Below are 144,179 nucleotides of genomic sequence, written 5' to 3'. Positions count from 1 at the left end.
TTTCGTTTATGATTTGCCCATGGTCTTTGAAATAATAATTTAAGAAAATATATAAAAGATAAATCAATAAATCAATAATTTTTTTAATCGAAAAAAAAAAAAATGTCAGTTTACTATTTCGAGTATATAAAGAAGATGGATATTTGAAAAACACGTTGTAATTTTCGTAATGTTATGATGCTCCACGATTTTATATCTTTTGTAGGGTACGGTTACTATTGTTTTATTACCATCAGGAGGTATATAAAATATGGACATGTATAACAGGCTATTGTTTACATAGTTGACATATCTCGTTTGCATTGAAATCTGCATAATATTCAGAACCAAGAACAGAGCGATACTAAATAATAAGTCATGGTTGAAATCATATATATCTATATTAACATGATCCGATATGAAGCCTAGACATATCAATGGCAGTATGAATATGCAGAACACAAATGTCCATTGTAACGATACTCCACCAAATGAACTATCGTGATCAAATGATAAAACAATAACAACATATGTCTAGAATATCCTAAATATATAATTACTGAATATCTATCGACAGGTGCAATCAACATCTGTGAGCTTTGTACAGCGTTTTGCTAGAAAGCAACGCCGTATGGGTTTTTTGGGAGTGAATGAAAGTAGAGGAACAGATTTTCCCTGGAGTTTCAGAACAGCGTTTTCCCGGAATTTCAGAAAAACAAAAAATAGATTGAAAAAATCATATACTTTAATGGAAATACATTTAATCTGCATATAAATGTTAAGATTCATTTGATGTAAATACTCCAGGTCTTTGATTGGTGATTACAGATGTTTATTATATGGTCTTTGCTCAGTCGTCCCGTGTAATCAGAACAATAAATAAGACTATGTTACCCCGACAAAAGTTAGAAATGTGTGGGCTGATTTATATATATCATGGCTTAATACTGATAACAGCAAGACTCTGAAGGGCATCCTCGATAATATTGGCGGCGTAGTGAATAAAATGGGGCATAGTGATTAAATTGATTTACTCTTTAAATGTAAGGCCACACAGAGTCAGATCTGAAGGCGAATGTAAACATCAACATCTGCTTTTCCGGAGAAAATTATTTAAGCAAGATCACCTATTACAGATAACGTTAAGAATTTGATTTAAGGAAGAATCAAAGATGCATATTAAATACTATACAGTTTTACCTTTGTCACCGGTGCTTTCTGAACACCAAACATTCATTAATTCATTCCTATCGCTAATCAGGATAGTTTTTAAGATTTATTTTTTGTATTATCAATAAGATAAATTTCAAATACATGTATAACATTTATAACGATAGCATATAAATAGATTTCAAATAATGCGGTTTAAAAAAAAAAGAAAAAAAAGCTGAGTTTTCATTTTTTTTTTCAGACTAGTACATGAAGTTTTTAAGAAGTATAACAAATACTCAATGTATCGATAATAATTAATCCGAAAACAGAAGAACAAAAATAACATTTTCAAACAGATATGATGTATTTTATTGTATATGTCACCGTATCGGTTCAAACACTATGAAGAGTACTACAGAGTAACATATCTGGAGTTCTGTGGTAAGGTGTAAAACTGCAATCAATCTCAGGACGTATCTACTGTTTTACGCGGAGTTATCGCCATTGAGGGCGTATATTGATATTTATGTGACAAATATGATCACCGCTCGGAAGCTGGTTACATTGGTGATAAATAAATAATATCTGGTTGCCGGAGAAAATAAAGGATATTGTTTTTGTATCGCTAAAAGCGCTTTTATCAGGATGGTTGAAAATGTTTCCAAGTTTCCCCTTTGCCAATTATTGTTACGTTTTCAAATATCACATATGTAACTTATCCATAAAGTAACATGATAATTTTCATATGAGTCTGTAGTCCGATATTCTGACCTCGTCCCTGATGCTTAGGCTTTGCTAGATGTATCATAAACTCTCACAGAGTTACAAACATAGTAAGAATTGCAATTTCCATATTCTCTACATCAAAACTATTATTTGAAATTTGAAAAAAAAAAAATAAGTAAAATAAAACGAATAAATAAATAAACAACAAAGAGGTCATTTTATGAAATCAAAACGATTGGTTGGATGTGAATGTTTTATTTTTGACGCAGTGGAATGCCCATACATAAAGGGTAAAATACACAGCTAGTTCGTCCTTTTAAAACTCGTCTGTGATGCTAGTTAAAACAAAAAGTGTGAACATTTTAAAAGGAAATCCATGTCAATCAAAATGATGCATTACAAAGAGTAAACTATAAAAAGAGAGGTTAGATTAATCTGTAATTTAATCCATATCGAAAGTTTTGAAGATAGAATATTTCGAAATACAAATACGAGTGTATATATTCTGAATCTGGTGGCGTGAAGGGTAACAGCAAATATTGGGTACTTTAATATACCAGCAGTGTTAACCAACCAAAACCGGGTCACTACACGGCTTATCTCTGCGTGGTATCCAGGGTAACGGCTATCCCCCAGGGACTTGAATCCGCCAACAGGGTTTACCAAACAAAATCAGGTCATCACACGGCTAATATCTGCGTGACATCCAGGGTAACGGCTATCCCCGGGGACTAGAATCCGCCAATATGGCTAACCATCCAAAGTCAGATCATTACAAAACGCGTAATATTTGCGTGGCATGCAGGGTAACGGCTAACGTCGGGGACTTTAATCCGCTAGCAGGGCTTCCCAACAAAAGTCAGGTAGTTACACAGCTAATATCTGCATGACTTCCAGGGTATTTGCAAACCTCCGTGACTTGCATCCACCGACAGGACTTACAACTAAGAGTCACGGCATTAGTGAGCGGCTTGTATTTTTAATCATTCCTCACCATTGTTAATGTTTTCGCAATGCCGTTATTCATATACTTGCAGGCAGGGGAGCGACAAAACTCCGAGACTTGAATCTACAAGCAAAATTCAGGTCATTAGTGAACGGCTAATATGTTTAGATATTCGTCAACATTTTAAATGTTTTCACAATACCGCAATTTTTCTGCAAATACAAGAGATTTAAATATATGTTTTCCATTTACATTTGCCCTCATACGACCGATAAGATGAGAATGAAGGACATATCAACATGGCTATCAAGAAAATAGCCTTGAAAGTGGAAGATAAAGGTCTCTCTGGACCAAATCTAACATTGGGTTTATGTTCCCTCTCCACTGCCATGCCTTTCAGTTCCACCCTATTACGACTAGACTGAGTAGCGATTTATTGTCTCATAGTTATTTCTAACGCCAAACTTATATTTTATTTCATTTTTAACATCGACTGGTTGTGATTTTTTGACATTTATTTGTTATGTTAAATAGAAACATACGTTACTTCCCGGTCGTTTTAAACATTTCAGAATCGTTATGCAAAAATTCATTGAATATCCGAGGAATGTTTTCCTATATTTGTCATATTTACAATGTCACTCTTATTGTTTTACATACATAGTAGTATCCATTGTTGTTTTTGGTCGGTAGGTCTTTGGTGTTTTAAACATCGTCTTTATCCCTGTTAAATGACGAGTGTGTCCCCCTGTGACAATATACATTGTAGTTGGATATGAGTTGTGTCAATGCCCGCTGAGGTTTGTAAATTATTATCTCGAGAGCCTATTTAGATTGAAATTGCAAAATTAAATTTATAGAGATAACATGTGATTCTGATGCTATTTTATCCATATGTTTTTATACACAGTTGAGGTATATCTATAATTTATCTTTTATCATATCCCAAATTATCATATAAGTCCCGTTTAACAGGTGCATAGTGGAAATTAACTGTTCAAACTGTACCTGGATTTGACAAGATAGGTGTCGTAACCCCTTCTGGAGCACTTGTTCTGGAAATTTCGTCTCCGTATCAATCTATCTTTCGTTTATGATTTGCCCATGGTCTTTGAATAATAATTTAAGAAAATATATTGATACTTAAAAATAAAAAGATAAATCAATAATTTTTTTAATCGAAAAAAAAAAATATGTCAGTTTACTATTTCGAGTATATAAAGAAGATGGATATGTGAAAAACACGTTGTAATTTTCGTAATGTTATGATGCTCCATGATTTTATATCTTTTATAGGGTACGGTTACTATTGCTTTATTACCATCAGGAGGTATATAAAATATGGACATGTATAACAGGCTATTGTTTACATCGTTGGCAGATCTCAGTTGCATTGAAATCTGCATATTATTCAGAACCAGGAACAGAGCGATACTAAATAATAAGTCATGCTTGAAATCATATATATCTATATTAACATGATCCGATATGACGCCTAGACATATCAATGTCAGTATGAATATGCAGAACACAATTGCTTATATGTTAGATACATTTTTTATGGCCACTGACTAGGGTTAGCTCAGTAGTAAACTCAGAAAATAGAAATCTAGCGATACATAGTGTCTCGGCAGGTTATCAAAAGGAAAGTTACGCTGTGCTCAGCTGATCAATAATAAAAACAATACCAGGATGATAACAATAAAGCTATATAGCAAACCTTTTTACTGATTATCTAAAAAAAAAAACAACAAAAAACAACGCAATACACCACCAGGGAAATGTACTGGGAAGCCATGTTATGGTAAGCTTACATATACCTCGGTCGATTTCGTCAAATCCGCCAAAGTTCGCAATCGCCCCTCGAATCTAAATCGCAACGTCTCGGCCGAATCCGTAAAGACTCGGGAGCGCCCCTCGTAGCTAAATCTTACCAGCTCGGTCAATTTCGGGAGAACATAGGAGTCAAACTTCGATTATATTTCGGCATCTCAATGATTTACCATACACATACGTCTCTAGGTAAAGAATATGGCAGAGTTGAATCCGGTCATACGGCATGAACAAAATATATCCAGGCTGAAGCGACCACCTTTCGCAGCATTCAATGAGGCTTAAGGGACACACGCACACGTCTGAGCTATTAATATGACATAAAACTTTACACAGAACAGTTGAAAACACACTCAGCAGTTTTAGTGTGATATTTCTATGGAAGCCATTGTATCCATACCCTTACATTCAGATATATATAGTTTTGGAATTACAAACATGAACAATGCACATATGTACATGTACCTTGAGCGCACGATGCACATCAACAAAAACTGTTAATGATTATCTCATGTCTGTGCTCACGACGGACGAACGCTTTGTGACATTATATTGGTTAAGTTTGTGTTCAAATTGGAAAATATATGTACTTCGAAATAAATGCTTGGTTTTAGTTTTGTTAGGTTTTGTATTGTAACGTTCTTTCAACACCTATGGTGTTTTAAGGACAGCCTCCCTTGTGTGCAAGCTGCATTTGTGTTTTGAGAGACTGCATGGGGTTCGTGATTGAAAGCGTGGAACGGATGCCAGCATCTCACCATGCCACATTATAACGGCAACAGGCGAGCCTGTTATCTCAATTCCAAAATGCTTAGCGTTAGACTGGAGAACACTCTCCGTTGATCTCGACCAGGGGACAGACAAAAAAAACCTTTCTCACAGGGGAAAACGCTTATCTTAATATCAAAAGTGGGGCATAGTGATGCGTACGTCTAACCTGCAGAGCACGTGTGCAATTGCATTTTCCTGATAAAGACATAAGTAAACATATACAAGATACATATATCTGGTCTTATTTAAGTATGGATACTATATTAGTGTTATATCCATCTATAGATTTTATTTTCTATTTCAATCTTTTAGATTTGATATCAAGATTGGAAAGAGACACTTCTATAACGAAAATATGTGGATATACAACTATACAAGTTTAGATAGTCTTTGTATCTGAAAGCTTTAACGATCAATTCCAGGTAGTGGCTCAAATTGATTGCGTTTGTATGCATAGTGAAAATACTCATCCGTCACATTGGTACCCACAGACGGGTACATTGTAAGGGGTGTCGTCATCTGGACACCAATCACTGAGGCTGTAAAATGGCGGAACTTAGTTATTCCTGACAACCTTAGTACATATAGAGTCTGGTTGTACTTTGATGACTGTCAAATCAATCTAACCAATGACCGCGAATACTCTGATCGACGGTCAATGCTTTTGATTTCAATATACATAGATCTAATCATAAGTAAGCTAGTCTTTGTATAGAATCCATAACAGACCAAAATAAACGAGCTATGGTACATGCAGCTTAACCGCAAAATTTTCCCCTTAAGCAAATTTAACTAAGACGGCATTGTATTGCTTTACAAAACAATAAGGTACTTGTTTTTCAATTCCATCACATTGTTTTGGTGTCCTCAATCAGAGTGTTGTTTTAAAATTATCACTTTTTGTTTTGTTGTAAACATGTTTCTTTGATTAATGTCATTGTAGCCTGTTTTACTGGTGTTCCCACTGATTCTGTGTGTAAAAAGGTCGTGTTTTACTGGTGTTGTCACTAGTTCCGTGTGTAAAATGGTCGTGTTTTACTGGTGTTGTCACTGATTCCGTGTGTAAAGAGGTCGTGTTTGACAAGTGATGTCACTGATTCCGTGTGTAAAAAGGTCGTGTTTTGCTGGTGTTGTCACTGATTCCGTGTGTAAAAAAGTCGTGTTTTACTGGTGTTGTCACTAATTCCGAGTGTAAAGAGGTCGTGTTTGACTAGTGTTGTCACTGATTCCGTGTGTAAAATGGTCGTGTTTTACTGGTGTGTCACTAATTCCGTGTGTAAAATGGTCGTGTTTGACTAGTGTTGTCACTGATTCCGTGTGTAAAAAGGTCGTGTTTTACTGGTGTTCCCACTGATTCCGTGTGTAAAAAGGTCGTGTTTTACTGGTGTTCCCACTGATTCCGTGTGTAAAGAGGTCGTGTTTTACTGGTGTTCCCACTGATTCCTTGTGTAAAAAGGTCGTGTTTTACTGGTGTTCCCACTGATTCCGTGTGTAAAAAGGTCGTGTTTTACTGGTGTTCCCACTGATTCCGTGTGTAAAGAGGTCGTGTTTTACTGGTGTTCCCACTGATTCCGTGTGTAAAATGGTCGTGTTTGACTAGTGTTGTCACTGATTCCGTGTGTAAAATGGTCGTGTTTGACTAGTGTTGTCACTGATTCCGTGTGTAAAAAGGTCGTGTTTTACTGGTGTTCCCACTGATTCCGTGTGTAAAATGGTCGTGTTTTGCTGGTGTTGTCACTGATTCTGTGTGTAAAAAGGTCTTGTTTTTTAATCGTGCGGTCACTGATTCCGTGTGTAAAGAGGTCGATGTTAAGTGGTGCCTTTACCAAATGCCTTATACAAACTGTTCTAGACCAAACATACTCAACATGTGCTTATTTCGACAACTGGGTTAAATCAAATCTCATGTGAATAAAGACATCAATAGGACGGAGTGGTCACAAGTAAAATGGTACTTTTCATTTTTTTATTCTGTGATTCAATGCATTCCAAATCTCAATATAGGAATTATTCACACGTGGTCGCTAGATACCTTTCACGTTTTCCCCATCAGAGACTTGCTTGTCGTCAACAAATGTAAAAACAAAATCGCCAAATTGTTTGCTAAAATCACGCCAAAGTCGTCATTGGTCGCCAATGTATGGCGACGTTGTCGTCTCTTAACCAAATCGTACAATGATAATACTCATGTGAACAATTATCAACGATAACACTTGGACCCCTAGTCATAGGTTTACAAATCACTGCCCTGATAACTCGAAATAATATGATCTATTATTCATAACGTGCGTATATTTGAAAATTGCAAATTCCTCCTGATTTCAATCTATTGGGATTTGCACACTACGGTTTATACGCGAAAAGCGATTGATGCCACTGAAGCGCTAGAGGCTGTAGAAACTGGCGACCGATATTTTATCGTCAATAGTCCCCGCTCTATGGGCGCGCCTTTGAACAGTTATCGCTACATGGTGTGGACAAGGGGGCGGAATGACGATGGCATCAAGCCACGCCCATTTTTGTTAGTATCGTCCACAGCGCGCTTTATGGGTATGTATATATATATGTGTATAGCAACACATGAGAACGAGTGACAGTAACTATATTATGTGAGCATAAACAGCAGAGCTCTTTTTAAAGGAATCGTCGATACGATTCACACGTTACCTGGGAAGGAGGTCTCCGCAACATTCGCCACAAGCCCGCTCAAGAACAACTTCATTACCTAAGAGTCGAACGGTAAGCTCACTTTATTTCTTAACATTTCTGAATGGTTACTTTTGTTCTTGTTTTAAATTCCACATTCTCCTTAATATGATTTGCGTTATTTTTTCGTTCAAATATATCTCATTAATTTCAGTGTCAAATTTTGAAAAATGCTACTTATTTCAGATATTTGATATATGTCACTGTCAGTATAACGATATACACTCCATTATTATTATGTAAGATTTCAATCCATTTACCAACAAAATAATAACATACAAAACACTTTTTGTCACTAATAAAATGTTCTTTTATTTTAAATGACGTTTTTTCTAAAGTATGAACCAAAACAAAAACTGTTATTTAATCATGCATTTGTCAAAGTTAACATTAAATTTTGTTCGTTAAAATTAATTCGTATTGATTTGATCCATTCACATGCTATTTTTCAACGATAGGATATATACTGTAACCAATGTGAAATACTTATACACTTTTGTCAAATTAACTTGTTGCAACAGGTTTATTCGGTAAATGTATTAAAACAGATATTGACGCAAAATGAATTTATTGAAGTTATATTTGTTTCACTCCAGGAATTTTTTTACGAGAATTCATGAATTACAAAAATAGCATGTAAATCTTAGTCGAGGTGCTCTCGCAGTAAGATATAGACAGCGTAGGATTTGTACTGGAAGGAGTCTCTCTGAACTTAGGAAAAAGGTCGTAAAAAACAAAACAAAATACCTTTTTGGCATTTAATTCAAACGTTATAGGGGTTTAGATACAAAAGTCTGAAGTGGGTCATTAAGATAACAAAGAGCATTTATGATTGGTCCGAAGCAAATAAGAATAGTTATTGTGTATTAATCATATTGCACCATGCAACTGCTTCATCTTTCAAGGACTAGTCTTAAGCCTTGATCAGAATAGGCAAACAAACAAAATTCGAAATAGGCCAAAAGAAACTTAAAAAAATTACAATAGATTTCATAATTTGTAAAAATGCATTTCAAAATCACGTTAAGAGCATGTTCATTTCGAGACACTGTAGTACTAGTCAAATGAATAAAATGGTAATGACAACATCAATGAATGAATTAAAATTTTAAAAAATATTTTAAGTTTTGAAAATTTGAATTTGATAAGTATGTGTTCAATAAACTCTTATTCACACATGTAATACACAATAACAGAAGATTTCATGCAAAAGATGAACTGTCATTGTATTATAAATTGAAAACTCACGAAAAGAAATTAAATATATATGCTATAAAATCATAAGCAATCAATTTTAATCAATTCGTTTAATCATGAAAATCTATTATGCATAAGCATATGAAATGCCGTGGGACATTCAATTGATTTATTTTTATCAGGATGCATGTTTAAGTAATTTGATACTGACCGTTAATCACACCGCAATAGAACAATTTACAAGAGTAGTTATGGAATAGACCGCTTAGTTAACTAAACCCTGGAGCCATCAGTAATAGTCAGGCATGTTACAGGCGGCGGTGTTGATCCATCTTAGAACGTCATTAATATACTCTATGACCGTGAACCAATTTGAGAGTTTAAATGCTCAAATTGTTTCCCGCTCGCAGTTTGGCCAGTGTTTCATATGAATGTACACCAATACCTATTGCTAATTGCTTGTGTTAACTAATGGACGAGATTATATCGTTTGCATATTTGGATGCACAATAATTATCAGTTCATAACCGAGTTCGACCTGTCGTCTTCTCGTTGTACACGTCCACCAATATTTGACTAATGCACAGTAGATCTGCCCGTTTTAGACAGTGACTGCCATTTCCTGATCCAAGGTTAAATGTCTTTGAGACGATCTATTTCGGATTGTCTCGGTGTCTACACCTCGTCTTAACACGCTGACTGTAAATTTCTTATCCAATGTTAACTTTTTTAGATGTTTTTTTTTTTCAAATCGTATCATAGTGTTTTATCATTTATTCTGTCAGATAACGGGAACAACTGATACGTGAGCAGACATTAGAACAGAATGTGATATTTTCCTTCTTTTATATCCTTCGGCAAGTCTGGTAATATATCCTTTGGCTTCTTATCATGATCGAACCTAATATCAATAGAAAAGTCATTGCTGGTCAACATACAACGTAGATCTTTATATCATGAAAACTTGATATTAAAATCATGAAGGTGTTATACGAATAGGTACTCGAAATCGCCGGTGGGATATGTTTACGACGATCAGAATTACTCTAAATATCAGATAACGGTTATATTGGAATCATACATTGTTATTTGTTGCTGAGTATCGTGTCAAAGTCTCGTAAAAGGGCGTTAGGATGATACATCTTGATGGACGATTGCAGACAACATAACGTAGATTTCTACGGTTTCTTCCGTTTTCGATACATTTGTCAATAACATCGTAATTATCAATTAGCTCTATGGATGTCTTCGAATAAAGTGTGACGGCTTTCTTTTCACGATTTGGAACAATGAGTAAAGAGTTGTTTTACTTTCATTATAGATTATACATGACTTAGTTTTACGAGGCTCAGGTGTCCTTCATTTGATGTCTTTATTTATCAATTAACACCGTTGTCGTGTCTTTGCCTTGTACTTGTATGTTGACGCTGTATATATTCTTCAGTTCTAATTATCTTAACTGTCCCATGCAAACTACATAGAAATGAGTCAAAATCAAACAGGATATATATTTACGACGATGGATTATGTTATCAGAGTTGGTATTTTCTAACAACAAATCTGACTGTGCACCTTTAAGAACATCACAATATAGGTTTGTCTGTTTTCAGTTGTGATTCATATTTACAACTATTATGCTATTTAGTAATCGGGCCCAGATAATGGGCTAACACTTCCTGAATGCTTGACATATTATTTGCACTAACCTTAATAGTCTGCCTGGGAAGGTTAATGTTTGAATATTGCCCTGAGGAAAACACAGAAAACTTGTTAACGTTAACAAGCTGAAAGCTTGTTAGGATGTTTATTTCCATGTTAAAGGCTCACGTTCTTCAACGAAATAAAAGAATAAGCACGCTTTAAATATGTAGTCAAATGTGCCAGTTACAAAGTATACAGCACTCGCGAAAGAATGTATTATCACGTATTATGTATCAGCATTATCACACTAAAAGAATGCCCTGAAACAAAGGTTAATGCGACTTGCAGAAGAAATTTTTAAATAGGAATACAAAATTAAAATTAAAACGTTCCATTCTCTGGTCTTTCTTTCGCTATAACTTATTCAAATACTTCTCCCTCTCAGTATCGTGTCTATCAACGAGAACTAATTCTAGTTCCCGGATTTGACTTTCACATTTTAGCAATCTCTTTTTCATCAAATGTTAAAAATTAGAAAAAAAAGATCAATAAGCTTTACGAGCTATGTCGACACTTTGAGGAGAGAATGGTGTTTAGGGCATATTTCAAGAAACAGAAGCACTAGCCCTGGATGCCATATATTTTCTTACGTATGTCTCCCTTTAAAGTACATTTGTCTATAAATCTACATAAACCATGTCTCAAAATGCTCGCGGATGGCGAGTTTTTATGTTTAGATTTATTGTATGACATAAAATGGTGGATTTATGTTTTTAAATATCGTCATGTTGAATTTTAATATGGTTAACGTTCAGTCCGAGACAAACAGTGACAATCACTTGTCAATATCCATTCCGGGGAGGTTCCGAGAGTTTAGGTTTTCCGGAAATTTCGTAATCCCCGAAGAACGCAATACTTTCCTTTTCCTATTGACATACACGCGTGAGTCTTAGAGAGTACATTCTACTTAGTGGGTTACAGTTTAATGCCATTATTTAGGAGAACTTCCGTCGTCAAGGAGTGCCAACGCCTTAGCGAAAGCAACATAGAATGCCGTGATATTAACAGGCACTACTTCAATGTTTTAAATAGAACCGTTTCAAAATACCTACTTTTGCGTAGCAAAAATAAACTATTTTGCTTTGATAAATTGTAAGAAAATGTGATTTAATCATCTTAGAAAAGAAAGTGTTCTTATCAACTATAATAATACCTTGCGATAAAATCAAATTTTGAAAGCATTATGATGCAATACAATCGTTTTTAAATTTTGACAAGAAGCTCGTTGAAATTGGCCATTTTTGTTTTCAATTGAACATTTGAAATTGACAACATTATGCCTCAAATTATACTCCTACGATTGTATCAACATTTTGTAAATGTTAGGATGTCAAATGATGTTATTTATTAAGACAAGAACAGGCAATTACTCAGAAAATTGTGTAATGTAGTATATATCGTTCTGCCACTATATCGATACGGTGCTGCACGGTATTGAAATCAAGCCATAGAATTATGCGTCAATTTTCAATTTAATTTTTGAACATTGTAATACACATTTATACTAATAAGACTAATGTGAAATATAATTCTATTTAGATTTTGAAAAAAAAACAACCAAAAACTCTTTTAATTCGTCCAGTTAAGAAATGATTGTTAAAGATCAATTTTTGTGTAGTAATTCAACTACATCTCTAAGTTAATTATTAATTAATTATAGATATCACTGCGTTAAGTACAGCATCATAATTTAAGAATGTTGGTTGCATTTGTAGAATAATCTGAGATTAATGAGGCCGGGGCCGCCGATAAAGGTATATCAATAATGAGTTAATGAATGGAAAATCACGGAACGTCTTGTCAGAATCGTCCGGTTATAAATTCAATGATCTATTATATGTATTTATGATTTCAGAATTCTCCGCCTACGGATTACGCGTAAAACCAATTAATTATCCTATCTTAAGTTTGACTCGTTATCGACATCTATGTCAGTGATACTCTAAATAAAGAAAAGAAAAGAACTAAAATTTCTAATGATCAGTTTTGTAATTGGATTCCTTATTTCCTTCCCATTATTTATGAATTTGAAAGATAATTTGTATTTAAGGCATACATAATATTGATGCTATAAATATACTTTGTACGCACTCGGGGTAAATAGTTTCTTCTAGAAAGGATTGACATTCTCATTGATTGATGGCCTCATTAAGACTTGAAGTGTTTGGTAAACATATTTGAGTCACGTTATCAGTCAATATATGGTTTGATATATCTTACAATTCAAAATTGTCCATGTTGAAACGGTATAGATCAATTGCCAATCGACTAATATCTATACGATATGTATGTATGATTAATGTCAGGTAGTTGCGCATTCCATAATTATGCTGCTGTGTATCATAGAAACTAATGCATATTATATATATATATAAGATGTATTGCACAGATTTAAAAAAAAAAAATGCTTGTTATTATGATGGCGTAAAATATAATGTTTTCTTCTTTCTGTTGTCACGTCACAATGAACATGTTTCGTATACAATTACCATGAACAATATAAAAACAGGAAGTATTGAAGCAAATCACGTGACTGTGTGTAATAAGAACGATGTAGGTGCTTACCCTACGTAGAATATATTGATTTTAATATACGCAACTATGCCCTTCCTGTTTTGTTCGAACTCGCTGCTCTTCTTTGCTGGGTACTGCTTTGATTACACCTTTTTTAAATCCCATAATTTTGATTGATTAGTGACGTTATTATTGTGCTTTACAAGGATGTTTAGATATCAACACACAAACACTGATATATAAAATGAGGACATTGCGATGAATCTGATATCTGAAATGGAAAATAATCGGCCCTAATCTAATATGAAATCGTAGTGATAAACCATTGATTCTGAACATTGGCCCTAGCTACTTGTAAAGGTGGAAATGATCACATACCACGTTAGCATGATACGACACGTCGACATCCCGTCGAGGTTTCCCATTAAATCTATTGACGAATTGTCACTACATCATCCTTAACATCAGTAACAGCCATAGTTTCAGCCTCAGCAGCATTCAAGGCACCAAGTGCGGAATTTGGAAATTTTGAAGCTTCTTCACCCAGATTTTTATTTCGTTCATTCTGCACAATAATTCTGTTAAAAAAATTCATGTCAAATAAGAAGATGAAATATTAATGAATTGTGGGAGAAGACGGGATCATTACTTGCTCTGTGTATTAGCTTTGTATGCGTTCAAACAAGGAAATATTGTCATTCATAAAATGATGATGATTGGTTTCACTATTTATTTTTATACCCTATTTTCTTTACACTTATAGTCACTTCCGGTCATAGTTTATTATTTGGTTGGTCAAGTGATAACTTTATGGATCGAATATGCATTTCGCTGACTTTTGTTTCATTTGCCTATTGTATTATAACACTATTAATATTTCCTATATATCTTGGAAACTATTATGACTCGGAATGTTTTCGGTTAATTTGTGGAGTCCTACGTTTTGTGTTTTAAATATAAAAAAAAAAGAATAAAAAAAGAATGTATACCTGTTTCAGCACTACATGTTCAACATTGAAAGACAAATATATTCGCAAATTGTATGTAGTTGACCACGCTTTCCGCGAAGTGAATTTCAGCTTTATGCCAACACTTAAGTGTCGAAACTTTCTCCTGGGAACTAGCCCAATGAATCACTGTCATTGATTTGACACTTAAACATACATGTACATGTTTCCTGCCATATCGATAATCTCTTTTTTTCATATCGTATGGAAACAATGTATACTTTTAATGTTACATTAAAATTGCTCATCTTCCGACTTCATTGCTTTGTGGACATATCTCAGATGATCACATTCTGAGGTTTAATTGAAGTTCCAGGTAATTAGGATGACGAGTTGCTAATTTTGTGCTCCGTTCAAATCCAATTATGCATGTTTCTGTTCATTCACTTGTTGTCTGACCTTGACGCTAAAGTCCTTTGTTTCAATTTCGGAACTTATTTCCAGGACACAGTGTAAAATAGTAAGCTATTTCAATAAAAAAGCTAATACCTCTATCAATGTTTGTTGAAACGTCCTTATATTACATATGTTATAAATAAGATATACAATGTAGCATCGTTTTAATCATGCATATATTTATATCTTAAAAAATAAAAATACTTTTTAAAAAACCAGTTATACTAGTTCTATCATTCGAAACAATTACTATACAGAGATCATTTCTTAACTGGCATCATTATAGTTCTGTTCAAAGTGCAAGCCATTATTTTCAATTCCTTAATTAAGGTAACACATACTTGCTGGGACAAAAGCAAAACATATGCTCCATGTGATGTAATGCATTGTCAGCGATCTTGAATATGGGTAACTTTAACATAAAACATAACATCTTTGAAAAAGAAAAGACAATATAAAAAATAAAACATTTTTCAAAATATATTGGCATAATAAGCAAACGAAGTTCAGCTTTGCCATAGTAACAACTATGTTGTAAATTGAACATTTTATATCCTAATTCCGTTATATTAACTGTTTAAAATCCTAATATAGACTGTTTAAGCATTGAACTGTTACCAAATGGTAGTATACAGTCGATATGAATACAATTTGGGTGACAGATAAATAGAATGTCGCCCGTTAGGGCGACATGAAATATTTATCTGTTTAGCTTACTATTTTACAGTCGATATGAATACAATTTGGGTGACAGATAAATAGAATGTCGCCCGTTAGGGCGACATGAAATATTTATCTGTCACCCAAATTGTATTCATATCGACTGTATACTACCATTTGGTAACAGTTCAATGCTTATATTTACATTCATAAAGTTTTTTTTATTAACTGTTGATTATGACGCGTTTAAATTTGCCGCTTACCCTATCACTGACGTCATCTAGTTCAAATACCGGAACAGCCGAAATTTCCAGAAGGAATAATATAGTCCCTCGTGTCGTTATTAATAGCAAACACATACAATGGTTTTGCACAGATTTGACTTTATTTTCTATTTCATATACGTTTGTAGATATCGTCAAATTATTCACAACAGCATAATTTCTGATTGTTTAAAATCCAAGCCGTTTTTCGGCGCAATGCTATACGGTTAGCATTTAGAAGTGATGCGACTCGATTCCTCGGAAACACCTACGTTTCAATCGACGACTGGATTTACGTTATTTTCAGAAGAATATCAGTTCTTAAATTCTAAATGAAAGTCGTCTTGACAGTAGGTGAGAACGATTCCAAGGATACATTTGTATTTCGTTCGAAACAGATTCGACAAGTCTAACCAGTCATATCTTAGCAGACGATTTTCAACTTCACAGGGGCTCGATCTTGTAAGGTAGGCCTTTGACATCAGTGAATAACCACAAAACTAAAATCCAATATACATACACAACCGGAAACCATGTCGATACTCCCGATTTTTCACGAGATTTTTTTTATATAAATACTGGACTTTAAATGTAAATGTTTAATGTCGTGTCTTGCATTTTTGAAAATTCGGAAACGAGCCCCTGTGAGTGTGACGACATTGACTTTGACAATTTGATAATTCCTAGATCAAGAACGGCGCTTATAGTTATTTTGTGATGACTACATTTTGTTTTAATTATAAAATATTACTCTCATAACTTGTAAAGTTGCTTTATTTTTTTGTTGTGGATTATAAATGCTAGCATTCGAAAGCTCTCCAGGCTGAAAGTAACTGGCGGCCATTGTTTTGACCTGCAACACCTGGGGCTGTATTCCTACTCTGACCGAATCACTGTAAATTGTAGTATACAGTCTCATGAATACAGTTTGGTCTACTAACGACATATAGGCAAATGCAACATAGAATGTAAATATAAGTACATAAATCCCCAACATGTAACGAATATGCGAGATTTATATTTCAACTGTATTTTATGTACAGATAAAATCGAAGAAAACATCGCGTTTTAATGATTTGTTAACGACCGTAAACAGTAATTTGTGTCCTGAAATTTTGATCTCAAAGACACGATCATCATATATCCGTACATTATTTGTGTTATCTGTTGAGCCTGTCTCACGGCTTAAGACTGACGTTCCAAAGAAGCTTTTAGGTAGCTTAATTCCTCTGATAATGAGCTGGTTTCAATTTTTCAACATCTTAAGATACATGTATGCTTCATGCTAAACATAATGCGTAAGTGTATTCAAATCTATAATCAGTTTCAATTCTCCAAAATTATCTACAGACGATATGACTATTTTAACAGGTCTAGCGTAACTTCATGGGTATTTTTCTTTTGATACTATAGCTTAAACAGTTCCGAGTAGAGACCTATCGAGACTACACTCATTTTGATTAAAACATGATGAAAAAGACAGGCAATACGAATATGGGAATTCAAAGGGGATTTTTCTACCAGATAGGTCATATTTCTGTACATAATTAAGGTCTAGTCCGGGATTTCTATTAAAGCCAGACATTGCACAATATCAAAATTGTATATCTGTCCTTCAATGCCTCACGTCACCATACCATGCCAATAGTTCACGATGAACAGCAAAGATTACTTATTTAAGGATTCGCAGAGAACATTGACATCAGACATTCGCCGTTATATTGTATGCATCAACGCAAAAAATGCTGGATTTATCAGCGGCAATACTAGTTTTTCGGATATTGCAGATTCATTAACGTTAGTTTTCGTTGGGTATTACAGTCTAGTTAACTTTTTTCTTGCAGCTCTAATTCAGCTACGAATTCCTTTGATATTGTCTTGAGAGTAAATGATTTTCAATTGGGATATAAACGATGTACTGAAAATGTTTGGATTTCACAGCTAGCTTTCAACCTCAGACTTGTTATGTACGAGTTTTTGTTTGTTCATTTTCATTTGTGATTTCTAACGTCACACCTTGATTGCAAGTTCATCAGATTTTCAAGATCATTTAATTAAGCCAAGTACTCCCAAATAACACCAAGTCGATGGTTTAACAGTAAGTAAGGATGATCGATCATTATATTCTCTCGCCTGCGATGTTTGCTTTGGAAATAAACTTCACAAAAAAATGGTGGTGTTGATAAGATCGTGTTTATAGAGCCAGGTAGTTCCGGATATTCTCATCGAACACTACATTTGACAATTGGTTTCTATAAGCGTTTGTGGGTGTACATCCATTGTGGTGGAGGTTATTTGTTCATTCCGTATTGGTCTTGATAATCTAGGCCCCACTAATACTAAGAAACCAATTAGCGTTAGACCGTGCAAAGTTGTCACACTACTTTTGTGCCCAGGTGTGTTGACGCTCTTTTATGACCATGCGATGACTTTTTTAGTGAGATGGAACCTTCAATTTCCATTGATTAGCTCATAAGGGATAACCTCTTAAAATTGCTCAAGGCGTTGAAAAATGAAAAGAAAGGAAAACAAGGAAAACATTGTCGAAAGTATTCAATGAAAAAGAACTAATGATATTGAATATCTTGTTCGTAGTCAGCCAATGTTAATAGGAAGCAATAATTGTGAGTTGTGGCTGTGAAATAGACGAAAATGAATATATGTCAATGCTTTACATCACCATATAGTCATTCGGGTATTTATTGACTATCATTTAATAGAATAGCATTTCAGATCTATATATCTGACTAGGGATGAAAATGACAGTGATATTGCTAGCAGCCGAACAGGACCGTTGTTTAATGAGGCAGAAGAGGTAAAATTGGCACAGAGGGAGATACATGACGTCTAAAGACATCAAAAGTCCCTAACAAAACAAAATTACTTGAAAATGGAATATGTAAGAAAATAAACCAAAGAGCTGGTCGGTTATCAACCTCCCCAAGTAACACTAAATAAGGATATAGATTAGGGAATGCCGAAATGACATCTTTACTGTGTATGTTAAAGTGGTATTCTTATCTGAGAGTTTTCAGCGTATATGTTTTGAAAAAAGGAACTTAATGAAGGTTCTATTATACTTTTTGTGGCATATGTACATAATAAACATCTTGCTGATACGTGTAGCTGAACAAGTCAAAAATAAATAATCTATGACATGCATTGTTTTTTTATAATTAAAAGGTTTGAAAATATCATTGTCATAAACGAATCAAATTTGTGACATTCTCGACATTGTATTGCTTGCCATATCCGAAGTCTTATTCAAAGCGGGATCGTTGTTATTCTTCATAGTCTCGGTTACTTGCTCACCATGCTGTAATTTGAGCAAACCCTTCCGGAGCGCCTGGGTTTGATTTTTGTTCAGTGATGCTTCTACTTGTGACTACTGTTTCTGCCTACTTGGGTTTCATTGTTTGCTCAATATTTCATAATTTTATCTTAAATTGTCGCACCGTTCATCTTAGAAATATCCAACCTGTGAAATAACACTATATTTGTTTTCAAAACTTACATTTTCATTATTTTAGTGGATAAAATACAATCCAATAATTGAGATTCTGAAACTCTAATCAAATTATTGTCTTGTTAACCAATCCTTAAAGAACATGATAACATTAACAAAAAAACAATGCAAAGATCAAAAAGGGCAACAGGCCGCCGAATCAAAGGAGTCATGCATACAACATTATTGTTTGGATTTTGATGATTTTTATTACATTTTATATATTGAGAGAATGCGTATAAATATCAACTCAGACTTGGGCATTTAAACGAAACAACGGTCTTACTTAACAGTAACAACGAGCAACGATGGTACATTGTATGAACACAATTTAGATTTAAATGCTAGTAGAAGAATAAATGGTAACAAGCATGATGGGTATTGCTTAAAAAGCGTCCCCGCTAAAACGATAACATTGACATTGACCCAAAATCCCTGACACTCGAAAATGTATCGGAGTCATCATGGTCCTTTGTCATGGTATGGAGTTTGAATAGACTCCTTCAAGGAATTAGAGCACCGACAAACTTTGGCGTTACGTACATACCGTGTGCATACCGGACGGACGGAGAAGAAACTGGTATATGATCAAGATGTCGATCATACGACTTTCCCAATGTCTTCACTAACCTGTTTCTCCGAAAACCTTGCTATTTTATCCGTCAGTTGTATGGAAATCGGGATAATGGTCAGGCCCTTCGATCTCGAATTAACCGCGGCATGTAAACACCGTTCGGGTACGGGATTCAGGAATGTTACTGTATAGAAAGGGAATTCACAATTCCGTAGCTGAAATCATCACGTTTAGTATACAGTTTAGTTGTTATCTGTCCTTTTTGGTTACTTTGTTAGTAAACATCGAGGAAAGCGGCTGATGTTGAAGAGCTTGTAGTGGTCTTTATTTCAATTTCAAAATATGAGCACCATATATGGTTTATTCCAAATGTCATGGAGCTTTTACCGAATCGTAAAACCATCCCTTATTTCCATTTTAGCTTTTATCATCTTTACGTCTATATGGATTTAAGTCGCCTAATCACGTATCTATAAAAATGTCTAAATCTCAACTCATTTTAAAGACGCAATTTTACGTATATATCAGCACATAAACAACAGAGAAACCAATCACCTATCAAGGAAGGACGGGCGAAATGTTGTCGTAGAACAAAGAAAAAAATAATCATCTATATACGGAGATCTAAACTAATCCTCAATACGTAAGGGAATTATGAAGTATAAATATTTCTTTTTCTCTTTTTTCTCTTGGCTTCATGAGATGAGGTTTATTACAGCTAACAATGGGCAATCTTCTGAAACAATTACATTTTTCATGATACCTGCTAGAGCAAAGCTGACATTTTTTAGGAATTTTGTTTGACAAATAGAAACGCTTCATAGTTGAATTCGAACATAAAGTATTTTAATGACTGTGCCCAATAGAGATATTCTATCTCTCTCTACAAAATGAAAGTCCTTGAGATAATAGTGTAAGTAACGGCTACAATTGTACATTGGGCGCCTCCTGTTATTGAAAAAAGGTAGAGTTTTACAAATAGGACTGGGCAATGATGATAAAAAAATAAGAAACCTACACCAGTGCTATCTAGGTCTTTAGATCATGTGTATTACTTAGCGAATTTTATGCATGCTCCACATAAAACTAAAACCAATGACTGAATTGAAAAGGCCATCTTATACAAGATGACAATTTATTAAAGAAACATGAAAAATATTATCATCAGAAATATTTTGAAAAGCTCATCATAAGATGGCTAATTCCGCATCATTATTAGAACAAAATACAAATTGAATGACAATTTACATCATGAGTGGATATTTAGCAGAATTACCCAAAACCGTATTACGTAAAAGGGTGGAATGAGGGTGGGCTTCGAAATAGCTTAATTTTAGATTTAGTTCTATATGCGTAAAAACAAAATGGCGATGAAGAAAAACAATTTTCAAGTGAAGAAAAGTAAACAGCCAATCATCGACCAGCAAGTGCTGTATGCTCTGGGGCCCCCAACGGGATTAAAAGGGCCCCATAAAGGGACATAACCCAAACAGAATAAAATTACAAGTAAATGTATGTGTTACAGCATAAAATCAGCTATTTGCATAGCTTGCATATATGAAAGGTATGTATCAGTCAGTTCTCTTTTAATGAAAACAAATCCATTCTATCACATCACTTAAAACACTAATGATGTCACCACCAAATTTGTTTATAAAACATGTGACGTCATTGTATCACACCGAAACGAAAAGACGCCCCCCCCCTCTCTCTCTCTCTCTCTCTCTCTCTCTCTCTCTCTCTCTCTCTCTCTCTCTCTCTCTCTTTTCTCTCTCTTTGCCAATAAAACAGAATATGCCTACCTGGTGTTATTCTCTTTGTACTGTGTCAAGACTTTCCATGATATTTTTTGTTCATATTTGCCACCTTGTTATCGATTATGAAATTCGTTTATGGTTTTCTAATTATGTCGACAATTTCTGTGTTTTTATTTGTTCCAGTTTTTGTATCGATAACATGCTATTCCAAACATTGTGTGTACCGTCCCTAGGTAACTTAAGTCATACAACTATGATCTAAATTTGTTCATATCTTATTTGAAATCGGCTTTTCTTAGCTTGTTTGTTACAGAAATCATGCATGATAATTATTTTCCATTTAGAATTATCCACACCAATAAAATTGCTACTAAATCTGGTATTTCTAGCAGGAAATAAATACCAGTGTTTATAGGTGCGTTAATATACTTTATGGCATCATGTCATCTGACATGCATTCATTTAAGTAATTTAACTAGCCACGGCCTACAATGGATTTTTTCTAACGAGTATTTTTACATGGTACAGGTGCAAACCGCGGAAATCCGATATCTAGGACCGGCATCACACCAGACAACCAGCAACGTCAATGCAAATTTGCTTATCAACGTGATAGAAAAAATACATAGAATTTATCAATGGTATTTATACGGTTCGGGTGTACCCAGTGTAAAAAAATCGTACTTTATACTATTAAATATATACTACGACCTGGCTAGCATTCTCTGATAGTCATCATCTGGTCCATGAAAGTGCTATAATCTTACTTCCGGTATTGGAGTCAGCCATTTCCGGTAATTGCCATAATTCCCCTATACTAGACGGGTGCTACAGTTGTTTAAGCGCTTCAGCAATACTGATAAGAATAACGTCACATGGTTCGCGCTATTAAAACATCACAAACCTCAAAAAGATATCGTTGAAGGTGTGTTTATTGCCAACATTGTACAATATATAATGCGCTGCTATGGTCATACAGACAAATCATTTTTGATGTCATATTTTTAAAAAAAAGCATTATCTGTCAACAAACGCAACCTGATAAAGAACCTATTTGAATGAATTATGTACAATTATAAAATATGTTTGGTATTCCGACGCCATGCTTGGGGCTTATTAAAAACACTAAATTGGCTCTAAAATTTATCTAACATAAACTGCCATCAATCATGATTAAACAGGTGATTTCGATGCAAAAATAGAATTATGAACAGCTTATCTACCATTGGATTTAAACAATATATTGATAAACTGAAGTAATAATTTCTGATTTTGCGACAATAGTCAATATATTATCAGATTTAATGAATGCTTTCTAATGGAGAATATGAATGACAAATATTTCCTAAAATGACAATTCTTCCTGGACAGTACATGGATATCAATTTCGGTATAATGACTATAATAATCCCGATATGATGTCTGCTAGTGTGTTAAAGAGACAGACGAAATATTACAGACAATTCATATATCAATGACGCGCTGGTGTTCCCGCTATTTCACCACTAAATTGTCACACAAAATTTGCCTGTCGTCTGTTACTTATATAAGATGGAATCCGATTATTCTCCTTGTAATATATAGCACTATTACTTATATGTATAAAGATCACCAGACAGACATTAGCTGATGATATGTGAGAAACAGCGATAGATAGGTAATACATTCTGAAATCTCGTCACAGACGATGTTTTGTCCCGCGAGGTTCGATACCGACATCTGTCCGCCAACCTTCACTCACTTGATTTCAAAAGGTCTTCGTCTTGTGTTCATGACTGTGCTGTATTCAACATAAAGGAAAGGGGTAAAATTATTCAAAACATTTAATCAGCAATGATAATGGTAACACATCTATGTTGCTTTATACCGAGTCGTTTTAACCTGGTAAATTCAAGTATGGGAATCTCCTTTAACAAAGCTGCAATTACATAATGGGTTTTATACTTTCCTAGTTAAATTTTCTCAACGACCTTCCCGCCACCACAAATGAAATACAAGAAAAAAAAACAACATTATAAACAGACCGCATAATGACGTCATTATACAGCAACAACGTCATTAATGGTATTCGACTGTTGGATGAACGCTGGATATTATCATTAGAGCAAAATCAACTACGTAAAAAAAACTCAAAACAGAAAGAAAGTAACGAGGGAAAAAGAAGATATTGACACATCATCAGTTGTCATTTGAGATCGAAATTAATGAAACGAGGGCAGTTTTAAGATATCTAATTGATACTCTTTCAAAAACACTATGAAATAAGACCAGATGATACGGATGTAAACGTTCTCAAAGTGAGAACCGGGGTACACGGAACAATCTATCGGGCACTTAGACGAACGAAAAACATTTCGATTGTCATATTAAGGCAATATATTTTATCACTAATACATCTACTGCATATCTACATCAAACTGTACATCAACATCAAACTGTACATCTAACTCTACATCTACATCTAACTGTATACATATATCTAACTGTACATCAACATCAAACTACATCTAACTGTACATCTACATCTAACTGTATACATATATCTAGCTGTACATCAACATCAAACTATACATCTACATCTATCTGTACATCTACAACTTATTGTACATCTACAACTTACTGTACATCTACAACTTACTGTACATCTACAACTTACTGTACATCTACAACTTACTGTACATCTACATCTTACTGTACATCTACAACTTACTGTACATCTACAACTTACTGTACATCTACAACTTATTGTACATCTACAACTTACTGTACATCTACAACTTACTGTACATCTACAACTTACTGTACATCTACAACTTACTGTACATCTACAACTTACTGTACATCTACATCTAACTGTACATCTTCAACTTACTGTACATCTACAACTTACTGTACATCTACATCTAACTGTACATCTACATCTAGCTGTACATTTACATCAGACTGTATATCTACCTCTAACTTTTCATCTAACTGTATATCTACCTCTAATTGTATGTCTATATCTTATGTACATCTTCATATACCTGTACATCTACATCTTTTGAACATAAACGCCTCACAGTAGATCTACATCTAATTGTACATCAACATCTTATTGTACATCTACATCTAACTTTACATCAACAGCTTATTGTACATCTACATCTAACTGTACATCAATATCTCATTGTACATCTACATCTAACTGTACATCTTTAATTTCTCTAGGAGCTCCCGATGCCTCTGTTACATTCATTATTTGTGATTATGATCTGTACCAGAAAACAGAGAAGCCGCCTAACTCTTATAGTGGTTGCTAAAAAAGTAGCGATATTTACTTTAGAACCCACATCAGTGGTGCTATATGCAACGACTGAACACGAATAATATAAATCCGATATTGAAAATATAGGTTAATTGTACTAGATGTGATAAACAAAAGATTGGACAGATTATGTAAATAATTGTACTAAGAAGTGAACTTATAATCCCGGCTGATACCAGATTTCCGGAAAATAAGCCTTACAGAGCAAGTACACTGCACCGTTATGCCATTGTGTGTTATGCACCGTCAATACAGTATGAGAATGCCTTCTATCTGAGGTCTGCCAACCTTTCAGGAAACTGACAATATCTGATTTGTGCTAAATAGTCGTGATGACAAATACACATTTGTATAGAATTAAAATCGCGTCTGCATAAGATTTGAACATATTGATAAAAAATACGGAAAGAATAAAATCGAAGATGAAATAGAATGTTATATTATGGGAAAATGCAAAAAGTTTATTTGATAATGCAGATACATTGTTACATACCAGAGTAACAGTTGGATTAACGAACTATTATGCAAGTTCTTTAGCCATCTGCCAATCCATTCATTATTTACAAACACGCTTTCACATGACGAAATCAATCAAATTAAGAAGACCTTATAAACAAGATAAAATACAAACTGACAGCTTTTTCATTGTTTAAAATATTATGCAATTCCTGAAACAGAAGGACATTTGCCGACTTTCCGGATGTGCATTCTTGACTAATACCTAGCTACCTTTACTGAGAAATTTGTGGGTGCCTCGATAAAGCTAAAGAATCCTGTAATCCTCCCAGACATTTGGTCATCTTTGCAAGGGTGTCCGTGGGGATATCTTTTAGATAGTGTCTTGCCTATCTGTTATCCATTTTGAATTAGAATTACTGTTTCGATTACACGTCGGCAATCTTATTATTGAATTAGAATTGTCAACACAAAACAGTGTAGTGGCATTAATATATGAACTCATAAACAATACCCAACCAAAACCAACCGCTTTGCCAATTGGAGAAAAAATGAAATCCTTTCAAGAATCTTTAATTCAACACAAATAATGATTATTGAATTTCATTAAAATTTAAATGCAGAATAATAAGTGAAATAGCTCTCCATTTTAACTAATTTCCAAGGGGCCTCTATAAATCATGGAATAGAGAACATTCCGGAAAAAGCATAGTTAATGTTTTCTTCTGAACATTTCAAATATTCCAATAGCCTCAGTGTACATCTTTTTTCCTTCTTTCTTTCTTTTTCATTTTGTACGACCCTGTATCTACCTCAATTTTATTCAGTGCTAATATCGTGTGTGTCTTTTGTAAAAACCTTTGAGATTGCAAGTGGTAGACAGCAATGGTGTTTTTTCCAGCCAGACACCGAGGTTCATCGTTACATGCATATCACGCATTAAAGAATTTGAATAGTGACACGGTTCAACGTATACACATTCAGGGAACGCTTGGTTGAAATTCGTATTGATATAAACTTGTTTTGTACCATCAGTCAGATTTTGACATTTCTTCCGACCTAATTTGAGTTTTTGGTTGCCCCAATGACCATTTTAGGCCTTGATAGCATCACTAACGAGAGTAGAGAAAAACGTCTCTGTGATGCATATAGATTCATTTTAAATCTGCTATAAGTTTGATTTGAAGGGTGCTAATATATAATGTGTGCGTTCTGTAAAAGTCTTTCTCGTGTTTTATCAATTTTCAGGTCGAACCCCAGCTGTTCTACATGTCGATTTACTCTTATTCCAGAAATCAAATATCTAAAATAACACATACAAATGTATTGACATTGTCAGCCAAAATATTTTGTAGATGAATGAAATATCGCCATATACTGTAAACAATAATGTCTTGGTGTTATAAATAAACATAATCACCGTTATCAAGGCGACATATCCTCTTATCCGGGTAGATAATTAGATAATCCGAAAACAAGGTGCGATTCGAGAGCAGTTTAAGCCAAGCCCTCCTATTTTATGGATTTCTCCAAATCATAAAACACATCATAACTATGAGCTGCATTGTCTTTATGGTGTCTAAGGAAGCATGTTATAAAAGTGCTGGGATTTTACAATAATAAAAAGTTAACCCAATTTATTCTTTTACGTCTATAATCACGTGTGAAACATATTGTATATACTTTATCATATATCAAAATCGTAGCATTCAGAGCTCAGTGCTGATGTCAAAAGAGAGATACAAAATATAACATAGCTTTAGGCAGTGGTAAGAGGCTGAATGTTGAGCTTATCGTTGATATAAAAAAATACATCGGATAAAATGCTTTAAGAAAACGACAAGAGGCTATCTAGAGCCCCGATGTAAAGTCAACCCATTTCATCAGACGGTTGACAACTTGCATATTTTGAAAATGCTTAATGACGGCTTGGGATTTCTTCGAAGTATCAAAAAAGAAAAGAAAACAGAGTCATATAATGTTGTCTGCTGCTAGGTCGATGTCAAGAAGTTTTTGCACAAACGAAACAGATGATAATGTAATAGTGCCAATTATAATACTCGACTGGGCCACTGGAAAGTCTTATCTTCTTAAGTACCGAAAATTCAACTGGAATGGTCTGGGTCTTAAAATGTGGCTGTTCAAAGTATCGAGAGCATTGCATCGACGACTTACACATATCTTCAAAGTCATATTGTATTGTATCAATATATTGAATGCATTTTTATGATAACGAAGATCAATTGTTAAATTCGGAACATATCCTGATTGATCTTGGAATTTTTGAATACCGGTATCAGCATCTTAAGACCAAAATCGCTTTTAGTAACAAATCGTTATCAGATATAAAATGCTATGTATTTATCTTTGTCGGTTTTTGCTTTAGGAGTGATGCCTGACTACTTCCGTGTGTTTTAAAAAAGAAATGAGGTTACTCACCTATTAGTTTGTGATATATACTATATCATAATATGTAATAATAATGTCAATGTATGTCAATGTATGTCATTTTTTTCACGTCGCATATTTCATTGACTAAATTTGTCTACTACAACATACTTGTTTTGGATGGCATTTACTCTATTTCTAGATGATTGTATCGGAATTATTGACATTGTCAGGCTTCATGCAAAAACTCTTGTAGAACCAATGTGAGAAAACTGTGAAAAATCTCGCCAACATCACCTTATCAAACTATTCAACCGTAATGAATTTACTATATGGGTATGATTTTTGGAAGGCTGTCACTTGAAACGAAACGAATCCCTAGGAAGCTCATTGATAGTTGTGCATTTTGCCTCCGGACAGGATATTATTATGATATATATGAAATGGATTGACCTAGATACAACTGGCGGGTAATGAATGATAATGCAGTCGGCGTTTTACTCACCTCGTCTACATAGTGTTCCGGAACACCTCGTCTTTTAATTATTGTAGTGGTAAAGAATTCCCTGTGTAGTTAACCATTTGTTAAAGTTTTGATTATGGGTATCGATTTTGAATTCATATTACTGTTATGTTAGCAATACAATTTACTTACAGTATACTCACACTTCAATTCATTTTTATGACACAGATTAATGAATTGTCACTAATCATTGACTTGTCGATAAAAATGTATGGCATTCTTTCGCTTGATTTGTTTCGTACCATCTTTTCTTATATATCTGTGTTTTCAGATTCAGTAATATCAAAGCATTTTCAATCATAGAAAACTCAATAATCATATCGTGACAATATCGATTGTTTGTACGTTCGTTATACATAAAGTAAACCGCCTACATATGAATGAAATAGACATTAACAGCATCACGTATATTCAACACGAACATTAAATCTGAAACTGGAGTGACCGCAAAATCTAAAAATATTCTTTATTGAACCCTATGGTGAATCCTATTGCGAGCGCCTTCAAATGACATACTGTGTCCCTTAGCCACGGGGATTTAGGTCACAAATAAAATTCTTTATATCTCACAGGTTTTCAATAGTAAAGCAACACACATGTCAAAGACGAAAATCAGGTCACCGGGATGACGGCCGTAACTTTTCGCAAGTACAGTGTCAAGTGTGTTATTTTCAGATGGTTCTATTTTTAAAATTGCGGGAAAGGGCAGATTGAAATAAATTCATAAAGAGAATTATCACAAGTTTCGTTAATTCTTCTGATGCCATATTATTGCTTTAACTGATTTGTAAGGTCGTAAAAATGTCAACCAATTCACATCCTGCACAGTAGAAGGATGGATTGGTCCATTAGATGTGCAAATGCGATGCATGGACTACGTAAAGTAGTTGTCCTTTACTGTGGCATTACGTGTTTGTTTTAATATCTTGTAGTTATCATGACAAACTAGGTCGCTAGGTATTTGAGACAACGTGTGATAGACAGAGTGCAATTGTCCAATAAAATCTATAATGCTTAAGGATATTTTATGTATATGGTTTGATGAAGACCACTATACGGGACATTGATCAAACACAGGTCATTAAAGATATTGGTACGGCATTAACGTAATGTATATCGAAGACTTCAGAACTGATTAGACTTCTCTACCATTAGAGATGGCGCCATAGTTTCTCTACATAAGATTGAATTTTCATGAGGCAAACAACCTAAAAATGACATTTCAGATATATGAAAATGCCGAAAAGTCGTGTCATATTAAATTTCTCTTACTTGTGAGCTCATTACAAATAGTCAAATTAAAGACAAGTAACGGGCATATTACATATTACCTTTGTTGTGAAACATATTCATCTTCCATTCACTTATGTCCCATGATATTGATGACGTTTACAATCTGCGACATTGCTAGGCTACATAAAATGATGTCACTACCTAAATGTTAGTTGCGTCATAACGCGTGTCAGCTGTTTTTCTCTACTCTGTGTGAAATAAAAGTTACCCCTCCCTAGCAAGAACGGGATCATTCTCTGAAGTGTATGAACTATTTTGTCAGATGCTGAATTATTTTTTCGTCAGTAGAATTCGTTTGGATTAAAAGAAACAAAACAAACAGTAACATGCTACTGTTGTACCACGTGTTTATTAGGACATAAAGAATATACACCATTGAAGTCACACAGCTGGACATACACTAAAATATCCATCATCGTTGCCTTTATATAACATCTAAATAAAGCAAACAAGTAATTCCGAAGCGCAAACGAAGCTGTAATTATTACTCAAAATTAGTAAGCATGAACAAATAAATCTTGATACGGTGGCCAATGAGAGAGCACCATATATGCATATTGAAATTGACACCTGAAACCAAGGAGGATTTCTATGAAGTTGCATTAAATAGCTAACGTCTTAAAGTGCACAAACGGTTTTGTAAGGATTCTGGACGCTATTGTATACTACTTATGGACATGTTGAAAGTTGTATGAGGTATTTTATACCTACGTCCTTGGCCACCGGAAAAGCCTACAATACTATTACACTGGATAATTTATCGACGGTGTCATGGTGTTTTATCACTTTTGTGGAGATTAACGCAAGTGGTCAACTCTCATTAATTTAAGGGCGAAGTCACAGAAGACAAATCAGGCAATAAATTAACTAAGGCGCCAAACTGATAGGTTTTACCGTAGGGACCACTTACAGACAAATATGGTCGATAAATTATAACCGTTGTGTTATCTTCTCTTCCGTTTAAAACAAAACACATAACATGAAACGTTTAGCCGGCTGCTTTAGTTTGAAGACAGTCTTAAGACGTATTAGATTTGGTTAACTGCACACACATGTTAAGCAGCCCAATGCATTTTGAATGACTGGATAGTTTGTTTGTTCTACGAACGCGTGAAAAGATTATAGTTGCAGTTTCAGCGATTCGTGTCGGGAAAGTACATATTATTCCCTGAATAACACAAATAAATTTGTCAACAAAACTGCTACGTGACATGCTCATGCGTTTTCTTATATTAGGTATATATTTACAGTTCAGTCGCCTGTATATCATTTATATTGGCTTTACGAAGCTTCACTGGAGTATTTTTCCGTGTGTATTTACTGCTACGATATTTTTTTATTATTTTTACCATACCTGAACATCAATATTAATGGTGAATGTAAACATTTACTTTTCTATCTTGATTAGCATTTTCGGCTGAGACTATCTTACCTGTTATAATTCATGAACAGTATAATCAAGTGTCGTATGATACCCTTCATATCTTGGCAATGTTCGGAACCAATCTTCACAAAAGTAAGTTTATATATCACAGTAATCAATATTGTATATCTAATGTTATGGTATCTCTTAGAGTAAATCCGTTAATGACGAAGTTGATATCTTTTTTCATCTCAAATCTCCATATTGTGTCATCTGCATCCATCACTCGGTACTGAAAACAAAGGATCTTGTTACATGCCATTTTTTGTCATTACTAGGTCTTAAAATTACTATCTCTCCTTAAAAAGCCATAGGGCAACTGGTGTCATGGCAGTAGGAGGGTCAAGATTGAAACTGGTATAAAGAGGAGAAAAATGACAGGATAGGAGTCTGTTTGGTTCATAAAATCCTGCGAGAGTAATAAACCCCATCCTCTAGATTGGTTTAACAATATATGTTTACGTAACATTGACGTTTAATAGCAATGCAATCAAAAAAACTATGGCAATACATAGCGTAGTAAATTTACATGCACACTAACATTTCCCCATCCCAGCATCATTACAGGGTCTATCATAAACTCACATTATCCATAGACTGATCCTGATTCTGGGACGATATACTTAATTATAACAGTGATATGGCGATTAACAGGATCAAACGACTGGCGTGTAATCAATTAGCAGGCGATGGGACAGTCCCTGGGGATATTCATCTTCGCCGTAGCTTAATGGTCATGCGCCTGGTCACTATCGGACGTTAGTGCAATGACCAATGGTCAATCAGGGTTATAGATGTCCTTTCCGGTCTTAATTAGGAGATTGGTTAAATCGATCGATATTAATTGATTTAATCGTTTCTGTATCAAAACTGGGAATCTGTCGTGGCAATACTTACAGGCGTTAAAGACGCGTGGATGATAGTCAGGATAAATTTTAAATTAAAGCAACATACCCCTGTTTATCTTATGGTTACAGTGTTTTGTGATATATCTGAAAATACTTGATCAATTTTAGTTAATCATATGTTCTATTGAGGGTTAGTACAAACAGTGTTCCAATTATACTATATATACTATATACTATATATGGTTTATATATACGACTCAACAAAATAATGTGATATCAAAATGAAAGTCGCTGAAAATGCAATTCAATTACCATTTTGAGTCTACGCTCCAGTATATGATATATCTGCAACAGAATATCGGTGATGCATGTCAAATATACCAAATATATTTCCTTTCATGATACAGATCACAGGAGCAAATATATTTCCTCTCAGGTACAGATTACAAAAGCAATTCGTTAATAAACACTCCATTTCTTTTAAGCTTTAAAGTTTCTAAGAGAGTACTGGAAACATTTTTAACGCACCCTAATTCCAACGCATTTTTCAAATTTTAATTGATAAGCGCATTGATGAACTGACGCGTCAATTTTTTTCTATAGAAAAACAAAACATAGAAACAGCAATTAGCACAATCATAATGCTTCCATCCCAAAATTTTCAAAAATAAGATTACCGATCAAAAAAAAAAACGTACGTGTACAGTATGTCACTCGTTCGGCAGTAGACTCATCAAATATTGATGTCTTCGTCACGAATGTATGTGTACATCTGACTCATCTATAATTGATGTCCGTGTCACAGTTTTATTACAATTTTCTAGACAGAATATTTCAATGCGATCTCACTAAAGACAAATGAGGCAGATGTTACAACAGCAAATATTACACGGTGTTTTATAGATCTTAACTGGTCCATGATATCAAGCTTGGTTCATTTGAGGATATTTGTCCATGTGGTATCAAAGGTTTAAAGCGTGTAGCCACCTGACCACTCATAATCAATATAACTAACACATAAAATGACACATTTTAAGACTGTCACATACATCATAACACGCCAATGAGGAATATATACAATGTAGATTGTTAAGGCACATACTCATCCGCTTCTTAGCAAACAACGTAAAGATATTAAGAAAATAATTGCTTATGATAAATGCAGGCTTAACTAGCACTTTGAATTCGACACATGAGTACAGGTATTTATTGCTTGTCTCATGAAAAAAGCTACCATGTGTAAAATACCAATTTTCTCTTGATATAGTGGGACGTTGATTGAACGAATCACGCTAAAATATTTTTTCCCTATTGGTATGATGTCAACTAGGCAAAAGATGAACCAAAATATCTAGTATAAATTATTCATTATTCCTTACCGATCCTTCCAATGAGTTTTCCAGATATAGTACAACGTTAACACAAGTTTATTTATCGTTCAGAAATGGGAAGCCATTTGACCTCAATCTTTTTAATACATAGTGACAAGCGAACCATATAATATTGTCCCTTAACAATCATAGCAATTATGGGATGGATGATATATCAAGTAAGGTCCCTTAGGAAACCATATCTGAAATTTATACACAGATTCCCCCTTACATTTAGAAATTACTTCATGTATGCTGTCATAGTCTTTAATCTGGTTTCACAAGGACCGATTTACATACTGAACATGAGATTTTAGTAAGCTTCAGTAATAAGCATACCTGAAATACATACTTACAGGTGAATTGTAAAAAAAGAAATAAACAATAGATCACATTTGTATAACTACAAGTAAATATGTAACATGCTTATCTCACATTGTTCTCCATTCACCAACCCGCTCCCCACTCCACTTCCCTCCCCACGCTTTGACAAATTCGAGTTATATTACTACTAAGACGTGTCATCATAGATGACTCCTCTATCTTGGTGTTTACTGTAAAACAAAAGAACATTCATGACATATACTACAGATGCAATGTCCAAAAGCGATTCCCATTGCACAAAGTATGGTTGGTGTTCATGGGTTTAATTGATATCGTGATATCTAACGTAACTTCATCATTTGATTTCAAGGAAATTCATCATAATATTTTTTTATGGAATTTTTATTCCCAAAAGTCTTCAAGCGAAAATAAATAGGGGTGTGCTGGTATAACGCCAAGGTGTCGTCTTCAAATCAGGGTCACTAAACAGGGGAAATTAAACGTAATTCAAGCTTTTGACTTCAATTTGACTTCGGACAAAGTCTTCTCCTGATAATAATGTCCCTATGCATCAGGTACAAGCCTCTTGAGATATCATCCATTAGCCTTGGTAATCATGTAATAGTAATCAATATTTTCCCGATTATTAGGAAAATCTAAACAAACATCTCAGGTTATTGAATTACTTTGCGTCCGTGCTGCTAAACCGAGACAGAAATGTGTCTTTTAGGCATCAAATGTTCGATTCGAATTAAATAGACTTCCGTTAACTATCCACTGGATTAGTGTAAACCTTCATGCTACATTTAGCCATGGCGGGATCTTATCTCAGTGGCAGTATATTCAGAGGCAGAACTATTGTCATGAACACGAGTTTGCTCTGTAATGATACACTGCAGGTATGAATAATCTGCCTCGATTAGATGCGACTTTGTCAAATAGATAAATCGACGATGGCAATAGACAAACCAGAATGCCCCTGCGGATGATTATTGTTTTGGACCTGATCGCTCGAGAACTAGTAGTCATTTCTCACACAGGGAAATGTATGTTTGTTTGATTACATCTGTACCATTAAGTATTCCTATAACAGAATGTGATTCAGATTTTGCTTTACAGTTTGCTCCTTAAAAAACAATCTGCCATAGACATTATCGATATCTGTCTGTGTAAGAAATTGCGATTTCCAGTCACCGATCTAAGAAACTGTATAAATGATATTTCTACAGTATCATCATATTAGATGAAATACCCATTCCGGCTCCATATCCAAACGTGTCGTTCTCATCATATTCCAGGCATTAATGTATGAAACTAACTAGATTTGTGCTGGAATGAAGCCGTATATGAAAACGGTTGTAAGATGTCTTCCGTTCGATCTGTTGTGATTTATAGTGAATACGGACAGTTTTGACCTATCTAATAGGGGACAACGTCGCACATTCAAAAACGTTTGACTTGAAGTCATAGTTTGTTTGAAACAGTTATTCGTAGTTTCAATTTTCTAGAAACTGCTGATTCAATTTAGACGGCAATAATGGTCAAGTCTGTCTGCTGTTATGTTTAAGTGTTTCGTCTATTGAATATGTGCTAGCGCTCAGGCAAGTTCTAACAACTTCACCACAAATCGTTATAGTTAGAAAGACTTTGTCATTTTAACAGCGACACAAAAATCGTCAGGTTCAACTGTGTTCTTAGACACGCGCAAAAAGGTTAGTGTAGGAGATTGGTTGGAGTGGGCTGTGGCAGAGGTTTGAGTGCAACTAGTGGTCATATGCGGCCAAATTTAAAAAAAAAGATTATTCTATACGATCTTGGTACGTGCAACATCTAAAAAACCAATTCACAATTGACAAATACCAAACTCGTATCTGGAAGCGTTGTTACAATCCAGGAAATGCTTTTAAACATATATTTTTTAAGTATTAATTGATAATCAAATCGGGGACATAAGGTATGGTGTTTGACTGTACAAAAATTAACCCGGATAAACGGCACACATGATATAATATGGTTTAAGACTACACCGATACATATGTGTTTAAATCTACCTACTAAATTTAATCTTTTATTTTCCGTACAGTCAGTTCATCTTCAGAGGAGCTCACAAAACAGACGTTGTTCAGTTCCTTGCCTAAATGATATGACTATTAAATGTTCGTGTCACTAGCAACATATCAGCAAGTTCCATGGCTCGGAATCCTTAACCATGGTGGAATTAACCGATTTGATTTCTTTCGTGCTTCCGTTTAATAAGCGGTAGTATTTTTCAGTATGATATCATCACCCTTTGTTATAAATGAACTGGCTGTGCGTGGGTGATACATTCAAGCAAATAAATAAGTAACAATTATTATCTTATTATTGATCATCATAGAAGATATAAACAAACGGAATTGATTGACAACTGACAAAAAGTAATTATCAGGATAGGATGTTTCATTTGATGCAGAGATGAAGTTTGCAAAGGAGATTACAATATATGGTATTTTAGAATAATGTCATACATATGATATCATGATAACACGCACGTGGAGCATTTTGAGGGTAGAGAAACATATCATAGTCATAAATATGATTAAGAACGATCCAGTATTTTAAGTAACATTCATGTTTCAAATGTCAGAAATAGCGTGGACGTTGGCAAAAGTACACAAGCTGTTATCATGAACCCTTGAAACAACTAAAAACATACCAGGTGCGTGTAAAGTGAATCCACCCACTTTACAGTATCAATTACTATCACGTAGAGAACAGAGCCAAGTTTATGGCCTAAGTGACGCAAATCAAGCTGTTCAATGTATCCTTCCCACATCTGCAACAGACATTAATAAATATATATATATATTCATTTCAATTTGCGTCCAATTCCGTGAAATGACATATTGCGACATCGTGTTATAATAATGGTTGTTGGGTTTCAATATGTAAGGAAATTGGATTTGTTTTGAAAATGTAGTATTGATTAGATATTTGTTTTAACAATAAACTTGGATTTTATCAACTCCATACTTTATGGAAACCATTTATATTTGGCACGTGGATCCTGTAAAAAGATGATAAGACCAGGTGATCCGGCAGCGTAAGCGTCTTCTGCTTCATTGCAGATACCAGAAATACAAATTTGGATTACTTACATTCCTAAAATGATAACTAGGATGCTGCCAACGGAACCGCTAGGCATATTGACAAGCATCGAGCATGTCTGACTTCATATCGCGTAAGGAAATATGTTTTCTATTGTGATTGTGGTGTCGACCATACATGTGCAGTGAATTACAAAATGACAAGATCAATTTTCGATAATTTTACATTAAAGTGCAGATAAATACAAACTTTTTTTTATAAACGCATTCCTTTTTACGTTAAATTTTGGTTTATTCTGACATATATATTCCCGGTAGTGTGTAAAACGTGAAGTACAAACTAAAATTCTCACATTAAAATAACCGGTCGATTTTTTGCCTCTTAATCACCAAAGAAGAAAATAGACTAGAATCGATGAACGAGTTTTCTGCCTCTTTATCCAATTTTTATAATAGTTTTTACATAAAATGATATTGATATCAGCAGTGTAATTAAATCATCATAAAGGCCATATTTAAGGAAATTGTATCATAATGTTATTCCATCCTGACTATGATTTATGGACTATCCATAAACACTCATGGTGATAAGAGTGCAGGACGAAAAAGTTTAACTATTAACATCATGCCATTAATAACCGATAACAAACTGACAACCAGAACAGGAAAATATGCTTGATCATCAAATGACAATTATTTGTGGTGCTTACCTATTGCTCTAATCCCCGCCCCCATCCCCGAAACGCACCACTGCCACCACAGCCAACATCCCTCCCCTATTCCCTATTGCGAACATTCAGGAGAAAAAACAAAAAACAAACAAAAAACAAGGACATCATAATAATACCAAAATCTAAACAAAAATTTAGATTAAAAGAATATAAATTTACATGAAAACGCACGAAAAAGTACCCGGATAACCAGACCAGGTGTTCCGGAACAGTAAACGTATTTTGCGTCATCGACGACACTTGCCACAAAAATCTTTGTAAAATCCGATTAAAATGACAATCTTAAATTAAAGTTAGGTTGGTGACAACGGAACCATTTGGTATACCAACATGCCTTAAACACGTTTGACTTTATATCGCATTAGGAAATGAAATATAATATTATATTACATTATATATGATGTCGACAGCTAAACTTTCTCATGCTCTTCATCAACGTCATCATCTTCCATGGCGCAACGCTAATGACTAGATTGTCATAGTGGCTTTTCTCTCTGCTCAGTTTCTGTTTGTCCTTTGGCGTAGTTGCCTGCTATATATCACCATCATGATGACCCTTGTTGTTCTTCTAAATGACCCTGATTGTTGGCGCCCCCTAGCCACAATCACAATTGCATGCTGTTGGTTCCTTCTAGACTTCCCGACACTTTATCACTAGCCCTCTACCTCTGTGATGCGAGTTCGAAACTCACGTAGGGCAGTTGTCAGGTACTGACTGTAGGCCGGTGGTTTATCTCCGGGTATTCCGGCTTTCCTCCACCTCCAAAACCAGGCATGTCCTTAAATGACCCTGGCTGTTAATAGGACGCTAAAAAAATAAACCAAAATAATAAGCAAAATCCTTCTAGACTTGTCCTCATATGATATCAACTTTTATTGTCCTAAAACATCGTCCTCCTCCAAATGCATGATATAGGATTTTAGTTCCTGATAACTAAACAATTATTTGATAGTATCAGAAAGTATGCCGTTATGATAACCAGGAGTCAATTGAAAATTAGTATAAATGTGTCGATTCATTATCTAGCTGAATACCATTAAACATGTATGAGTGAAAGGAAAACCAAACAATCCAAAATATACTTAATTAAGCACTATTTTATATATCTCGGTGACAGGTGTTCGGAAAGCTATGTGTTTCTAAATATAACACTCCATTCAGTACACAAATTTACAAGGATTTATTTTGAAAAGGTTTACACCTGAGGCATTACATGACATGAAAGCACAAGCATGGAAGATATAATAAATAGCTTTAATTTGCCATTCGATTGAATTGTTAAGTTCTGAAGAAGAAAATGGTTATCGCTTTTAACCCGCTGAAGGTGAGGCTTCGGGGTCAAGTTTAATTCCGATATTTTAACAAGTTTCTATCTAATAATTCTTTAACGAAAACGTGTTAACACAATTGATATCCAAAAAATGGGGAAAACACAAAAGCATCAAACATTTAGAAAAAAAACAATTTTGAACCTGATTTATTAAATAAATTTCAAACACCTTCGAGTCATTTTTGTTCAGATAGAACATTCTTTAACATATTGATTAGTGCGGCCTGTTGAAGCTTCTGTACCTGAAAATGGAGATAGCTGGAGGACATCAATCTAATGCCGTTCCTAATTTAAATAGCAAACGCTTTATCATTGATATCCTAGCAACTTCTCAACTCTTTATAAATATTCATACGCCCTGAGGAAATATACGCTGGTTACAAATCTAACGAAATAGTGTACTGATTTTATGAAAATATTGATACACTAGACGACAGAAGCGTGATCATATAATAATTAATATCAGATATTATTGAGGGCAAGATTAATACCATGCATTTCCTTGTTTTGAAAATGTGTCTATGATATCGCTGCATGTAATACAGCGAACCGCTCATAACAGTTGTTATTGGAATGAACGCTACTGTAAGTTATCAAGGGTAACTTAGCATGATTACAGAAAGTATAGAAGTGATGCATGTGCATATTAGTGCATATGTGTATATAGTTTCATATTTCATGTATTTTGCTTAAACCGGGTGTTATTATCATATTCGTTTCTTAATAATCTGTGGTAGATACAGTCACCTACCTGACCACAAGGTTTCTCCGGGTACTCCGGTTTCCTCCCACAAAAGAAAACCCCTCACACGCTCCAATCCGGGACCATCAAATGCTTCGAAATTGTTGTACAATAAATAAATTTTACAATTTAGATATATGCGAAAGTTTCTTTTGTTGTGTACCTATGTACGGCAAAGTAAATGTCAGAAATTCGAAATCCAATGTGTCAAATTGAGCGTTGTACATTAACAAATTCGAAATATGAAATGTGATTATTTTTTTTATATATATCATTATTCACGACAAAATAACATGTTTTTACACGAGAGCTATATAGTAAATAATGGATTACCATCCGATTGTGTGGTCTGGTTAGAAAAACCCACTTTAGTTGGACAAACATGTGTGAACATTTATGTATGATTCGTGATTCCGGTAAAATATTTAATAGATTAACTAACCGCATTTAGTTCTGTCTATGGACCTATCATTACATATGCGGGATAATAAGAAATGACAGTTCGCCATAAAAGACGTTCAGTCCGTGCTTGCAGTGATGCATGCTTTTTTTTTTTTTTATACAATATGGCTGTTATAGACAAAATCTTCAATACGATCACTGTAATGGATAATGAGGAACATGCGGAGTAACAAAATACGGGATCTGGCAAAAATAGTGTAGAAATCCTAAAATGTGTACATTCGCTTTTAATCTTCATCTTCCGGAACTGTATGAGCTTACTTAATTTTAGAAACGTCATCGGCAGCAACATCTTCCGGAAAAAATCCGATATCATGCCTATTGCAGAGGTGTGATAAAGCATTATGATTATATTTTATTAAAAATGTAAAAACGCTGTTAAATCATTGGAATAATGGAATAATCCCTCAAGGGAAAATGAGATTGTTTTCGAGACTGTACAACATATATGAATGACAAATGGGTCTCCTCTTTCGTGAGGACAACTTGTCTATCATAAACCATCTATGCTTTTAGAAATAGAATTATTTGGAAACTTAACAAAATGATTGAAACATTGTAAGATCTATGCAAGTAAGGCTTTGTATTCCTGGAGGATAAGCAGTTTTTCTGTGCTTATTTATCATTGGTATGCTGGGATCATATTTAACATAAAGTCCATACATATATATATTTAGGAAAATAAGATTTTAATTATGACATTGCCAATAAATCCTTCCTCCTATTAACTCACCTTTAGGTACTAAATGGAATGTCAAGGGGCTTTGCCGGCACTGCTGACATTTATCTCAATGTGTGGTAAGGTTATCTTGGTTTAAACCACAGTGTCTGGGTAAGATATGACTCTGGCCGGTTACTTTAAATATGACAGTGACCGGTTCCTTTAAATATGACTGTGACGTTAAACATGCTTTAGACCTGCTACTTTAGATATGACTCTAACCGGTTACTTCGCATGTGACTTTGAACGGCTACTTTAGATATGACTCTAACCGGTTACTTTGCATGTGACTTTGACCGGCTACTTTAGATATGACTCTAACCGGTTACTTTGCATGTGACTTTGACCGGCTACTTTAGATGTGACTCTAACCGGTTACTTTGCATGTGACTTTGAACGCCTACTTTAGATATGACTCTAACCGGTTACTTTGCATGTGACTTTGACCGGCTACTTTAGATATGACTCTAACCGGTTACTTTGCATGTGACTTTGACCGGCTACTTTAGATATGACTCTAACCGGTTACTTTGCATGTGACTTTGACCGGCTACTTTAGATATGACTCTAACCGGTTACTTTGCATGTGACTTTGAACGCCTACTTTAGATATGACTCTTACCGGTTACTTTGCATGTGACTTTGACTGGTTACAATGGCATTAATGTTCAGTATGTTACATCATAGAGGACATATCACAGAGGTATACCTGCCATTCAGACAAGATGAACGAATATTCCAATCACTATCAATATATAAACCACCATTCAGATTTGCTGAAACAAGATCAAAAAGCAATTCAATCCTCACACTCCGCGGCATACAATACTTTACACGTGACGTACCTAAGCTGCCCCGTGTCCACTTAAACACTTGAAAGACCAATACTTGACGATGTACTTCGAAGCCATTGGTTTAAGTGGAATTCCGTGGCTTGTAATGTCAACTACAAACACGTGTAGATCCAGGGCATCGCCGTTACATCTGTCGGTTCTATTGCTCACAGAGATGTCAGGGAATCAATATCAATCAAATATCAAAGCAACGAACACCAATTTCGAGAAAGATATGTCAGCTTGATTTCGTATTTATGTTTTAGTGTCAACGCAACGACTACCAAATTCAGGAGAGATCTGTCAGCTTGATGTTACATTATGTAATAGTAATAAAGAGACAAACATCAAATTCAGGAAAGATCTGTCAGCTTGATGTTACATAATGTAATAGTATCAAAGCGACAAACATCAAATTCAAGAATGATCTGTCAGCTTGATGTTACATTATGTAATAGTGTCACAGTAACGAACACCCAACTGAGTTAAGATCTGTCAGCTTAATGACGTATATATTCTTATAGTGTCACAGCAAGTATCACCCATATCAGGAAATATCAGTCAGCTTTATGACATATATAACCGTATAATGTAACAGTATCTAAAATTAAAGTTGGGGAAGATCTTTCAGCTTAATAGAATAGTCAGAGTAACCGCATTGCAACGCCAAATTCAAAGAAAGATCTATCGGCTGACATAATGACATATTTGGTCAGAGTTTCACAGTAACTAATACCACTTTCAGGAAAAGATCTGTTAGCTTAATGACTTATTGAGTTATAATGTCACAGATATAAGATACAACCAACTATTGATAGTGTTTTCCCCGACATGACAGTTGCCGCTATGAAGGCTGATTAACGAATTGACAAAACGACGAGGTGAGCAGTATTGTGGTTTTACATATGAAATATATATAACAGAGTTGTTGTTTTTTTATAGAGAGAGAGATTTGATTCATCGTTAGCATGATATACAATTGTAGTAGTAGTGGCACTGGGTTTATTGTACATTATCACTAAAACTGAATCGTCATACAAGCTCTTTTATACCTCAATGCCATGTCATACAGATATACAGACTTCGTAATTTAAAACTGACAACATAAAACAATCTTATCGATACAAGGAAAATGATGAAGGAAATTTTGAAAATCTAATATATCTTTCAAAATAACAACAACAAAAAACAAAAAATAAATAAATAAATAAAAGTCTATCGGTGTTATTTTTTATATCAAACATGTGTATGTTCAGCTATGAAACTTATATAATCGTAATTCACTGATAAAAGATATTCGCCTGTCATCATGTAGCATGGATATAATGCTTCGTGACATTGTCAAATCAAGACAAACGAACGAGACCTAAAAGTAACGCGGCATCCATTAACGACTCCGATATTAGTTTAAGTTTTGAATGTCGGATAATTTCTATTGCTGATACACACCTTATGTAAAATTGAAATATAGCAAATTTGGAAATTAACTGTATTGATGAAAATACATCAATGTGTCTGTTTTAATTAATGTCATTGTTATTCGTACAAGATTTTCAAGGTCATTCATTAGGGTTGCATTTCCTCTGCTCATTGCTTTAAACATAAAGAAGAAAGCCATATCAGTTCCTTTACCAACAGTGAATGCAAGGTTTTTTTTTGTTTTGTTTTTTTAATATCAACTTAAGATGGTCGTGGGGAAGAATAAAATCTCATATTTACATATCCTAATATATCATGCGATATGACGTTTGACTAATCCAGTGATTGCTGGTAAGTTTGGTGGCTCCATATTAAACAGTATGAGTATTTGACGTTAAGTTTATATAACCTAGACATAGGCGATGTATTTGTGTGTATCAGGAGGGGCATATTATCCAAGAAACAGGGTCTTTTTCTCAATTTATCTTAATTGTGTTAATATATATCCGTTTATTCTGGTCATATGAAATGCTCGACAAAATGGAATTCTAAAACATAATTGTATCATGTTTTAACTGTATAATATACATTTATTATTAATATAAGAGCAAAAGCATGCATACCATAAACCTTACCTTACCAAATATGCTACTACCATTTAAAAAAAAAAAAAAATTACGATTTCTCCTGGTATAGAAATTGACAGATTCTTTTCGTTTTACCTTATGTTCAACCTACGAATACAAGTACGATAGTACATTATACTTCCTCTAAAAACGTGTGCACAATGGATTAGTAAATCAAAGCTATGGAAATGGTTTTGATATTCTTCAGCACTGTGTTCTTTAAGGAATATCCATTATCGATACACTATTTCTTTATAGTTTAGAAAATGTAATGACATTAAGAGAAAACACTCAGAATAACCTTGTCGATAAATAAGCATTTTGGTTCCTTTGTCACCACTTTAGTTCCCAGTTTACCTTTATTTGCATCACTGGTGACGTCTATTCAGCAGAATACGCAAACTATTCCGGAGTACCTGGTCCTATTCTGGTCCTATTTCTCTTTCATATTTTGCCCTCGGGTAATCGATTTTGAGTTGTAGTGATGATTTCGTTATTATTTAATGTTTTAAAACTTGTTGCCTTGCTAAAATCGAGATATCAGTACAAATAACTTAAGTTTACATTGTTTTACAACCGCTTTGGTTCTGGGCAACGTTGCACAAAATGTCAAAGGTAATACCAAATACCTTTGTTAGGATGGATGTTAAGATTCTTTTTGACAGCAGCCTATCCTCCTCATCCTGCCTTACTTGGATTTGTTTTTCTACTTTCAGCCTAAACACCAGCAGTATGAAATTCTTGGATACATGTATACTGGCACTTTTGTTAATAACACAGCAGATTCTCGCTGATGGGGCAGGTAAGTAAATATCCCGGTGGGATTGTTGTCAGACAGTTGGTGTTACACTTACCAGATCAAGAGTTATATATGTTGCTTAGGTAGTCTGTAACAAATTAATGAAAGTGGTGATAGTCTTGTTGTTCATATGGCGTAGGTGGATGAAGTTTTCATGATTAATGGCCAATTTGATATCAATCTGACTTCTAGAATGGTATCAGTTTCCCCGGGATATTTTTAATTGCAACACAACTTCAAACAAGATACATTTCTGTGTTATATCAATATTATTATCTTGTATAAATGTTAAGGTATGCTACTCATAAATTACAACCTATATATGATAACGGGGTTTTTAATCGCTAGACTAGCGGTTTAGAAATACCCCAGAAAGTATGCGAGTATCATATGACGTCGCCGTTGATAACGTCGCATTTGGTTTCCTGCAACATTGGCGTAATAGTTTTCAAGATAAAAGAGTTTTTCAGAGAGATTATGTACTGTAGATTACACCATAAGGATCAGCTTGAACTATATTTTACGTTATTGGGTTTTTTTTTTAAATCTGGAGTATGCTCTCATAATATGCCGCCTCGCGGATTATTTATGGTATACTCAGTCTCTGTTTTTATTGTGTTACATCTGCATAGCATAAAAATGTTCAATCAATATCTAAATATAACGCTCAAGTAGTTCTTTTTACAACTTCTGTATAACAGTATAAGTCATAGTCTGTGGTTTCCTAGAATTGTACATTTAATGTAGGTACGTAATGTGTTTGTTATTCGTCTGCATGAGTAACATAATGTTTATAAGATTTTGACTTTCTTTTTAAGATATTTTACATTCAGTATTTCCGTATACATTAATTACACGTTGCAGCTGGTATATATCCAAAGGAATAACTCCGTCTTTTCGTAATGCAGAGTTGTCTGCTTTTGTGAACAGGTATTGATTTCTACGTCATCTGTTTCTGAGAGTAACGTCATAAATCTGCGAGGAAACGACGTAATTTTCTAACGCAAACTAATGACGTAACATTCCATACCATCCAACAAGAGCAGATATCTCGGCATTACGGAAAACTGGAATACTCGTTTCCAGAAAGAATCGGAAATACATGGTTTTCAGTTGATGTGTATTTCTGAAGAGCTTGACATTATGGAAATGGCTTATTTCACACTGTCAGCCATAATTAATGGCGGAAACACTTTATTACATGTAAATTAATATATGTAATTTGATTTCTGATAAGAATGTCTAAAATTCCAATTTAATTTCGTAAAAGTTGAAACAAATATCACTGTTTGTATGAAAGTGTGTTTTCAAACAATCATATATGATAATTTAGCAAGGCCTCATCTTAACTTAGATATGTGGTTTCAGCAGCTGTTTTATATATCTATAAGATGATGTTTATTCATACAAGTTAAATTTATAGTAATACTACTTTTATAGTATTTATAGTATTTCAACAATGTGCCGCTTTGATGGCCATATTTCCTGTTACATATCTGAATGAAAAGAAAAAGAAATAAATAAAATACGATACATTGTTTGGGCAATTGACATGTATATCTCAGATAGATAAAACAAATTGCAAACGCGATGTCGCGATGCGCTTTGCCGCACTGCTCCAGCCCGCCCGTTGAGTTTCTTTTAATTTTATCTAAATTTACAACATTATCAAAGAATTATGTTTTAGCAGAGCAAATGGACCATTTTAAAATGCGTCATGCGAAAGATTTGTTTCATTGTGGCATGTGATATAGTCGTTGAACTCTACTTTCTTTGAATATCAATTGTAACTCTTGATTTTATTTCTTTTACATATCTCAATTTTCTTTCATACTTATATAGCAATACATTTATTCTTGATGCATATTTTTATCTTTCATAATATATTTTGTTCCTTATAAAGTCTGTATAACTGTTTTTTTCACTGTTTTAAAGAACATACTGTCGAGTTTTTAAAAAAATGTTGACTTACGCATATTGCCGATAATAATTTGTTCTTTATATTTATATATATATAGAGATAAAATGTATGTGAATTTCCAATTTATACGTAGACGATTTCTCCTATATTCAATAAATTTCAAATGATGATGTTCACTGTGATATTAAGATATGACAAACAAAATTAATCCTTCGTTTTCTTAAGTTTTTGCCTCTGCTAATTGAAGCCTTAAGAGTATATTTGATTTTGAGTGATAAAGGAAATATATATTTCACCTCTTATGGTTTGTTTTTCTTTCTCTTTTTCCTGCGGCAGGTGCGGCTGATACAGATGCTACAGATAGCCTGGAACAATATGACGGCAGTAGCGGAACAGACTTATTAGCGCAAGAGATTAAGCGTGCGCGTATCCCACAGTTTGTGGGGAAAAGGGACTACTTTGCGAATGATGATATAGATATGTCCGCAGACAGTCAAGACATTCCTATAGAAGTTGCTCAAGCTTTTGAGCGAAATTTGCTCTCGAGCTTACTCGCTGGGTCGAATGAAGGCTTACCCGAAGAAGGTGCTACGCAAAGTGACTATTTTGGCAGACAAACCCGTTACATACCAATGATGGTAGGCCGAAGAGGCAAATGGGCACCAAAATTCGTTGGAAAGCGACGAGGTCCACTTTTTGTTGGCAGGAGAAGGTCTCCATATTTCGTTGGAAAGCGCACTTCACAAACAGATAATATGGCGGCTGAAAAACGTAGAAACCCTATGTTTGTCGGAAAGCGTGCCGATCCTGTACTGGTAGCGAGAGGTTTATCAAAGCCTATGTTTGTAGGACGCCGAGGTCATCCAATGTTCGTTGGGCGACGAACAGCCAGCGGCGATCTTGATAGCTCTATATTTATGGGAAAAAGGTCAGTTGAAAGTTATGAAACTGGAGAGAGTTTGGCTAGTCGCAAAAAACGATCAGTAGACAACGGCGAAGTACATACGATAAATACCAAAAGTATATACAAAAATAAGGCGAGACAGCGATCAAATTCGAAAATGGTACGTAAAAAGCGAGACAACTATTCAAAACTCGATCGACGGAAACGTGAGAGCGATGTAGTTGTAGATAAAGATAGGCGTAACTTCGATGCTCCATATTTCGTCGGAAAACGGGGGACAAATCACTTTGAAAGAATACAAGCATTATCGGCGGCATACCCATTGTTTAGTGCTATGACAACACTTAATAAGCGAAACTCCATTGTTTTAGGAAAACGTCATCATAAATTTGACATACCAGATTTTGTTGGAAAGCGTTCACTTCATCCAATTGAAAGGCTAAAACAAACTAAATTTAGACCGTCAAATACTAATTATTTGAATCCTTCCCATACCAAGTTATTGGCAGATAAACGCTACAGCCCTCCTGATTTTATTGGGAAACGCTACAGTTCTCCCGATTTCATAGGGAAACGCTACAGTTCTCCCGATTTCATTGGTAAACGCTACAGCCCTCCCGATTTCATCGGCAAACGCTATAGTCCTCCCGATTTCATCGGGAAGCGTTATAGCCCTCCCGATTTTATTGGGAAGCGATACAGCCCTCCCGATTTCCTTGGGAAACGCTTCAGCTCTCCAAATTTCATCGGGAAACGTTATAGCCCTCCCGATTTTATTGGTAAACGATACAGTCCTCCCGATTTCATTGGTAAACGTTACAGTTCTCCAGATTTAGTTGTGAAACACGGATCTCATTATCGGTCCTCTGATATTAGAGATAAACGACGGTTTATTTCCCCTGATTTCATAGGCAAACGTGGTACTCTTTTCCTTTTTCCTACTTTTCGTAGCAAGGGAGACGGACAAGATGACAAAAAAAGACAAGATAATGTACTTGCAGAACGCCCCAAAAGCCATATAAATACAGCAAAATCAATCTATCAGTTCGATCCTAGTTCAATATTGACATTGTTAAATGACAACAACGCTGTTTCAAGTAAACCGAAAACTCCAAGCAAAACCCCGATTCAGTTAGAAAATACAGGCTATCCAGAAGTGACAGAATTCCTTCCAGCATTGGATGATGATAAGGATGATGAGTCTAGCGCTGACTCCATTCTAACAACAATTGCGATGCCTGGATTTATCAGGAAACGTAGTTCTGAGGTTATACGGGAAGAACGAGAGATATCCTTCACTCCTCCAGATTTCATCGGAAAACGCGCTTATAGTGAACCAGCACATGGAGATATGGTAAAGATGCCAGATGGTCACTTAGAACATTTTAATATTCCAAATCTGCAGACGTATACTACGAAAGTAGACAATGGCGGTATGAATACAGACTTTGTTATGCGACCAAGGAATTCAGCTTCCCGATTTCCGTCTGGTTCTCTTTCTAAAACTCCGTCCCTAAATTCGAACTTTCTACCATCTTTTCCATTTCGAAGCGCGACATCTTTTATTCCACTTTACCCTACAGGGTCTATGCAGTCCGGGTATGTGCAGGCAGACCCATTCGATACACATCTATCGTCATCGATGGATTTGCCTTCATCAAAGAGATTTCGGCGTATTGATTTACAACCAAAGATGGACTCGGTCACAGTGGAACATGCCATGAGTGGCAATGACAGAACAAACAGTGACGTTGATGACGAACTTAGTGTGTCGTTTGTTTCTGACTATGCTGGAGATACAAGTTTAGGTTTCTATGGTAACATACCAGAAACAACATAAGACACAATCACAAAAGCAACCGGAAGCGCTGTACACAATAGCAGTAGCGTAAGTCTTAAGTGTCAGTTTCTTCTGCGATGCCTTGACTGCTAAGCCTTTCCAAAACGGTACAATACCTCCTCGACATTTGGCAATTCAGCAATGGGTTCTGGGTTAAGTAAAAGTACATTTTATAGTATATATCTCTATGGAAATACTCGAAATATATCCTTAACTGTATTTTATATTAAAGACGATGACATCATGAACAAAGATATATTTTCCTATAGCTAATATCTAGAACTTTAGTTGTGATTGATAATGCTTATAGCAGATTATTAAAGAAGATGTCATATGTAACTAAATAAGTCGGGTGTCGGGAATATGGGGATGACTTGTAAGGACGCAGTACTGTTTGAAGAGGAGTGTGTTGTGCTGTCCAACTTTCCTACGGATGCTCGGCGTCCGAACTCTTCGTATCCCATAATGCATGTCGGCGTATTGATGAATGCAAGACGATATCCCGTGGTGACGTCATGTGTTCTGTCCTGGTATGACGTCATTGCTGACCGCAGATTTGATGACTTCATCAGCATGATGATTTGTATATCTTTGATCTCCCCTAATGTTACCTAATCCGTGATTATACTAACACTTTTTTCACGTCGAGACTGAAATGTCCGAGGTTCCCCCGACTAATTTTCTTTATTTTTCTTCAATTTAACCATAAACTAACTAATTCATTAACAACTGCTTTCAGTATCTACTAACAAAGTTCATTAACATTTTGTATGTGTTAATGTTATGCTTAAACAATGTCATATCGTGTGAAAGTGGCTTTATCAAAATCTGTATTGAGATTTGTATACCGTGTGTGTTGCGTGTGTGTATTTTTCTTAAATTATTTGTTAGCAATACTTTTTTTCCTGACCAGTAAATGTGGAAATATTTGGATGTGGATTTTCGGGTTGTGGAAAATGATTACAATTCTTATGCTTACTCAGAACACCCGACGCTTATAAATGAAACGTTGATGTATTTTTTTTTAAGATTTGCTATTCTTAATTTTTTTTTATGGAATTATATTGAAAAAAAAATAGATGAAAAATTAAAAAGATAATATTTTTAAAACAAAAATATTACTAATTCTCTGAAAATACATTTTCATAGAGTAACTTTATTGCAGTTAATAGTTCTGTGGGAAAAGCACCATTTTCAATTCTAGCGTTTAGTAAAATCTCGAAAACTTCACCATCAAAATTATACTTCACAGTATATACATGCAAAACCATTGCCGTCATATACTTTGGCAGTGTTAACTACGTGAATATTTCCACAACGCGGATACTGTGAAGCATCCAAACGTGAATAATTCCACTTCTACGGTAATAACAAACTTTAATGATATTCATTAATACAGAACATTTTCAGAATAACTGGAATCCTGAAAAAAGGTAGGTATTTGGGGGTAATGTTGTATTACAATTATATTTCCATATATTATTTTTGAGCATCAGCATTTACGAACGGACTGAAATACAACTTAAATATTTTGTCTTACCCATACATATTTCTTTCATTGTTTCTTTATATGTTTTTTAAAGCATTACAATTTTTCCGTTTCAGATTTAATTCGATACCATTATACATTTTTATCATAATGGTATACAAATACATATTTTACATGACTCTATATAATGCATATAGTTTAGTTTCTCTAAAGTTTACTGCAAGGTAGCAACTCCTATTTTTGTTCCACAAAATATATATTATTTATATAGCACACACACTAATACCATATACTTTACATAATATATATATACATATACAAATCATTTATTTAAAATTTCATTTCTTTAATATAAAACGCTAAAATATGAAAAATTTACGTTGATAATAGTATGTAATGGAGAAGAAAGAATCGTTTGTTTTGATTAGGAATGTCATCTTAAGAGCCTTATAGTACACGTAACAAATCTAACGATGAAGTGATTTCTAATCCGGGTCACACGATAATAAAATAGCCGTCAACGCTGTATTGACAATGCACTTGCTCCGACCATTTGCCAATCTATTTCCCAGTTTCGTCGACAAGCACGGCTTGTTTGTCAAGCCTACGTGCTCCATGTCCGGTTTAAAGCTACAGAAACATGCTGTTTTCTTTCCGTCTTGCGCTATAGAAGTCTGCTCGTTGTCCGACAACCCGTGTACGTCCGAACGATTTCTAGCGACAAACCACTCAGATGGTTGACTTGTATTCAGTTTTCTTAATCTAAACCCACCATGTTATGTTATAATTGTTAGCATCGTCGTGGTGTGTCGTCTACTCAGGAAGACCCTTCACGGCTCACACAGTGTGGTGCTGGTCAGTTTTCTGTTTTTATTTAATGGGTTTTGTTTTACTCTTAGGTAATATATATATTCAAAACTACCAAAGGTCAGATATTGTACCTCGAAATACTGTGAAGCACGTTTCATTGTTGACTTGATACAATTAAAGATAACCACGGGAAGATCGACGAAATAAAAAGACGGCTTTGATACATATAGAATCTGACACAAACCGGCTCTGTCATAACAACAAAAATGCATTGTCTCAATTTCAATTTTGCATTTATGAAAATAAAACACAAGAAGGTTGCCGGCATTCCAATGAATACATGTCACGTCTGTTAATCTGCGCTGACATTCCAGTGAAGATGAATTCAATAAAGGAAAATTAAGAACGGCGATAATTGGCCAATCCGTTAATTATCGGCCGATACCGGTCACCGAGTTACCATGCCCGGTAATTGACAACGTTAGCTTCAGGATAGCTGTCTCCACTTTATTTTCAATACCATACTCATTTTCCCCGGTTATGCTGCTAAAGAAAAGTAGTACGCCATATAGTATTTACAATGTATATACATTTACAATCTTGGTTTACTTAGCATTGCATATGGATTCTGATTATTTTCATCAGTATTGTTATCGAGATATATTTCCCTTTGATTTTTGTCTGCTTCGCGTACCAACTTGTCGTGACATTTTCTCGAAAACGACATATTAGACAATTATGAGAATTTACATGGATACTGATGGTTAGGGCCAGGTTTGCAAAACGTCTGATGACGTCAATGAAATGGCTTCCCTTACCTTAATCAGTTACAAATCAATGATTAAGCTTACAACTGGGTATATCGCCTTGATTCTTACAATAAACCAAGAAATGTATTTATTTATTGTTAAAAATAGCGAATATCGTATTTCAAACGAGTGTAATGAATTTAATGCATTTGTCATGTTAAGACTATTTCGGGCATGCTAGAAGTATCGCAACGGGTAAACCGGTAGCATGCGCATCACACATAGATGTACAACTTAACCGGAAGTCCCGCACTAGAGTCGTAAACTGAGTAACTCTACGATATTGTTAAGTCTGATCAATAGATAATTCAATTTTCTTTAGCAACAGGGACAGGAACAATCTGTCACAGATAATTCAGTGACTCAAGTAATTTGAGAAATGTGAACATAGATTAGAGTTGGAAGCCTTTGTCGTCACAAATGGACACTTGGTAATCAATTATATGTTTATTTTTGTAGGGAGCTATTTTCTGGAACGATTTTAGTGATTTACGTTTCAGGTTTGACCTTAGCAATTGGTCATCCGTTCGCTTAAACCCAAAGATTTGAAAAGATCGTACTACTTCCTAAACAATGTGAATTGTCGTTAAAAAACATGAAATCTTCACATTGCTGCAAGTATTTAAACACTCTACACATAATGTATGTACAGATATATATCGCAGTACATTTGACATTCAGATGTTTTAATAGGGTTTTGGCATGGAAATGTAATGTAAAGTAAAACATATTTAGCGTAAAAATAGACAGAGAACAGTATATGCAAACACGGATGATTTCAAGACGGGAAAAAGAAAAGAAATTAAAAACAAGTAAAGATGTTAAAAGAATATTAACCTAACATAAAAATGGATATTGGGGTTGTGTTTAGAACGTTAGGTCTAGAGGTATAAATAAAAAAAACAAAAGAAAGCAAAACAAACAACGAACAAGCACACATCTAAACAATATACATGTACACTTGACAAGACTCAGAACTTACTTTTTTTACTGATTTCAAATTTTTTTATGGAAATATTTGCTCATTTTCAAGCATTTATTCAGGAACCTGTACTATATTATAAAAGTCTGATAACAGAAACATGCCAAGCTACTCACACTCACAACGACATTCCAGTCTGTCAGAATCCAAAGTACTAACTTTCTCGGTAGAATGTTTAAGTTTCATCTAATGTATGTGAAATCTTAACATTGTATTCATTAAGTTTTAATATTGTATTTTCAGATGAACCTAAGGAAGACTCGTTTCTGAAAACAGCATTGCGTCTGTCTGTTAATCATTTGAACACACCCGAAGAGGATTTCCGTAGTCCCACAGAAACAGGAAGTATTAAATATGGATTCCCGGATGTAGTTAAGAGTTTAAAACCGCATGTACCAGGACATCCGTTCGGACTAAATAATCTTAATCCCGCATTCAGGAATTTCCAAACTGGACAAATTGGCTCGGATTTTTCTGACTCTTACACAGATAACGACCGCATTGAATTCAGCAAGAAGTGGGCGGAGTTTCTAGGAAAACGCACCAACAAGAGGTGGGCTGAGTTCATTGGGAAACGAGTTGGAGATTATCTCCGCAAAAGGTCTGGAGAATGGTTGGGCTGATTTAAACCATTAACAAATGACGTAGAAGATATATGCCTGAACAAATAAGACTGTGCTTTTTGGGTCATTTTTTAATCAACAATAATTCCAATGTATAAGTTGAAGTTCGCAGGATGTTTTCGTTTCATATGAGTTTATTTAGGGTTACAATAAATGTTTTCCTTATGTCGCGGCAACGTTCATAAAACATTGTCCTGACTATAGTCATAGACATTCATACATCACGTGTAACCAATGACCTTGACCTTCGTTGGCATGTTGCGTCGCTCAATCTTGTAAATATAGTAAATTATTTGTTTAAATGTCTTCGTCGGGTGTGGCGATAATGTTGAGGATTAAAGAAAATTGAATTTTCCATGAGTCTTTTTCATGTTTACTCCTCCGGACGAGAACACGAGTCTAATTAGTAACACAACCCTGATGACTTATTGTTGACACGTAATATAGATTCGTTTGATTTGAGAGCAAACCCAATTTACATCACCTCCATCTTCATGTATGTCATGCTGTTGTCAAAAATGTAGGGGGTTTTATTTGGAAATTATGGAATAAAAATGTCTGCTTCTGATATAGAATCTTTCAAAAAGAGCGAAATTCGGGGAGAGTTATTGTTCCCATGAGGTGAAAATATTCTAGTTTTTAAAGAGAGATTTGGAGGCTAAGACGTCGCTTTAACCATAAAGAAGGTCATAACTAAGATATTGACATATCAATCGGAGCTATTACTCCGAATCCCCGTGTGTATACATATTTGATAGATGTACGTCGTTCTGACATTGTTGCGAAATGAACACCGTTCTTCGGAAGCCTGTACGGCTCAGCGTATTACTTTTATTGTGAAAACTACTTTGCTGTATCGCAATAACGACCTTGTATCATGTAAAAAGAACTTAGCTGTGTCATTATAAAAACGATTAAGATATGACTGTATAACTTAATGATGTCCAAATCGACATTACGACATAACGACATACTGTATTTCTTGGTGATTTTAGCATGCTTACGTAGAACACATACCATAAAACCGTCTTCACATGAATTCATACATACACAAAGGTTTCAAACACAATAGAACTATCCGAAAAGAGGATGAACCACTTCCGAACAGACAAGTAAGTGTATAGGAAGGGGGATAGCACTGGTTGGTAGGACCAGTTAGCTGTTATTACTACCATTCTGACATTGCTTGACAGACAGTTGGTCGCTAATGCAGGTTCAAATATATGAATAAACATAAGTATGGTTGAAATAGACAATGGACGCTAATAATGTTTAAGTAAGCATACGGTAGATATGGAAAGTAAGCTGCTAATACAAACATATGTTGGATATAGAGAGTTGTCGCTAATACAGGTATACTGTTATACAAACCTACATGTGTATAAACAGTGGTCGCTAATACAGATCTGCCTGTATACATTATGTGATGTAAGATATAGACAGTGGTCGCTAATACAGGTTTGGTTGTCTAAATGTTATGTTAGATATAGACAGTGGCCGCTAATACAGGTTTTGTTGGCTAAATGATGTTATGGTAGATTAAGACAGTGGTCGCTAATACAGGTTTGGTTGTCTCAACAATGATATGTAAGATACAGACAGTGGCCGCTTATACAAGTTTTGGATAAAGGGAGTGGCCGCTAATACAGGTTTGGTTGTCTATATAATGATATGGTAGATATATACAGTGGTCGCCAATACAGGTTTGATTGTCTAAATAACGTTATATTAGATGTAGACAGTGGTCGCTAATGCAGGTATACTGTTATATAAACCTACATTTGTACAGTGGTCGCTAATATAGATCTGGCTGTCTAGATAATGTGATGTTAGATATAGACAGTGGTCGCTAATACAGGTTTGGTTGTTTAAATGTTATATTAGATATAAACAGTGGCCGCTATTACAGGTTTGGTTGTCTAAATAATATTATTGTATATATAGACAGTGGTTTCTAATGCAGGTTTGGTTGTCTAAATAATATGATGTTAGATATAGGCAGTGGCCGCTAATACAAGTTTGTTTGTCTATATTATATGTTAGATATAGACAGTGGCCGCTAATACAGGTTTGGTTGTCTAAATAATGATATGGAAGATATAGACAGTGACCCGCTAATACAGGTTTGGGTATCTAAATGTTATGTTAGATAAAGACAGTGGTCGCTAATACAGGTTTTGTTGTCTAGATAATGATATGATAGATATAGACAGTGATCGATAATACAAGTATACTCTTATGAAAACACATATACTTCGGTCTCTTACACAGGTTTGGCTGAACATAAGCATATTGTAGATATATGCATGTAATATATAGACAGTGGTGGCTTATACAGCTGTCGATGTAAACTAAATATTTGGTGGATTTAGAGAGTAGTCGCTAATACAGGTTTTTATTGATACATACATATTTGGTGGATATAGATAGTGGTCGCTAATACAGGTTTGGCTGTATAAATATACATATTTTAGATATAGACTGTGGCTGCTTGTTCAGGTTCGGATGTAATATATCCATAAACATATAGTATATATCAACAGTGGTCGCTAATACAGGTTTTACTTCATATATAATCATATTATAGATACAAATGTATGGACATGTGGTCGCTGATACAGGTTTTACAAGAACAAATGAAATCTCAAATGTTACACAATATACAGAGGATCTATAGCGTGCATGTACATGCATATTTACGGAAGTAAATAGGTGATGTTCAAGAAATCGGTGTGAGGGTCTACAAATGTAAAAGGCAGGCGTAAACAAGTGCTTTTAATCTTCATTTTGAATTTGGCAATTTTTTTCGATTTCCTGTCAGCAAATGATAAGCTATTTCATAAAGTGGTTGCAACCTTACCGCGGCACCGGTTACTATACGTCACAGTTCGAGAGTTTGGGACGGCTAACAGGGATTTTGTCTCCGATCACAGCGATCATGACGCTTGATATAGGGTAACAAGTTCCTGTATATAGCGCTGGTGGGTTGCGATCCCTGTATTAAGTACGGGTAACAAGTTCCTGTTTATTGCACTGGTGGGTTTTTCTCTCTGCATTGAATACGGATAACAAGTTCCTGCATATAGCACTGGTGGGTTATATTCCCTCTGTTAATTACGGGTAGCAAACTCCTGCATATAGGACTGGTGGGTTGTGCACTTTGTATTGAGTACGGGTAACAAGTTCCTGTTTATTTCGCTGGTGTGTGTTGTGTTTACTGTATTGAGTACGGGTAACAAGTTCCTGTATATAGTACTAGTATGTTGTGCTCCCTCTATTTGAGTTCGGGAAATATGCTCCTGTTTATAGAGCTAGTGTGTTGTGTGTGTTGAGTACGGACAACAAGTTCCTGTACACATCTCTTGTGTGTTGTGCCGTCTCTATTGAGCATCGATAACAGGGTTGTTCCAGTGTTCTTAGTGATTCGGTTATCTTTGCTTACTCGCACATACAGTTATTTGCCATATTTTACAATACACTAACGTTAATAATCGCATAGCCACCTAAAAAAGTAGCATTGCAATACAAACTTGCTATGTCTTAAATCACTAGGTAATAAGTAACTACATCACACAAACTCGAAGTAGCTTATCTTCGGGGATATGGTTTCGAGATTATCTGTCGGTAATAATCAGGTAGCCGCCCCGCCCACATCTATGGTGACAAACTACAAAGGCAGCGTAAAGGTGAGCAGGTGTTGTATTCGACCTTCACCTTCAGTTCGTTTCTTATCGATTTGGACGTCACTGTTGGCAATTGTAAAATGAAAAAGAAGACAAAGCCCATTACTTTTTTTTAATACTCATGTAAATCGTATATAACAAAATATAAAAAAAAAAACGTTTAAGTTTTCAATTTCAGGATATAAATTTTAGTTTATTCCTTTCGATTAAAAAAACATACAGACGGAAAAGACATAATTGTTTCAATGTTTTTGACGTTCGTCCTCGGGGAAAAGCTTTCAACAGACAATAAAATCGTTTTTCTTGAACCTGTTACTTAACGGTATGATACCTCGGTATGAGTACTGGTAATATTAAAAAAAAATATACGAAAAAATGTCACTGTTTATCTAAAGATAGCCATCATAAACTTGTAAATAGGGTAAACGTATTCGAGCTGCATTAATTAGGCAATAGTATATTAAGTCTTCTAATCATTACATGTTCGAAAATTCCAAGCGGATTTCGAAAAGTCAGATATTTAACATTAGGAGGTACATACTATAAATACTTATAATAAAGTAAGGAGAAAAACACAGAAAAGGCAGAAAAGGGAGAAAGCAAACAGAAAAAAACCGATAGGGAGGAGAAACAAACAGACAAACAAAAACCGAAAGGGAGGAGATGCGAACAAAAGAAAAAACACAGAAAGTAAGGAGGCATAAACATATAGACAACAACAGAAAGGGTGGATAAACAAGCAAACAAGGAAAAACAAAAGGGACTGAGAAACAAACAAACAAACAAAAACAATACAAATAGAAGGAAAAAAAACCAGACAAAAACAGAAAGGAATGACACAAAAGCAAACAAAAAACAGAATAGAAGGACAATAAAACAAGACGGAAAGGAAGCAGAAACAAGCAAATTGACAATAACAGAAAGAAAGGAGAAACAAACAGAACAAAAAACAAAATTGAAGGACATAAAAACAAGTCGAAAAAGAAGCAAACAAATAGAGAAAAACAGATAAAAAAACATGAGACAAAAACAGACAGACAAAGCAGAGAGGAAGGAGAAACAATCAAACAAAAACACAGAGGAAAGGAGACATAAACAGTTAGACAGAAACAAAAAAGGAGAAACAAACAAACAAAAACAGAAAAGGGGGAAACAAACAAATAGACAAAAACAGAAAGGGGGCGTAACGAACAAACAGATTTAACAGCATGGAATGGGATACGAAAACAACAGACAAAAACAGGAAAGCAAGAGACACATGCAAACGGACAAAACAGAAAGGACGGAGAAATAAACAAACACAACAGAAAGGAAGAAGAAACAAAAAAGGAAAGGAAGGAAAAACAAATAAATTAATCAAGCTAAAAAAGGGGGAAGAAAGAAACAAAACAAAAAAACAGAAAGGGAGGAGAACAAAAACAGAAAGACAAAAATAAAAAATGAGGAAACCCTAACTGATAGGCAAGCAGATTATAACGAAATGAGCATCCGCCAACAAACAGTCAACGAGACATGAGGAAAATCAACGAATAAAAACAACAGCACGATATGTATTAATTAGTTTCAAAACCTAAACAGTAATAAGTCAACAAATGGCATGTTAAATAAAGAAACCGTGGGCGATGTGACCTCTTCACAATACTGCCCCGGAGATATAGGGACACGGGGACGTATTGTGACTAAACAAGATAAAACAAGATTAACTACATTGTCTGATGTCTTGTCCGATCTGATCATGCCTCTGTCTAGGTAAACAGTCTAGGATTATCAAGGCAACAGGACCTTTGGACATGACAAGAATACGACCACATCAAATCGAACAATCTGTCTTCATAATCTATTGCTACAGCATGCAAGAGCGAAATCTGTTACCGTTACATTTGTATATTATATCAGCCAGCGGGAACTGTGTTTGTCTTACTCTCTAAACACATCAACACTGGTATTATACTACCGCACATCATCGTGTCGTCTAAAGTCTTCACGTTTCATCAATTGTCCAATCGAGTATTGATAGAAATATAAAGATATATCCACATTACTTTAATGTACGATAAAGGAGAGCGAAGTAATGTCTAGCAAAATATATATGTGATTCTTCAGTTGATAGTTGTTTTTTTTTACAATCCTAAATCAAAGTTGAAGATGGGTATATTGATGGAGGGGATGGAGGGATAGATGATTTTTTTATGTTTTGGTCACACAGTTTAATAGGAGGATTGAGTTGTAATTAAATGTGATATGATTGTACATGGATATCAAACCAAATCATTTTTGTTATATAAACTAACTTATGGGAAGCAAAGTGCGTGTTAGTCAATCTTGTACATTATACAATGTATAAGCTAAACAATGGTAGCTATTTATTAATATACTTTCCTTTGTTTGTTTGCTTGGTACTGCATATAACCACATTAACAGCAAATTTCAGATCAATTTGAAGAGGGGAGCTTGTAGATGTTCCTCACCTATTGAAACTGAAAAAAACTAACAATGGTTTTAATTTGTCATATTCTAATACATAGAATGAAAAGTCACAAATATTGTCAATGGTGCATGTACACGTCTCCAAATGAAAATATCTTAACATCTTCTATATGATTCTGTTGTTGAGTCTACCCTTGGAAAACAACCACATGGCAATAATTCAATAAACAAGCATTTGCCTTAGCTTAAAATTTATTTTTCTAATTTTACTTATTTGTTTTTGCATGGCTGGATAGCATAAACTGTTATTCGCGTTAATCTGTCAAACAAACAAAAGGTTTGAATGAAATAAATCTACACCTACGCATAAACTAAAGAACTCCAGAATCGTGATATTCGTCTGCATCAAACCAATTTCAATTGATAGTAACGCCATTGAAGAGTAAACACACGTGTTCGTTGTTGTTTATTCGTTCTTCAGCATATATTTCCACCAATAATAAAACTATTAATAAAATATTTAAATGAACTTTTCACAAGTGTAGCATTCGTGCAATTTGTGCATTTGTGAGCTCTTATATGCAAAGCAACGGGGAGACCATCAAAACCGTATAGGAGCATCTAAAAATACCAGTTTAAGGATATCGATTTCGAGAAACTATCTTCTGATAAACAATAGGGTCCTTTGTATACTACTCAGAACGATTGGTGTTAAAGGCGATGTCAGGGCTGCGTAAACGGACTTTTTCATTTAGTGTCATAAACAAATGTTCGCATTTACATACATGTATATGTGAAACCTTGCATTGGTCAACGGGTAAATAATTGCCTTCTCAATAAGATTACTTATGAAACTGCGGGCTCTAATTTGAAATCTGATTACGCGCTGTATAAATATGTCTCTGCACATGTAGAAACTTAGTCGGCGTAAATCATTGAAAATGTAGTCATCATTTTCTATTTATTTACCTTATCTACAGTCTCCATGCGAATGTATACCTTGTTCATAATTTGCCCTTGATTCATCGATTTTCAGTAGGAATCACGATTTCTCTTGAATGTGGGTATTCTCTCCTTTTACGTCTCTGTCAATCCATGGGAGGGGGATAGAATGTTGCCTATTTCCGTCCGTCACCTAGGTTCCTGTTCCGTTTTGAAGCAATGTCCATATCGAACACCACTCTACAGAGTTAGTTCTTATTTTCTAAACCTGAGCACATCTGGTAATCATTTAAAGGGATAAAGACACCTTGACTCCTTCTTCACATGGCACAATATCAGAAAACTCCTCGCCAGATTTGGCGTTTTCTATCTTATTTTTATTGTCATTTTATCTACTTGTTAACACACACTTGTTCGCTGTTCATTCGCAGAATGCTGCTTTTTGATTCGCTAATATTTTCTTTCATACATCTATGAAAAAAGCTCCGCTCACTTAAATGATAATGATTAGATGAATTAATCTGGCGTCACACCACCTAGCGGAGTGATTTCTTTGCCGTCAATGGGATTCCTGTTTACTACACAAACTACTGTTCACGTACACGCAGTGTATACGTCTCATTGCCATCCAATGTTGAAATCAAGACTTCGCTTCTGATTTAACATGAAGATAAAGCGTTAACGCACTTCATTAAATTTGTCTATGTCCAGTTGGCCCATAACTACAAACCGAAAGCAGTTCAATGCTTAAATGTTCCGTAATCAAATTATTGAATAGGCGGATTTATACATCGGTTTTTGTTTTTTCCCTTTGTTATTCAGAAATAATTATTAATCATAAGCAATGATAGGAATATTATTTAGTTTCTTGCTGGTATGAAAGAAACATCGCGCGTACACGTATTCATTCAGTTTTCATTTCGGTTTTTCTTTCGTACAAGCATGAAACTGAAACATATTCCTTACAATGCTTTCTTATTATTAATATCAAAAGAATATTTAGCACTGACTTATTATACGAATTCCCCAAAATAACCCACTATGATATGAGGTAATTCTTGCCTTAAAAGAACTTAAATGTTTGTAAGCATCCCCTGGCGTCCGTCCTCATACGGCCTTGGGTGTTGTGATGACGTTAAATCACACAACACTAACAAAACAAACACCATTGATATCTTTTTCTGAGTGGAGACTTGTCAAAGGTTATACCCCTACGGTTACATATCCGTTATGAAAAAGAATTTAGATAGGCTTGTACCTACTACCCAGTTTTTGTATTGGATAACAAAATGTGTAATGTTTACTCCTTTTGGTTGCCTTTAGTTAAAATCTGTAGTCTTACTGTGTGCTGTTGAAAATAGATGAAAAGCAATATTGTTGATCTATAGAGGAAGAATTTTGATATGGTTTATTATATACTGTTCTATTCCTTCAACCTAATTTTATTGAGCTTCATTTCATGCTCTAGTAATTTGACTTTTCATATAGCAACACAATCAGTTGTATAATGCATACAATAGGAGTGTTACACTGTATGCCCTATTTCTCACTGATAAGTATCGGCCTTGACAATGGCTCGATACCTGGGCTATTATTGCTCATTCTAAACAGCCTGAAGTGCTTTTTAGAAGTTTAACGTCCTCGCAATAGCCAGTGTCGTATAAGGACGGGAGCCTGAAGTGAATGCAGATGGGATATCGCGAAGTATAATTAGTGAAACGGTCCAATTACTAAAAGAAACGATTTAAGATTTATATCATACAATTGATTGGATACAATAATATATTGTAAAGTGTCCGCTTATTATCAGCTTTAAAACGAACCCCTGATAATGGTGGGTTTTACACTAGTAAAATAAAACAGACGTTTGCACCAATTCAGAAATACATTTTACACCTTCGCTGGACTGTATAAATCAATAGAAAGCTAAGGACTTGATTGGAACCTGTAAATTATCGATATGATTTACTGCTACAGCAGTGCATTTAAAATCATACAGGGCGATAAGGTTGACATATCTCGCATCGAGTTACCTTTTGAAAGCCCTATTACTGATAAAACGCAAGGCAATAAGAACTGAATGAAATAACTCGGACACCCACCAGTTACCCTGCCAGGTAAATTGACGGCAGATGTCGATCATTAAAAATATTGAGATATTTTTATTTTTATGGCCTCGGCTATGAACGAAATTCTAGGCAAGCAGCTATATGCATCTTAAAACTGCCACTGCATCAACCATAACACAATGTTTTGGTAGGGGAAACGTCGACTATATAAACGCCAATGAATGTTACGAAACTATAGAAAAAGAAAAATGTGTATAAAATAAGGAAGAATATGTGGTTAAATTATTGAATTTGCGGTGAGTTTGTAGCATCAAAGACTAGTTTAGTAAATTTTGTTAGTTCCATTCATTTTTTTACAATCATGTATTGAATTGAGCGTACCGTTTTTTTTTTTTCTTCATTAAGGGTAATCTGAATCGGATGAATGCAGTTGGCAACGGAGATTTTTTATGAAGAGCTCAGAATACGTTTACTGTCAACTGCGTTCATGCTACCATAAACCCAATCAATGTGATGTTCAATCCCCAAGTATGCGTGCCTATGATAAGCATATACGGGGATTAATATAATTTCGATTTGAGTTCATTTCTCCAAGGGCCAGCTGATTTTATTAATGTGTTGCAGTCTCGATTTTGTCTACGTATGACTGTGTCAACTGTTGCTACACTTTATCCTCGGTAAAGCTATTCTTAATCATATGGCGTTTAATTTACAAAATTGTCGCATGATGCTCTTCTCATATGGCCACTAAACAATATTGATATTAAGCAGATCAACCCCAAATGAGCGTTTAAAATCCACTATCTAGCGTTAAATCGAAATCTACTGGGAGAAATCAGCATTAGAGCACATCGAAATATCTGTAGTGTATCATAATACCTATCTACATCATTAGTCTAATTATCATTAAGTGATTAACAGGGCTATTGAAACAATCAAATCGTGCAAATATTGGAGTATATTTACTTCTCCTGTGCTAAAGTACAAAATCTAAAAATCTTAATTGTATTATTAAAATCATATTCCAAAGTCGATGTGTAATTCTGATATTAATCCTAAATGCAATGTTGATTTGTTTGTTTTTGTTTAACGTCCTATTAACAGCCAGGGCCATTTAAGGACGTGCAAGGTTTTGGAAGTGGAGGAAAGCCGGAGTACCCGGAGAAAATCACCGGCCTACGGCCAGTACCTCGCAACTGCCCCAGGTAGCTTTCAAACTCGCAACTCAGAGGTGGGAGGGCTAGTGATTAAGTGTCGGGACACATTAAACACTCGGCCACCGCGGCCCCTTGCAATGTTGAAGCCGCTGGAATGTGTAATAACTTTTTTCACAGTGTGTTTACTTCTGATAATGATTTCATGCATTATCATCCTGTGTATTCAATTATAACTCTTTTGAAAATCTCTTTTGCACAATTGACCTGGGCTGTACCAAAGTTCTTAAGATTTTGAATAATATTGATATAAAGAAGGCTTGTCGGTACTACAATATATCTGGTATACTCCGATAGTTTTGAAAGAATGTGAGCATGAACTGTGTGTTCCAATTTGTTTGATAAATCGCTTCGTGAAGGTAATTTTCACATGTAATACCAATTTTAAGTCTGGTCTAAGAAACTGTGTTACAAATCATAGATCAATGTCATCAATACCAATATTGTCAAAAAAGGTCTACGATAGCCAATCTCTAATACTTAACTGCTTTTGCGCCTGACGCTGTTGATCAAAAGATTTTTCAATTTGTGTCAAGTTTTTGAGAGTCACGAATTATTATTACATAAACACGCTTCATCAGGGATAGCATTTCAAATTGGTTCAACAACTATATTAGAGATCGGCAATACAAAGTAACTGTTAACTGGGCGGCATCGAGGTGATGGAATATTTCTTCTGGTGTTCCACAGGGTTCCATGCTGGGGCCAAAATTATATTTGATTTATGTCTTTGTAGAATTTTTCGTATATGAGTTTCATCTTTCTTTGACTGTGAACAAAATATTAACTGCAGTTACGTGCGATTGCATTGTGAAAATGCCTATCAATTCGTCTTTGAATATCAATATATTACAAAAGCTGTTGCTGCATATTTTGATCACTTCAGTCATTTAATGTACGTATAACGTTGAGATGATTACAACTTAGAAAGACAAGTCTAGCTTTGGATACCAAATGTGATATGTTCAAACAATGTATTTTTTTTTTTTATTAGAGCCAGCGGAAAATTTTAATATTTTCGATCATTAACTCGACTTTAATAAATCTTTGTGAATGTGAAGTGAAGAACGAATGAACTGAAGTTCAAATATTAAAATTAATATTTTGTTGTATTACGTTTATTAATTACTTTAGGATTTGATATGAAAACAGTTCCACGTACATGTAAAAGCTAGTTATATATATAATTTGATAAGTCGTCTTAAGTACTGCTCTAAAGCTTTTTTTTTTGCTTTTTTTTTTTGCTTTTTTTTTTTAATAAATATATACATATCAGTGTCGTTTATCAATTCCTCAAATTGAAATAATGTTTTCCTTCAAAACCGGTTTATATACAATGTAATAGTTTATAGTTTATTGTACCAGCATTTTTGTCTAACAGTCGCTTTCTTAAAACAATTTTAGAAATCGGTCATAAAGAATTATATTATCAAATATAAGAATGGATATAATTTACAAACAATTTCGCGACACATTACAAAATTGACAATTTGATATTTGAAATATCACATTATCAGATAAGATGTGGAGACATGTTATATACATGTATTTGTTTATATCATTTTGCAGAAATACAGCGAAAACAAATCGAGTCTAATATCGGTAGAACACCGAAATCATATAACTTATTAGGGAAAAGAGCACTTGTACGTTTTCTTGTGAAACATTTCTCCATTAACAGTCAACGCCAAAATGAAAAAGCTCCAGCATTTATCAGTATTCCCAGAAGAAATTAGCAGAACAATATACTTGTTTTTGACACAGGGGGTGCATATGCCATTTCTATCCGTCTTAAATCATATTACAGTTATATTTGGAGTCTCCAAGACTTATACGTAATATTTATGTTTGCTTTTTTTTCAGAAGCTCTGTATTACTTAAAAAGCCAGCCATTTTGGCTCAGATGTAATTCGATAACATTGATATTATGTCATCTTAACGTTGAAGCCTCGATAGCGATGAGGGGGTGACAGTCAGAATTTACAAAAAAAATGTAAATTAAGTTTATTCCCAGACTTGAAAATATTCCGTGTATATCGATCGTTAGAAGCCATGCTGGCAAGGGGAATAAGGGCATATAGTTCTAAAGTGTTGGAATGATGACGAAACCTTGAACAGGCACCAGCATATCGAGAAAATCGCTTAGACAAAATACTACTAGATTTCAGTGTGTATATTCGAACCACGGACCTAAGAACTCTAGACAGACTGTTTATTAATTGAATATCAACTCTCAAAACATTGGACTGGAGATCTGAGATACACACACACGTACAGAAATAATATAAAATCCGATTTTTTTAGATTAGTTTAATTAGATGACATATTATGTACATGCATATAATGTATATATGTTATTGTTTGACAACGAAAAAAGGTTTCTATCAAGATCATATAGCCGTCAGATTGTTTACTTCCGTCAAAATCTTACCATTAGCAAAACTAGTACTGGCACTTCCTGGTTTAATAGTCTCGGTTAACCAGACGCTTAATTAATTGATCACTTAGTTTACACCAGCATGCACCGATGAAATAAAGAATACTGCTGTCCTACATCTCCATCACCTTACATACACGTATACCAAAGCGTATCCCGAGACTGATTATTTGAAACTTGATAGAATATAAGATGAGACGGAGGGATGACAAGGTGTCGGAATCATGCGATCAGGAACGGCATTTAAAAAATAGCACGTCCTATGCATGTTTTGTTCCCTGTGACGGAAACATTCGAGCCCAGACTTATGAAGATAAGTTATTTGATATGAAGAACTTTAATGATACATACAACATGTTTGTTACTGTCCATAGTAACATATTGATACGGACTATAGAAGAGCCTCGTTCTGGGTTATGTTTCAGCCATATTGTAAACACATGTGGTCGTGAATAAATGTGTCCGTCTAGAAGTCACTGTCGGGTCGTTCTTAAGTCTGCCATCAAGTAACCTGCTAACAGAACACGTGTAATTTCGTAAACCGCACGCGCGCATCCCCACCTCAGCTGTTTATCCCCACATTAATTAGAACCAATCCTTATTGTCTGAAAGTGAAATGAAATCTGCGTGTCGCCTCACCCCTACACCCCGAAATCAATCACAGACACAATAGGCACAGATTACAAGTTGTGTGCTAATAGCTGATTGCCGAACTATTGTTTTGTTCCTATTTATTTTAAGGTTTTCCCTGAAGTCGTATCTATAACACATTTGTTACAGGCTGTTTTACCTGGTAGTATTATCTCTCTCCGTTTCGTTTACTCGTCATCCGAAAACAATTGTCTCGTTTGAACTGGCTGATCCTGCTGCCTGTTAATTTGTCTACCTTGCTAAAAAAATACCTATAAATGGTACACGATAAGGTCAAGGTCAAATCTATCTTCAAATCCGTTTTAGACCACAATTAATCCCCGAACCACGTGCAGTCGTTCTTTGTCTGTTGCAAAGGGAGGTAACTTATTTATACGATATTGATTTGGTACAGACATTCCAAAAATAAAAAAAATAATAAAAAAAAAAAAAAAACAAGTCATTATCCGACCGTAAGCCAAATCAATGTTAACAACAGCACTATTTGTAATGCCTGTTTGTGAATGAATGAATTGATCAGTTTTTATAAGATACGAGTGAAATGTGAAATACGACTTACGGAGGCTAAAGGATAGGAAATTAGCTGAAATATACTATTACAATAGAACGCACTTAAATGCAATACTACTAATAGTAAACACATGTGAAGGCAATAGTTGTACAACAAATCGCCTCACCGGAACGCAATGTTATTACAAAACACCTTGAAACGCATTATTATTACGGGAGAACCCGTTGAAAAGCAAAAGTATTAAAAGATAACGCCTTTTAGGAACGCAATGCTACTACAAGAGAACGCTTTGGAACGCAATACTATTACCAGAGAACGTCATGGAAAGCATGGAATAGAGTCCTTTCTGTTCTACAGTACATACCTTCTAGGTTAGATATATATAATGTTCTAGTTGTTTTTGTTTTTTGTTATTTTTGTTTTGTGTGTGTGTGCTTTTTCTTGTTTTTGTTTTTTGTTTTTAATTTTTTATTTATTTATATTCCTTTTTTGCCGAAAGGAAGACACGCGTAATATTCCAAGCCTCGATGAACGTGTAAAAATCATGCTCTGCATTCGATAAGGTGATATCACCTTCAAAATGAACCTTCATGTCGTTCTTTCTTGCACAAATTAGAAACAATAGTGATCAATGTCATGTCATAGCACGATTGTAATACATCCCGCCCTCTTCCTCCCGCTCTATTATAAGAATATCGGAATGGGCACATAAGGTTCCTTTGTTACATTCAGTGTTAGACGGAGAACAGCAATTACCATTTAATGACATCGGTATATCACGGTTAAGGTGAAAATCCCTTAGGAAAAACTCTCAACTCGGAGAAGAGGAATTAATATCAGTTAACATCTTATTTTTCAACTCGAATATAAAACATTTCAATGCATATTCCTAGTAGCAAATGTTTTTGAGATACCACACTGTTTCAACTCGAGATCAAAAGTTAAATACAGTGTCAGAGGAGACAATGTGAAGAAAACACGCAGTGAAACAAAAGGAGAAAAAGAGATAAAGATCTTAAATTTAGTCGCCTCTTACAAATCTGCATTATGGACAGCAGGAACTATTCTTCAATCCTCCAATACTTGCATTGACATGTGTTAAAGGCAATTGGATGGATTGCTCAATATGTCATGTCCTGGTAAACGTTAATGTGAACTTTACTTATTTAACAACAATTACGAAAAAAGGGGAGGAAACCGAAATATCCGGGGAAAACCCACCTGGTCGGGCTGGTGACTCCATACCTTTTCCCGTATTTGTTAACAACTCGCAGTTTCTGTCCCTGGTTATAATATGATGTGTGACTGTCCTCCGTCTAAGTTCCTTGGTCTAACCTCCTTTATCTGAACCTCACGAAGGGTTTATCGATATAGTAACACACCTATACAATGTTTATATCTTGTCTCTTTACATGAAAATCTTATTGTGAGGATAATAAAACGAGGAGAAATGTTGAAATTAAAATATATATAATTTGTTAGTGATATGCTTTTGTTTAATGACGAAATCATCATAATATGTACCTTTTACTTACCCCGTAAAGGGCCCCACTTGACCCGTCAGGAAACCTAATTGAATTGTCATACGAGAAATTGAGTCAGGATATTTAGCACTTACAGAAGGCGTTCGGAATGACATACGCAAGGTTTCTTGCAAGCTAGTATCTTAAGGCTTCTCCGATCGAGGTGCCAAAGTATCTGTCATACTTACAGCAGGAGAATTAAGGTTTTCGAAATGATGAAAAAGCGGGAAAAAATGTTGTACATGTAGCATTCAATTTGTGTCACGGGATATTTCTTACAGTTATACGGTGTCAACTTGTGATTTTCTTTACTAACATGAAGAGTATTTCACAACAAAGTACACAAATAAGTATGCAATGTTCTGTGTAAATTATATCTTCTGGCTACAAAATTACATATCCTCCAAGGTCGTCTGTACAGCAGTATAAATACATTTTCTTCTGCATGCTCCGGTTCACCAATCCAGAGACCGAGTAAACAGAATCGTTATAAAGGCCTCTGACCAATGGCAGCCTTTATAACATTAATGATGATCTAAATAAGGAATCTCGTAAGTCCTGGCTGATTTGTTTTCTTACTTTCTTTTTTCTTTCTGTGTCTACTTAAAGTGTTGGGTGATAGTAACTTCAGTTGCTATCTTTAGAAACATAGATATTACATGTAATAGTATCGTTATGACGTCAATTATAACGTCATAATGTAATTTGAAAATGCAGTACGTTTTTCTTGGTGACTTGTGTTAAATTAAAAATGTAGTCATACCAAAATCAAGATTCATCATGTTGGATAACAAAATCGCACGATTTTCTATCAATTTCAAAATTAAGATTTTTTTTTTGTTACCATATAAATATCAATCTAAAAATGATATTGACGTAGATTTTATCTCGGTTAATATTTCTTTCTCCGGTGCATATAACTGCTTATCGACCTCAAATAATAATCGATGATTGATAAGTGTTGTTTGCACTAGCTTACTCTCTGGTTTAAATATATACCATTTGTTTTGTCACAAAGGTTGTTAAAGGTATCATATGACGTTGTAAAAAGGCAATGATTAAATCATAATCTCTCAAAATAGAATCTTCCGTAGGTCGCCCATTCACTTACGACTCCAATCGTCTTGGTGTAAAAATATTTTGTCAGCTCTTAGTACTAATATCGTCAATTAATGGCAAGTGTTTCTGTTTCAAGTATAATTTGTCGACTAAATCTAATTTATTGAATTAGACATCGATCTTAGCGAGACATTTTAACTGCGAGACTGCTCATGTCACCGTCATCAGGAGCCCTAATAAGGAGTTTAGGACAACATTAGACGATGTGGGTTGGAAATGGGGCTCACAATGAGGGAGATGTCAAAGAAAAACACTACAAATTGGTCATTTGCTGTCTCGTATTTAATTCTTCTAACGGACTTCAAAGCATGCAGATGTTCATATGGAGTACAGCTATCGTAGGTATGGGAATTGGAATGACAACAATATCATGGTATTTGGGTCAGTAGTGATTCAGTGAGCTATCTATAGATATTTAGGGGCATGCATTTACGATGTTCTATTTCTAGTATGCATGTACATTTCATCTACTGATTGCACATGCTTTTGGATATCAATATATCACGTGATCTCTGTTTGTTCTTAATCTGTGCATGCGCAGTGATGGGTTAATCTGAATGAAATGCACCTGCGCATGCGTATGAAGCAGACAATTTAGATGTACCAACGATATATTTAAATCAGCTTAATCAGATTTATTCTATGAATTCAGTTATTGTATATGAATGATAAAAAAGGCAGACGATATTTGATCTTAATTGAATCTGGAAGTTTGACAGTCTTCCCCCTTGTGAGCCAAAACGTCTGGCAACCAAACACCAAAGCTGATCTGGGAAATCAGACTGTAAAATGTAGTGACAACACCTCGTTCCATATAAACAACGTCAATGATAGGTCACACTGTTCTATATCATACATTGTACATATCTATTGTCAATAAGAACTGAGGATTACAACTGAAGCTGAGGTGAAGCTGTTCCGACATCTTCTATCACATGTCGCGTGTTTTTGTCAGAAGTTAAGGCAGGCCAATATCAAAAGTCCCTTTGACAGGATCAAGATCAATATATGAATATAAAAATTTGTAAAAACAATGAACACATATTAACAGAAATAAATGTATAAATATGAGTGTATATGTAAATGGTCTGAATTAATATACATTATAGTTTTCTTTTTCTTTATTTGTAACTGTTTATTGGTAAATACTTGACCACGTCTTTATCGTAAACAAACCTAATTCTTCACGTAGATTTCTTGAATTTATTAACTTAATTTAGTACTTAACAATATTAATCGCACTAATTGAGACACCAACTTGATACCTAGAATACACACACGTGCGGTATACTTGTTTACTTTGTTCTATTTAAAGCAATACACATGTCCAATGTATATATGAAATAAATCAAAGAATGTGCGAAATAAACAAAATATATATCGAAACGTACTGAACTAATGTCCAATGTATATATGAAATAAATCAAAATATGTGCGAAATAAAGAAAATATATATCGAAACGTACTGAACTCTCTCTCTCTCTCTCTCTCTCTCTCTCTCTCCAAATATAATTGGTGATGTTTCAAATGTCATGTCATCTTGTATAAAATTTGTAAAAAATCATGATAATTGGGAAAGGGCTTCATATCAGTTTGAAAACTTGTGCCCAATCCTCTTGTATATATTGATACAAATAAAATATGTTTAAATCAAATATATCTCGTTATTACAAAAGAAAACTAAGGAGTATTAAACACATACTACGTCGTAATAACGAGGTATGTTGTTACATGTATAACGAGATACCTAATTTGCAATTACGTGTTAATACCTTAATTCCGAAAAAAAGCCAGTTGTAATTACGAGATAATTATGTCTTAATTAAAATATGTAGTAGCTGTGTCATAATTGCTTCATTTGGTACTAACTGGCTTTCGTATAAACGTCCACAATGCAATGATTTAAATAAAATTAGATCAGTTAGATTTAATAAATTCTTCGATTTAAAAACACAAATTATTTTGTTGTTTGGATATCAAGTTATCATCGCTATCAGTCTCGACATAAGGCATACAAAACTAAAATTAAAATCAAACATTGAATTAAAAAGAATACTTTCTAAGAAATAATGTGAAAACATAAAAATCAAAGGTTGCTGTCTGTCTTTATTTGAACCTCAAAACTAAGAATATTTCTAAAATTTGAATCCAAAACGGCAGCCTGTCTATTTCTATTACGACCAGTTCCATCAATATGACCGGACAAATGTAATTTGAAAATTGTCTATCCATTTAATTCCTGATAAATACATTTCTTGCAGTATAAACTTATTCTAAGGTTCATGTAAATAGCATATCCAGTGATATTTTAATAAGTCTATAAATCAGTGCTCTGGTTGTAATGGAACATAAGTAACTAGATCAATTGTCAGTATGTATCATGGCTAATCATGCTGTTGACATGTCATTTGTTAAACAGCTTGTTGTTTTCGGCAAAACATTTGTAAAAATGCAAATTTCAGAAGAACACATTAAGCTAATGTGGATCACGTATACTGCACAAAATAACCATGCCGTTATGCTCACAATTGCAAGATTACATTTCAACAGCAATTAAGACACATGGTAAGTAATGATACATACATATAGTGATGTACAGTGTATGCTATTATCGTGAATATTACGCCAGCAATATGGAATCTGGTCGTCTACCGGCAATTACATAATAGGTTTCTCATCAGACTGAAAACTACATTCGCACAACATAGAAAAAAGAAACACATACTTATATACATTTTGAGAAATAAAAACATCCAGTACTTCCGTGAAAAATATGAAAAACAGGAGCTGTTAAAAGGCGGACTGACGGACAGACTAGAGACGGACTGCAGACGAAGATCCACCATCTGACGATAAATACAGAAGAAAAATATGTAAATACAGACTATATTAATTCACATACATAACATATATTAATCATATCACAGGATTATACATACTATCATACACTGTAGATTTTAGAGATAGTCGGAACGGGGAACCTGACTATGGCGTATACGCAGACACCATAAATTCATCATTAAACAGACACTGGCAATGTTTATGGCCATTCAATTTAATGGTAGGTGTACGCTAGTAAGGGGAATTCTGTATATGTATGTATTAAGAATCCATCAAATTCAGGTCTATTAATGAAACGTCTCGTAAAAAGTGAGAAATGGCAAATTTCAAAACCAGAATATTGGTCCTGTCAGCTTCGACTTTAGAGCTACCTCGCAAGATCATAGCGTGCAGCACAGCGGATGAAGGGAATCGTGGCGGTTTGGATTTAAGACAAGTAATCGTGTCGTTTGTTACTATAATATGTCACGTGATGGTTTATAGATTATAAACGTAACCTGGTATATGTACTCTAGAAGATATGGAGAATTGTAAGGACCATCTGTAGCCATCAGGCATCACTGTGAAGCTAGAAATGTTCAAATTACAAAATGGACAGGTTTGGTTTACAGACTTTACAAAAACATCATTATAATTACTGCAGCAGTCTCATCTCATAACTCCAGGGAAATAATTATCAGAAATATTAGTGGTATGCTGGATGTGTATCGATCATCGACCTGACAGAGACGAGATAAATTGTTTTATCAAAGATCAGTTCAATCAACGCTAGCTTACTTATCAGTATAAAATGTTGACAAATAATCTAGACTTATCTTATACAAGATGAGTTGTTTGAGGGCTATAGAATATATCTGACCTTGAACTTGCTTCCAGTCTACCCAGTCATGTAAAACTAGTTTAATGCTTCTGATACATTTTATCCTTTTCAAGGTCAGCAAGTGACATATCTGTCTCAAGGTCAACGGTCATACAAATATTTTGCTCTTGTTTTATGATGTCAGAATTGCGGTTTCGCATGTATGTCGGTATTCATTGTCTTTCACTATCATACGGTTTAAACTACATAAATAATTGTGGATGCATTAATGCAGGAATTAATTTAAACCGGTACAACCAACATATCATGAGAAGTATTTGTAGTATAGAAATATCTTCGTTAATCATATATTGGAATAATTGGCATAGTGGAAGCCTTTCAGTGTGAGAGCACTATAAAAGCGTCCATCGATGACCCTATTATCGTTGGCCCGATCGTTATATTTCATTCGCAGGTCAATCAGAAATGAAATCAAACAAACAGATTTAAATAAACAAACAAAAAAACAACAAACAAATCATACCAAAATATGAATTAAGCTGTTGCGAGAAATGCAAAATTATAAACAAACAATAACTCCGTTCGTTTTCTTTAAAGTCTTAATGATTGCCATCTAGTGTTTTCTTCTGTATTACAACTGGGTAGTGATATGGCATATTCACGTTCACGTCGTGGTAATACACATACACATACTTACAGTTGTTGTTTTTTTAAATTGAAACAGGCGATTCTTTTCCCCTTTTATTTTGCTATCAATCTTTTGTTTGTTTTGCGTGCAGGATTTACTTTTTTATTTTTCAAAATGATTAAAGTGTGCGTTTTTTAAGCAATGCACATTTTAATATTGTTATAGTCGATATGGCTACATTAAAACCACTGTTCATTGATTGCTTATATTTACATTGCTTTAACATTTTGGTCAATTTTGAACAGCGGAAATAATAGCGCGTTGAAGGTGACCATGATAACCAACACTTTTTCTTTTCTTTCAATGTTTAATTTCGTATATTTGGCGTTAAACGTATACAAAATATATTTTAAATTGATAAACTGTAGCAAAACAATTTCCCAGTGGACTGCGAAATCGCGTGACGTCATATTCGCGAAAAGCATATGTTCAGCGTGGAAATTGAACATGCACGAAACGAACGTGGAATTCGCGAAGAAATCTGAGGTATTTTGAAGTGTCACTTGTTTAGAAGTGGATACACTGCTCGGGATTGCTATTTGGTAATTGTCTGAGAAAATGCATTAGTTGACTGTTAGCAGACGACAGAAAGGCATTTTTAGTTTAGTTTCATTTGAGAATAAGTTGCAAAATGCAATCAATGCAAAACTGTACAAGAGGATTTTGTAACAATTTGTTGGTAAATTTGTTAACGGATTACTTACTGATACGGCATGAAATTACGTTTGCAGTATAATAAATTGCAACTAAGAAACAATTAACACATTTTTATAGCAATTTTAATCTGATAAAAATAGTGTTTGTATATATCTCCATTAAGCGATACCTCGTTGGCGGCCATATTGTTTGTTTACATAACAAAGCTGTCTGTATTCCGACTCCCGCTAGATGTTATAGAGCCCGATGAACTGTGTGATATAGGCATATGGTGAAAACTGCCTCTTAGCATTGTGTTAATGGGAATGCGGAGCAAATGTAAATATGCACGTATGAACAACAGGCATCTAAACATATCGCTCACTGTCACAAAGGAAGCAGTTCATGTGGTGTAAACACTTGTTCAAGGACATCGCTTAAAGGATCATACAAGGGAAACCTAATAGATAACAGAGGACGCAATATAGAAACCAACATATGTATATATATGTGTAAGTATAAATCGACAGGTAATATAATCAATAAAGGCAAATCATATAAATACACGAATAACGAAGCTTCCTGTCCATTATATGAAACCCTACTAATTCATTCTGTTCTAGGCCCATCTTTTCTTCAATAAAAACTCTTTGTGGTTTCTTTCTCTGCATCCCGAAAGTAAGTTGTAGCATACTAGCTGTGTGGCGCTAAATAATGAGTAGATATATGCAGTTTATTTTATTAAGGAGTGTTATGGGTATGTAACAGCATTTATGTATTTAAATACTTGTTCAGGTTTTGTATGATCTTCCTATCCCCCATTCTGGATATTCAAAGTTGTGGTTCCTAGCATCGATGACTAGTCCTAAAAGGGAAAATAGCTCAATGATGAAGTTTAGTATTCATTTTTTTACCATTTATTTGATCTCGATATTACTTCAAATTTAAATTTGTCATTCAGTGGTGTCGCTTTTGTATAACTGCTGGCCTTATACAGTGTATTAAATACAAGATATGATGGGCCCTGAGTCAATTAATACTGACAACGTTGAAATGATTATAATTAGTAATTATTTCTTATTCAAGCTCAGCTCAGAATTTGTAAAGCTCGATTAAAAAATTGTCCAAAAATAATTTTGAAAGGATTTACAAAGGAAACAAGCTGCTATGTGCTTCTACATATTGATTTATATGAATTTTTATAACGACAGAAATTAAGTTTGCAGAAAATTACTCGTGCTAAATTTAAATACGATTATGCAAGAATAAAGAATTTGTAAAAACGAAATACTAGTATACAATGGTACGAAAGCCAGTTGGAACCATTTTCGTAGTAGATAATATTTTATTCGCGTTATTACGCGAAACTAACGCGTGATATCGCGAAACTAGCGCGTTATATCGCGAAACTGTCGCGTTATATCGCAAAGCGTTCGTGTTATATCTCGAAACCTTCCGTTATTACGCAAAACAAGCGCGTTATATCGCGAAACTAACGCGTTATCACTTTATCGTGATCATAGTTAGGTAAACAATACTGCGATAATAATTAGGCAAACAATACTGCGGTAATATTTAGGCAAACAATACTGCGACAATAATTAGGCAAACAATACCTGAAAACAGGTCGATAACTACTTTATTATATGACAAAACTGCAACATTTTCATATTACAGAATTATTTCCATAACCTGTCATAGGATTCGTAGATTATAGTGATAGGCTGGAGAAAAGTTCCAAATGACAATAAATAAGGCAAAATCAGCAAATGATTTAAACTTCGTTATTTAGTATTGCTTAGAATTCAACAAAATGTAAATGTGACAACATTTACGAAATCAGTCTACTAAACTCTGTCTGGGAGCACATACCTACATGTACATGTAAGCATACATGTTTGACGTCACAGATAGTGGGAAAGTCTCTTGTTACTATATTTGGTTACGTTATCGATTTGTTGGATTGTTATGTCACTCAAAGTGAGAATGTTTAGAATTGGCCAATGAGGCAAATGAGGCAAATCACAGTCGTATAATAAAACGCGTTAGTTTCGCGATATAACGTGCTAGTTTCGCGATAAAACGCGTTATTTTCGCGTAATAACGCGTTTGTTTCGAGATACAACGCTTTTGTGTCGCGTAATAACCCACAAAAATATTTTTTCTTCTACGAAAATGGTCCCAACCGGCTTTCGTACAATCGCATAACTAACACAAAATATAGATAGGAAATGTAGAGACATCCTCACCCGACCAATCTTATCATGACGACTGAGGCGTTTCTGTTCTATTAGCCGGTGTCTTTAAACAATATATAGTAATCAACTGAGAAGGCAACTGCATATTCAGGTAGACGTTTTCTAATCGATCATAAGAGTTATATATTTTAGGTAAAGGGTTTTATTGTTATTTCCAAACGTACATCTTAATAATGACAAAGATTTGTTATGGCCATAAATCACAAAATTTGAATCCTCTGGAATTTTCAAGTAAAATAACCCTATTGAAGAGAGGAAATAATGCATATAATCTTTTCTATACCAATAAAATATGCCACTATCGTGTGGGTAATCATCAACATTCATCTTGGAAAATAATAACAGATATTGTACACACACTAACACAGACTCCTTTACCAATCGGATCACGTGTATCGATGCAGATAAATAATAAACAGAGGAAAATGAAATTTCATCACAGCTTTGACACATCTGATACATTTTTGTTATTTCTGCAGAGTTCATGAACTAATGATTGTTTACGGCGTACCAGAGTAAGGTCATATCGTAAAGAGAGCGACATAGTTTCACACATCTGCTGTTGTCAACATCAGCATGCTTCTTACAGAGAATGTCGCAGTGAATTCAGGAGTGTTTATCCACGTGTCAGACATTTTCATGGGCTGAAACTACTTCGGTCAGGCATTTTAAAGGCCCACAAGGAGACAAATGTGTTCTAGCCAGTGCATTAAGTCTTTTATACTTAGCGTAGATATGGTAAGCATGATTGCAAAAACGACTTGTCTATCAACCTAGGAAAGTCCTATAGTTTTAAGCTTTGTAACAGCTGGGGTGTTGACGGCATGCACGCTCTTGGTTTTCTGACTCCAAATCGATGAGAGGAAAACAAGAATCATTTCCTTGGAGACCTTTGCAAGAGTACATGGGATTGTACTCTTTCAAGACCCCGATTGGTCTTACTGTGGAAAGGTCCGCTGCTTTAAAGACACTCCAGGAATAAGTACATGCAAGTCAAGTGTAATTAATATCACGTTTTCAAAATGAGAACTGGGGCTGTGAAAACGAGACAACGAACACACATCCAGAGGAGACTGAGGGGTGGGCAAAAAGAGGTAAAGTTGACTAAACAGTCAAACATTTCCTTTTCATATCCCAGACACATGACCTCTGGGTCTCAAGTTTTGCATGTAGGAGGGGTAACCATTACTATAGTTTAATTCAAACCTGGATATAATCAACAGAATGAGTTGACCGTTTGACATCACATATCGGCCTGACACCCAAGGGTTAATGGGAGGGGTCGAATTGACTGAAAATTCCAAATCCAGATGGAAGGGTCTTAAGCCGTTTCACCAATTGGTAAAGCAAATCGTGAATTTCATAATCCCTAGGTTTTCCGTTCGAATGTAAAGATGTCACATTCATTACCATAAATCGTTGAAATACCATTTTATCAGTATGGGACGACAGTTTGGTGTTATGAAAATATTGGCCCCGACTAACCTTAAGGGGATGATGGGCGGGGTCTCAAGTAGACATATATGTGCTAAAACTTGGTTTGACACAGGGTTGGTAGAATCAAGTACTCTTACTTTGAATGCTATATATTGTATAAGACGTTTTTTATGTACATGTATTTAGTTTTGACACTTTAGATAATATTTTGTTCAATCCACCAATGTAATCTTGAAGACACGTGTCTGGTGTATGTATAATTGTGGCTTGATGCACCTTCATTTCTTATTAGGCAAGCTATGCCCTGTGCCTAGAGGGGCGCGCTTTTGAAACCAGTTTAAAGTTACAGTGTTGAAGAAATGAACTTTACAGAAGTTATAAATCCTTACAGAGGTTTCAAAACAGCCATGGTATACAACTCAAATGTATATAGACATAAAAAGTAGGAAAACTAGTATGTGAGGCTCATACTAAAATGTATTAAAGTTAAGCTGGAATGGAACTTATACTTTCTAGAAAACTGAACTTAGCGCAAAGCTGCATCATATAATCAAAGCGACATTTTGCAAATTATGTCAATCTACATGTGAACTTTACCTTGTATGCGCCCCCCATACACACAAAGAAAACAATAACAACAAAACATAACACAGGATATAATTTCATAATTTTATTAAAAATCATTTTGAGAATTTCATTTAATTTCTCATTACGTGCGGTCAATAAAATATAGTCTAAATTAAGTTAATTTATGTGAAGTGAGATTTTAATCAGGTTTAGAAATGTACATGCACATAAGCTTTTTATGAGCAAAGGTGACAAAACCCTTTGTACATCTCGCATGTAATGTACACAATTAAATATTAATTTCTATCATGTGCAACTATTTTATAGTTTTATCGTCATTTCCTATTGAGAATCGTAGCGTCATACCAGTCTTAATCTTCTCACGAATCAATGGGATGATATATCCAATCGATAAGAGGAATGTTACAATAAAAAGCCATTGTATTCCATGAGAAAGTAATATGATATGCATGTAACATTATAAATAATAGTAAATACGATAAAGCAAATACATTCATGTAGTAGCCAAATATCTACCGCAAACTCGTTATATAACAAGAACTGAGGAAACAACAAAACGAAACGACCGTTTCTCCCGTATCCATTAAACGTAAAGATGAAGATTAAACATCGTGAAATATAAAGTATTTCATTTAAAACTTTTGTACCTTTTAACACAATGTTTGACATACGTATCACTTCTCTCTCTGTCTCAGAATACCTAATCACTCAACTTTTACAATGGTTTTATTAGAACACATGCACCCTGTTATACGAATACATACACACACATATTACAGTAAGTTAATGTGTTATATAACAAGTTTGCTTTGTACACAAACAGAAATCGAAAACTTCATTTGCGAGCTTTCGAAAACGTACAATAGCCGAGTGTCGGTGTTCTGACCCGTCCCTCTGACTACCTACAGTATTAAAGTGCATTTAGTCGAAATGTCACGCTACGGATTTGACAGCTGACTTCACTAACTCGACCTATTTTGGGTAGTGAGCTGATTTCAGTTGTCAGAACACCAACTCTCGGCTATTGTAGTCTACGCTTGACGAAAGAAATGTTTTCGAAAGCACGTGAATTATGTTTTCAATATTTGTGTACAAAACAAACTTGTTATAAATCATTCATACCAAGCTGATGAATCTTATTCCACAGTTGACGTTGTTTGTTCCAATTTATTATTATCAAATACTATGCTAGTAATAGTTATTAATCCAATATGATTATGAAACAAGAAAACAACTAATAAGTGTGGGTCTATAGGCTAATTAAGCTCCTGAGGTATGAGTAGAATTGTTTAGAAATATCTGAATAAAATCTTCAAACGATAAAAGCACGAAATAAAGCTGAAAAGTTTGTTTATAAATGCTTAATTGTCAATACTAGTAAAATCTGTCACCCAAAAACAAAACTTCATACTAAATGACTGGCAACATATACATGCTCAATCAGCCTTAAGGGTGATCGACATGTCACATCACTGATATTGTTTATCATACCCCTGAAATATTGGTCAAAACCAGTATTTGCACAAAATATTACACATAATTGGATTCAAAATAGTACACAATTCACAGATTATCAGGGGTAATAATACTTTAACAGTAGATCGTATGTGAAGTATAAATGGAGCAAGTACTAACACAATATGGAAAATAAGAATGGTGCGTATTCTTTATTAAGAAATACATAAGGTAAACAGCAGCTATCACAAATCAACAACGCATTGCTCACAATATCAACATAATGTAAGCAAAAAGCTATCAAGTTTGTAAAAATTCAAATACAAATTACAAAAGCAAACGAATAGCTTAGCAGGGATACACTTAAATATAAAAGATAAACAACTATATATATATATATCCCTCCCAGTTGGCAACTTAATAATCCAACAATTGATACGGGATGTATTGGAGGTTCACGCTGTTCTTCACCATCTCCTGTGACATAATACTTTACTTGTTGTACCTACACATGCCTAACTGTGCATGCGATCCCTAAATATACAGAGTTAGTGCTTTGATACCAACGTGTCATTTTAATATGTCAACATCTTTCACACTACGGCACAATCTGTCATTTCATGTTAGAATATCCTGATGACTGACGTATGTCACATGCAAATGTAGCTGCATATGTATAATATTAGAGCGTACTTCCACTACCAGAAAAAGCGTGTGCATGCAACACTGGCATTTGTAGGGAAACGAGTATATGAAGTGATGTTCCGAACAATTTAATTCAAGTATTGAAGAGAAGAAAAAAGGAAGAAGAAAAAATATATAAATAGTCCTCTTCGGCAGTGTTAGAAGAGTACGAAATCGATAAATTATATCCAACGGAATCGTGTCGGCGATGGACACTACCCACAAGATAACACACAGCAAGAGGCGTCTGACAACAAAAGTCGTTTTGACAGGAGAAGAAAATGATTCCTCATTTCACGAGTGATCAATCCATAGAATAGCAAGGTCTCAAAATGAAATAAATGCACCGACCACGAAAAAAATGCGAATTGCTACTAGATGAACAACGGGAACTATCCTTGTAAAAAACTACTAAATACCACAATACTTTAATTCTTAATATAATGGATATAAAAAGTGTAAGCTTGCGTTCCTCCTTGATCATAAAAATATAATAATGATCATAATTAACTATATCTAACACAACAAATCAGATTAATAATATTTTAAAAACAATCATTAGTTCATTGAATACATAAAACAAATAATTAACTAATAAATTTGGTTTAATAATCCTGATAAATTTGTAAACATTCCTTAATTGAAATGAAATGATAAAATTAAGCATTGCATATATTTTTATGCGACGGCATATCTAAAATTAATATTCGATACTGATTTTGGTGCTTCAAGAATTTTATGAAATGTCACAATCATACACGAATCAATTAAAACACGAAGTAAAATGAAAGTCATTTTCACAAGTGGAATGTATTATTCGTTGACTTCCAAAATGGTGTCATTCAATTTTGATCTAAAAGGACTCATTTTATAATTAACACATTTTCGTTAAACTCACACTCGTAAAACAATCACATTTGCCTGTCTCCAAATAGTTGACAAATTAAAACGCTACGATTGCTATTAAAGAAGCCAAAAATAAAACGAGTTCACAGCTTGTTGACTCTGAATGACAAAATTGCAATTTTACACCAAGCAGACGATATGACACAAATCTAAAATATGTACAGATATCATATTACGAGTATTAAAACTTACGTGTAAAATGTTTGGCAAATATTTGACGGGTGTTTGCAATGTGCCGCAAATGGCATTATGGTTGAATTGTAAAAGGGGAAATGATGACCCAATAAGGCTAATGACGAGACAGGTGGTAACCGATATGGGGAGCATTATATTGAGTATAACCGCAAATCATGCCAGAAATTGATTAAACACTTTCAGCTTCTTAAGATATTAGACGCGTGCGCCAAAGATTTGAAACTGTAATGTCACAGGTTAAGTTGAAATATGTCGCAAAAAAAATGGGAAAAAAAACAACAACAAAAACAGCTACACATTTAATTATGCCACGAATACAAGGTAAAAAAAACCTAATATGTACAACAATGCACCAAAAATTTCATAGTTAATCTGATATTTCTAGAGAAAAAATTCATCAGATTTACTAATACAAAGTGAAATGAAGTGGTCTACTAATCAAATGGAAAAGTAATTATTTTTAAGAGTTACTTTTAGCTTAATTATTGGTAACAAAATAACAGAAGAACATATAAATTAATAATAAAAGGAAATTATTACCAATTTTCTACATTCCGTGAATATTCATCTTCTTCGTTTAAATTATTTACAATATATTTTGTTAACAGTCATGCTGTGTATTTAAACAATGAATAACAATTTAAAACTTTGCTATATCACATAAGAACCATGATGGTTCTTTAAACTTAATAATCAATTGCAATGAACAATTCTGAAAAAAGCATACACGTAGCTCCATTCGGCACAGGAGTGTTGACATGTTGATGTTTGAAGCATTAGTGTACACGTTTGGTTGGTGATTAACATTTAAAGACTTTGTAGTAGGGATTTCTTTGTTTCCTTTAAACCTTTTAATCATTTTATTTCATGAGTATGAATCCGAAGTAAAATGCAGGCATGTGAATAGCATGTTTGAATGTTAATCCATTATACATCATAAATTCACAGCCAAACGCGATATTTACATATCTATGAAGGTAGCATCGCTCATGTAATTTGTCTTCACAGTTTGACGTTACTTTGCATTGAAATATTTTCTGAAACTTTTTATCAAAATTTACACACTTTTGTTCCATTAATAAGAGTCACTGAAGAGTCTTTGAAGCTGAGAAAATATCAATCAGTCGAAATAAATTAGAAATGAAATGCAAGATTATGGCAAAGTGTGGTGACTTAAATACACCAGCAATGTTTACCGCCCTGTTACCTCTTACCGCCCTGTTACCTCAAAATCATTACACACACAAGAGTATATGGCCGTTAAATATGAGAAAAACAAATTGGGAAGTTTTGAAACAACGAACAATACTCCCTTGCCAGAAAGATAATTGCAAAATAATAAAATCATTATGCATGTTTTGTCGCCTTCAGTCAATTAGAACATATAATTTCTTAGTCTGATAATTACCTAAGATAATTGGGAAACTTGAACATGCGATGGAAACATTGAAACACATTTCACTAAAGCCATGTGATGTTACAAATCAAATAAGAAATGTTAGATTGTATATGTTGTATAACAGTATTTAAAGTAGATAGACAATCATGATGTTGAATCTGAAATCACGATGGCTTCAAACAACAAGAAATGACGTCACCATTCAGACGCTGAAGTTTTTCAAAATTGTTCATTGCTTTCAACAGTATAACGTATAAATACCGTTCAACTAACAAACAGAGAAAATGTCTGTAAACAAACGATATACAGTATATCCTCATTTGATTGATCATACTACCTATCACTGGGTTGAAAATGTTTACTTAAACATTGTTTCAGAAATAATGAATCCATAAAAAGCATGCAGTAATGATCGAACATACTGTATATTGTAAACATACATACTTTATCGTAAATCTTATTTTAGTGTTCTTGCGTTAAAAACATATCGCTTAATTCTGTTTAAATTTTGTTATGCTCTAAAACTTCAGTACGATAAAACATGTACGTTCACAGAATCGAGGGTACAAATGAATGTTTGAAAGGTATTACAAAACACCAAAACATCTTCATAATAAACAAATCGAAATACATGTACATATATAATGGAATGTACGTTTGTGTCTATATTGGTTCCTGGAGTTCAATCCTGAACATGAACAATATCTCTTTATCTATTTAGATTCTTTATTTAGATATTTAGATGCATGCAATAGGGTTTCGTGTTACCTGCCTGGATTTCATATTTTCCCTCGCATTCATTCGGGAATCCAGACATGTAATATAAGACCCCATTTCACGTGTCTAAAACCCATATAACGAATCTGTCTTGCTGCAAAACCTATTCTTAATGAAAACTAATGAAAATTACATAACCAACATATCATTTTTATTCAACAAACCATTTATTAAGATTACGCCTGTATTTTTGCAGAAATGTCGTCTGCACTTGGCAGGTGAACCGAACAGTTTCCGCCATTGCTGTGAAATTTGTGGCTCTTTGCGATTTAATTCCTGCGCGAGTCTATATTACCGGTGAAGACTCAGAAAATAGGAAATCACAGCTGGATGATTGTCCAATCAAATACTTTTAGATTATTTTTTTTCAGTATGCCAATCCGGCAATAAATCGGAATCGGGCTTCTTTTGTACATACAAATAATTACTGTGTGACGTATTCCCAGTCCACCCACAAGCGGGGAACAGCTTGTGTGGCATTTTGTGGATGTCTCGTCTAGTGTGAGGACCTATTCCAACTCGTTTAGACATCCAAATATATGATATGCAATAACTCGATAAAATATGTTTGTTGAAAGACAAGTCATATATTAATTGTAAAGCAGATTAATTGGTCAAAAACAGACAGACTGTTGACAGATCATTATCTCTGCAGATTTAATTAAAAACAAACATCAGTTTGGCAGGCATGTCTATATATATTGTCTAATTAATGATCAATTAACCAGTGCAAAATATCCTTACATCACTATTATGGCGTTTAAAATTCATCCCTGAAAGCAACACAGTGAAACATCACGACTATCGCCGTGTATATAGCAAAATATGGCGCTGTAAAAGGTTTCCGAGTGTATACAGAGATAAAGTGGTGTATAGGAATAGTTATAGGCAAACAGTAGATGATACCCATGAAAGGGGACTTAGACATATTTAAACATTACGAAAGGTAGAAAATAAATATCAAATTGTGGTTTTTAATGAAACGAAATGCACAATATTATCATCTTAATTACGTACATTTAATACACCAATACACCTTTTTTTTCTGCTGTGTGTATGAATTGCTTAAAATTTAATGCTTAGCATAATAATATTTCCATCAATCTGTATACCAATTAGGATGTAAATTTTTTATTTCATTTTATACTGCTGTTATGTAGATCAAATCTAACTTAAAAGGGTTATTCCGCACACATTGGGAAATATCTGGCGGTTCTGTGCCTTTTCAGAATAGCTCTCCAATGACTTGAAATATAGCAAAATCTAAACATTTTTTTCCTGTGGTCAATTTTGACAAACGAAATAGCAGAGTGGGAATAAGTTTTGTCAATATAGCATTACTTCTAGTAAGTAACTGAAGCGTAACAGGATTAGATATTTCATATCTGGTATTCCGTAAAATTATTTCTGCTGGGGTTGCAACTGTCTTTGTTGTGTTAGGTTATTTTCTTGCCCATTTTAAAATGTACACCAATATTTCACACACTTTGCCTAATAAAACGCAAACATATTGTGAAGCAATCTGGTCCATGCAAATGTTTGTAAATCCATCTAAATTTTTCTGGACATTTTGCTAGATCTAGGTACATAACTTCTACAAATAAAATATTGTATGTTTGTTTATATGGTAAATTAAGGTGTAAAACTTCCATAAGAAGCATCATCCGAAAATGAAATTGTAAACAAACGAATTTTTTTTCTCCAATTTTCGGTCCTGGTATATTGTTATATTGGAAGCGAGCTTGCTAACACTTATACGTTAATATAAAATGTAGCTCCCAAAATAAGGTTTGTTGGTACAGTATAAATGACTTTCATTAAAAATTTTTTTATAAAACATCATATACATGTATAACAATGCTTAAATTGTAACAAAAGGTTCAGTATTATCTCCAGCAGCAGTAGTGCTCAAATTTACAACCCAAAGATTCTTGGATTTAATTTCAAAATACCTTGGTGTTGATAAACATCATAACTGTATTTTTATTTCAAATTGCAAAAGCAACTTTAAAAAGTACATCAAATTTATACCAGAATTAGCACAAGTCGCAAACATGCAATCAGACTGACTCAATGTGGCAGTGGAATTGGTAAGCATTTGTTGGAATGTCTTGGTGAAATAGAATTGGTAGAGGTGGGCTGATTACCAGAATGGACTTATTGTCGGATAAATATGGTACAGTTTTGATGCCTTTGTGGACCATTCTTAGCAAAGTTAACAAATGTTAATATAATTACATGTGTATATAATTTCCTCTCAATGTGTTTTACAAATTAAGCATACACTTTCAATACACCAACAATGATGATGGAACACAAACCTTCCAAAAAAATTAATATTTATCTTAAATAAGAACATATTGCACATCAGATTTCTGGAAAGTAATTGTTATGAAGTGTAATTTGTTTAATTTATTATAATAGTGTGTATAAATATGAACTTATAAACCTTTAACCTTTATGGTTCATATCCTGTATTTTAAGCGCCTGGTGGTCAGCAGGTTTGTGTCGGTAAAATTCTTGTGATGATGACCCTATTAAGATACCTTCTCTTCTGTCGAAATAAAACCTGAAAAATAAAATCACATTGTAAATTATATTCAATATATTAAGAAAATGCATTAAAACATGTCAATTCGGTTTGACAATTCAAACCACAGAATTCATTTCAAAATTTTTCCAAAACAATTTTATTTTTGTGGTCCAGTTGGATGTGTGAACACGGTCTTACAGTGGTACGTGAACCCCCTCAACCAATACCTTTTCATATTCAATTAAGGAATGAACATCTTGTCACTTGTGAAAGGCAAATACATAACCGCTACCCTTGTCTGACATTACTCACGTCAGACACAACCCATGTCTGATTATGATGCATGTACACATGAAAAGTATGTGTGTTGTTACTTCCTTAAAACACAGGCATGTATTGAATGGATCAATGGCAGTCATAAGTGGGTATGGAAAACTTAATTATGTAGAACTATACAACAGACATGCCATTAAGCGGTTAACATGTGTTACTGCATGAAAATGGTCAATGTAGGTTCACTTATTGAAAAAAAAAACTGGTAACATTCAGATTGTAATCTATCAACCAACAAAAGCTAAACTCTTACACTTGCATCAATACCACAGAGGTGATACTGTTCCTATGGCTGAGATAATGTCTCCTTTTATGGACTACATACATTTGAGTGACAAGACATTAAGTGCAACACACATTTTTATGACATGACATTAAATGTGTACCCAAGTTTTAATGACAAGGCAGTTATTGCCACAAATAGTTTGCTCACTGATACAGCTAATTCAGCTGTCTTAATTCTCCCTTGTGGGGCGGGATCATTGTATCTTACTGCTTTGTCAAGAGAACTCTTCATTGATTCATACAAAAGGGAGGAAAGTCATGGATCCACAAGGGACAAGCTTTACACAGAAAATTGTCATGTCTTCAGCATGTTCATATCTGTAGATGACAGACACATTGGAATTAGTTTTAGTTAAACAATCACTCCATCTTCTGAAGCAGTCTTTATGAGTAATTATTTCACAGGTCATTTAAGGAAAAGTGGTTGTACATGTATCGAAACATTATGCAACATATGCTCCAGTAGATTAGATGTTTGGAATAGAAAATGGTTACTGTAAAAAAGATTTTAACACATTTGATCCCCTGTGACCTTGAAAGCAGATTTGGCAAATCCATTTGAACAAACATTCAAGGCCAGCATGCTACTGGCCCAATATCATGATAATGTGCCTCTGGGTTAGTGAGATTCTCAAGAAGTTGTTGAAAAAGGAAAAGTTGACACTGAATGGATAGTCGAGGGAGGCCACACCATTGCATAAGCTCACAAACAAATATTATGGAGGAAGGGTACAGGACCCAGCAAAGTTAGAATATTGATCAGCCAATCAATTTGTAATTTCTGAACAAGACTACAAAGGAATTGTAACATACTGGGATTTTCCCACAACTATCATGATATTACTAGGATAAATATTGACTGTTTGACACCGATATACACAGATATAAGTATGGTCTAAAGAAAAATAGTTTTGTAAGCAGTCTATAAATTAATGTAGAGCTAATTAAGATAACAATATAAGCACTATATACACATACATTACATATATATGATATACAAGGAATATTACATTGGAGAAACTGGAAATAATTAGATACCCAGGATGGTCCAGGAGAAAGAGAAAATGTAGCAGCCAGACCTGAGGATTCGAACTCAGGACCCTCCAAGCTCTAGAAGGACACTCTACCAACTGAGCTACCTTCAGTTGGACCGATGATCGATCCAGCCCAGTTACTCTACATTCCTTCCCTTTTTTTTCAAGTCTTCGCTACCGAAGACCACAAGCTTAGGTTTCCCCTATCTAAGCCTATACTCCCAGTACTTTACAAAGGGTTGGCAAGCTCGCTAATTTTGTAACAGGAGAAAGAGAAACAGAGGCCAGATCGTGGTTCAAACCCGGGACCCTCAGAACCATAGACTGACATTCTTCCAAGTGAGCTACCTCAGGTCACCGATAATCTATCTAGTCCAGATATACGCTACATATGTAACTAAATGATACTAAAAAATGTAATTATGCGACCATTTACTAGATAAAAGTGGAAACAATAAATTTGAAATATTTCCTTTTCATAAAATGTACAAAGATACCATATTAGAATGAAGAGAAAATGAAAAATACTTCATCTGATTGGCCAAACCACAATTGAACAACCTTTTAAAAGCCATTCTCCCTTTGTAGATCATCGTTTTATCGTACTTAAGATATCAAGAGGCATTCTACTGTTTATCCCTTATTTTTCGCATAGTATTTATTTTCACACTAATAGCAAAGAAAGTCAATCATGAAATCAAATCCTTCACAAAACTAACACCTAGATATAACAGCCAAGCTATTGGTTATTGATATAGGAGTCTTGCAGTATAGTCCATAACTGAAGTAATTCCTATAGATCTGCATTCAGAAAGCCTTGGATTTGCAAGATAAGTTCACAATATGAAGTAGTGTTGTATTTGCGAAATCTAAGTGATTTACAGTATGCTATTTTGCATCTGAAAAGTTAAACAGGCTGATGTTGGTGTCTTTCTTTCTTCTTTATTTTAAAGAGGACAATGTGAAAAATACTCTTTTCATACACATGACTGTATATATATAATGAACAATAATTCCTAGGCATTATATGCATTGTTGTGGTAATGCTTTGATTGTACTAGCCATAGACTCAGAATTACAATTGTATGTTATAATTTAATGTAATTACGATTGACTGTAAAAATTGCTATTACGTATTTTGATGTGATTAATTTGGGATGAGTTCTTTTTACTGTGGATCTGTAATCTTACATTTTATAGGATATTGTCAGAAAGTGCTATTTTTATTTGATTATCATTTTTAATGATTCTCTGAAGGATGATAGCTACAGTGTGTCTGCAATGGTAAGATTACATTGGATACATCTCAATCCTAGCATAAAATGTGTAAAATTCTTTTATAACAAATTACAAAATGGATGCTGCTTGATCAGAATAAGAATTCTCCATTTCCATCCGTTCCTTAATCAACATTAAAGTTAATATTTCATGAACAGTCCACTTATATAACGCCTACTTAAAACTCACTCACTTTGAAAACGATTTTCAAATCAAATATTATCAGAGAAAAGTCATACAATGTAATTATGTCACATTCTGTGGGTACAATTATGAATATCACTCATATATACAGTGTACATTTTCAAATTTTAATGAGTATCATAATAATTAAAAAGTGTTTTGATCTAATTTCCTTTTCTTTTTTCATTAATGAAAGTATAATATACATAAGTATGTATTGCAGTGTAATTTAAAAGGTTATTATATCTACAAAAACCAATCCTATCTAAATTCCTTATTTTTAAAGTGTGAATAAAATAATCAAAGATCAAAATTTCATATAGTGAACTCTAATTATCTCACTTATTGGTTTCAAGAGAGTCTGGTATGTGTACAAAATTAATGAAGTATTGAATAGATTAAGTTCTAGTCTAATATATTGCTGTGCTAGCTGTCAATTTCTGTCCAGTAATTGTCAGATCAGTATGTTTTATTTAATCATTTATCCCTAAAAATTAAAAAATGTTGCCTATATTTGTCTTAATGATTATGCCATGTACACATGTCTTGTCAAATTTTTGCATACATCCTTTTGAATCTTGGTTGTGTGGACGTTCTAACATCTGTCAAAGTCAACATTGACAGATATGAATATACATTATTCAACAATATCAGTTAATCACAGACACAGGAAAAGTGCAAAATTAATCACCAAAATACAATCATATCACTGATAAAGTAAACAGACTTTGAACTATTAAATTGATAACAAAAAAGAATAAAAAATGAAGGAAGGATTGTAGCAAATAAGTTAACTATCAAAACATTTACAGGGAAAGATGCCACTGAAGAGTAAATGAAGAGGCCAGTGACCTAGTGGTAGGACACAGAGCTATGTGATCGAAGGTTCGTTAGTTCCAGTCTGGTACCGGCGCCTTGTATATCACTGAACAAGACACTTTACTCTGTTGTTTTCCAGTCGACTCAGCTGTAAATGAGTATGTGATAGGACAGTGCAAGAATTGTCAATGTATGTTTAAGCTGATAGCCCCAAAATGGCAGCTCCGGCTGTATGCTCCCCAGTGAGTTGAGAAAGACATTGACTTGTTGCTAAAGGACAATTAACCACGGGTATTGGGTGATAAGTTTTGAAGTGATTTGAGACTGCTACATTGCTAAGATAAGCAGTATATAAAACTCTAAATTATTATTACATTGTATTAATTAATAATTATTTTTTCTTTGTTTTCATGGTAAATACTCAAATGTGATTGGTCGAAAAATTCTTTTCATTCTGCTATGAAAGAAATTCCGAGAATGGTGCGAAAAATGTGACGTCACAATATGACAATTGACATTGAGAAAAAGAATCCCATTTAAAACCAGTAAAATTGTACATAAAACATGTTTTAAATTAGAAAATCATTTTCAAAAATTAATTTTAAGAGTTGATGTCAATTTTTGTTTAGTTTCATCGGGGTATGAAACAAATTTTGTTTGCAAACTTCTGTAAGAATCCGCTACGCGGATTCACACAGTTATTTCAAAAATGACATCAATGCTTAATTGAATTATGAGTCTGTTGCATCAAGATTTTGGCAAATTTTCAAATATTGCTTTTAGGTGCCTCCTTTCATCACCACTTCAGGCCCTTATCACTAACAAGTCCCAGAAGGTCGAAAACACCAATATCATACAGTAAACTTTTGGCTCTAAATTAAATGTCTAATTTCCAGTTTGAAAGGTGCAAATAGCTTGTATGTCTTTTGTACAATCTTAACAGTCGATAATAGAAACTAGAAAATGTCTGTAAGACATAAATGCCCTCGCTGCCACTTGACACCCTGAAACCTCAGCAGTTCCTGAGAGTAGCTAGTTATATAAATTGCATTGGGACGGTACAGGATGGGACGGGACGGGATGGACATTGGTAACACTATATGTCCCCCATTTCATGGCAGGAGTATAAAAACAATAAGATATTAAATTAATTAAAAAGTATTTTCTGGTTTATAAAGTATTACCCGGGTATGTAAATGTTATTGAAATCGCATCACAATCATGAACAAGAGGCCAAAAGGGTCTGCATCACTAGCATGAAAAATGAGTATTTACCTTATTATGCCTTTATGTAGGTTTCTGGGCCTTTTGCCTTTGACGGAATATAAACCAAAACAATGACATAATTGATTCAAAAGGGAATAGTCTTGAGGACCGGACTGCTCGAAATAAACAGCAAATACTGATCTGTAAAGAAAATTCAAATCATCAAAATACATATGTCAGACCTTAAAATGATAACAAAATGGAAGGCATGCAGTCACATAATATCTGAAACAATGTTATGATTTAGTTGTGTCTGAATTTAAGCCAAATTAATTACTTCATGTTTCTGATTGTTAGACGATTTTCTATAAATAGTAATTGTGACCTTGACCTTGGCACCTTGAAACAATCTCATCCAAGATATAATTGTGATAGCTGACTTTAAGATAATTAGATTTTCATCACTGTCCCAAGAAATGCTTGTGCAATGACATTCAAAATGAAACAAGGGACATGAAATATCACTACAAAATGGAACACTAAATAAAATACTGTTAACATTTCATTAAATTCTCATTAAGCTACCATAAAGCCATTAAAACATAACATGAACGCTAGTTGGTATTTCAATGGTATAGCATATATACATTGATGTAACCCCATTAAGTAAATATGGTAATTAAAAACACATTGATTCACACATAAACATTTTAATAGATTAAGGGCAATTAAACTGCTTTTAATATACATATACATATATAAATAAAACATATATACATATGTATATATATTGTTTATGACATTAATAACCCAATAATATAAGTCCTTTTAAATGAAAGACCATTTAAATCTGTATCCCCTATGGCCATTACCCGCCATTTCCTGCTGAAATCAATGTGCTTTAAATCAATATTGTATCGATGGGCTGGTATGGCCATTACTACCCAATTACCAATAAATAAACTAGAGATTGTTTTTGTGAACACAATTCTGTCTCCCTTATCCCTTACTTAAGGCATTGAATTTTTGCACTCAAATGACCTTTGACCTTGAGCTCCAGGTCGCAATGATCCAATGAAAGAGCACTGCATTTTGTCAGTTGAGCGATAAAGGTAAACAGCAACTTTCCTTGAAGATGATGATGATGATGATGATGATGATGATATCATATATGTGATGTAATTATGATTTCATGTGCGAGTGTATGTGCTATATTTTTGTATTATGCTTTGCTGAAAAACTTGAAAAATGAAATAAATACAAAAATAACAACTTCTGTATAACAGTTATAGTTTACAGAATAATCTTCAAAAGCTGGTATCAGTTGAATGTTTGAAAGAAATTGTAAAATTTGACTATCTTCACACACTCTTAAATTGAAAAAGGTATACAGCTATCATAACATTGAGCGACACCAAAGAGTTTATCATTTATGTGACATGAATGATATTGAAGACGAGTTCCATTTTGTATTAGTGTGTCCTTGTTTTGCAAATTTAAGAAATACATTTTGAAAAGGTATTATGTAACAAATCTAAGTGTGCACAAATTAGTGGAATTACTTTCTACAAAAAACCCTAACAAATTGACAAGTTTGGGTAAATAGGTTGGAATTGTTACCTTGACGAGCTAATTAGTTCAGAGTAATAAAGAACTTGAACTTGGTGGCATCTGAAAAGTTTTTATATTTTGATCATAAAAAAACAACCTTTCTTTGAGATATTTTAGGCAGTTTAAAAGTTATCTCTGGAGAGGAAATGATTAGAAAAAACAGTACTTTCTATTGATTCTGACCTTGGAACTAATGTTTAAGCATCCTTACAGCAAAGAATTGCACATTGGTTTCAAGAATTGCAAGTTTCATCAAGATATATTCAATATTTAAGAAGCTATGGCCTGGACAAAACTTACACTTATTTGACCTTTGACCATGAGGTCAAGGTTGCAATGATCTAATGACACAGCATTACACTTAATCAGTATGTGATTAAGGTGTACATCCATTTTCACTAAGATATCTTTAAACACCAAACAAGAGTGACTGAAAAATATAGCACTTATTTGACCTTCGACCTTGAGGTCTGCACTTTGGCTTCAGGTAATACAAGTATACTGCCAGTCTGGTCTAGATATTATCATTGCTTTGGAAGCTAAGGCCAGGACAAGAATTGTTTTCTTAGAAGAACCAGTACTACATGATGAAATACAGGACATATCCCTTCGTTCGAATCGGAGACATAATAAATGAGTGATTTTTCTAAAGGTAATAATATTGATTAGTTGACATAAAAAAAATCAAGGCAATGTCCCCTTAATATTGTACCCTTTAACCATATAAAATTATTGAGAAATTAGCATGAAATGAATGGCTAGGTGTCAAGGGTTGTTCATGGTAGTTTTTAAACATCATGTTTGCCACATCCTGTTCAGGCTTGGAGCTTAAAATTGTGTAACTCTCACCTTTGTTCAAACCTCAGATTTAGCAACTAATGACCAAATTCACTACTCAAAATGCATCTTTAACAGGGTAAAATTCAAAATTTTACAAATAATTTGCTAAGAAAATTAAACTCACTTAATTTCAGCTGGCACATATAACAACTGTTCTTTTCCAGTGATACATTTCTTTAGCTTATCGACAGTGATGATCCCTGCCGATTCGATTGTTTTATGAAGTAAGCTGTCATAGCTACTGTCCATTAAGCGAGACAAGCCCTTCAGGTTCATCCCAGCCTCTCTGAAACATAGATTGATTGATTTATAAGCCTTCACAACAGCAAAGGTCAGATAGTACAGGGCTTCATATAATTATAGTGATGACACTTAAGGGGTCATTAAAAGTTATATGCTACAACATTGAAACATGATAGCTTGGACATATAGTAGCAAGGTACCCATCAGGTCAAATTAGACAAGGTTCTAATCAGAATGAAGTATTGAGGAGGAGTGGAGTGGTGGGCTCCATTACTAAGAACAAGACATTACAAATGATACAAATCTAGTTGTGGGCGAACATAAACTCATTCTATAGGTATTTTTATACTTGACCATGTATATGATGTTTCTCATACTCAACCATGTATATGATGTTTCTCATACTCAACCATGTATATGATGTTTCTCATACTCAACCATGTATATGATGTTTCTCATAATTGACAATGTATATGACATTTCTCATACTTGACCATGCATATGATGTTTCTCATACTCGAGCATGTAGATTACCTTTTTCATACTTGACCATGTATATGATGTTTCTCATACTTGACCATGTATATGATGTTTCTCATACTTGACCATGTATATGATGTTTCTCATACTTGACCATGCATATGACCTTTCTCATACTCAACCATGTATATGATGTTTCTCATACTTGACCATGTATATGATGTTTCTCATACTTGACCATGTATATGATGTTTCTCATACTCAACCATGCATATGATGTTTCTCATACTTGACCATGCATATGACCTTTCTCATACTCAACCATGTATATGATGTTTCTCATACTTGACCATGTATATGATGTTTCTCATACTCGACCATGTAGAATTACCTTTCTCATACTTGACCATGTATATGACATTTCTCATACTTGACCATGTATATGATGTTTCTCATACTCGACCATGTAGATTACCTTTCTCATACTTGACCATGTATATGACATTTCTCATACTTGACCATGCATATGACCTTTCTCATACTTGACCATGTATATGACATTTCTCATACTTGACCATGTATATGACATTTCTCATACTTGACCATGTATATGACCTTTCTCATACTTGACAATGTAGATTACCTCTCTCATACTTGACAATGTATATGATGTTTCTCATACTTGACCATGATGTGACATTTTTCATACTTGACCATGTATTTGGATTTTCATTCTTGACCATGATGTGATGTTTCTCATACTTGACCATGCATATGATGTTTCTCATACTGGACCATATATATGGCGTTTTTTTATACTTGACCATGTATATGACATTTCATTAAGTCTTTGTATTTTCAAAATAACCCTCCATAAAGATAAGCCAGCGTGCTTTAATTACATCCATCTAATTACCTAACCTTTCTCACTCCTTTGCCCGAGATATAAACATATATATTTTTGTGAACTTAAATTTTACTGCATAACCAAACTTAAATGCTTAAAGTGTAATAATGAATTGGCACCCTCAAAATGCTTGCCATTGAAAACAATATAAAAAAAAAAGAATAATTAGTGCAATCATGAATTAGCAGAATGCTTTAAATGTGAAAACGCGCTAAAATAAGATTACCACTAAAATATTAATGCCTGCAGTAACTGTTCACCATTTAAAGATTCATGTATTTTAATCACATGCATAAACTTACATATTGGTAAGCCTTGGTTTGTTGAAAAGCTCAGTCAGGTAATCTTCATCAGTATTCCAGGTTTGGTACGGCTGACGGTAAATGCGCGAAACGTCTGGTATAAGGATTTCACCAACAACATCATCTCCAGCTAATCCCCAGTCCTCCCAAACTCTGGGAATTGCAGAAGATAAAAAAAAATTTGTAATGATAAGGAGTTTTAGTCGTTTACTAGTAGTGGATGGATTTGTATGGGAATTAATGGTGTGACATTCATGAATTGTCAACAAATATAGCTTGGATTTCTTCCAACTACAGTATATAGTTTATCAATGCTTTAACTGCTCTTTTATTTCATCAACTCAGAAATGCATGATTATTTTAAAGTATTTTAAAGAAAATTCCAAAAACAGTTGATATGCCACATTTATAGTTCTTACACAAATAGTGAAGTCTGTACTACCAAATGTATGAGGCTAAAATAAAGAAAATTTGCAGATACAGTCAAACCAAAAGGTCATGCATGCACCTCAGAGTCTGTAAAACATATACCTGTCTAGCTATTAAGGCCATGCAACTGATCAGCTTCCTGGTGCAACACATTTCATTCTATATAAAGGCATACAGGCCATCTGTCTACAAAAGACACCTTTCTATAAAGGCCTGCTGTCTACAAAGGCCACCTGTCTACAAAGGCCAACTTTCTACAAAGGCAACCTGTCTACAAAGGCCACCTGTCTACAAAGGTCACCTGTCTACAAAGGCAACCTGTCTACAAAGGCAACCTGTCTATACAAAGGCCACCTTTCTATAAAGGCCTGCTGTCTATAAAGGCCACCGATCTACAAAGGCCACCTGTCTACAAAGGCCACCTGTCTACAAAGGTAACCTGTCTACAAAGGTAACCTGTCTACAAAGGCCACCTGTCTACAAAGGCCACCTGTCTACAAAGGCCACCTGTCTACAAAGGCAAGCTTTCTACAAAGGCCACCTGTCTACAAAGGCCACCTGTCTACAAAGGCAACCTGTCTACAAAGGCCACCTGTCTACAAAGGCAACCTGTCTACAAAGGCAACCTGTCTATACAAAGGTCACCTTTCTATAAAGGCCTGCTGTCTATAAAGGCCACCCATCTACAAAGGCCACCTTTCTACAATGGCCACCTGTCTACAATGGCCACCTGTCTACAAAGGTAACCTGTCTACAAAGGTAACCTGTCTACAAAGGCCACCTGTCTACAAAGGCCACCTGTATACAAAGGCCACCTGTCTACAAATGCCACCTGTCTACAAAGGCCACCTGTCTACAAAGGCAAACTTTCTACAAAGGCCACCTGTCTACAAAGGCCACCTGTCTACAAAGGCAACCTGTCTACAAAGGCCACCTGTCTACAAAGGCAACCTGTCTACAAAGGCAACCTGTCTATACAAAGGCCACCTTTCTATAAAGGCCTGCTGTCTATAAAGGCCACCCATCTACAAAGGCCACCTTTCTACAATGGCCACCTGTCTACAATGGCCACCTGTCTACAAAGGTCACCTTTCTATAAAGGCCACCTTTCCCCCTTGAGTGGCCTTCATTATATATGCAGGTTTGACTGCATAATTGACTTTATGGAGGCAACATTTGGTAGTGTGTTAGCCTTATGGCTGACTAAGGTCCCTATGGGCCTGTGTGGCAGCATTAAAAGTTGTGATGTACATGTATAGCACTATATCAAGGAGTGATAAAAACACATATAAAGAATCACATACACAAACTTCAACATACCTACATAGTGTTACATGTATATCTATTGGCTGTGTACACTATAATTATAGCATAGAGACTGACAGGCCTCACACCTTTACTGATTAGGATGATCATATTAAATATGTCAATACTTAAATATGTCAATACTTTAAATTACAATTATCTGCATTTAAAATGTATCTTTATTAAGAGAATTTTTGATTAAGGAGTTTGATATGGTTCATTAATTTGTAATTAGACAATAAATTTTGTAATTGTGATAATAAACTATTATTGATGCAATATAGTGATAATATCTGGTGACTTTTTGAAAATCCAATATGATCATATTTGCAACGCTTATGATCTTCATAGCTATCTGGAAGGATCGGAAGGGTCAGACTCACAATTATTTACCCTAAACCTAGCTAGGCATTCATTATCAGTAAAATCTATTGTTATTGCCAATTCTTTACTGTTTTTTCTCAAATGGGATGGAGGCTTTGAAGCTTAAATTAGACAATAGTTGATGTACTTTACTTTGTCAAAAGGCAGTCGTAAAAATTATATTTGATGGAAAATGCAAGAGGCTGGCAGATATAAAATGTTTGTATACCTTCCTACGCAACAGATGGACAAGCGGTTTTTCATATAAGTGTCGTAAACACTTCGCTTCAGCAGGAATCCAAGTCCAGGAAACTCTTCAACTCGATATGCAAGGGTCCTGTCTCCAGAAGTCGTGTCATAACCTAAACAATCAAATCACTAAACTCTCTTATTCTATAACTTATCTTATTAATCAACCACGGTGCTTCAAAACAAAAAGTACAACTTATGGACAAATCATATTTATCCTCAAATAAGCCCCCCTCCCCTAGTGTTAAAGTTTAGTATTGAAGTCTGGGAAGGCTTAATTGTGAACCACTTTTAGCTTCCTAATTTTTAGAATTGATGATTCTGCAAAAAAATGAAGATAGGGCTTATTTGTGGACATGGGCCAAGGCTTTTTCTAATGGCTTTTTGAAGCTGATAAAGGGCCCCATTTCCAATTGAAATTATTTCCTATTTAGGCCATATTCCAAAATTAGCAGTTAACACCTGAAAACTCTTTCCCGATTCACCATTTTTCTTCCCAAAATGAGACAAAAATGCCCAATCCCAAACTGGGGAGAAAAAGCCCTGTGGGCTTATTTGCAGATAAATATGGTAAATACAGATTGTTCAGTGAAACATTATAATTTACAATATTTTAATATTCAGTTGAGATCAAAGCACCATTGAAACTTACAATTTTGATTTCATTGCCTTTTAGAATTAATTACAGCAGTTTAATACACAGCACTACTAATTAGATCATACCAGAGAGTAATTACCAAAAGAAAAGGTTGAGTAACATGTACAGGTACATGAAACTCTTTTGAAATGGAGTTACCAATGTCACAACATCTCATCTTTCTTCATGTGTTCCATATTGATTATTAAAGAAGAGGCTAATTAAAATACCATCATTTGATAATTAATGAATGAATATTTCACCAAAACAAACAACTATGAATTCTACCATGTTTGCTATGCAACGATAGTTTTGATTGGTTTAAAACCATGTATTATTTTCCAATAATACACGCTTGCGTCAATAATACACGCTTGTGAGTCACGGCTGTTACAATGTTATGTATCTAATATTCACTCTGGAATAGTACGGTTATTGTAGCTGAGGGGGCTAATGGGTTAGTCTTTTCTCAAACGACGCGTGTTCGAATCCTACGAAGGCCGCCATTTTTTTCATCCCTTTTTTTTTAATTTTCAAAATCAATGTCATATGATAGATGTTCTTGATTGTAATTTGTAGTACCGTAGTGCCAGTAAAGAAATATAAATTTTATCAACAAAATAATGCAATACTCAAGAAATAAATTACAAGGTTTTCCCGGGGTTTCTTTGCCGTTTTTCTATTAGAAAGAGGTAGATCTCAGAACTAAACAGTACATGGTAGAATAGAAATAATCAACTTTGACTCATGTATTGTTGGAGGATATACAACTCGGTCTTGGATATTTTGCAATTTTAATTAATAAACCCAGGCCTGTGGCCTTTGTTATTAATTTAATTGCAAAATATCCTCGTCCTCGTTGTATATCCTGCAACAATACACGAGTCATCATTAATTATTTCTTAAATAAGAAATTATTCTCATTAATAAAAGTTCAAGGAAGACAACTCTAATCTCAGGAGATGTGTAAGGTAGCATACTGCCTTAATTAAACTAACCGTTGTAGTTCCAGGCAGACACCCCCAGAAGTGTAGCATCAGAGTCCACTACAACCAAACTTTGACCAAGGAAGGAAAGAAAGTCAGGAGCCAGGACAATCTCTTCCTCTAGAACAATCATATATTTCTGAAACATCAAAACAAGTAAAGGGTTAAATTTTCAACAACAGCCATGGTCTTTGTCAACTTAGACAAAGATATTTGCCCGCATGTTAGTTAAATATTTTAAATGATTTTTTTTATTTATCAATGAATGTCTAAGCCTTGACATGATATTCATATTTCTATTACACAAAACATTTCAAAACTCATGAAAATATTGACGATGACAACAGTAACTGCCTCAACCTGGTGAAAACTGGTGAAAACTGCCTCTGCTTGACTGGAAATATAAATAAAGTATGCTCCCTCGCATAAATGACACTCAACAAGTCAGACACAGTTAAACACTGATTCAGAACTAAACATAACCTACACTCAACAAGTCAGACACAGGTAAACACTGAACTAAACATAACCTACACTCAACAAGTCAGACACAGGTAAACACTCAACTAAACATAACCTACAGTCAAGCAAGTCAGACACAGGTAATCACTCAACTAAACATAACCTACACTCAACAAGTCAGACACAGGTAAACACTCAACTAAACATAACCTACACTCAACAAGTCAGACACAGGTAAACACTCAATTAAAAAAAACCTACACTAAACAAGTCAGACACAGGTAAACACTGAACTAAACATAACCTACACTCAACAAGTCAGACACAGGTAAACACTGAACTAAACATAACCTACACTCAACAAGTCAGACACAGGTAAACACTCAACTAAACATAACCTACACTCAACAAGTCAGACACAGGTAAACACTGAACTAAACATAACCTAAACTCAACAAGTCAGACACAGGTAAACACTCAACTAAACATAACCTACACTCAACAAGTCAGACACAGGTAAACACTGAACTAAACATAACCTACACTCAACAAGTCAGACACAGGTAAACACCCCTTATGAATTTGCAGCATGATCACAGCATAGATGCAGTATGAATGCAGCATGGAATTGCAGCATGAATGAAGCATGACTGCAGCATGGTGCCTAATTTACCTCACTATATATTCTTACTAGTTAAAGCATGATTGCAGCATGTTTCAATTATGCAAATTATGCTGGGATCATGCTGCATTTATGCTTTAAGGAAGCATGGCCGCAGCATGATCCCAGCATGGTCTGTGAAGCATGATCCCAGCATGGTCTGCAGCATGATCCCAGCATGGTCTGCAGCATGAAGCCAGCATGGTCTGCAGCATGATGCCAGCATGGTTTGCAGCATGATCCCAGCATGGTCTGCAGCATGATCCCAGCATGGTCTGCAGCATGATCCCAGCATGTTTCAATTATGCAAATTATGCTGGGATCATGCTTCAATCATGCTTCATGGCAGCATGGTTTACAAAATCAATTAAAATCATGCAATAAAAACTTGAAGAATACTTTTGTATTACATTTTATTTGGTAATTAACATGGTATAAAACTTTTCATACAGGCTGTTTTTTCTAGTTCAAACATTTAAAACTTATCAATGAAATGAGAATGTGACAAAACAAATTTTAATTCTAATTTACCCATGGTACTTACTTTATTTGCCTCTTATATTCTTTTTCTCAAAACTTCCATCACATACACAACACAGCTATCTTTTTCTAGTACAATTTTCAAATACAACTAATATCAATTCATCCTAGCTAGAAGTGGTTTGTTTCAACAAAAATAGTCAGCAAGATATACAAGTTCAATGTCAGTACATACTACAGTATGTATTTATAATTCTGTTGTTTTCTTCTAAAATAGTAGGAAAATAGTACAAAATAATATTTTCCAGCAGAGTTAAAGTAGGATATGTATACATTTTGTCGTCGACGCACAAGACTGATTTCAGACAGTATACGTAGTTTCCTCGAAGTAGCCCAGATGTACTGGAAACTGTTTTCATGTGTGTCTGTGAACTTAAAATAAACAAAAACAAGCAACAGTCGAAGACTTCTTCTATCGAATTTAACATTATTTCTAATAAACTGTGAAAAGATTATCATAATGTTGGAATCAATTCTAAATACTGACTAAATGAAATGTTGATTGACAATTTGAACAATGGTGTGTTGTTTGATGTAGCACGTACTGTAGTGATATATCTCTGTCACTGTCCCCGAGGATTTCAATACAACCAAGCTTGAGACGACTATTATATTTTTTGCTAGTACAACAAATAACTAACAAGGATTTTTAGATTATATACATGATTTTTTTTTGTATATATATTAATGTTTACACTTTTATTATGAAAGGAAATGTTGTATACCTCGACAGATAACATATCTCGAATAATCTTAATTAATGTGAAACATAAACTTCTTAATTTCTCTTCATTCCTTTCTGCTTTGTGTTAAGTCAATGCCATCAATTTGGACCACAATGCATGCGATGTTCCTCATTCCAGAATGTACTGCATGCAGACTCAGTCTCTGTTGGAAGAAAGAAAGACTTTTAGAATATTCTTTTATTTCAAAATTAGAATAATTATCAAGTTTTTGAAGATAATGTATGTATTTAACTTATGTACTTTTCATGATCACTTTGCTATCATTTTCATTATGTTTGCTTTGGAAGCCTTTTTATCAAGAAAATTTAAGCCAGCCACGTGCACACAAAGCTACAAAATAAAACTTGCCAGGATGACTTAATTATTAATTAAATCAAGCTACTCCCGAATTCTCCATCAGTTCATATCAATGTGAAACTGCAATATACTATACATAAAACAATGTTACTTACTTATAATTCATCTTAATTCACCTATTTCATTTAATCGTTTCAATTTGATGCAATAATCTGCAAACATCGATCCTCAAAAGAATGTGGAGGTAAAGATCTTTCACGAAAGGTTTCATTATCCAAAACACAAATTTTCCTCACCATTGTTTGTGAATACGTATGTACGTCATAATCATAACAAGGGTTGTGTGAGTGGGGAAAAAATGCAATTAAAGTCGGGCTGAAGATCGTTAATAATAAATAAATAAAATTGAAAACTTACGATTGTAACACATGGATCGGTACTGCGTTTCCTTCGGCCGTGTAATCTGTGATAAATTAATCATCAAAATCCTGAAAAATAAATAATTAGGTATTATTGATATGAATAGATCCATATCAAATTCATCGTCGTATAATGTGAAACGATGTCAGAACGTGAAGAAGATTATATAATTAAAACTTACCCTGTCTCGTAACGATGTTTGTCGGTAAAAATATGCATCGGTCGTCAAAAACAACGAGAAAGCTGATATTCATTCGTCGGTAACTTGAAGTAAGTCGATCTTCTTCAGTAAGACGGGAAACAAACTTCGTTTTTAGGCTATCGTCGTGTTTGTTTATACTTTTCTTCTGGAAATAAACATCCGGTGAATTCAAACATGGCTATCAGACTTCCCGCTAAACTCGTGTGTGTTGCATCATGGGATAAATATTTTACTGCCAGAGATTAACACGATTCATTTTTACTTGTGCGTGTTTTTTATTCTAAATCATAAACTTCTATTGTGTCATACTTTTAAGATAAATATTACAGTATTTAATACTTGCATCGTGCACATTTAGATCGCACGAGCTCGAGGAGCACTCTCGTCACATCTCGGGAGCAAGGTAAACAAACGAGGTCATAGGTGAACCGAACGATAAACATGTAATCTGACCAGAGGTTTTGGCCTCGTCTGTCATACGCCTATTGTTTAATATGGATGTATTTTCAGACGAGGAACCGACCAATGCACGTTTTCTTTTTATGTTCACGATTTCAAATAATTCAGATTAAAGTACGGGAATATCGTCTGTTGTTAGTAAACTCATGTCGAGGTCGAGATCATCACAGCGCTTAACTTCAATATACGTTTTACAAGGAAGCGTCCGAGTGACAACATCAGTTCGACACATGTTTATTGGAGTTTATAGCGATGAATGTTGTGTCAAACACGACGTGATTTCGTATGCTATTATCAGATGTAATCTTAACACCGCATATATCCAGAAAGTATGCGATACAAAGACAAAGAGCAGGTGATTTTAATCTTATTTGATTGAATTAAAAGCGTTATTCCAAGCACATGTGTAACTGTTGGTAGAGTGACCCCGATTTTGTTTTGGCGAACATGTTACATGTATGGCTACCTGGTAGTAAGCTGGTGCATGGTAAATGGCAACGTCTTGGTTTATGTCAGTGTTTGGATAAAGTGACTGATTCTATCTCCGATAAAAAGTGTATAATCGAAGCAAAAGTCAATATACTGGTTCTTCAAAAAACGATCTAAACTCTGAAAATTTGAATGAAATTTTTATAGGGATGAGTTTTAAGTCGTCACACGAATGTACTAACTTGCAACATTCATCAATGTTTAAGTTAATTCCTTCTGAGATAGAACTACAAGTGAAAGCTGACAAAATATCACATTTAAAAGCTGTGAACCGTTATACTAACAAAGAACATACTTATAAACGAAATACTTAATTAAAATAATTGTTATTGAATTTTAAATAAATATGTGTGGTACTGATCAAGTATAAAAAGGAAATTCTGCAACACAAACATGTTTTTAAAAATTATTTTGTTATCACCATTGATACCTGGAAATTTTCTATATTTTATTCAAAATTAAAAAAAAGATACTAAAATATCTAATACCAACTTTTGTTAATTTTCTGTATCTTATTTTATTAATTAATAATTGTTTTGGTTAATCTTGGTACCTGGGAAATTTGGTCCTAGATTTTGGATCCTCGCTTGGACCTACATTTCACCCACAGAAATTTTGTGATGTCCAAACAAAGGAATGCCCTTTTAAGCTAATACAGAATGGCCAAGCATATACACATTTCAACTTCAACAGTCATGTTAATACATGAAAGAATGGTGCAGTTCATTAAATTAACTAAGTTAATACAGCATAATTGCAGCATGGTACAGTTTGTATCTAAAATGGCAAAGTTAATACAGCATGGTTGCAGCATGGTACAGATCCTATCTAAAATGCCAAAGTTATTGCAGCATGGTTGCAGCATGATGCATTTCATATGATAAATTTACTAAGTCCACACAGCATGATTGCAGCATGATATAATTCGATATCCAAACTGGCAAAGTTATTGCAGCATGGTTGCAGCATGGTACATATCCTGTCTAAAATGACAAAGTTATTGCAGCATGGTTGCAGCATGATACAATTCATATGATAAATTAACTAAGTCGACAAAGCATGATTGCAGCATGATAGAGTTCAGATATTCAATTACCTCAATTTTTAAAGCATGGTTGCAGTACATGCTGTACAGAAGCATGGTACCATGCTGCTATGCAGCACATGCTGCAATCATGCTGTGAAACTAGCAGCATGATGCCAGCATAAAAGCAGCATGATTGCAGCATATGCTGCATTGCAGTCCATGCTGCAAATTGATAAGGGACTCAACTAAACATAACCTACAGTCAAGCAAGTCAGACACAGGTAAACACTCAACTAAACATAACCTACACTCAACAAGTCAGACACAGGTAAACACTCAACTAAACATAACCTACACTCAACAAGTCAGACACAGGTAAACACTCAACTAAACATAACCTACACTCAACAAGTCAGACACAGGTAAACACTCAACTAAACATAACCTACACTCAACAAGTCAGACACAGGTAAACACAACACTGAACTAAACATAACCTACACTCAACAAGTCAGACACAGGTAAACACTGAACTAAACATAGCCTACACTCAACAAGTCAGACACAGGTAAACACTGAACTAAACATAACCTACACTCAACAAGTCAGACACAGGTAAACACTGAACTAAACATAACCTACACTCAACAAGTCAGACACAGGTAAACACTGAACTAAACATAACCTACACTCAACAAGTAAGACACAGGTAAACACTGAACTTAACATAACCTACACTCAACAAGTTAGACACAGGTAAACACTGAACTAAACATAACCTACACTCAACAAGTCAGACACAGGTAAACACTGAACTAAACATAACCTACACGCAACAAGTCAGACACAGGTAAACACTGAACTAAACATAGCCTACACTAAACAAGTCAGACACAGGTAAACACTGAACTAAACATAACCTACACTCAACAAGTCAGACACAGGTAAACACTGAACTAAACATAACCTACACGCAACAAGTCAGACACAGGTAAACACTCAACTAAACATAACCTACACTTAACAAGTCAGACACAGGTAAACACTGAACTAAACATAACCTACACTCAACAGGTCAGACACAGGTAAACACAACACTGAACTAAACATAACCTACACTCAACAAGTCAGACAAAGGTAAACACTCAACTTAACATAACCTACACTCAACAAGTCAGACACAGGTAAACACTGAACTAAACATAACCTACACTCAACAAGTCAGACACAGGTAAACACTGAACTAAACATTACCTACACTCAACAAGTCAGACACAGGTAAACACTGAACTAAACATAACCTACACTCAACAGGTCAGACACAGGTAAACACTGAACTAAACATAACCTACACTCAACAAGTCAGACACAGGTAAACACTGAACTAAACATAACCTAAACTCAACAAGTCAGACACAGGTAAACACTGAACTAAACATAACCTACACTTAACAAGTCAGACACAGGTAAACACTGAACTAAACATAACCTACACTCAACAAGTCAGACACAGGTAAACACTGAACTAAACATTACCTACACTCAACAAGTCAGACACAGGTAAACACTGAACTAAACATAACCTACACTCAACAGGTCAGACACAGGTAAACACTGAACTAAACATAACCTACACTCAACAAGTCAGACACAGGTAAACACTGAACTAAACATAACCTACACTTAACAAGTCAGACACAGGTAAACACTGAACTTAACATAGCCTACACTTAACAAGTCAGACACAGGTAAACACTGAACTAAACATAACCTACAAAAGTTATTGTATTTTGTGAAAATAATTCACTGGCAATGAAGTACACTGTAACTATGCTTAACCTGGTAATACTACCTTCCATGCTAAGCCTCTATTCACTCCAAGGACTTCATTAAAGAAAGTTTATCAGAATCATTGAACAAACAAGCAGAGGTCAACCAAAATTTTTAAACATATTTATAATCCAGAAACACTCACAGATTCAGAATGGAGCTCCCACCCAGCTGTCAGTGCCTTCTGCATCTGGTCTGTAACAAAAAGTCTTCATTAGTTACAACATGAATATCTAATTACTATATTGGATTAAATAAGTGAGTACATCTGTGATCTGTACATGTAGTGTAAACAAAAACTGTTATATATGTATGTTATCGTACAGTGTATAGTTGTTTAATTTTGTGGGCCTATAATATATTTTAGCTGTACGCTTAGTTCTAGCTATTAGTTTGAGGGTATTAAATTTCCTGCAACTGTGACTTTTAGATATTCTTCAGTAAACACTTATTTACATTTGTTTGTACAATATACATTGTACTATATATATAATATGGGTTATTGTTTGTATAGTATCTATATATATTCAATGGGTATTTGTTTGTATATTATCTATATATGTATATCAAATGGGTATTTGTTTGTATATTATCTACATATGCAATGGGTATTTGTTTGTATATTATCTATATATAGATACAATGTATATATTACATGCCTTTATTGGGTATTTGTTTGTATATTATCTATATATATTCAAAGAGTATTTGTGTGTATATAACCGATATATTTGTATATAACATTTATATTCAATGGGTTTTTGTTTGCATATAATCTATAATAGCAAGCCAAGGGTCAAACCTGCACTAAAAGTTTAGCTTAGCAAAATACTCACCTATATAATTAAGACTTCCTGACAGGCTGTGATTGTTATAATTAAACAGGTCAGCAAGTTCTGCATGTTCCACGGTTTTTTCATCCCACATAACCTATTCATAACATATTGCTTGATTAGGTCATAGTACAAGAGGCCCAGAGGGCCTGTATCGCTCACCTGGATTTCATGAGATATGAAACAAGAATGATGATTAAGTATATTTGTCACTGGTATTGCTATGTCAATATATCATAGGCATTTTATATGGGTACTTGAGGATTTTATGTCAAAAAATGCATTAATCCATGAAATAAAATTAACTTTTGGCACAAACCCATAGGGATGCTACCACACAAATGTGAGTGATATCCATTACTTATATAATTAGTTTCAGAAAATAAGTTGTTTAAACCAATTGACCCCTTTTGACCCCGCCCTCTGCACCCCGGGGGGAGTGGGGGTCAGTTCCTTCCTTTATAAAATTTTGAATCCCTACCCAAAAGGATGCTACCAGGCAAATATGAGCAATAACCCTTGCTTAGTTTCAGAGAAGAAGTTGTTCATATCAATTCAGCCAAATTGACCCCTCTTGGCCCCGCCCCTCAGGCCCCCAGGAGGTCAGCCTCACCATTTGTACAATTTTGAATGCCCACCCAATAGTGATGCTACCAGGCAAATATCAGCAATATTCATTGCTTGGTATCAGAGAAGAAGTCGCTAATATCAATATAGCCCAATTGACCACATTTGGCCCCGCCCCTCAGGCCCCTGGGGGGTCAGCTCCATCATTTGTACAATTTTTAATCCCCACCCCATAGTGATGCTACCAGGTAAATATGAGTGATATCCATCGCTTAGTTTTTGAGCAGAAGTTGTTTATATCAATTCTGTAAAACTGACCCCTTTTGGCCCCGCCCCTCAGACCCCAGGGGGTCAGCCCCGTCATTTGTACAATTTTTAATCCCCACCCCATAGTGATGCTACCAGGTAAATATGAGTGATATCCATCGCTTAGTTTTTGAGCAGAAGTTGTTTATATCAATTCTGTAAAACTGACCCCTTTTGGCCCCGCCCCTCAGGCCCCTGGGGGGTCAGCTCCATCATTTGTACAATTTTTAATCCCCACCCCATAGTGATGCTACCAGGTAAATATGAGTGATATCCATCGCTTAGTTTTTGAGCAGAAGTTGTTTATATCAATTCTGTAAAACTGACCCCTTTTGGCCCCGCCCCTCAGACCCCAGGGGGTCAGCCCCGTCATTTGTACAATTTCAAATTCCTACCCCAAGGTGATGCTACCAGTAAAATATGAGAGATATCCATTGTTTGGTTCCAGAGAAGAAGTCAATTATATGAATATAGCCCGATTGAACACATTTGGCCCCGCCCCTCAGGCCCCTGGGGGGTCAGTCCCGTCATTTGTACAATTTTGAATCCCAACCCCATAGTGATGCTACCAGGCAAATATGAGTGACAGGCATTGCTCGGTTTCAGAGAAGAAGTCGTTTATATCAATATAGCCAAATTGACCACATTCAGCCCCACCCCTCAGGCCCCTGGGGGGTCAGCCCCATCATTTGTACAATTTTGAATCCCCACCCCATAATGATGCTACCAGGCAAATATGAGCAATAGGCATTGCTTGGTTTCAGAGAAGAAGTCGTTTATATCAATATAGCCAGATTGACCACATTTGGCCCCGCCCCTCAGGCCCCTGGGGGTCAGCCCCATCATTTGTACAATTTTGAATCCCCACCCCATAGTGATGCTACCAGGCAAATATGAGTGATAGCCATTGCTTGGTTTCAGAGAAGAAGTCGTTTATATCAATAGCGCACAAATGACCCCTTTTGGCCCCGCCCCAGAGGCCCCCAGGGGGGTCAGCCCCATCATTTGTACAATTTTGAGTCCCCTACCCATAGGGATGCTTCTGACCAAATTTGGTCAAATTCTGATGTGTGGTTATGAAGAAGAAGTCAATTGTTGACGGACGGACGGACGACAGACGACAGACGGACGGACGGACGACGGACGCAACGGTATGGCATAAGCTCACCTTGGTCCTTCGGACCAGGTGAGCTAAAAATTTGGTTGCACAGACAACAGCGTAGCATATACAACATGCAAGATATCCTACATAAGTTTTTATTTCACATGAGATTTAGCTTTTATTATTGTGAGCCTTGGTGAGCAAATTCAACAATCAGTATCTTAAATTTCATAAGTCTCTTCTATTCTCTGTCTCAAAATGAGCCCCCCCCCCCCCCACCCCAGAAAAAAAAAGAAATAAAAAGATCAAACCAAATTTAAATTTAAAGGCAGTTACATTTTCAGCAAACATGACTTTCAGAGTTATTGGTTAATGGTATATAAAATTTAAGTAGTTCTCTAAATTTGCCAACAAATTGTACTTAGCAAGTGCTACATGTACAAACTTGGGTTTTACATTCATGATTTATGACACAATAAATATCCTTTTGAAATTATATTTGGCTTCAGGATTCAACCATTACCAGGAAGTATAACAGGTTATTTCAAATTATTCCAGTGAAGAATGTATTCTCTAATACAAGAGAGCAATATCATAAATTTCATTCTAGTTTGGTCTTGAAAATATTCAAAAGGAAATTCAATTACTTAATATAACATGGAAAAAAATGATGACATCAATTCAAAATGGCAGATATACATTGTAACACAAGTCACCAAAATTAGTCTTTAAGAATGATATTTTATATGTGTTTCTGATTATAAAGTGAGGCTTAAGTGCAAAATAGCTTAGGATACAACTTTGGAAATCTTTTCAGGAAAAAAACATGAAATCTGAATGGGCTTTAATGCCAAATCTGGTTTTCTTTGCTTTGACATTTACATTGTATATCTTGTATGTTCTGTATATTAGTGTGAGCCGAGATCTGCATTCTTATGACAAAATCAAATTACTATATATGTACAGGTCTGAATCAGCATTCTTAATAAAACATTAAATCAATCAAGGTCGTTGATATCATCAAGTTGATTAATTGTTAAATTAATTGATTATTTCCGAATCTGAACTCTATAAAATATAATTTGCTTGTTTTAGGAATCCAGTTTACAGTGACGAGGGATGGATGCACTCCCGGCTGCATGATGGTTGTCTCTAAAGTACGAACAAGGGCGTTATGGTCCATTCCTGTCAAAATTGAAAAAGAATTGCTATTGAAAACAAGCCACCAAAGATAGCTGTCCTTTTCAACTCCACAAATATCATTTGTCACATTTCTGAAGCAAAGTGTGAATATTTAGAGCAAAGCAATTTATTAGATTACAACGAGTCATTATCGCCTTAAACTGACCAAATTTGGAAAATTTAGAAAATTAAAAGCCTGGTGCTGTAACGATATCCGACATATTTTATTACAATGCTGACATTTAATGGTCTAACATGGTTTGACTAGTTTAAAATCAATTGCTCACACAAAAAATGTTGTTTCTTAAACGGTGTATTCCCTATGAGAAAATATTAAACCTGATGGGTTGTATGATACTGGCACCATTAACAGAAGCCTGACAGCCTTAATCCTGTAGTTGAGTTTTTGAAGTGAGGTAAAAATCTCCACAGGAATATATGGCATTGCGTATATACTTGGAAGGATGAATGCAAGGAATGGAAAAATGGACCTAAGGAAATGAAGAATGGAAGGTTAGACCACAGAAATAGAAGGATGAGACCCAGGGATGGAAGGATAGACCTCAGGTTTGGAATGTCGGACCCCAGGGATAGAAGAAAAGTCCAAGGGATGAATTTAGGATGGAATCAGAGGTGGAAGGTTTGGCCTAAGTTACGGATAAATGGGCACCAGAGATAGAGGGATGGACTTCAGTGATGGAAGGATTGAACAGGATGGGAGGATGGACCCAAGGGATAGAAGGATTGGCCCCAGGGATGGAAAGATGGGCCAGGGATTCATTCAGAATGGACCTAATTTATATGAACAATATGCCCTACAAGATGGAAGGAATGGCCTCAGTGATAGAAAGATTGGGTCCTGGGAATAGAAGTATAGACCCCAGGTATGGAAAGATGGGCCCAAGCTATGGACTGATGGATCCCATGGATAGATGGCTGAACTGTAGGGAAGGATGGCCCCGGATCATATAGAAGGATGAAGTGCAGGGAATGGAGGATGGAAGGACCCCATGGATGGAAAGACAGACACCAGTGATATGATTTAATACATTATCAATATCACAAATAAGTCACTTGAGCTCTTTTGAAGAATCCCCAATTTAAAATGGGAACTGGTTCACAAATAAGCCAACCCTAAACCTAAATACTGAACAATTATACCAGCAGGGGTTGGGGGTTGTATATCAGCTTATTAATGAGGATAGATGTGGCCATTTGACAATGTGTAACATGTGAACATTTTGTTCTATGAACACCTCCATGAAATCATTCCGGCAAGTGGTACTCTACCAGTCTTAACTTTGGTATAAATCAGCTTTTCTGCTTTATCCATGATTTTCATAATACTCAATTATTAATTTTTACATTCAATTTACTAATTACTTGCTTTTGAATGACTGATTATGGTTTGTAATTGAAAATCGGCCAAACTGTTCCAGTATGGACTCCACTGTATCTATCTATATGCCTATGAGCAGCTATATCCACTGACAGCCTATACAGCATATAATTATATAGATTACATACCTGTAATAATATATACCATTTAGAAATCACTTAATGCTATTAATCAACACGATCTGCTATTGATCCCATGTTTGCCTTCAGGTAAATAAGAACAGATCATGACGTTATTAAAAATTAATCATTTAATCTGTACAATTATATGGCTTTATGGAACCATGTCAATAGATGATACATTTCATTTCTATTTATAGAACATCACTGGTTCATATTGTTTCGTTCATCAGTGTCAACACCCTCATTTCTGGAAAATTTTTAAAAAATCTGAAAATGGCCGAAATATTCTTAGCTAAAGACTACTATTGGGGCTCTACATCAAAATATTTTTAAATGTTAGTTGATTTTTTTTTAATTCAGCGAACAATATAGTAAAACATCCAACACTTCCAGGAAAATTCCAAGACAAAATGTCAAAATTCAAGCACTTTTATGGAAATTTGAAAAAAAAAATTGAAGATTAAGACTTTTTTGAACAATCACTTTCCAAGGTCCATACTATACCTATCTTTGCGGTGTAAGTGATCACTTGAGGTTGACCCCACCATAAACTGACAATGATTGTTATATTAATTACAACGTATTTGTTCCTTGGAGCAGCAAATAATGTTAATATATATATGTTATGGCCATTTTTATTCTTTTTCTTAAATTTGAATAAGGAAAAAATTAAAAATCATTCAATTCAAAATTAATGATTAAAATACACTTTATATTGTCCTTGAAGATGTCACCCAAAAATGCAAATTTCTTTGGGGTATTGTCATGCTTGACCAATATACTGTATACCTGGTCGCCCTAAATGGTTTTCAAGAAATATCCTTTTTCTCGTTTGTAAAATCGAAAAATTCCATTTGTAATCCTCTATACAGTTGCACTCGGAACACTCGGGACTTATCGAGTTACCCAATTGTCTTACCAGCATGAGATGTGAAATGTAATCAGGTGTCAAATAAAGAATGTTTACCTGTGCTCAGATTTTCTTTTAGTCCCTATTGATTCAAGTACAATGTAGTCATGAGTATTTGATGCCACTCTGTATTTCAATTTTATCATGACCCGGACTATATGATTTAAAAAAAAATGACTGAATTTTAAAAATAACTTACCTAGGTAGTATCATTTTTTAATTGAAAATGCTAAGCCTAGTACGTGATTTTACAGTTGAAAAGTAAGAGGGTATGTTTGTGTTCCGACTACACTTGGCCAATTAATTTTTACTGTGGTTTATTAATCCTTCAATTCAGCTCGAAATTTTCGCCTTCATCTTAAATTCGCCCTATCTTCAAAGGGCGAAAATGGCGAAAATTAAACGGGGGCAAAAATTACCAGGTATACAGTATGAGATTTGATAAATTTCTGTTTAAAAATGAAGTCGTTAGAGTAAAGACACCAATTTTCCAGAAATAGCAACAGTGAACTTATTCTTGACCTAGGCACCCAGAACCATGAATTCATTTGAGGTATACTCAATCATATGAAGGCTTAACCAATATATGAAGTTTGATCGTAATCTATTTAAAAAAAAGATCACCATCATAGTGCCTACAAAAAATGAAATTGTACATTGTACATACAAATGAAGTATTTTATTCCCTTACTGACCCTATCATGAGAGGATAATTAAAAAGAAAAATCTAACAATATAGGTTGAAAAATCACATAATCAAGAATATTTACTTTGCAATGTAATTTAAACTAATCAACAGTACTAAGGGGAGATGTAATATAAAAATCAATGAATGCATTATAAGCTCTCAAAAGGTTTTTCTGCGAATAATGAACGTAAATTAATTAATACACCTAATACATCTCAGGTGTGAAGCATATCCAAGGAATTCTGATCGCAGTGTTTTTCCTGGTAATTTTGAGAAAATGCAACCTGGCAGAAATTGGGAATTTCATGAGCAGCAAGAATCAAATAAGGAGTAAAAATTAGGAATATCATTTCATATATCATTCTTTAAATACGCCAGATTAGTATTTTTCATTATAGATAAAAAACAGCATGCACTATTAGGAACTGGGCCTGTATTTGGACACCAAATATTATATACAGGAAAAACTCTTGATTGTTTAATGCAGTTTAAACTGTACAAACAAAGGTCTAAGGGAGATCATTCTTCTTATAATGTTTGGAGACACTTAATCCTTCAATCATTTCATTAGCAATCATGAAAACAAAGATTGAAAATTTCATTAACATATTATCCCTTTAAATTCTCACTTATGGATTTAAACTTAATATTCCAAGCTAAAGATTAAGCAACAAAACATTTGATGTACATGCAATTGTTTCAACATATCTTTTCTAGTATGACATTTAGACACAGACAATACACATATTAATTGTACTAATTTTGTGTTTGAAATGGTGTATGATTACATTATTATTTATCCACCCTGAGAAATTTCTAAATCGGTCAAGTTTGTACAAATCAATGTAAATTAAAACTCTTTTCTTCTAAAGCAGTCAAGAGGAGGATTTGGCTTTTTATCTTAATGACTGATGAAATTTCATCTAGTGTAGATTAAACTTGATGATATGGCGATGCAAGTACAAACTAAATCTGTACAAAGTAAATCTTTTTCTGACAAATAATTCTTTATTTTACAAAATATATTAATCAGATCTTCAATGTTTTAAGTATACAGTCGGAAGATAATATGTACTTCTTAATTTCCGTAGTGTTCAAATCACGGTATCATTACCGTATTTATCCTCAAATAATATATACACCCCTCTCTTAGTTTAAAGTTTTAAATTAGTATTTATTTGGGGGGAGGGCTCATTTCCAGTTCAGCTTGCTATATTGAAAATGATAATTATGAAAAAATAAAACAGAGGGCTTATTTGTGAGCAGGAGCCTATTTGAGAACAGGGGTTTATTTGTGGACATGGGGCTGATTTGCAGATAAATACGGTAAATATGATAAATTATGTCTAAGCTATGATTCATTACTTAAACATGCTGTTTGAATTGTTCTTACCTGGTATTATAATAATTGGGACATCAAACACTGGATTATTAAACAGACTCTTATCTACCAGGGCCACTGGCGAGATTGTTTTATCGATCTTTGATGCTGCAAAATAAGATTTGATACATATATCATATACTAGTATATCAAATTTTAAAACTAGAACTTTCTGACACACATAAGAAAAAAGATGGTATTATTAACTAGAATATTTCTGTAAGACATAAATGCCCCCACTGCCACGTGACACCCCGAAACCTCAGCAGTTCATGTGATTACTTAATTACATTGATCTGGATGGGACAGGGCTTGACACGACGCGACACGACGCAGCCGACATATATGGCTAACACTATATATACCCCCCCCCCATTTTATGGCGGGGGCATAATGAACATATAAATCAGAAAATACATTACTTATCATGATACATCTCAATTTGTATAATGATGTTCTGTACTAAACAGTGACAAATGACTTTATATATATAATGACACCTGATCATTATATACTGATATTCTGTTAAAATTAATTTAATAAACATTCAAAGTTGAGTTCACAGACACCTGCGTATGATGACATCCTGTAATTTACAGCAAAACATGACTTTATTGTCACCTAACTATATAAGGACATTCTATAATATACAGTGAAACATGACTTTATTGTCACCTAACTATAAGGACAATCTGTAACAGACAGTGAATCCTGTCATTACCCTGTACTCAGACAATTGCATTATAACACCCAGCAACATCCAACAAACACTATTACATCTGACCCACACTAGATCTCTCTTTGATGTAAGCATGTCAACCCAAATGCTAGAAAATTCAAAGAATAATATTGTGAAGCACCTATTTTGTAAAGAATTCAATATGATGACAGCACTTACCATCACAGAAGTCTGCGTAGCCATCATATTTCTTACAGAATGCTCGCCTGCCTTCATTACGGTAACCACCTGGGTCAGGGGCCACCTTCAATCCCTCTACTGTAAGCACAAAATTACAAAACAATATTTGTGAAAATTCAATGTCATCAAATTACAATAAAGTATCACAAAACTATAGTAAATCACTTGATCAGTGGTATCGCCATTCAATGGCACCATGTACACAGTGAATTTAATGGAAGAATGATCATTTGTCATATAAAAACATCAGATCAAAATGTGCAATTGTAAAATATATAGAGGATATCTAACAGTGTCTTCAGTAATACCAACAGCACTCGTGAAAAATATCAAAATATTAGCCCCACTCGTGAAATATATTTGGTATTACTGAAGACACTGTTAGATATTCTGTTTATTACATTTTTTATCAACGAAAAACCTACCCCATATGCTAACTAGGCATACAGTTCCCTAAAAAGGTAGTTCCCCCTGTCCAGGTGCTGACATATATGTCGGGCTTTCTGTTTGGTCAATTATTTTGGTATTTTCTAATCATTAATTTGATTGGTCAAATCAGCAAAAGTGATATTTGTCACTAGTGAAAAATATCACTTTTATAAAATGGATAATTTTTGATATTTCACTGGTAAAAATGTAATAAAATTATGTGCTTTATGCTTTCCCCAAAGAAAAGTTGGGGACACACAAATGCAGTGCTAAAAAATCTCAAACAGGTACTTTAATTTCTTTGGGGAAGCAGTTTGATGATACATTGTAGCTGGGTGGAATTAACAAAACAGAAGTGTACATGATATGAAAATATTGTGAAACTGATTTGCTATTTATAGTAACATTGACCTTAACCATTGACCTCTGGACCTTAAAAGCAATCCTGTGATGGCATTGACTGGAATTTGCCAAAATGAACTTAAGATATTGTGTTAGAATAGTTTTCCTTTTTTATGGTAAGTGACCTTGACTGTTCACCTTTGAACTTAACAAGCAAACCCATGACAGTACCGAGAGTATATGTCCAAACTGAACATGAGCTTGCCAAAACAGAAGTAAGACATGGGTAATTTAACATTACATAGCTGATTGGTAGGGATAATACTCAATCCAAAGAACTACTGGGATAAGCTAAGGGGCTATTCCAGGATTGTTCCAATGAGGCAAGTATGGTCAAAATTTTGTTTAATTCACTGACATTAGTTAACTATTAATATCAAATATTGACAGAAACATAGATGTACATGCATTTCAAACTATTTTTTTCATTTCTTTAATTTTTTTTTAGGTCTAGCCCTGAAGTGGTTTCTCTCTCAAGTAGGAATTGTATGATTGGCAGCATGTCAATACATAATGTTTCTAAATTACTAGATAACATTGTTTTTGGGGAAAATAAAGGGAAGTAATTCTACCAAAAGAAATATGGTTGATACATTTCATTGTAAATATAAGTTAATACATTTTCTGCATCATGCTTACATTTTCTATTGACACAAAAAGCGTTGTGTAAAGTTTTTGGCCATTCACCATCATATCCAGCATAACTTATCTGAAACAACAACAAAGTATATGTCATAAAAAAAAGACTTTGTAGGATTTTTCCAAACTAACTCATCAAATGTGCTATACATCTCTGATAAAGAGTAACTACATGTTTATATTAAATTTAAAAAAATGGAGCTTTTACATATTTTCATACTAATAATAACAAACCATAATTAGACTACTATCATAACGCCATTCAAATGTTTGAGCTTCTTTTTCATATTAATTATGATATATTTTAATACCATAGATGACATTTTGTGCATATGTTATTTGTAATAAGTAGTGTATATAATTACTGTTGTATCTTTTAAGTCAAAAAACAAAAGTTCTACTATAAATGTACATCATAGAGAATAGTTTTCTGCTATAGATTTCGCACAGAATTCTGATATAAATTGACAGTTACGCTTATTAAACAGATGGGAATTTACCTTCTCATGTGCAGTGAATCCCTTGATGCCACGCTGACCTACAAAATACCAGATGTCTCTAAACTTAAGGTTCTGTACCATACTGCTTCCCAGTTGGTTAAATAACTCTTTGGCATGTAAACTCAACCTGTAAAAGGATATGAAAAAGCATGTAAATAAATCATAAATAATTGATGAGAAAAAAACAACATGTACATGACAAACATGTTTCACAGTTTCTGTCAAAAACAAAATGTGCAATTTCACCATTCTATATAATGAAGTATCACCTAAAATATCAACATCCTTTTATAATCATGAACCTATCCATTTTTATTTTAGTTTTATTTATTTATATTTTTTTTTTTTTTTTTTTTTCTGTTTCCGATAAAAATGCACTAATTTTGTTGTGAGTTTCATGAGATATCTTGTACACAACCATTTTATTTCTAATGTGGATAAGTGTGACCTTTGACCCCTTAACATCAACCAATATATTTATGACCAATACAATCTAATCAGGTTCAGAGGTTGCAGTTTTGAATCATGAAATACTTAGTGTAATTGTTAACTACTAATATCTAGATCTGTTAAGAGGCTTTTTATTGTCAAGTGTGACCTTTGACCCCTAAATATATGACCCTATGTCTTATCAAATTTCATCAGGATCAGATGTAGCTTTGAAACTTGTGATATGAATTATAAATATCTATTAAGAGGTCCTGGAGATTTATTGTGTAATTATGAACTATATCTGTTAAAAGGTTCAGGAGATATTTTATAAAATGCATGACAAGTTTTTTTTTTTTTTTATTTCTGAATCAGCTGTCAAGAGTAACTTTGGACACTTTAACCTTGACAGATGACCACTAAAATCTCATCATTATCAATACCTCATACAGAATCTCTGATAGATACTCCTTATACTTTGAGAAATATTAACAGTGTTTATATATTGCAAAAAAATTACAGACAGGCAGAGGGACAATCTGACAAGTATACTGTATTTATTTAGGGCAGCTGTATCTCATTGTAGAGCCTTTATTATAAGTGTATACTTACTTCCTCGATCCATCGTCATTAACAACAGCTATAACTATATCTTCGGGCTCAAGCTTGTCCAGGAAAAATTCTAAATTAAGGCTATCTGTTGAAATTGAAAAAAATTTATAATGATTTTTATTTAATTACATGTAGTGTTAAAGTAACGGTTGTTATTTACAAAAATACCATTCAGGAGATTGTCACATGAAATGAGGGATGTTAACACATTTCATTTCTCTATCGGAAAAAAACCCACATATAACCACTGAAAAAAATAATGGCAAGCTGGAGATTTTAAATAATATACTTTTAAAATTCAACCATTCAAAAAAAATGTATGTGATGAAAAATAATCCATAAAATATACATGTTTATAAACCATGTAGTGATTTCATATAAACAAAAAATACCAATCACAGTCCCCCATCTGATGCAAAATTATATGCCAAGAATGCATGGAAATGGCGTTTGTAAAAATTAAGGTGAACCCATACCCCAAGTATTAGTTCTAGTAACAATAAGTTTAGGAGATAGAGCCCAGACAATTTTTTCTTTAATGTAGGTCAAAGGTCAAAATGTAGGTCAGATTGAGGGAAAGACAAAAGCTACAATATGTAGGACAGATGAAAGGATGGACAAACACAACACAAACTATAGTCCCCCTGCAGGTTCCCAGTAGGGGACTAATAACTGTTTCTGACTTGTACCGGTACTTTGATTGATAAACTGTATATCCATTGTTTTAATACTCAAATAGAAAAAAAAATATCAATATTTATATAAATGTATTATTATTATTGTATATTTCTTTTATGGCAATATGATAGAAAACATGCTGGAATAATGAAATATGAGCAGCAAACTTTTCATTTACACAAGTCATACATTCACTAGAGCACAATTAACACAAGCCAAATTGAAAGTTTCTGCCAAGACGTATACCTAAATGATAATATGACTACACCTGAACCTAATTATAACTAATCCATTTGATAGATAGAAACAAGTCCCAGTAATAAGATGCACGTAATGCTAAACATATATACCACAACCTTAGGATATTTCAAGAAGCATAAATGTAATTTAATTTTAGTAAAATAAATAACAAATTCAAATTAAGATACTATACACAGAACATTAATGTTGGACCAATTTGTTAAGTTTTAATATCTGGAGAAAGTTCAGATATATAAATTTCACTTTCTGTCAGGAATTTTCCGGAATTTAAAAAAAAAAGTTTACTATGAAATTCAGTACCTTAATCATTAGGGCCTTTTTATAATATTTTCTTCAGAAAAAAATAAACCTTCTTAATGACATGTTGTTAAATTTGCCAGCAGTAATTTCACAAGACATTTTCAAAGAATTACAACAGTTGCACTTAACATGGTATTTCCATCAAGATGAACCATGCAACACCATTTTCTTCTTCCTCTTTCTTATCAAAGAATTTAAATATGTGTGATATTTTTTTTTATTTTTTTTTTTTATGAAGATCAAAATCACAAAGCTGTCAAAACTATTATACAATAGTATATAGCCATGTAGTTTATAAGTATTAATAATAACTGTCCTTTTTTACCCTTTTTATCACTTTCATTGCCCCTTAACATTCTGTACATGTATCTATACAGATAGACGTTGTTTAGGGCAAACCTTAAAACATGTCTCTCCCCAATAACTAATATCTGTCTTTCATGTTCAACAATTCAGAGACCACCACCATTTTCTAATCATCAATTAAGCGTGTGTCACATTATGTAGCATGCACTAGATATATAAATGTACATGTTGGACTCAGAGCATAACAAATGCTAAGGCAGTATATGCAAAGACAAACAAATATGTATGTAGCAGAAGTGCAGTTTTCATTACTTTTTTTGACAAAAATTTTGCAAATTTCAATAAATATGTCAAATACATTTTAAGTGCATACATATTGTTATTGATTAGTGTGTGTGTGTTGATACTCAGTCTAATTAATTTGTAGTCATAAACTGGTTAATTAATATTTTCATGCAAATGCAGTTAATTTTGTCAAATTCATCGGTAAATGAAACAGAAAACATTTGATAGTTTTTTTTAATAAAGTCCATGCAGCTAGTTTAGAAATCAAAATAAGATTTGTGGTTGTTGTGAAGGAATGGTAGGTGTGTGGATGTGTCTGCAGTATAGGTTTGAGGCAGGGCATGATGCGGAATAATGGGGGTGCGGGGCATTTTTTTGAAGGAATGGTAGGTGTGTGGATGTGTCTGCAGTATGGGTTTGAGGCAGGGCATGATGCGGTATAATGGGGGTGTGGAGTATCATTGTGACAGAATGGTAGGTGTGTCAGGATTGGCCCTGCAGTATGGATTTTAGGACGGGCATGATGTCATATAATGGGGGTGGAGGGCATCATTGTGAAGGAATGGTAGGTGTGTTGATGGCCCCCCCGGGCCCTGCAGTATGTTTGGGAGGCAGGGCATGATGTGGTATAATGGGGGTGGTGTGGGGCATCATCGGTCACATGAAGCTAGAATGTTTTACCTTTCGAGTATGTGTCAAATCTAGAGATAGATTTGACCTTGAAGGAGACATGATCGATCACCACCATGTTAAACCCACGTCCAGCATCGTTGACTTGTTTGTCTACAATTCTATATTAGTAACCATGGAATTACAAAACATGCAGTTAGTTATATACAGTAGGAATAGAGCCAATTTACCCTGTGACTTCTCACCCAGTCATTACAGGCATGCTTTGACAATAAAATATTGTTATAGTTAAACTCTATTTCCTTAGTCTGATCACTATATATATATATATATATATATATATGTAACCCTGGTAAATACTAGTCGCAATATACCGCTCGGCTAGAGAGATCTTCTCTATAGCTCGATCGGTTTAGCGTAAGACTAGTAAGCCAGAGGTCCCGGGTTCGATCCCTAGCGGAGGCAGGGATTTAAATTTATATAATGCCTGTGCTCTGTTACATTGGCGCCCATGTACAGTGCCAGCTACAGTGGAACTTCGTTAACTCGAACTCGGATAACTCGAATACCCCGCTTAACTCGAAGTACCTCGCCGGTCCCGGCCGAATTCTCTCTTTATCTTAGTAAAAAAAACTCGGAAAATTCGAATTCGGATAACTCGAAAAACTCGGATAATACGAAGTAAAAATTTGGTCCCAACAATAAAAATCCTACTTGAAATGTTCGAATAACTCGAAGTATAATTTTCGTCGATCGGTGGCAAACGCCGACATTTTTTAAGAGCTAACTTGTTAATTCCGTTTGTAATACTGAACCTATCGGCACTACTAACCTACATGCTATTATAAGTGTTTCATAAATTCATAAAAGAAATTGTCGGTTGAATCTTAATAACAACAAGTCTTGGTGATAAAAAGTACTGCTTTACTTACATCAGGTAATTTCCAAATGCGGTCGCCGATATCAGTACACACGATAGTCAACAACTCATCTACCCGTCCGCTCAAGCGGAACTAATCTCTGACACACCGGTAGATCTACCCGGCAGATGTTTTTACAGGTGTAGAAATGACACAGTCACCAGCGCCTATTAAATCTTTAAATTGCTGAAACAATAGCGTAATTACTGCCGAGGTGTTCAGAGTACAACTGTAACGGTCAGTGCTGTCTATTAAATCGGATAAAACGCCAACTCAGTTACAGTAACATTTTATACGCACATGCGCAGCCCAACTTCCGGTGCTAATACACATGGAAATGGCGTGGTTATCAATAAAAAGTAAGTAGGCCGATCAAACAGTATTTTATATATGTCCAATAAAAGGTAATGGTTCTGTTACGTTTTGTATGCAATCTGTGTTAAACGGTTATTTGTTTTGACATTAATAACTTGTAATTTTGTCGAATTCCGTTTTATCGTTTACCGTTTGCAAACATGACTTGCACATCAGATCGTTATTGAAGTGACTAAGTGAAAGAAACTTTATCGTGACTGTATATCGGCAAAACTACACCAAATTACAAGTGACATAACGAAACATTACATATATATTTACATGTATTGACCAGTCTTCACACTAAACTGATGAGCGACAGAGCGAAGTTATAATGATTATATAATGTTGACAAATATTGACCAAACTTTTCACCAAAAACGATAACTCGCTTAATACGAACACTCGGATAACTCGAAGTTTTTTCGTGGTCCCGTCGACTTCGAGTTAACGAAGTTCCACTGTATATATAAATATAAAAGACAAAAAAAAAGAAAAAATTTCATTAACTGTCATTTCCTTGTGCATTGCAAAAAATTAATTGTTAGCATGTGATGATTTTCGTATATAGCTACGTATATTTTGACAACACTTCCAATCATTCACGGTGAAAGTATCTCCATGACACAATGTTTTACCATGCACTATAATACTTATTCTTATAGTGTCAATGCTGAATTCCCAAAAAACATTCCATGTTGTACATTTTCCAACATATAATTATTAGCTTGTTAATTGTATCTATCTAAAAACTTGGTGTGAGTTTTCAATATTTTCAACAAAGCAACAAAGTGAGACTGTCAATTTAAAAAGCACATTATCAATAACATACAATAACTTAACCCTGTATGATACAAATAATACAAGATGCTCATACATCTAAACCACCATAAAATCTCTAACAGCATGTAACAACCTTTCATAATGCACAAAAGACATAACATAATTTTCTTACATTTTTCCACCAACGCAAATTTTTGGAGCAATTTTGTCACTATCCCCTGTATCAACCATCACAGAAAATGTTCCGTCCCCACACCCAGAAGCCATTCCACAATTCCTTAGCTCCTTCCCTGGTTGGATGGCTCCAACGGTTTGTACAGAGGGGAGATATTCCTCCGTGTCTCCAATAGGACCCACTGAAGGATAACAGAAATAATTGGAAATCATAAGACAAGGGAGGTAACTCTTCGTCTCCAAAAGACCCTTTTGAAAATTACAAGGGACAACTTCATTCTTCAATAGACATGTATGGAAATCATCAGAAAAGGGAGATAACTTCTGTATCCAATAGGCTCTGTATCCAAAAGTCCTCACTGAAAATTACAAGACATAATGCAAGGGAGACAATCTACTCCCTCCAAAAGATCCTATTTGAAATTACAAGCAAAGGGGAGATGATCTTCTTTATCCAAAAGACCCCACTGAAAATCAAAAGTCAAGCAGCGACAAATCTGGGGCAAGGTTTGGGATTCGCTTATTGTTTTTTTGCTGAAAAATTCATGGTTTTTTGTTAAGATTTCAATATAATATTAAAAGGGAAAATCCTTATAAAAAAATTCAAAACTCTGATTAAATAACATCTGTATGACGGAGAATTAACCCTGGACAAGGGAGATAATCTCCCTCTCTCCACTAGGTAATATTTTCTAGCTAAAAACAAGATATACCCGGAGGCATATAATTGCATTTAACCTTTTTTCCACAGAAATATGCAAACATAAACTACTGTTGATCTGAGGTTCAAATATGTCTCACTGATCCAGGCAAGACAAAAACCAAGGCAGATAATATTATATTCTACACTGAGATAATCAACACATCAATTAAGGAAACTTCAAATGTAGGACTTACTTGGTAATCCAAAACATCCATGTTTTTCTATGGACTTAGCAAAGGCACTTGCTTCTCTAGATTTATGCTGAAAATAAAGCGGTGTCAGAATAAAAAAAGTCTACAATCAGTATGTAATTAGAGATTCTAGGAATCATTCATAGGTTAAAACCAAAAATAAATTCAGAGAATACTAGTGTAAGCTACAGAGCTTATCAATCAAAGCCTTTAAATACATGTACAGTGTAAAATGCTCTAATATTTTTTTTTATTAGAAGGAAATCTGTAAAGGGACATTACTCTGTCAAAAACATTAACATTTTTAATGTACCTGGTAATTACACAAATATATTGAATATGTGAACCAAGTTTCATAAAAATCAAAGAAAGTGAGGAATACTTTTCTGGACAATCTTATGTAAATTATTGTTAAAGGGGCATAATAAGTTTGATGGAAAAATTGTCAAATATGACAAATAAAATGCAACTACATAATTATGTTGTTTACATATGATATGAACAAACATTTATAAAAAAAAAGTTTCCATCTTCAGACAGAATAGACAGAATTGACCGAGTTGTGGAGACAAAGAGATGTGCAGACAGTCATATTATTTCAGCATCTTCTCCTATTTCCTATTTCAACCCACCCCCTAAAAAAGAGAGTAAAAATGGTGAAACAATTTAATACACTGCAAGGAGGAAGTGAGAATTTGTCCAAAAGAGAGCACCCAAGAGTTAATTAGATTATGTATATTATACTTACAAACTCTATAGCATGGCCTGGTCTTAAACCCATTTGGCCCACCATCATAAAGGCATCTCGGAAATGTACTTCTGAAATGAGTCTGCTTCCCATAGCAATGAAGACATTTCTCCCATCATCTTTCAGGCTATAACACATAGAAATCTCATGGCATTATTGAAAGTCCACTGCTTTGAAACATAGTTATTAAGTACCGCAGATACAGCAATAATACAATGCCATGTCAATAAGTCTTTCTCATCACATCAACATTGTATTGTATTGCTTTTTTTAAAATCTTTGAACACTTGGACTCTATGTAAACATAGTATGATGGGAGAAAAATTATCTTCCATACATTGAGGACGTGCCGGAAAAGTCTCCAACCCTCCAGAATATAATCTGGATTATCTGGATTTCTCTTAAAACAAACCCTCATTAGGCAGTGGAAGGTTATATAAATAATGTACTTCTGGTACAGATTGTAGCTCATATTTCTAAGAAAATAAACAAAAATCCTCAAATATATTTCTCTTTAACAAAGGCTAATTTCCACTTGAACATTGTGTTTTTCACTGTAAATACAAATTTATTCCAACAAAAAAGAAAAAAACAGAAATGTGTTTACATATTAATTACATGGCCATATATCATATGAAAGATCAGAACAGTAACTTAAAGTTATTTCAAAATTACACAAAATATCAACAATATTTTAATATGTGAACACTTTTACATACTGACATTTGTTAGATCACAAAACTAAACCAAGTAATGATAACAAATACTTTTTCCCTTCCAGTCCCTGCAATAAATCTATTTCACTTTAAATAATTCTTATGGACAGTGAGCATTCTTTTGTGTCTTTTAAGTACAAAAGCAAATTTTAAATAAAATGTATGCACTTTTTCATTCATTTGCCTGAATTCTTGTTTTGCATAGATTTTTAAAGGATCATCTGAAAGGAAATAGGAGACGAAATCCAGTTTTGTATCACATTTAATTTCAAAGAGATAAATAGATCTAATGAGGAGCTTAGAAGGTTGTGTTAATTTTTTTGAAATTAGTACTAAATTATAATGCAATGTTAATAATCTACAAACTAATGTGATCAGTCTAGCTTTAAGATGAATTCGGAGTTGATTTTTGAGCTACACAACAGTAAAATGTGACTTTCTGTATAACTTACCACAAATCTTTGACAGGAAAACCATCTAAACATTTTAAGGTATCATTGAATTATGAAGCAATTTTTCAAGATAGTTGATGTTCCTTATATGAAGCAAATGTAGACTGTATTATTTAGAACACTTTTGGCAAAACAGGCAAACACAAACTTTGGTTCCCAGAGGTGAAGCCCATGTATGTACATGTACAATGTATACACTACTTGATTTTACAACCAACAATAAAAACAAACTTGTTCACACAATATTTAACATAATAAGCTCTCAGCGGTTTTACAAAAACTCGAAAGGGATACTGTATCATAAAATCATGTTCAGAGTAAAGATTCCTTGTATGAAATCAATAACGTCTTAATTAATACAGAAAAAACAATCCAGAGTCTCTGGTTAAAAGATACAAGTTTCATTTAATGCTTCCATCCTGTTTTCCCCCAAAAAGACAGGGATGAGTGCGTATAATATCAAATATAGGTTTAATTTTCCTATAAATTTCACCTGAGGTTGCCAAAGACAAAATATGTTGGAAGCTACAGCTCAAAACTGGGGACTTTACTGTTATCAAATCACTTGAAACAGAGATGCAGATCTCACATTAAAGAAGCATATTTTCTACCAAAGAAATGTGTTCAATATGCACTCACCCTTCAGACACCTCATCATAGCTTGCAGCTAAAACAAGTGTATTCCTTGGCACTTTTTCTCTGACATATCGTAGTAGAGGATAAACTGTAAAATAAACACTAATCCAGTTATTGTGTGTTACTAATAATGATTCATGTCTGGTTGTAAGCTCACGTTTCTGTCCAACATACATATTTACATTAAACAATTAAAAATTTGTTAGGTTGTGTTTATTGTTAATATAAATACAATCTTGGTGACAGATAAATACATGTAGTGCGCTATGAATATGCATCAGTCGAGACTACATTTTTAGTAGTTTGGGTTGATTTCGTTTAACTTCCTATTAACAGCCAGGGCCATTTAAGGACATGCCAGGTTTTGGAGGTAGAGGAAAGCCGGAGTCCCCGTAGAAAAACCACCGGCCTACGGTCAGTACCTCACTACCTGGCAACTGCCCCACGTAGGTTTCGAACTAACAACCCAGAGGTGGAGGGCTAGTGATAAAGTGTCAGCTAGGACGCCTTAACCACTCGGCCACCGCGCCCCCTTATTTATAGCAACAATGAATATAATCTAACAATTGTTCATTTTTTAGATTTACATTTACATACTATGATCTGTCTTCCTGAAATAAATATGTCCTTTATTTTCACCCATTTCCTTGATTGTTCATTTGAAAGAATAGAATCAAATTCATTTCTGTGATTGATTCACAACCAATCTGGCACACTGTACAAAGCCTTGCCGTGACAATGATCAACATAGTGCCAAAATGATGTCATTCAGTAGTAACGCAATTGTTCTCAATCATTACCCTCCCTGCATTTGTTTCATTCATAGTGCATAGCAAAGTAGTTCCATGATGCTGATCAAAATGACTTAACAATCACGTCATGTGATCTTGACTGCATCTATATATCCACTCATAGATGCAGTCAAAATTAACATTGAGGCAATGAGAAACTGGAATACCAAATGTATAAATATAATTATATAAATATGACATATCTTAAGTTGAAGCACTGGGTTGTATGGTATTATTATTACGCTTTAGATCTTTCTCCTTGTAGTAGCTGGTGGCTACTTCACTGACCAATATACTTTGCATTGAGTAATTTACTGTCAGTAAGACATGGCCAGGATAGTCTGAGATCTCAGCTTCCATCAGAAACACAAACCACACTGGGAGTGAGATTAAACACACACCTCAGATTACCTGAGGTTACATTGTCAAACTCACTATGTGTATACTGTCCATGTATATATCATATACATATTAAAACAGTAATTCTGTGAGAGGGTCAACTTACCATCAAGATATGTATCAAAAGTTTGTTGGTCTTTTACTTCCAATGTGTCAGCTGAAATATGAAAATACATTTGTGTACCGACATTGAAATCAATGTAATTTGCTTTGGATTTATAACCATTTACGCAACAAATTAAAACTACTACTTGTCAAAATCTTTTCAGGAAAATTTGAAATACAGTCAACATTGAATGTTTAAAAGTTCAAGGGACTAACAGAAAAACTTTGAAACAGCCAGACTTTGAATTATTCATGGTTGACTACAGATCAATGTTTTTTATGATAATGACCATAACTGTTACATGGCTGTTATATGTCCTCGATGTTTTCATGTTGATCGTTGCCTATCAAGCTCACGTCAAAAAGTTTAGTTAATTTACCTCAAACACAACAAAATAATAAATACTTTTCATGAAAAAAGCATTTTATTTTTATGTACAGTTATATAATATATAAATAAGCTGGAGTCATAGAGGTTTGACACTACATAGTGTGTATAAAGAATTGCCACTTTCATTCAAATCTAAATATGAATAAATCTAATCCCTGTACTATAGAGTTATTCCGAAATAAGTTAACCCCATATTGAGAAATAAGCCTGAAATAAGTTAACCCCATATTGAGAAATAAGCCTATTTTTGTGTGACAGTTCTGTAAAATTGTCAACAAATCTTACATCATTGTTCTGCAGTAGGTTTATACCTTCTTTGAGTCCCAGTTGATGTGTTGACACCACTGGGTTTTAATTACACGATAAATAACAGCACTAAACAATCTAAAACATCTAAAATAGATACTTACGGTCTATAAATACTGCATTTATACCACGAGCTGCATTCTGAAGGTCCGGACTGAATACTCTGTTAAGAAAAGTATCATATATAAAATTCTTCATAATGCAAAACAAGGGAGACAATCACTTTTTTTAATCAATGTACTTATTAAACTTCTAAGAATATGTCTGCATCATCAGTTTTGTTTTAAGAAGATGTTTGTGGCTTAATTCTTAAGAAATATGGACTACATTTAATCTAACATGCATTTCTTATGGCTTAACTCTCCTAATTTTCCAATTTGTTTTGTGATGTAAAATGTATTTTAGTATTTGTAGAGTTTTCAAGTACTATATTATGCTTATAGCCTCTGTTTTGACCCTTTCATCCTTGTTTTCAAAGGCCATAACCTAATTTTTCACTGTCAGAGGTTGCCATGGCAACAATGGTAAACAGACTTACATTTTATTGTTGAAGCATATTGTTGGTCCCACATTCATCCCCGTTCCTGTCTTAATCATAAAAGCAATTTGGCCAGCAGGACACCTTACTCCACATGAAGTACCTGTTGAATAGAAATTCATATCAGTCAGACATGTGATTACATATTTTTGAATAAAAAATATCTATATTTAAATTACTATCATTATTATTATGTTCTATGTATTGGCAAATTCAGTCGAAATGTATGGAAATGAATAAATCAAATCAAACGTAAATTTGACATATTCTAAATTATTATTTTTATGAAAACATGATGTTTGAAGGTATTAGTTTTTCCCCTTTTTCTATCAGAATAGGTCTTGTAACACAGGTAAAAATCTCTGTTAAATGAACAAAGGTAAAATATTGGGCAAGTAATGAAACTACATTCTGTAATTGATTAATTGGTTTGCCTTCGTCTTACAAAACAAACACATTTCCATGTTTTCCAAAAAGTAAGGTAGTATTGTAACATGCACCAGGGGTACAATAGAGCAGTCACCCATCCAAGAGCTGACCATGCTCAATGTTGCTTAACTTTGACACACAGACACAATACTTGACTGCATAGCCACAAAATCTAGCTATTAATGGAATATGCAGCTGAAATGCACATATCAACGAACCATCACAGTATTGTAATAGAACACACCATTTTAATATCATACATGTATGAAAGAAGTTATAAACACAATCAACATGATATTCAAGAGTGTGACGTTTTGATGACTACACTGTCACCTTCATCCTAGATCATCATATACAAGTTTGATCTAAATCCCTCAAGGAATGAAGCCGCTGAAGTGCAAACTTTGGTGTTACATACATACATACAAACATACCATCCGGAACTCCTCAGGGTTTTTCAAAATACACAGCCAACCCAAGGATGTTCCAAATGACAAACATACAAGCGGACAGAAATAATTCTATAGTCCACTTGTTTCACAGGTAGGGGAATTGTATAACGGTAATTATAATGTTACCTGTGATATTTTTTAACAGCATGCTCCCATCCCACACCTGTCTCATACCTGTAATTAGGAAATACAAACAGGTACAAAATATGAAATTACTAGTCATAAAAAATAATTCTGTAAGTACACATAAAATATAGACTTTATAAAAGATAATAATCATATATGTTTAAATTTTTTAAATAGCTGGACAACAAAGACAGGAAAACAAAAATACACCTGAATTTTTCTTACTGTGATTTAGTATTAATTAAGTAAAATTTTTAAATCATATTATGCTCTAGAGGATAGAGTATTACTGGAACCGCTCAGGCTAGTACTTTGTCGGTAGGGTAAAGTTAGATCAATCCAGCATCCGGTTAAATCACTCAGGGTGCAGAAGAGGGTGAGGACTGTTGCTTTGAAATAATTTTACACATATCTTGAATATAGTGACACAACATCAGTACTATAGTGATAGAATTAATTCATATAATTTTACACATAGCTGACATGTATAAAGGTCCATCAAAGCTAATTTAAAATTACAAATACTTTTCAGGCAAATTTCATACATTTATTTTTTTTTTAAATGTACACAAATTTTTTGAAGATTGAAGATTGAAAACATAAAAATAAATATCTGAACCTTTCAATTTCATTTGTTTAGTTCAGATAACTTTGGATGTTCAACATAAAAATCAAAACAAAGAAACTCTTTTATTTCCACAACCAACAGAATTCAAAGACAAAATGAAAAAGTTGTAGCACATTTCAAGAGTCAACATTTGGAAAAATTTAAACTTTTCAAGCACTGTGCTGAAATTCAAGCACTTTTAAGGTCTTTATATAACATAAGCATGTCGCTTAGATACCATCTGTTACACTAGGACATATATTTAGGACCTACCTGCTTGGAGGACAGGGGACCTATAGTAATACAGCGCCAGACATAGCATTAGTACAAACATACATATAACCAGCTTTCTGTGGCCTGCAAAAATACAGAAAAAAAGACATCTTAAAGAGACATGTTGCATTTATTCCTGATACAAGAAAATCAATACTTGAAATTAAAATATAAACATTGTAATATTTTTTTTAATGTTGCCATATACAAGTACTTTGTATCATTTCTAGGCCATTTTAATTCATGGTGGCAATTTCGGAATTCAAACAGATCCAAACAAATTCACACCTTTTGGTCAGTTCATCAAATTCATATTATCTGATCACGATGGAATATAACAGTTTTGATTAATTTGGTAGTGGTAGCTTTATCAATAATTACTCATGTAATTATGGACCGAGCCATGGCCATGAATGTTAATTGTACTGAATCAGAAATGCATTCATGGAAGTATATTTACATTCCTAATGTGGTTTGCTGATATGAACATACCAAGTGAAAACAACAAACATATGACCATGAGTACACTATGAAAACAGTATGAAAACATTGTCTCTCGTGCTGATTTTCCACACATAACATCAGAAAAATATCAATACGCTTGAAAAATAGTCCTCGTTTCATTTCCGTAAATTATGTTTTCTTTGTAATCTATTTACATAAATTAAATCTAATTTAACACAAATTATTGTATTCGATGTTATTTCATGTCTCTTTGTTTTAAATAACAAGCAAAAAATAAATAAATAAACTACTGCAAACTGCGGAGCGGAAGGACACGGTAAACGATGGTGCATAGGCGGGATCTCCCGGCTGTTCTAATAATTTGACGTTTCGTCGTATACATGACAAATTTTTCTTTTTAATAAAATTTCTCGTTTTCTCAATAAATTGTTTTTAAAAAAAGGTTATGTAAATATATGGTACCACGCGCCTCGGAGGATATGTAGCTAGCTACTGGTATTCATAGCCGCAATGAAAATTTAAAAAATCTATTCAATCCATACATACTCATTGAACCAGATATAGGAAATTTATACAACATTTGAAGTTGCATGCCTGTATAAATATCTTGTAGCTAATTCATGTACCTGAAATTATATAAATTAAAAAAAAAAAAAAGTAATATGTGTTAAAAATTTTCACTATAGTCCCAATACATAATCAACAATCAATCTCTATTAGGTGCTAATTATAAGGTATTGTATATGGAATTTCATACTTTGCTTTCTGCAGATTTTATTGTAGACAGACAATAGCTTTCCTATTGTATAACTGCTAGACATACCTCCAAATCTTCGTAAGAGGCTACGTCTCAACTTTCTGTAAACATACATCACGTCCGTTGCTTAGTGCAGATAAACATTCCACTGGTTTTCTTTATTGTTCTGATTTTTCTATAAAATAAACAAAAAATACGACAATAATAAATATTTTGCCAAAGAAAATACTTCACCCATATTATCAAACACATGGTTAAAGGACATTCCATCAAATATTGTTGTTCAATATATGATCAATTATAATTATGAAATCAATTAGTTAATTACGCCACTAATTCCAATAAATCAATTATGAAATTGACAATGAAATTGACATATGACTTTTCCTTTTCACTTCAAAGCTTCACCTAAAATAATACTTCAGCTATTCATGGTTATGAAACAGTGTTTTTTATACTCATAATTGGCATCCTGGTAAGTTTAATTATATAATAATGTGTCAAGTGGATATACAGTGTATATGCAACATGCTTGTTGCATATATGCATATGCTGTATATACCTGTATAGGGTTAACAGTCGGACCCACTTGTTTAAAAGGTGATGATTAGTGAAAATTTCATTCACACTTTACTTTAAAGCCTGCATGCCTAGCTACATTCCCTAAAACAGGAAGGTAGGAGGAGCCAAGAGTACTATAAAGTTATGTAATAGTTTGCCAAGATTATAGCTATATCAAAAATGATTTTATCAGGATTTTTATGTCCCCGTTAAACTGTGATTAGTACTTAATTTTAGAACAACTGTGCCCTGGCCATCTTATATAAACTGCTCATTAATCAAGAGTTAATGAAAAGTTGGTGACATCTATAAACATATCTCCTCAACACTGATTAGAAAGTGTCTTAAATTGATTACCCAGTAAAATGTAATAGGAAGGCACGAGAAAAATGAAACAGTCCGGGCTCAAAGCAGTGACCCTGTTACTCTCTAAATCAAGCAGATATCCCAACACAATTCAGACTAAAGGTAGATCACCAACTGTTGATTTATTTCTGCCATAAATGGTCTTCAATTTTACACTACTATACTCCCTCCTTCACAAAGTCTTTCCCTTGAATACAACTGTGACAAGCCATGTTGATAATAAAACATATCAGTCTCCCATATTTTACACTTGGAGTCGTCAACTGCACTTATTCTATGCAGAAAGGAGTAACCATTAAACGATAAATAACCTGTCCATACTGAGCCCGGGCCTCTTATAAAGTGGACATATTTCTACTCAAATGAAAAATTATACCAAATAGTTTCAACTAGCTTATAATTAAAGGCGACCTTATTCTCACTGCTTTAACAAATGTATTGACAGACATCAGTAAAATATCATAAGAAAAGCTGTTCATTTATAGCAATAAAATATATATTGTAAAAATAAACAAGGGCCCAATGGGCCCAAATCGCTCACCTGCAATGCAGTGATCTTTTCATATATGGATCCTGCAGTTATTTGAAAGCATGCTACAGGACCAATATAATAATGTCTCTCTGCACTTTGGCTTTTCACTAAAAGTCATTTAAAGATTTAAGCATACTTGATCGACGTGACCTTGAATGCGAGTCAGGGTCATTCATTTGAACAAACTTGGTAGCCCTTTACCCCAGCATGCTACAGACCCAATATTAACTCCATGGGACTCTTGGTTATTGAGAAGAAGTCGTTTCAAGATTTTAGCCTTTTTGACTCCTGTGACCTTAAATGAAGGTCAAGGTCATTCATTTGAACAAATTTGGTAGCCCTTTACCGCAGCATGCTACAAACCCAATATCAACTCCCTGGGACTGTTGGTTATTGAGAAGAAGTCGTTTAAAGATTTTAGCCTTTTTGACTCCTGTGACCTTGAATAAAGATCAAGGTCATTCATTTGAACAAACTTGGTAGCCCTTTACCCTAGCATGCTACAGACCCAATATCAACTCCCTGGGCCTCTTGGTTATTGAGAAGAAGTCGTTTAAAGATTTCAGCCTTTTTGACTCCTGTGACCTTGAATGAAGATCAAGGTCATTCATTTGAACAAACTTGGGAGCCCTTCACCCCAGCATGCTACAGGCCAAATATTAGGTCTCTGGGACTGTTGGTTATTGAGAAGAAGTCGTTTAAAGATTTTAGTCTTTTTGACTCCTGTGACCTTGAATGAAGGTCAAGGTCATTCATTTCAACAAATTTGGTAGCCCTTTACCGCAGCATGCTACAAACCCAATATCAACTCCCTGGGACTGTTGGTTCTTGAGAAGAAGTCGTTTAAAGATTTTAGCCTTTTTGACTCCTGTGACCTTGAATAAAGATCAAGGTCATTCATTTGAACAAACTTGGTAGCCCTTTACCCCAGCATGCTACAGACCCAATATCAACTCCCTGGGCCTCTTTGTTATTGAGAAGAAGTCGTTTAAAGATTTTAGCCTTTTTGACTCCTGTGACCTTGAATAAAGATCAAGGTCATTCATTTGAACAAACTTGGTAGCCCTTTATCCTAGCATGCTACAGACCCAATATCAACTCCCTGGGCCTCTTGGTTATTGAGAAGAAGTCGTTTAAAGATTTCAGCCTTTTTGACTCCTGTGACCTTGAATGAAGATCAAGGTCATTCATTTGAACAAACTTGGGAGCCCTTCACCCCAGCATGCTACAGGCCAAATATTAGGTCTCTGGGACTGTTGGTTATTGAGAAGAAGTCGTTTAAAGATTTTAGTCTTTTTGACTCCTGTGACCTTGAATGAAGGTCAAGGTCATTCATTTCAACAAATTTGGTAGCCCTTTACCGCAGCATGCTACAAACCCAATATCAACTCCCTGGGACTGTTGGTTCTTGAGAAGAAGTCGTTTAAAGATTTTAGCCTTTTTGACTCCTGTGACCTTGAATAAAGATCAAGGTCATTCATTTGAACAAACTTGGTAGCCCTTTACCCCAGCATGCTACAGACCCAATATCAACTCCCTGGGCCTCTTGGTTATTGAGAAGAAGTCGTCTAAAGATTTCAGCCTTTTTGACTCATGTGACCTTGAATGAAGATCAAGGTCATTCATTTGAACAAACTTGGGAGCCCTTCACCCCAGCATGCTACAGGCCAAATATTAGGTCTCTGGGACTCTTGGTTATTGAGAAGAGGTTGTTTAAAGATTTTAGCCTTTTTGACTCCTGTGACCTTGAATGAAGGTCAAGGTCATTCATTTCAACATACTTGGTAGCCTTTTACCCAAGCATGCTACAGACCCAATATCAACTCCCCGGGCCTCTTGGTTATTGAGAAGAAGTCATTTAAAGATTTTAGCCTTTTTGACTCCTGTGACCTTGAATGAAGGTCAAGGTCATTCATTTCAACAAACTTGGGAGCCCTTCACCCTAGCATGCTGCAGGCCAAATATTAGGTCTCTGGATCTGTTGGTTATTGAGAAGAAGTCGTTTAAAGATTTTAGCCTTTTTGCCTCCTGTGACCTTGAATGAAGGTCAAGGTCATTCATTTGAACAAACTTGGTAGCCCTTCACCCCAGCATGCTACCTACGGCCGGACGACGGACGCCGCGCCACGGCATAAGCTCACTTGCCCTTCGGGCAGGTGAGCTAAAAATAAAATAGATGAAAATAATTGTATGAGTAATGGATCACATTCCTATTCAGGTGTACTACCAGCTCTATCAAATAAGATGGATTAAAATATCCATGTGTATATCCAATTCTAAACAAGAGGCCCATGGGGCCTGTATCGCTCACCTGGTTGGATTTGACCAAATGTCAAAATAATGTTCATGTTCAATTTGTTAATACATTATACAAAAATGTACTCTCTGAAAGACCATATGGATTATTTTTTACAACATAATGGTGTTTAAAGAAACTAAGTCCCTTAGGGTGGGGAAAACCTTTTGGCCTATGTTTACATAAGAATTGTGTTTATCCCTTAATGCCCAGCGTTACTATACATAGTTATGGGATTGAGGGTCACAGTAACCATTTATGCAAAATCTGTTCCCCCATCACCACGGATGTTTCTGACCAAATTGGGTTCAAATCCATTTAAAACTCAAATCTCTATTTCCCCTATTTGGCCCCTCCCTTCAGGCCCCTTGGTGGTCAGAGTCAATATTTATATAAACTCTCTTTCCCCCTTCCCCTAGGAATATTCCAGACCAAATTTGGTTCAAATCCATTAATAACTTTATGAATAATAGCGATTTAAAGGATAAACCCCTATTTCCCTATTTGGCCCCGCCCCTCAGGTCCCTAGGGGTTAAGAGTAAAAATTTATACAAACTATGTTCCCCTTCTACCAAGGATGTTCCTGACCAAATTTGGTTCAAATTCATTCATAACTTTATGACTAGTAGCGATTTAAAGGAGTAACCCTATTTCCCCTATTTGGCCCCGCCCCTCAGGTCCCTAGGGGTTCAGAGTAAAAATTTATGCAAACTCTGTTCACCTTCTGCCAAGGATGTTCCTGACCAAATTTGGTTCAAATTCATTCATAACTTTATGACTAGTAGCGATTTAAAGGAGTAACCCTATTTCCCCTATTTGGCCCCGCCCCTCAGGCCCCTGGGGGTTCAGTGTAAAAATTTATACAAACTCTGTTCCCCTTCTGCCAAGGATGTTACTGACCGAATTTGGTTCAAATTCATTCATAACTTTATGACTAGTAGCGATTTAAAGGAGTAACCCTATTTCCCCTATTTGGCCCCGCCCCTCAGGCCCCTTGGGGTTCAGAGTAAAAATTTATACAAACTCTGTTCACCTTCTGCCAAGAATGTTCCTGACCAAATTTGGTTCAAATTCATTAATAACTTTATGACTAGTAGCGATTTAAAGGAGTAACCCTATTTCCCCTATTTGGCCCCGCCCCTCAGGCCCCTTGGGGTTCAGAGTAAAAATTTATACAAACTCTGTTCACCTTCTGCCAAGAATGTTCCTGACCAAATTTGGTTCAAATTCATTAATAACTTTATGACTAGTAGCGATTTAAAGGAGTAACCCTATTTCCCCTATTTGGCCCCGCCCCTCAGGTCCCTAGGGGTTCAGAGTAAAAATTTATACAAACTCTGTTCCCCTTCTGCCAAGGATGTTCCTGACCAAATTTGGTTCAAATTCATTCATAACTTTATGACTAGTAGCGATTTAAAGGAGTAACCCTATTTCCCCTATTTGGCCCCGCCCCTCAGGCCCCTGGGGGTTCAGAGTAAAACTGTATACAAACTCTGTTCCCTTTCTGCCAAGGATGTCACTGACCAAATTTGGTTCAAATTCATTCATAACTTCATGACTAGTAGCGATTTAAAGGAGTAACCCTATTTCCCCTATTTGGCCCCGCCCCTCAGGTCCCTAGGGGTTCAGAGTAAAAATTTATACAAACTCTGTTCCCCTTTTGCCAAGGATGTTCCTGGCCAAATTTGGTTCAAATTCATTCATAACTTTATGACTAGTAGCGATTTAAAGGAGTAACCCTATTTCCCCTATTTGGCCCAGCCCCTCAGGCCCCTGGGGGTTCAGAGTAAAAATTTATACAAACTCTGTTCCCTTTCTGCCAAGGATGTTACTGACCAAATTTTGTTCAAATTCATTCATAACTTTATGACTAGTAGCGATTTAAAGGAGTAACCATATTTCCCCTATTTGGCCCCTCAGGCCCCTGGGGGTTCAGAGTAAAAATTTATACAAACTCTGTTCACCTTCTGCCAAGGATGTTCCTGACCAAATTTGGTTCAAATTCATTCATAACTTTATGACAAGTAGCGATTTAAAGGATTAACCCTATTTCCCCTATTTGGCCCCGCCCCTCAGGCCCCTGGGGGTTCAGAGTAAAACTGTATACAAACTCTGTTCCCCTTCCCCCAAGGATGTTCCTGACCAAATTTGGTGAAAATCCATTCAATACTTTATGACTAGTAGCGATTTAAAGAAAAAGTTGACGGACGCCGGACGACGGACGCTGCACCATGGCATAAGCTCACCGGCCCTTCGGGCCAGGTGAGCTAAAAATGTTCTAAAATTTTAATGACAATAATCAGTTACTATTCTAATTAACTTGTGTTGTCCTGTGATTATATATTACGCTACATTTTGGAAACAACAATGCATTTTTTAAATTTCATAGAAAACAGTTTCACCAAATTGTTATATGTTTAATAGGGGTGTCTCTTTTGACCAGTTTGACAGTGTAATGCATATAGAATTACAATAAAATCAAACTTGCATCCTCATACCAGCAGACTGACGATCCAGACACTCACAATTACAATAAGACATATATACAAACTCCTAATCCCTCACACAATTCATGCAATTTCACAATAGAATTTCCTTCCTGTAGCTGTAGTACATGTACAATGCACTACACTTGAGGATTTCCAGGCACTCTATGCAGTTTGGTTTGTTTGGTTTGTTTTTGTTTAACGTCCTATTAACAGCCAGGGTCATTTAAGGACGTGCCAGGTTTTGGAGGTGGAGGAAAGCCGGAGTACCCGGAGAAAAACCACCGGCCTACGGACAGTACCTGGCAACTGCCCCACGTAGGTTTCGAACTCGCCACCGAGAGGTGGAGGGCTAGTGTTAAAGTGTCGGGACACCTTAACCACTCGGCCACCGCGGCCCCACTCTATGCAGTCCTTGAAGCTCTCACACATGCTTTATCAAGTTATATTTTAGTTACTCCTAAATGGACCTGAAAGCTAAATATATACTAAGAATATAGCTAAATTAGCAAAATTTCTATTCAGGTCAACTCAACCCCTTTCAGGTCTCATTCAGGGCTGCTGTGTTTGTTGGTTTGATTAAGCGATCCATTTATCAAGCTTTAAAATACTTCCTTGATTTTTTTCAAAATAACAAGAGGCCCAGAGGGCCTGTATCGCTCACCTGGATTTCATGAGATATGAAACAAGAATGATGATTAAGCACATTTGTCACTGGTATTCCTATGTCAATATATCATAGGCATTTAAATGGGTACGTGAGGTTTTAAATTTTGAATCCCTACCCAAAAGGGTGCTGCCAGTCAAATATGATCTGTTTCAGACAAGAAGTTGTTCATATCAATTTAGCCAAATTGACCCATTTTGGCCCCACCCCTCAGCTCAGCCCCCTGGGGGGTCAAACCCCAAAATTTGTACAATTTTGAATCCCCACCCAATAGTGATGCTACCAGGCAAATATGAGTAATAGCATATCCATTGCTCGGTTTCAGAGAAGAAGTCATTTATATAAATATAGCCCTATTGACCACATATGGCCCTGCCCCTCAGGCCCCTAGGGGGTCAGCCCTACATTTGTACAATTTTGAATCCCCACCTCATAGTGATGCTACCAGGAAAATAGGAGCGATATCCATTGCTCGGTTTCAGAGAAGAAGTCGTTAATATCAATATAGCTATATTGTTTACTGACGTTCCGAGTTGTGTCTTAATTCACTCGCCGACACGAAGGTGGCATAATGTTCAGTGATCTGGTAGTTTTTTCATCTTTGAACACTGATGAGATAATACAGAACATCTCACAATATACCATGTTATAAATGCAGTTTACAGAAAACGAGATGTAGAGACTGTATTTATCACTCCAACATCCATCAGCCTACAAGTATTTGTCGATAGTTCGTCTATCTGGTCGGCTGCCATGGCTACATTTATGACAGTAAATATTCCTACAACTGGCAAATATAAACACACGATTAGAATTTAAATATAAAAGTAAACAGTAGTAAATTATTTAAAAAATAACAACAATAATTAGCTATATTGACCCATTTTGGCCCCGCCCCTCAGGCCCCCAGGGGGTCAGCCATACCATTTGTACAATTTTGAATCCCCACTCAATAGTGATGCTATCAGGCAAATAGGAGCAATATCCTTTGCTTGGTTTCAGATAAGAAGTCGTTTATATTAATAGAGCCAAATTGACCCTTTTGGCCCCACCCCTCAGACCCCTGGGGGGTCAGCCCCACCATTTGTACAATTTTGAGTCCCCACCCTATAGGGATGCTTCTGACCAAATTTGGTCAAATTCTGATCTTGGGTTATGAAGAAGAAGTCAATTGTTGACGGACGGACGACAGACGCTACGGTATGGCATAAGCTCACCTTGGTCCTTCGGACCAGGTGAGCTAAAAATGGTATAATTCATATGTAATAACATCCTTTCTTGTCTAAAACACTGAGAAAATACACAGTTATACGCGAAGAACACATTTAAAACCTAAGTACATTGTATTTAGGGCTTTTCAGAATCTTTAGGAGAATTCTAGATCTATGATAATCTTTCAGTACACATATCTCAAGAAAGCCGCTGGTTGGCCGTTTTACTAGGTCTCTGGCATTATTTCGATGATACGGCGCGATTCAGAAGTTTCTCGTCGTGTTAAACCTCTGGAGCAAGCTGGTTGGGGGTACATGCACATGTACAGTACATGTATACTTTTTGATGACCCTGGGTGAACACATCATACACGGTCAAATTAATTTTATTTATATATTAATAGGGGGAGTGGTCATGTAATTTGATATCCGAAATTCGTAAGGGCAAATGGTCAACTGGTCAATAATCCCTTGACGGAATTTGCTTCAATACTCACATATCGATAGAAACACGAGGGCGTTTGCTCGCCCCTGCTTATCTTGGTCAGTTCTTCTTCAGGGGAAGTTGATCAGCTGTTGTTGATCCTCCGTTAGTGGTAATGGTATAGTTTGCCGACTGTAAAACTCCATTCACAGAGCTTGCATTACAGTAACGAGCCTAATATATCGACGTATAATAAAGACAACCTTAAATCAGCCCCAATACATGTTGTTCAGTGACGAATCGCAAATGAGCCGACTGCTAGAATTTCAACCGGAAATGTTTACTTGGTGAATAATAACTGAAGCGGTAGCGGGCATACACTTTCCCGGAAATCAGACATTTATTGTGATATTAAAACAAAATGAATGATGAAATTTTGAAAATTATCAATTTTTTAAGCAAAATGATTTGAATACCTGAAAATATATCTGGTTTTTACTTTTTGTAAATAAAGGTTGGGGATTGTGGAAGAAAAAGGCGTTGATACGTTCATATGACCCAAAATGAACTACAAAATTAAGTAGCTGGATCATAGAGAATTATAATTAAATGATGTGGGGATCACGAATTTTAGACGAGTGGTTGTAAAATCGCGGAGTTGGGGGAAAACAAATATATATATCTGTGTGTCACAATGTGTAACAGAGCTCATGATTAATTAAATCTAAATCATTATAATTACTAATTAATATTCCGCTAGGACCTCTAGCTACATGTAGCTTACAAGTCTTATGCTCTTGGTCAAGCTAAAAAGAAGATCTCTTTAGCCGAGCGGCTTATGCAACTTATTTATGTGCAAGCATAAAATCATAATGTATTCTTGTGACCCAAGGCATCTTTTTTCTGCTTGAAATAATTTTAAACAACCATGATATGCTATATCAGTTTGGAAGACCGGGACTTGTTCGGCCATAGGGTATGTTCGGCACATGGCTATACAAAATGTATTTTGCTTGGAAATAGAGAATATATAGAGCAAAAAATAAAGCTTACATTTTAAGACACTGTATGTTCGCCATATAAATGTTGTTTCACTTTGAAGCAGGTCAGACGAATTGATGCACGTGCTAAGATTCCAAAATACAGCTGTTTTCCGTCACTGTCGTATACAGTAAATACATGTATATATATATATGGTGGGTGTATTCCGACATTGCGGTGCCAGTTGCAGGATAAAACATGACAGAGTACTGATATCAATGTTGTACCGTCACATG

General features: G+C 34.7%; 2 protein-coding genes and 1 long non-coding RNA gene across 4 annotated transcripts; 1 reads left to right on the top strand and 2 right to left on the bottom strand.

Annotated features, from left to right (window-relative positions):
* Window positions 1–7,992: 7,992 nt before the first annotated feature.
* Window positions 7,993–54,102, top strand: LOC117330714 (MIP-related peptides-like). Its single transcript, XM_033889166.1, has 4 exons — window positions 7,993–8,146; window positions 44,287–44,372; window positions 46,627–47,218; window positions 53,368–54,102. Exons 2-4 carry the CDS (start codon window positions 44,303–44,305, stop codon window positions 53,369–53,371), a joined length of 666 nt encoding a protein of 221 aa, XP_033745057.1. The 5' UTR covers window positions 7,993–8,146; window positions 44,287–44,302; the 3' UTR covers window positions 53,372–54,102.
* A 25,556-nt stretch (window positions 54,103–79,658) lies between these two features.
* On the bottom strand, window positions 79,659–143,220 carry LOC117330712 (protein O-linked-mannose beta-1,2-N-acetylglucosaminyltransferase 1-like). Of its 2 annotated transcripts, XM_033889164.1 has the most exons (26): window positions 142,976–143,220; window positions 134,426–134,534; window positions 133,138–133,221; window positions 132,258–132,305; window positions 131,251–131,353; window positions 130,817–130,875; window positions 130,017–130,067; window positions 128,724–128,808; window positions 126,917–127,043; window positions 126,172–126,238; window positions 125,273–125,456; window positions 123,095–123,204; window positions 120,584–120,668; window positions 119,543–119,669; window positions 119,043–119,112; window positions 117,552–117,650; window positions 116,666–116,761; window positions 112,080–112,156; window positions 109,000–109,093; window positions 108,309–108,358; window positions 101,043–101,169; window positions 99,388–99,520; window positions 97,062–97,214; window positions 95,254–95,415; window positions 92,748–92,879; window positions 79,659–87,576 (listed from the first exon to the last, which is right to left on the bottom strand). In XM_033889164.1, exons 2-26 carry the CDS (start codon window positions 134,472–134,474, stop codon window positions 87,459–87,461), a joined length of 2,490 nt encoding a protein of 829 aa, XP_033745055.1. In that variant the 5' UTR covers window positions 134,475–134,534; window positions 142,976–143,220; the 3' UTR covers window positions 79,659–87,458. The 2 variants fall into 2 exon arrangements, with proteins under 2 accessions (XP_033745055.1, XP_033745056.1); XM_033889165.1 differs by lacking the exons at window positions 130,817–130,875; window positions 131,251–131,353; window positions 132,258–132,305; ... (1 more) ...; window positions 134,426–134,534; window positions 142,976–143,220 and adding an exon at window positions 128,085–128,109.
* LOC117330713 lies at window positions 102,900–105,050 on the bottom strand. The gene is made up of 2 exons (XR_004533392.1): window positions 104,154–105,050; window positions 102,900–103,581 (listed from the first exon to the last, which is right to left on the bottom strand). It is a non-coding gene; the product is annotated as an uncharacterized LOC117330713 (long non-coding RNA).
* Window positions 143,221–144,179: the final 959 nt, after the last annotated feature.

Source organism: Pecten maximus, chromosome 7 (assembly GCF_902652985.1).
Source record: "Pecten maximus chromosome 7, xPecMax1.1, whole genome shotgun sequence".
NCBI lineage: Eukaryota > Metazoa > Mollusca > Bivalvia > Pectinida > Pectinidae > Pecten > Pecten maximus.
Note: the sequence above shows the minus strand (reverse complement) of the source record. Positions and strands in the feature narration are given on the sequence as shown.

Coding starts and splice junctions, on each gene's coding strand:
- LOC117330714 (XM_033889166.1), top strand. CDS start 44,303: ATGAAATTCTTGGATACATGTATACTGGCACTTTTGTTAATAACACAG. Junction 44,373..46,626: donor GATTCTCGCTGATGGGGCAG/GTAAGTAAATAT, acceptor TTCCTGCGGCAG/GTGCGGCTGATACAGATGCT.
- LOC117330712 (XM_033889164.1), bottom strand. CDS start 134,474: ATGTATGTTTACAGAAAGTTGAGACGTAGCCTCTTACGAAGATTTGGA. Junction 126,239..126,916: donor CAGGCCATGCTATAGAGTTT/GTAAGTATAATA, acceptor CTTTATTTTCAG/CATAAATCTAGAGAAGCAAG. Junction 95,416..97,061: donor AAACCAAGGCTTACCAATAT/GTAAGTTTATGC, acceptor TCTATGTTTCAG/AGAGGCTGGGATGAACCTGA.